The sequence below is a fragment of the Benincasa hispida genome, chromosome 11, assembly GCF_027475165.1.
Source record: "Benincasa hispida cultivar pf3 chromosome 11, pf3_genome.v1.1, whole genome shotgun sequence".
In the NCBI taxonomy this organism is placed as follows: domain Eukaryota; kingdom Viridiplantae; phylum Streptophyta; class Magnoliopsida; order Cucurbitales; family Cucurbitaceae; genus Benincasa; species Benincasa hispida.
This window is the reverse complement of record NC_143488.1, coordinates 63,602,206-63,746,384: the sequence shown is the minus strand read 5'-3', so window position 1 is coordinate 63,746,384 and position 144,179 is coordinate 63,602,206. Positions and strand designations below refer to the sequence as shown.

Genomic DNA, 144,179 nt, shown 5'->3' with positions numbered 1-144,179 from the left:
TTATATTATAATTGTTATAATATAAGGGTGAATGATAGTAAATTTGCTTAGTTATTACGCTTTATAAAAAGTTATATATAGTAATGACCGGACATTGCATGAAACATGACACATAGGTTTCTTTATAATTGTTATAAACACCTCGTTGTGCGTAATGTTTTTTAGTTGTTTCTTTTTAAAAGTTAAAGAGAAATTAGAACTAATAGAAATAAAAAAGACATACACGCTCACTTAGTTTAATTCTTTGTTTTAAAGTGTTTAAAACTTGGATCACATAGACCTAAGATCACAGTTCTAATATGATTAGCAACCCTAAGGCTTTAATCTTTTAATCAGTTTAAAAGGATTAAATTGACTAATAAAAGGAAAAGTTAAAGTATAGCAAATCTATCTATAAGAGACCTTTTGTCTAAGGTGGGTTGTGGCTAAACGGGGGTATTTAAGTTGATAGAAACGTAACACCCCTACCTGGGAACTTACCTAGAAAGGTGAATTAGATAGATTTGATGCATGCATGCATGCAAGTTAAGGACAGTCCATTAAAGTGTTTAAACGTGACTACTTGAACTTGTTCATTAATCATAGGCAAACATTGTTTATGAGCAGAGTTTAAAAAGTCGACTTAGACTAAAATCAATGCCCGGATTGTCTAGGTTAATGAACCCTAGGTAGAGCATTCAAGGGAGGTACTTGGGGCATAAGATGTTTCACTTAAACCATTCACGTTTCTCCTAAATAGTCCACACAGTGAGATCTACCATCGGCCTCACAATACCTTTAGCGTGTCCCCCTAATGGATGGTGTCTGGGTAGGTCAAAATCAAGGTGGATGGAGAGAGTGTTCATAGTAAGTGGGAGTGGGAAGTGCGACAGCATATCCCTCGGTCTCTCTCGTTAGTTTGAATAAAGTTACTGCGCATTGTCTCGAGGCACCCTGGGAGTGTCCCCCTAAAGGATGGCAGTTTTGCGCGTTTCTTTATTTGATCTCCTGTAAGAGGATAAGGTAACTTAGTCTCTCATCCTAATCTGCTTCTTCCCTATGGTGGGCTCATTAGGGCGGGACTCTGGCATCGAAATCGAAGGGTCACACTTACACAGAATTGTTAAAGGTTAACAGTTCTGAACTGAAAAATGGTGATTGTTAGGTTCAGTTTCAAGAGTTGATTTTGCCTAATGGTTAAGAATGACTCATCGCAACGACGAGGCAATTGATCACCCCACCGGTGACGTTTGTCCTGCCTCACTGGGCATCATTGCAAAATAGAAGTATATAACTTAGGGTACTTGAGACTGTTTTGCAAAACTGATTGGTTTAAAAGTGGTTAGCAAAATCTAATAAAATTTTGCTTGTTTTTTTTTTCTTGCAACTTTTTCAAAATGGAAACAGCCACGTTGGAATTGTTAAGCGCCGAAAAACTTACTGGCGATAATTTCGCAACATGGAAACACATGATCATGACAATCCTGATCATCGAGGATCTCATGTTCGCTCTCACGGAGGCTTGTCCTCCTATTCGAGCTCCTAATGCCACTCGAAATGTTCATGAGGCATACGAGCGATGGACAAGGGCAAATGAGAAGCCCGAGCCTATATCTTGGCAAGTCTTTCTGAAGTCTTGGCCAAGAAACATGAGCCTATGGTCTCTGCACGTGAGATCATGGAGTCCCTGCGGAGGATGTTTGGACAACTGTCTGAATAGCTTATGCATGAGGCTTTTAAATATATATTCAACTCTAAAATGGAAGAATGCACCCCTATTCGTGAACATGTGCTTAACATGATGGTCCACTTTAATGTGGCGGAGTTGAATGGGTCCACCATCGATGAGGGCAGCCAGGTTAGCATAATCCTGCATTCATTGTCGGAGAGCTTCCTGCACTTTGTTAGCTATGTGATCCTTAACAAAGTGAAATATAACCTTACAACTCTCCTCAACGAGTTGCAGACCTACCAATCTTTACTAAAAAGTAAGGAAAGGAAGAAGGGTGAGATAAATGTTGCTTCATCCTCCAAGATGTTTCATAGAGGTTCGACCTCCAGAACGAAGTCTGCACCTTCTACTTCTAACTTTGGAAAGGGGAAGAAGAAGAAGGGTGGTAAGGGAAAAGGGAAGGTGCCTGCTAACCCACCGCCCATTGCCCCAAGGAGGCATCCACCGGTTGAAAGGGAAAAGTGTTTCCACTACAACCAAGATGGACACTGGAAGAGGAACTGTCCTCGATATCTAAAAGAGAAGGAAGCAGCCAAGGCCGATAAAGGTAAATATGATTTACTAGTTCTTGAAACTGGTTTAGTGGAGAATGATGATTCATTCTGGATAATTGATTTTGGCACCACTAACCATGTTTGTTCTTCTTTTTAGGGGATTAGATCTTGGCAACAGCTGGAGGCTAGTGAGATGATGATGCAAGTAGGTACCGGACACGTCGTCTCATCTGTGGTAGTGGAAGGGCTCCAGTTATCTTTACATAATAGGTTTCTAGTTTTGAATGATGTATATATTGTTTCTGAACTAAAGAAGGACCTCATTTTTGTAAAGTGTTTATTGCAATGTAAATATATTGTCTCTATTAATGTGGATAAAGCGTTTATTCATAAAGATGGTGTTTTTATTTGCACAGTAAATCTAGAATCAAATTTATATGTGATAAGGCCGTTAGCCATTAATTCCCTCCATAATACTGAATTGTTTAGAACTATTGTAACTCAACCAAGCCATTAATTCCCTCCATAATACTGAATTATTTAGATCTGTCGTAACCCAATCAAAACGTCGACGAATTTCTCCAAAAAAAAATGCCCAACTTTGGCATCGTCGTTTAGGGCACATCAATCTCAATAGGATTGAGAGATTGGTGGAGAATGGACTTCTAAGTGAGTTAGAAGAAAATTATTTACCAGTGTGTGTGTCTTGCCTTAAGGGTAAGATGACTAAATGACCTTTTACTGGAAAAGGTTATAGAGCCAAAGAGCCTCTTGAGTTAGTACATTCTGACCTTTGTGGTCCTATGAATGTGCGAGCCCGACGTGGCTATGAGTATTTTATCAGTTTCACTGATGATTACTCTAGGTACAGGTATGTTTATCTTATGCAACGGAAGTCTGAATCCTTTGAAAAGTTCAAAGAATTCAAGGCTGAAGTTGAAAATGTATTGGATATACGAATTAAAACACTTCGATCGAATCGAGGTGGAGAGTTTTTGGACTCGACATTCTAGGACTATTTGATAGAACATGGGATTATTTCCCAACTCTCAGGGTCGAGTACACCTTAGCAGAATGGTGTAGCGGAGAGGAGAAATAGGACCTTTTTAGACATGGTCCACTTGATGATGAGTTACCTTCCTTACCGGACTCGTTTTGGGGTTTCGCAGTGGAGATACGGTATACATACTCAACTGTGTTCCATCCAAGAGTGTTGCAAGAACACCTCTAGGGTTGTGGAACGGGTGTAAAGCTAGTTTACGTCACTTCTGCATTTGAGGTTGCCCTACACATGTGCTTGAGGCTAATCCCAAGAAGTTGGAACCACGGCCGAGGTTATGCCTCTTTGTTGGCTACCCCAAAGGTACACGAGGGGGTTATTTTTATAATCCGACGAAAAATCGGGTGTTTGTTACAACAAATGCTACTTTCCTGGAGGAGGATAATATAAGGGAGCACAGTCCACAAAGCAAAGTCGTGTTACGTGAGCTTTCCAATGAAACTACTGAAACTTCAACAAGAGTTGTTGAAGAGCCTGCTACATTAGTAAGAGTTGTTGATGGGAGTTCATTTAGAAGGTCGGTTCCACATCAAGAGTTGAGGGAACCTCGACGTAGTGGGAGAGTTGCGAACCCGCCCGTTCACTATCTGGGTTTTGCGGAAATCCTTGCTATAGTAGCAGATGGCGACGTTGAGGATCCGTTGTCTTATAAGAAGGCAATGGAGGATGTTGACCAGGATGAATAGGTTAAGGCCATGGATCTCGAGATGGAGTCGATGTACTTCAACTCAGTATGGGATCTTGTAGATCAGCCTGATGGGGTAAGACCTATAGGTTATAAATGGATCTACAAGCACAAATGAGGTGTTAATGGGAAGGTACAGACCTTCAAGGCTCGACTTGGGACAAAGGGTTATACCCAGGTAGAGGGAGTCGACTATGAGGAGACCTCTTGCCTGTTGCCATGTTAAAGTCGATCCGCATCCTTCTGTCCATGGTAGCTTATTATAATTATGAGATTTGGCAAATGGATGTCAAGACAGCCTTTCTGAATGGCAATCTTGAGGAGACCATTTACATTGTGCAACCCAAGGGATTCATAGCCCAAGGTCAACAACAAAAGGTTTGCAAACTAAATCTGTCCATTTATAGACTAAAAAAGGCATCTCGATCTTGGAACATACGGTTTGATAATGTGATCAAGTCATATGACTTTGACCAAAACGTTGATGAACCTGGTGTTTACAAGATCATCAACGCTTCAATAGCCTTCTTAGTGTTGTACGTAGACAATATCCTCCTCATTGGGAATGATGTAGGTCTACTGACTGCAGTTAAGAACTGGCTAGTGACCCAATTTCAAATGAAAGATTTGAGAGAGCCTCAGTTTGTTCTAGGTATACAGATCCATCAGGAAGTAAGAACAAAATGCTAGCACTGTCTCATGCATCGTACATTGACAAGATGTTGCTCAAGTACTCGATGCAAGACTCCAAGAGGGGCCTACTGCCGTTCAGGCATGGAGTCACTTTGTCTAAGGACATGTGTCCTAAGACGCCTCAAGAGGTTGAGGAGATGAGATGGGTTCCATATGCGTCTGCCGTTGGCAGTTTGATGTACGCAATGCTCTTTACTCGTCCAGACATCTGCTATGCTGTGGGCATAGTTAGTAGGTATCAGTCTAACCCAGTCCATTTTAATGTTGCTGACCCATTTACGAAGGTTGTCACAGCTATAGTGTTTGAGGGTCACCTACGGAGCATGGGTCTATAGGATCGCCCGTGGCTGGACTAGGGCAAGTGGGAGATTTTCTTGTACTAGGCTTTTATGCCCTAGTTTATTGTTTTGTACTAGTTTATTGTACACCCCACTTCGCTTTAGGACAAGTGGGAGATTGTTGGGGTTGATGCTCTAAAGTCTCGTGTCCTATAGTTTGTGACCAATTTGTACGAACACTTGTGTTGTATGATATATGATATTTTACTTCACATCTTATATTTTGCTCAGTTGCATGTTCTATTTGCTTTACCACAAACCAATAAACTTAAAATCCTTGGTTATCTATATGTAACTCAAGCATGTATGTGGTGACATACAAGTGGATCATATCTTGAGTGATAACCAAAATGGTCTGTAGTATATGGATATAGGAAGGAAACCGTATCCTGGTAATGCTACGGATGCGGGCTGCTTTGTGGAATGGTCACAAGTATTGTGACTTGTCACAGATGGTCTGATCCTGATCATTCGTGTTAGGGACATGTGAGCGGAGGCGTCCTATACAAAGGGTTTTATAAGACCTAACTACGAAGTGTTAACGTCTCGTTATATAACACTGTTCATGACAGAGACTTCAATTCACTAGGATGACCATAGGTAACATGACCTCAATTCAGAATGAGTTGGGAACTCCTGCCATTGAGGGTGATCCTTTAATTTGTATGGGTGCGAGTGGCCAGGTTGTCAATTCAAATCTACCATTTTGGGGTTTCGTCTGATTTGGGAGCTAAGAACTCAGCTACACAAGATGGATTTCGCTCCTTCCCCGAGGCAGAGGTAAGTAGATAGATAGTTCCCTTAAGGCTGATTTCGGGGCTTGAACGATGTGGCGCCATACACCTCTTGACCCGAGAGGTGTTCACATATAGTTGGACTATGTTGTATTGTTCATTAGAGGAATCAGTAGTACTTAAGGAGTAAGATGTAACTATAGAGGCAAAACGGTAATTTGGCCCAATTGTACTTACGAGCATCTGTGCAGGGTCATCGTACTCATGATTGGTTATATTCACTGGACACAAAAATATATCTGTGGGAAGAAGAGTTCAGCTATTCGTCTTTACTGGAATCACTGACAGCTGTTCATATTCTCTCCCACTTGCTTATCGTCTACAAGATCAGTTCTTCCTCCTACTTCTACCAAATTCACCAAAGACCACGCTTTGGGTTCTCACTCCGAGAATACCTGGGGCTCTTTTCTGGTGGTGTCATCCCCACTTCATTCGTGTGTTTATGATTGTTCATGCTGGTGTAGTCGACGCATCCTAGTTGATAGGGTAGAGGTCTTCTGCTGCGTTGAGTTCCATAGTTTAAAGAGCGTCTTCAATTGGTATGAGAACTCTTTCCCTTGTTATTTTTTTTCAAAGCATGCCGTTAATTACTGTTTGTTTACATAACTATGTGTTTGAATGTATATGGTGTATTTATGTCATTTTGAAATCGAGCGATCCGAACGCGCTCATGGAACTCTTCGTTAAAAAATCCTTCACCAACAACATTATATCGAAAGATAATCACTCGACTAGACCAAGGTGGGTTTGTCATTATTGGGGGAAAGTGAGGCACAAACGCCCTCTTTGCTATAATTACTGAAGATTCTCTATACACCCATCTATTCCAGAAGTCCCCACTTCTCACAGAATCATTATATAAAAAAAGAGTCAAACAGGTGTGAAGAGAAAAAATGTTTAAAAAAAATGTAATGTGGCTCTAACTTCGCTCAAATCCTCTACTAAAGGTGATTGATATTTTGATAGTGGAAGTTCTAGGCTCATGACTGGTGAAAAGAGCTATTTGTCCAATCTTAAATCTGTCAATTCTAAAAAGGTCACTTTTGGTGATGGTGCTTGTGGAAAAATCATGGGAAGGGAAAACTGGGTTATCCGGGTCTTCCTCCACAAAAGATTTAAGGTTGGTTGAAGGTTTTAATACCAATCTTATTTGCATTAGTCAGTTGTGCGACAAAGGACTGAATATGAGCTTTACCAAAGACGAATGTGTTGTCACAGACGATGCCAAAGCTCTCATTCTGGCAGCTTTGCATTCGCCTGATAATTGTTATTTGTGGAGTTCTGATCATTCTTTGTAGGTTTGTCATCTTTCTAAATAAGATGAAGTGAGCCTATGACATAAATGTCTTGGGCATGTAAATATGAAGACTACTAATAAGGCTCTTGCAACTAATGCTATAACTGGTTTCCCCTTTTTATTAGTCTCTCCTGGAATTATTTGTGGAGATTGTCTATCTGGTAAACAAACTCATGCTTCTCACAAGTAATCAGGCCACTCAAGCTCTTCCCGTGTTCTAGAACTTCTTCATATGGATTGGTGGGACCCATGCAATCTATGAGTCTGAGAGGTAAACGATATGTTCTAGTTGTTGTTGATGACTTCTCTAGATACAGCCGGGTGCGTTTTCTTCGTGAAAAAGAAGACACCTTTTATTTTTTCATGCTCTCTATCTTCAACTACAACGTGAGAAGGTTTGAATGTGATATGAATTCAAAGTGATCATGGTAGAGAGTTTGAAAATTCGCAATTCACTATGTTCTGTCAGTCTGCTGGGATTCACCATGAACTTTGATCTCATATCACACCACAACAGAATGGAATTGTGGAAAGGAAAAACAGAAATCTTCAAAAGATGGCTTGTGCAATGATACACACAAAGCATCTGCCATTTCACTTATGGGCAGAAGCACTAAACATGGCTTGTCATATTCATAACAGAGTGGTCTTATGACCAAGAACTTCAAACACTATTTATGAAATATGGAGAGGTAAAAAATCTAATGTAAAATATTTCATACTTTGGAAGTGTCTGTTACATTTTTATTGATAGAGAGACTAGAAGAAAATAGGATTCAAAGTCTAATGAAGGGATATTTCTTGGATATTCCACAAATTGTCAAGCTTACCATGTCTACAACAAATGAACTTATACTGTAATGTACTCTATTAACATTATAATGGGTGATGATATTGCATCCCCTGGTTCTCCTCCTAGTGAAGAAGAATATCACAATATCACTCTAGTTGTTAATGAAGGATCTCATACCGAGAGTTCCATGAGCGTGTTCAAATCGCTTCGATCTCACCGTGACTGAAATACAAATGATATACATTCAACACATACAGTTATGCACATAAATCTAATTATAGGCATGCTCAGAACAAAATAAATAACAGGGAAAGGATTCCATACCAGTTGAAGACTGCCTTCGAACTTTAGAACCCCCACGCAGCGGATCCCTCCAATAGATCCACCAACACCCAACGGGAACGATGACTGCAACAACACGATCAACGCAAACATGAACGTCGCAGCGGGGACGAAACCACCACTAATGAACCCCGGGTATTCTCGAAGTGAAAACCCAAAAGGTGGGCTTTGGTGAATTTGGTAGACGACGAAGGACAACGAGTCGTGTAGACGATAAGCAAAGGGGAGATAAAACAGTGCTATCGTATAGCAGAAGTGCTTATCGCATAGAGGAGCTACACGATCGTGTATGAAAAGCTGAACGATCGTTTAGGAAAAACGTATACAATTGTTTAGATAAATCGTGAGGTAGACGATCGTTTAGACAGAGAAGCAACTATTGTACAGGCTCTCAGGCGATCGTTTCACGAATTCTTTTTGGGCGGTCGAAGAAATATTGAATGCACTGTCCAAAATGAAAAACTCTTTTCAATTTTAACACGTCGATTACCATAACCAATGCTACTCACTACCCAAGTCCAAACATGGAAAAATGGATTAATTATCATATAATTAATCAATTAATTAATTAAAATGATTATATTATATTTATATCCTATAATTTGATATCACATATCTACTATAGTATTTTCTCCTCTACTTGATATAAATCATATTTATATCTGATTTCCTCCAAAATAATGTATCTCATACATTTAGCCAATTATATCATATATAATTAACCAGTCTAATTATATCATATATAATTGCACTTCTTCTTGTCAACTTAACCATTTCAAATTAATCCAAACACTGCTTCTCGACTTTATCCAAGCTACCCAGGGGACCTAATGAACCTATGGCTAGAAGCTCCAACGGTATGTGAATAGCTAACTAAACTCTTTACCCACACGATCCACCATCCATTAAATGTCAGTGATTCCGGATTCCACTAAATACGAACAACTGAACTCTTCTTACCACAGATATATTTTTGTGTCCATTGGATATAACCAATCATGACTATGATGACCCTTCACAGATGGTCGTAAGTAGAGCTGGGCCAGTGTACCGTTTTGTCCCTGTAGTTACATTTCACTCCTTAAGTACCATTGATTCCTCTAATGAACAATACAACATGGTTCAACTATGTGTGAACACCTCTCGAGCCAAGAGAAAGTGTGTGACGCCACATCATTCAATCCCCAGAATCAACCCTTAAGGGAGCCATCTATCTACTTACCCCTACCTCGGGGAAGGAGTGAATTCAATCTTGTGTAGCTGTGTTCCCAGCTCCCAAATCAGACGAATCCCCAAAATGGTAGGTTTGAATCGATGACCTGGCCACTCGCACCCATACAAATCAAAGGACCGCCCTCAATGGCAGAAGTTCCCAACTCACTCAGGATTGAGGTCATGTTATCTATAGTCATCCTAGTGAAGTGAAGTCTCTGTGATGAACGGTGTTATATAACGAGACGTTAACATACTATGGTCAGGTCTTATACAAACTTGCTTTGTATAGGATGTCCCCTCTCGTATGTATCCCCAACATTTAGCCAATTATATCATATATAATTAACCAGTCTAATTATATCATATATAATTGCACTTCTTCTTGTCAACTTAACCATTTCAAATTAATCCAAACACTGCTTCTCGACTTTATCCAAGCTACCCAGGGGACCTAATGAACCTATGGCTAGAAGCTCCAACGGTATGTGAATAGCTAACTAAACTCTTTACCCACACGATCCACCATCCATTAAATGTCAGTGATTCCGGATTCCACTAAATACGAACAACTGAACTCTTCTTACCACAGATATATTTTTGTGTCCATTGGATATAACCAATCATGACTATGATGACCCTTCACAGATGGTCGTAAGTAGAGCTGGGCCAGTGTACCGTTTTGTCCCTGTAGTTACATTTCACTCCTTAAGTACCATTGATTCCTCTAATGAACAATACAACATGGTTCAACTATGTGTGAACACCTCTCGAGCCAAGAGAAAGTGTGTGACGCCACATCATTCAATCCCCAGAATCAACCCTTAAGGGAGCCATCTATCTACTTACCCCTGCCTCGGGGAAGGAGTGAATTCAATCTTGTGTAGCTGTGTTCTCAGCTCCCAAATCAGACGAATCCCCAAAATGGTAGGTTTGAATCGATGACCTGGCCACTCGCACCCATACAAATCAAAGGACCGCCCTCAATGGCAGAAGTTCCCAACTCACTCAGGATTGAGGTCATGTTATCTATAGTCATCCTAGTGAAGTGAAGTCTCTGTGATGAACGGTGTTATATAACGAGACGTTAACATTTCATGGTCAGGTCTTATACAAACGCTTTGTATAGGATGTCCCCGCTCGTATGTCCCCAACACGAATGATCAAAATCAGACCATCTGTGACAAGTCACAACACTTATGACCATTCCACAAAGCGGGCTGCGTCCGTAGCGTTACCAGGATAAGGTTTCCCTCCTTTATCCATTTACTACAGACCATTTTGGTTATCACTCAATACATGATCCAATTGTATGTCACCACATACATGCTTGAGTCACATACAGATAACCAGGGATTTTACGTTTATTGGTTTGTGGTAAAGCAAATAAAACAATTAACCGAGCAAAATACCAGATGTGAAGTAAATATCATATATTAACAACACAAGTGTTCGTACATACTGTTTACAAACTATAGGACAAGAGACTTTAGGGCATCAACCCCAAAAATCTCCTACTTGTTCTAAAGCGAAGTGGGGTGTACAAAAAACTTAGTACAAAACAATAAACTAGGGCATAAAAGCCCAGTACAATAAAATCTCCCACTTGCCCTAGTCCAGCCGCGAACGATCCTGTAGACCCATGCTCCATAGGTGACCCTCAAACACTGTTGCTGTAAGAGCCTTCGTAAATGGGTCAGCAACATTGTGCTCCGAAGTGATCTACGTGACGATCACGTCCCCTCGATGCACTATCTTTCGGATCAGATGATACTTCCGCACTATGTGTTTGCCGCGCCGGTGACTCTTTGGCTCCTTGGAGGGCGCCACTGTCCCATTATTATCACAATAGAAGGTAATGGGCCTAAACATATCTGGAACAACTTCCAGGTCTGTCAAGAACTTCCAAAGTCAGACGACCTTCTTATCAGCTTCGCAAGCCGTTACGTACTCCGCCTTCATAGTGGAGTCAGTGATGCACCTCTGCTTAGTACTTCACCACACTATAGCTCCTCTGATAAGAGTAAAAACTGGCTCTGATATGGACTTGTGAAAGTCCTTATCAGTCTGAAACTCAGAATCCGTATATCCCGTAAGGATCAAATCCCTCGAACCATACACGAGCATGTAGTCTCTCGTTCTTCAAAGATACTTGAGGATGTTCTTCACTGTGGTTCAGTGACCCTAACCTAGGTTAGATTGATGTCGACTGACTATGTCTACAGCGTAGTAGATGTCTGGACGAGTACAGAGCATCCCGTACATTAAACTACCAACGACGTATGCATATGGGACCCGTCTCATCTCCTCAACCTTTTGAGGCATCTTAGGACATATTTATTTAGACAAAGTGACTCCATGCCGGAACGGCAGTAGGCCCTTCTTGGAGTCCTGCATCAAGTACTTGAGTAACATCTTGTCAATATACGATGCTTGAGACAGTGCTAACACTTTGTTCTTACGATCCCAAAAGATCTATATACCTAGAACAAACTGAGCCTCTCCCAAATCTTTCATTTGGAATTGGGTCGCTAGCCAGTTCTTAACTGTAGTCAGTAGACCTACATCTTTCCCAATGAGTAGGATATCGTCTACATACAACACCAAGAAGACTACTGAAGCGTTGATGATCTTCTTGTAGACACACGGTTCATCAACGTTTTGGTCAAAGTCATACGACTTGATCGCAGTATCAAACCGTATATTCCAAGATCGATTGGCCTGTTTCAGCCCATAAATGAACCTATTCAATTTGCAAACCTTTTGCTCTTAACCTTGGGCTATGAATCCCTCGGGCTGCACCATATAAATGGTCTCCTCAAGATTGCCTTCAGAAAGGCCGTCTTAACGTCCATTTGCCAGATCTCATAATTATAATAAGCTGCAATGGACAAGAGGATGCGGATCGACTTTAACATGGAAACAAGCGAGAAAGTCATACCTGGGGAATAACCTTTTTCCTCAAGTCGAGCCTTAAAGGTCTGCACCTTCCCATCAACACCCCATTTGTGCTTGTAGATCCATTTACAACCTATAGGGTGAACCCATCAGGCTGATCTACAAGATCCCATACTGAGTTGAAGTACATCGACTTCAATAGGAAATTAGCGTTTGTTGAAACAAACACCCTATTTTCAATCGGATCTTAAAAATAACCCCCTCGTGTACCTTTGTGGTAGCCTACAAAGAGGAATAACCTCGACCGTGGTTCCAACTTCTTGCGATTAGCCTCAAGCACATATGCAGAACAACCCCAAATGCAAAAGTGATGTAAACTAGCTTTACGCACGTTCCACAACTTCAGAGGTGTTCTTGCAACACTTTTGGAAGGAATACTGTTGAGTATGTACACCGCAGTCTCCACTGCAAAACCCCAAAACGAGTCCGGTAAGGAAGCGTAACTCATCATCTTGCAAACCATGTCTAACAAGGTCCTATTTCTTCTCTCCACTACACCATTCTGCTGAGGTGTACCCGGCAATGAGAGTTGGGAAACGATTCCATGTCCTATCAAATAGTCCTGGAATGCGGAGTCCAAAAACTCTCCACCCCGATCTAATCGAAGTGTTTTAATCTGTCTATCCAATGCATTTTCAACTTCAGCCTTGAACTCTTTGAACTTTTCAAAGGATTTAGACTTCTGTTGCATAAGATAAACATACCCGTACCTGGAGTAATCATCAGTAAAACTGATAAAATGCTCATAGCCACCTCAGGCTTGCACATTCATAGGACCACAAAGGTTGGAATGTACTAACTCAAGAGACTCTTTGGCTCTAGATTCTTTTCCAGTAAAAGGTCGTTTAGTCATCTTACCCTCAAGGAAAGATTCACACACTGGCAAAGAATTTTCTTTTAACTCACTTATAAGTCCATTCTTCACCAATCTCTCAATCCTATTGAGATTGATGTGCCTAAACGTAGATGACAAAGTTATGATTCCAGATTATGAAGGGAATTAATGGCTAACAACCTTAGCACATATAAATTTGATTCCATATTTACTGTGCAAATAAAAACACCATATTTATTAATAAATTCTTTATTCAAATCAAAAGACATAGTATATTTACATTGCAATAAAATCTTTACAGAAATAAGGTTCCTTTTTAGTTTAGGAAAAATATATACATCTTTTAAAATAAAACCTATTGTGTAAAGCTAACTAGAGTCCTCCCACTGCCACAGCTGAGACGACGTGCCCAGTGCCTATTTGCATCGTCATCTCACCAGCCTCTAGCTGTCGCCAAGATCTAATCCCCTGAAAAGAAGAACAAATTCTATTAGTGGCGCTTGAATCAATTATCCAGGCAGAATCATCATTCTCCACTAAAAAAGTTTCAACCTACCCAAACACCATCCGTTAGGGGGATACGCCAAAGGTGCTGCGAGGCCGAGGATAGATCTCACGGTGTGGACTATTTAGGAGAAAAGTGAAAGGTTTAAGTGAAACATCTTATACCCCAAGTACCTCTCACTGAATGTTCTACCTAGGATTCATTAACCTACACAATCCGACTATTGATTTTAGTCTAAGTCGTCTTTTTAAACTCTGCTCATAAACAACGGTTGTTTATGAAATATAAACAAGTTCCAGTAGTCACATTTAAACAGAACTTTAACGGACTGTCCCCTTTAACTTGTATGCATGTATCAAATCTATCTAATTCACCTTTCTAGGTAAGTTCCTAGGTACGGGTGCTTACGTTTTCGTCAACTTAAATACCCTAGCCTAGACAGAACCCGCCTTAGACAAAAGTTCCCTTATAGATAGATTTGCTACACTTTAAACTTTAATTAGCCAATTTAATCCTATTAAATTGATTAAAAGATTAAAGCCTTAGGGTTGCTAATCATATTAGAACCGTGATCTTAGGTCTATGTCATCCAAGTTTTAAACACTTTAAAACCATGAATTAAACCTAAGTGAGCATGCATGTCTTTCTTATTTCTTTTAGTTCTAATTTCTCTTTAACTTTTATAAAGAAACAACTAAAACCATTGTGAACAACGAGCGTTTATAACATTTATAAATTAACCTATGTGTCATGCTTTATGCAATATCCGGTCATTACTATATATAACTTTTATATAACGCATAACAACCAAGCAAACATGCTATCATTCACCCTTATACTATAACAATTATAATATAAAAATGATGTATGTCAATGCTTTTTATGCATGCATAAATATAACTCTTATATTATATGATGCACGAGCATGCTCTTAAATAATTAAAATCATGCTTCTCTAAATTATAACAATTACAATAAAGAGATGATGCATGACCATTGCATAACCTAAGGTGGGATTTACTATATGTGCATACCATATGACATTTAAACATACATCACATGTAATAAACAAAAGGATTAATGGACCGAGATGAGCCTTTACACAAAAGCTGGAATGAAAAACCCTATCTATTACATTTTTCATCGAGCAAACCGGGTCTTGAACCGATAGGACGTCTTCATCGTGTAGCAAATTCCAGCAGGTAGACGATCATTCAGCGTGCACTAGATGATAGAAGCATAAGAAAACGATCGCGTAGACGAAGACGAGGTTGCGATGCCCAACCGTCCATGCGATCATGTAGCGCGACGACAGATAAACAATTTACCTTGAGTTACTAGGCGATCGTTTAGTCAGTTACTAAGCGATGAAGCTTGTTGACCTAAACCATCGTCTAGCGCGTGCTTTAAACGATACGCGAGCTTCTCATTGTCTAGCCGATGCATGCAACATGGTAAACGATTTACCTTGTGATGTTAAGCGATCATTTAGTCAGTTACTAAGCGATGAAGCTTGCTGACTTAAACGATCGTCTAGCGCGCGCACATTAAACGATACTTGACGATTGCGTACCCAATCGTCAACCCGATGTGACCAACTCTTGATCGCATTCCCCATCGTTTAACTGATGCATTCAACTGCGATTGCATACTCCTTCATCTTTATGATGCAATGAAGAGCGATCATGTAGAACTTCTACTGCACGATGCGATTAACCCTAAATCACCTCATTCCTCGAAGAGCCGCAACGCTTGCCCAGAACTTCGACAAACGACTCAAAACTTCAGAAAAAATTTGAATACAGACTCGATAACGATTATTAATGCCTAAAACCGCATGTCTTTTACAAATAACTGTAAAAGGAAAAGTATCTTAAAATAATCAAGGCTAATCATCTCGAAAACATCCATTAATCCGACACATCCACAGTAGATTTAACAATTAAAACAACGTAGAAATGCACCCACCATGAATGCATATGTCATTTCATTGAAACATATGAAATTGGAGTATTAGAACCCAAGTCGGATACCAATTGAAGGATCTCATACAGAGAGTTCCATGAGCGTGTTCAGATCACTCTGATCTCACCGTGACTGAAATATAAATGATATAAATTCAACACATACAGTTATGCACATAAATCTAATTATAGGCATGCTCAAAACAAAATAAATAACAGGGAAAGGATTCCATACCAGTTGAAGACTATCTTTGAACTTTAGAACCTTAATGCAGCGGATCCCTCCAATAGATCTACCAACACCCGCCGGGAACGTCGACTGCAATAACACAATCAACGCGAACATGAACGCTGCAGCGGGGATGACACTACCACTAATGAACCCCGGCTATTCTCGGAGTGAAAACCCAAAGGGTGGGCTATGGCTAATTTGGTAGAGGACAGAGGGCAATGAGTCGTATAGACGATAAGCAAGTGGGATATAAAACAGTGCTATCGTATAGCAGAAGTGCTTATCGCATAGAGGAGCTACATGATCGTGGATGAAAAGCTAAACGATCGTTTAGGAAAAACGTATAAGATCGTTTAGATAAATCGTGAGGTAAACGATTATTTAGACGGAGAAGCAACTATCGTATAGGCTCTCGAGCGATCGTTTCAAGAATTCTTTTTAGGCGGTCGAAGAAATATTGAATGCACTGTCCAATATGAAAAACTCTTTTCATTTTTAACCCATCGGTTACTATAACAAACGCTGCCCACTACCCACGTCTGAATGTGAAAAAATGGATTAATTAATCAATTAATTAATTAACAAATATAATCATATTATATTTATATCCTATAGTTTGATATCACATATCTACTATAGTATTTTCTCCTTTACTTGATATAAATTATATTTATATCTGATTTCCTCCAAAATAATGTATCTCATACATTTAGCCAATTATATCATATATAATTAACCAATCCAATTATATCATATATAAAGGAATTACTGAGTTTCTGGTAAGCCCAGGGTCGAACTCAGGGACTAAGAAGAACAATATGCAGCAATAATTTTTACATTACTTTATGGTAACCAATAAATCAGAGAGTTGTTAGGTTGTTGTATACAATATAAATGTATATGACGGAGTTAAGAAAAGAGTTAATAATATGGAAGATGCGATGAATATGTGGGGAACGGGTTGAGAAAGGGTTCAGCTAATACTTCCTAGGATTGCATTCATGTTATGCGATCATGCTACACACATACAATAGCAAATCATCTCTCAACGCAAATGCTACGGCTTCTAGTTTTAAAACGCAAGCGATATATGCAATGATGTCTATAGGACCTACACATAAGCTCTATTCTTGTCTATGCGATGACAATTGACACTCACACATACAAGGCGACCACATAATATCATAACCTATCTCTAGGGTGCATGCGGTGCATGTTGATAAACAGAGCTTATCTCTTAGTCTCTATCTCTTTCTTATGCAAATCTAATCTTGCTCTCTTGAGTCTAGATTCTAACCTAGCTCTCTCAAGTCTAGATTCTAACCTAACTCTCTCAAGTGTTAGGTTCTTTCTTTAGACTCTCTCTTGAGTAGCTCTAAAGGGGTGATGGGCAGAACATAAGACAAGATGATCGCATGCAATGAAAATCCTAGGTCATATTACCTAAGTTCTTCTCAACCCATTCGATAGAATTAGCTACTCATGCGTGCTTTTTAAGAGAGTGAACATATGTAGATAAGAAATTCCATTTTATAGATATATAATTGAAATACAGAAAAACAATGCGGAATAAGAATAAAGAGCCTGGTAGCAATCTCTTGCTTCCCAAGGCTTTTACACTGTTCTTCTCTATTCTGCTCAAAAGATAATCTTGCTCTCGCAAAATTTAGCCCTCTCTCTATTTTTCCACGCCTCCTAGGTTCTCTCTCGAGCTGACCAGAGCAATCTTCCGGCATTTCTTCCCTTCTCTCGCTCCGCCTTCTAAATATATGAAAACTATGAACAAGGCTACTTCTATCTATGGAGAAAATTATCTAACTGAACGAACTCCTTCACTGAAGGTGGCCTCTGGTATTTATAGAGCTTCGGGGTGAAAGGCTTTTTCTCTCTTATGATTGCACTGATGGGATGGCATTAATTCTCTGTCTGATGCGACGAATATTTGTCACTGAAAAGTTGAGTGTACTTGCTATAGTAGGTCGTTAACAGCTTGTCAACTTAATTCAGAATCGACTGTCATCAGCTTTATGTCCCATCTTGATTTATTACGCTTTTCACCTAGATGCGCTCACCAAGATGCTTTGGCTCTATGCGGCAACCGTCTTGAGTAGATATTCGTGAGCGCAAATGATCGCAAGGCCTTGCGTTAACGCAATCTCTTAATGCGCTCGGTCGTTGATTTCTTTGGATTGTATTTTCCGCCTTGTGTCAGCGCATATTCTGCACAAAATTACATAAGTTAACTATTTTAATACGATGGACGCATGCGATTGTAATATTGTGTACTTAATGCTTTTGGACGCAATATTGTATATTCTCTTTCCTAGATTTCTCAAGGATGCCTTATCCAAATCCTAACACCAAAATTTCCTTAATTCTTCTCCAGGTCTCTTTTTAAAATATTTCTAAAATTTAGGGACCGCAATTTAACCTAAAAAAGACTTTACTAGATTCCAGGACATCGCATGATTTATTTCAAAAAAAACTTCCATTAGGGCGTTAAATGATTTTTTTTTATCCTTGCATATTTTAGACATTATTTTTTTTTTCTCTGACCTTGCGCTGATCCAAGTGCCTCACCTTCATTTTGGCTTGCACCTACGTGAGTCATGCGAACATCAAACTACGAGCAAGGCGCTCTTTCTCAAACTAACCTCATGCCAATTTAGCAGCGGAGTTGCGATCATTTATTTATGCGTTGATCACGATTTCTACCTTCGTTTTGGCTTGCTTTCACGTGTGTCATGCGAACATCCAACTACGAGTAGGATCCAATCGCAATGTTATGAAATATTTTTTTTAAGCAAGGCTAAAAATAGCAAGGTCGAAAAATGAATACCGCACCACCAAATTTAAAATGCGGTAATGTCCTCATTGCTAAAAGATTGAAAGAAGTCATGTGATGTTCTTAGGAAGTTTCGTCAAGGGTCAGTTTGAAAGAAAGTTAGTAGACCAATAACTTCTAGAAATATTTCATGAGGTCACTGTCCTAAAATTAAGTTGACTCTAGTGTGTACGAAAAGATAGAAGCATGTGTTTCATCATTGAAATCATAATTGGCAAGGAGAAATCATGCGATGACTTACTAAATTGATCAATGTTAAATGATTGCGGCAACCAAAGAAGATGTGGTGATAAAACTTTCAAAATTAAAATGCGATGCGATTGTGAAAAATTTGAAATAAAGTCAAGGAAACATACAACCCCCAAATTTGCGTTGTCGCCCGCATTAGATGTTGACGCATCCTGCTTTGCGGCAATTCGTTTTCTTTTGATTGCGGTGATGAAATAAAATAGTTGCGCCTTCGTGTAGCGCCTCCACAATCGTTCACCTCGATCGCTGCAAGAAAAACATTGAGAGGGTCAAATAATAATAAAACAAAGTTAACAAAACTGCTATTTTTTTTTAATAAAGATAAATGAAAAAATGAAATAACATAAAGGTAGTGAAAGTTCATGAATCATTAATAAGAAAAGGATATCCCAAAAGACTTGCGCCCCATATGATTTTTTTCACATGCCATTGTAGGGGCTACTCGATTTTTTTATTCATTTCGGATTTCTCAAGTCTATGGAGGCGACCTTGCGATGCCAGTCTTCTCCACGATATACTTTCACTCGTTGCCCATTAACTTTGAATATGTCGGTCCCGTCATCATTGGATAACTCTACCGCACCATGCGAGAATACCTCTCTGACTATGAAGGGTCCAGACTAACGTGACTTTAATTTTCCAGGGAAGAGTCGTAGCCGTGAATTAAATAGTAAGACCTTTTGCCCGACTTGTAGGTTCTTTCCGCATAATTGTTTTTCATGCCAACGCTTTGCGTGCTCTTTGTAGATCTTTGCGTTCTCATATATGTTAATTTTCCATTCCTCCAGCTCGACCAATTGGAGTTTTCTTGCTTCCTTTGCTGCTTTTAAGTCAAAGTTAAAAATTTTCACCGCCCACAACGCTTTATGCTCCAACTCAAGTGGAAAATGACATGCTTTACCAAACACCAACACATACGAAGACATGCCTATAAGTGTCTTATAGGCAGTTGATAACAGGCAGAAATGCACGTTCTTACAAGGCTAAGTTATAAAACAATGCAGGTTTGCGTTGATAAAAATATACTAGATTGCGTCCAAAGCATTAAGTTCACAATATTGCGTCGCATGCGTCCATCACATTAAAATAGTTAACTTATGTATTTTTGTGCAGAATATGCGTTGACGCAAGGCGAAAAATGCGATCCAAAGAAATCAACGGCCGAGGGCAGCAAAAGATTGTGTTACCGCAAGGCTATGCGGTGATTTACGCTCGAAAATATCTGCTCAAGAAGGTTGTTGCATAGAGTCGGTACAACTTGGTGGGTGCATCCGGGTGAAAAGCGTAATAAATCACGATAGGACAGAAAGCTGATGACGGTCGATTCAGAATTAAGTTGACAAGTCGTTAACGAACTACTATAGCATGTACACTCAACTTTTCGGTGACAAATATTCAGCGCATCAGACAGAGAATTAATGTCATCCCATCAGTGCAATCATAAGAGAGAAGAAGCCTTTCACCTCGTAGTTCAATAAATACCAAAGGACACCTTCAGGGCAGGAGTTCGATAGTTAGAGAATTTTCCCCTTAGTTAGAATTAGCCTTGTTCTTAGTTTTTCTTTTATTTAGAAGGCGGAAGCGAGGGAAGTGAGATTTTACCTAGAGATCGTTCCAGTGAACTTGGAAGAGTGTTGGAAGCATCGAAATCAGAGAGAGGGCAAACCCCTGCGGAAGCAGGAATATCTTGAACAGAATAGAGTTAACAGTGTAAAAGCCTCGGGAAGCAAGGAATTGTTACCAGACTCTCTATCCTTATCTTCCATTGTCATTTTGTACTCTAAACTTATCTATAGAAATGGAATTTAGTTCTTTATAAATGTTCACTCTATTTTTATTACACATGAGTAGCTAAATCTGTCGAATGGGTTGAGAAGCACTTAGCTAGCATAACTGGGGATCTTCATTCTATGTGATTATCTTGTATTATGTATGCATCATTCGTCCATTAGGGATACTCGGGAGGGTAGTCTAAGGATAGAATCTAGGCTTGGAAAAGTCAAGTTAGAATCTAGGCTCGGAATAGTCATATTAGAAACGCATAATCAAGAGATAGGAGCTTAGGAATAAGCACTGTTTGCTATTAACGCATCGCATGTATCCTAGAGATAGGTTATGATTGTATGCGGTCACCTTGTCTTTATGTGCATCTTGCATCCTCGCATAGGCAAGCAGTAGAGACTTAGGAATAAGCTCTATGGACATTATCGCATTCATCGCATGCATCCTAAAATTAGGGGTTACCGCATTTGCATTGGAAAATGTTTTGCTGTCGCATGAGTGTAGCATGATCACATAGTTTAAACGCATTCTCGGGAAACACTAGCTAAAGACCTTCTCAACCAATTCCTCTGCATACTCAGTGTATCTGCTGCATAATCAATCTTTTATAAAATCCACTGCATACTTTTTTTAACCACAAACAACAACCCAACAACTCTTTGATTTATTGGTTACCGCAAAGTCATCTTAAAAATTATTACGGCATATAGTTTTCCTTAGTCCCTGAGTTCGATCCTAGACTTACTAGGAAACTCAGCAAAATTTATACTTGGGTTCTGCTGAGAAAACTTGTTACACAATGCATTTCCCATCACCGCAATTTCCTTTCATATATCACCACATAAAATAACGCATCAGCGGTCCTGTATGCTCACAGCACATCATCCAACTTTGTTGTCCAATCCTTTCGAAAAGGCCTTACCACCTTCTCCAGTATCAGCTTGATCTCCCGATTGGACACTTCAGCCTGACCATTCGTCTGTGGATGGTAAGCAGTAGCCACTTTATGGAGGATATTATATTTGCACAGCAATTCTTTGAGAGTGTGATTGACAAAGTGGGAGCCTTCGTCACTTATTATGGCATGTGGAGTGCCAAAACGAGTGAAAATATTTTTCTTTAGGAATTTGGAGACTACCATTATATCGCTTGCAGTGCATGCCACTGCTTTTACCCACTTGGACATGTAATCGAATGCTAACAAAATATATTTGTGACCATTCGATGGTGGAAATGGTCCCATGAAATCAATACCTCGGACGTCGAATAACTCCAGTTTTAAAATGGTGTTCATGGGCATTGCATGTTTCCATAAAATATTACCCGTGCGTTGGCACCAGTCACACTTCATCGTGTAGTCTCTTGCGTCCTGGAATAGTGTTGGCCAATAATACCCACTTTGTAATACTTTGGGTGCTGTGCGCTGGTCTCCAAAGTGTCCGCCATATGGTGAGTCATGACATTGCGATAATATGCTTTGATGAGCAACATCCGGTACACACAAGCACAGAATCTGGTCTGACCCCCTTTTATAAAGAATTTGCTCATCCCAATAATATGATCTGCATTCATGCCTAAGCCACCTGTTTTGGTGGTCGGTATAATCTTTGGAAAATTGCTCGCAAACCAGATAATTTACCACGTCTGCGTACCATGAACATTCTTCATTCTGAAATAACTGCTCGTCTGGGAACATTGTGCTCACCTCTGACTGATTGCAGTCAACTTCTGGATTCTCTAATTTGGATAAATGATCCGCAACTTGATTCTCCGTTCCCTTGCGATCAATTATTTCCATATCGAATTCTGGAGGAGGAGAACCCATCTAATCAACATCGGCTTCACATCCTTCTTTGTCATCAAATATTTTATCGCCGAGTGGTCAGTGTGGATGAGTACTTTTGTTCCCAGCAAATATGCCCTGAATTTCTCCAACGCAAATATTACCACAAGCAATTCTTTTTCTGTGGTGGTGTAGTTAGTTTGAGTAGGATTCAAAGTCTTACTCCCATCGCATACCCGCTCAGTCGCACATTAATTCAAAGGGAAGTGTCCAATCTGGTGCGGTCAACACGGGTGTAGTCGTTAATGCGTTCTTCAAAATCATGAATGCGTTGAGGCAATTATCATCAAAGTCAAATTTTCTATCGGCCTCCATTAATGCACTCAGCGGTCGTGCAATCTTTGAGAAGTCTTTGACAAAACGTCTATAAAATCCAGCGTGACCAAAGAAGCTCCTAACAACCTTTACACTCGTTGAAGGTGGGAGTTTTTAAATCGCTTCAAATTTTGCCTTGTCCACCTCCAACCTATCCCTAGAGACCTTGTGCCCAAGCACAATGCCCTCCTTCACCATGAAATGGCATTTCTCCCAATTAAACACGAGGTTCATCTCCTAACATCTTTTCAATATCTTCTCCTAGTTGTTAAGACAGACTTCTTACGTTTGCCCATATATAGAGAAGTCCTCCATGAATATTTCTACAGAGTCTTCGAGATATTCCGAAAAGATGGCCATCATACACCTTTGGAAAGTGCTCGGCGCATTGCAGAGGCCGAACGGCATGCAGCGAAAAGAAAAAGTTCCATACGGGCAGGTAAATGTGGTTTTTTCTTGATCTTCAGGAGTGAACATGATCTAGTTATACCCGACATACACATCTAAGAAGCAATAGAAGTCATTTTCAGCTAGACGATCCAGCATTTAGTCAATAAAAGGTAAAGGGAAATTATCTTTCTTCGTTGCTGCATTCAGTTTGCAGTAGTCCATGAATATCCACCAACCAATAATAGTTCTTTGCAGTATCAGCTCGTTATTTGCATTAGAGACTACAGTCATCCCTCCTTTCTTTGGCACACAGTGCAGGGGCTGACCCACGTGTTGTCTGCTATTGGATAGATGATGCCCGTGTCTAACCACTTAATTAACTTCTTATTTACGACCTCCTTCATCGCAGGGTTGTCTGCGCTGATGTTCGATCAATCCTTTGTGATTCTCTTTGAGACGAATTCTATGCATACAGTATGCGGGGCTAATTCCTCGAATGTCTGCGAGCGTCTAGCCAATTGATTTTACATAATTTCTCAGAATGCTAAGCAGCGCATTTTCTTGGTTTTCATTAAGTGGAGAGGAAATGATTATCGGTAGCTTTTCATTTTGCCCAGAAACGCATACTTCAAGTGGTTTGGAAGGGTCTTCAGCTCTATTGTTGGTGGTTGGTCTAAGGACGATTTTGTTGTTTTTCTTTCTTCATTCACTGTCAAATTAACTTCTTGGAATGCGATCACCTCATCTTCCTTGTTTGTTTTTTCTGTGATAGCATTGCATGCTACAATGGATGCAATCGCATCCTCATCTTCGTTTTCATCTTCAGGCTTCTCTTCTTCATTCAAACTCTGTTCATCGTCGGATTCATTAAGGTCTTCTTCATCAGGATATTTCATAGCACAGATAATGTCAAACCTAAGCTTCTGTCCATTCACACTCAAGGTGACCTCTTCTTTGTGCACATCAATCTGGGTACGACCGGTTGATAAAAATGGTCGCCCTAGGATGATGGACACATCTTTGTCTGCTTCGTAGTCCAAGATGATGAAGTCTGCTGGCAATATAAATTTGTCGATTGTAGTCAGCACGTCCTTCACCTTCCCCTCTGGATGCACTAGAGATCTATCCGCTAATTGGAGAGTCACTGTCGTGGGCGCAAGTTGTCCACATTCAGCTGCTTAAAAATTGACAGAGGCATCAGGTTAATTCTGGCTCCAAGATCGCATAACGCTTGCCCGATGTACAATCCTCCAATGGAGCAAGATATAATGAAACTCCCACGGTCATGCATTTTCGGTGGGATTATGATTTTGAGCTCTTCATCAAAGCCACTGTGGTGAACTTACCAGTGCCTCTCTTCTTTGTCACCATATCCTTTAGAAACTTCGCATATGCGGGCATCTCCTCAATTGCTTCAGTGAACAGAATATTCATGAAGCGTTGGTACTGTACCTTATAATTTTTTTTCTTTCTGAGTCTCTTTGGGAAAGGAGGCAGTTGTATTCTTATGGTTCCCTGTTCTTTTGGCTCTAAGGTGGATGCAATCTCAGGTTCCATCGCTTCTTTTTTTTCTGTTTCTTCTTGAGTCATTGCAATCTCTGGTTCCAATGCAATTGGAACAGTCCGGCTAGGCTTCTTCTTCTCCCCCGCCAGAGTCTTTCCATTACGCAATGTCACAACTTGACATTGCTCTTTACCTGTACCCCCTGGGTTGCGTGAGAGTTTCATTGAACTCGGCAGGGCCCCTTGCGGTCTATTCTTGAGGTCGCCCGTAATCTAGCCTATCTGAATTTCTTGGTCGCGGATAGACGTCGCTCGATTTTGAAGCACAATTTCATTCTTTTCAATATATTGGTTCAACAAACTTTCCAATGAGGAAGATTGTGGCGCCTGCGAACTGCTGGCTTGATTACTAGTCTAGTTGTTGGTTTGCAGGAAAAATCTGGGTGGCCTTTCTTTTTGCGCCACTGATTGAAAATTTTGCTGCTGACTTTTCCACGCAAAGTTGGGGAGGTTTCTCCACCAAGGGTTGTACGTGTTAGCAAACGGGTTATTCTTCACAAAATAAATTGACTGTGGGTTTTGCAAGCATTCCTCCATTACGTGTCCTTCACTGTAAGTAGCACACCTTGCGATCGTCTGGTTGATATCGCTCACTTGCTCACTATGCGTTGTTGGGCTGTTGATTGCGAATCCCTATATCAAGTTCATCATCGCAGTTATTTGACTCTAAAGGGCTACGATAGCACCATTGTTCGCGTCACTGTCCTTTATTCTCAATCTTTGATCGTTTTCTCTCCAGTCTTCATGGTTTTTAGAAATGCGATCAAGGATGTTCTTGGCCTCATCATAAGTTTTATCTAGCAGACCTCCAGCGGCTGCCGCATTGGCAGTGGTCTGCGAAGCAGGGTTTAATCAGTAATAAAAAATTTCCATCTGTAAGCAGTCTGGTAATCCGTTGTGCGGGCAATCTCTTACCAGCATCTTAAACCTCGCCCAAGCATCATTGAGCGATTCGTCAATATCCTGTTCGAAGTTGGTGATCAACTTTCTTCTTCTAGCATTCTCCATTGGTAGGAAATATTTCTTCATAAACTTCTCTACTACTTGCTCCCACGAGATAATCTCCCTCGGTTCGAGAGAGTACGCCAATTTTCATGCTTGGTCACACAACGAAAATGGAAACAAAGTAGTCGTACTTCCTTGGTGGAGATATACGGAAACACAAAAGTATTGCAGATTTCTATGAAGCTCTTGAGGTGTGCGTGCGGGTCCTCGCCACGCCTCCCACCAAACTGTCCAGCAGTCTGGATCATCTGCAGCATCACCGGTTTCATTTCAAATCTCGATCTTCTAGCGTCTCTTCCCTTCTCTCGCTCCGCCTTCTAAATATATGAAAACTATGAACAAGACTACTTCTATCTATGGAGAAAATTATCTAACTGAACGAACTCCTTCACTGAAGGTGGCCTCTAGTATTTATAAAGCTTCAGGGTGAAAGGATTCTTCTCTCCTATGATTGCACTGATGGGATGACATTAATTCTCCGTCTGATGCACCGAATATTTGTCATCGAAAAGTTGAGTATACTTGCTACAGTAGGTCGTTAACGGCTTGCCAACTTAATTCGAAATCGACCATCATTAGCTTTCTGTCCCATCGTGATTTATTACGCTTTTCACCCAGATGCGCCCACCAAGATGGGCCGACTCTATGTGCCAACCTTCTTGAGCAAATATTTACGAGCACAAATGATCGAATAGCCTTGCGTTAATGCAATCTCTTAATGCGTTTGGCCGTTGATTTCTTTGGATCGCATTTTCCGCCTTGCGTCCACGCATATTCTGCATAAAATTACATAACTTAACTGTTTTAATGCGATGGACGCATGTGATCATAAAATTGTGAACTTAATGCTTTTGGACACAATATTGTATATTTTTTCAACGCAATCCTGCATTGTTTTACAGCTTTTCGCTGTAATAACGTGCATTTCTGCCTGTTATCAGAGATCTATCCTCGGCCTCGAGGCACTGGGACTGTCCCCCTAAGATGGTGTTTTGATAGGTCAATACCAAGATGGATGGAGAAAATGTTCATAGTAAGAAGGAGCGGGACGTGTGAAAACATATCCCACGGTCTCACTCATTAGGTTGGATAACGTTTTCGTGCATTGCCTCGAGGTACCCTAGGAGTGTCCCCTTAAAAGATGGCAGTTTTGCACAACTTTATCTGATCTCCTGAAAAGGATAAGATTGTTTTATTTTCTTGTCCTAATCTGCTTTTTCCCTATAGTGGGCGCATTAGGGCGGGACTCTAGAGCCTAAAATAAGGGGTTACACTTACGTGGAATTGTTAAGGTTGTTAACAAATTCTGGACCGAATAATGGTGACTGTTAGAGTCAATTACAAGAGTTGTTTCTGTCTAATGGTTAGGAATGTCTCATCTCAGTGAATGGGCACTTGATCACCTCAAGGGTGACTTTTGTTCTACCTCGCTGGGGCATCATTGCAAAATAGATGTCTTTTCACTTAGGGTACATTAGAGCTTTTTTGCTAAAACCTAAAATTGGTGTCAAAAGTGGTAATGCAAATAGACTTATTAAGCTTGTTCTTGTTTTCAACAACTTTTAAATGGCAACCGCCACTTTAGCTCTATTATCTGCCAACAAATTGATTGGCGAAAATTACGTTAGTTGGAAAAACACAATTAACACCATACTAATCATCGATGACCTTAGGTTCGTCCTTACGAAGGAGTGTCCTCTTGTTCCAACTCAAACCATCGCTCAAAATGTTCGAGGGGCATATGAGAAATGGACACGAGCAAACGAGAAGGCCCGAGCTTACATCTTGGCCAACCTGAATGATGTCTTGGCTAAGAAGCATGATGTCACACCCCGTTCCAGATTTCTCTTCTAACCTAGAACGAAGCATGAAGACGTTAAACATCAATTCTCTCTATGGCATCTAACGTTCCAACTCTTAACATATCCTGTCCTAAAGATCAAAACCAGACATCCAAACCCATTTCCAAAAGTAATCTATGTTCATTGACAGAGTTGAGGAATTTGATTCAGTTTAAATCACAATACTGTTTAAAGAGATTTACAGACCAACGGTAAGGATTATTTTAAACAAAACCTCCCATGACATGTAACTCACAAGTTTTAGCTGTTCTGGAATACTTTTAAATACATGCACAAACAATACAACAAATGTTTAATAACACTAATAGCGTTTGACGGCTTAGCAGGCACCAGGAACTTGTCGCTACCTGGGGTGGGGAAAAACATAAAACATGGAAATAATGAGCTAAAGCCCAGTGAGTGGTAATTTAGTATAAACATAAATTTTCTCTTTCCAAACATCAACGAATTATAAAAAAAACATTCTATAAATTGTTGGAAATGTATATAAGATTCATTAATAGCTCAAATTCGTATTACTCAGACAATGGCATGATCATATTTCATATAAATCACATTATAAAACATTCAGGCGTCATCAGAAAACCACACCAACTTCATACTCAAATACTCGTTTACAACGGCGGGTTACTGTGGACAAAGAATGCCCCCCGCGGTGTAAACCAAACCACAAGGTCATACATGCAAGCAGAGCTGCCTCAAGGCTAGGCATAGATACACACCACAGGCCCAGGTTATTCTAGACCCCCCGGTATACTCTGGCAACATCTGACCCTGGTGGTAGCCCCCTGAAAGCCTGGGTTGCGCTACGACACAGATTCCCCTGGACTTCCCAGTATACTCTGGCCACATCTGACCCTGGTAGCTCCCTGATCAACTGAGCAATGCTACTGAAACACATTCAAGTAGCACGGGAAAATAACCATCTCTCGGGTACAAGAATCAGTAGTTTGAAACCATTTAACAACCTTGATTCCACCATCAAGTGGTTTTTCATAAAAACCATACAAATCACAAGTATGTAAACTTTGATTTCAAACTACATTTTGATAAATCAAGATCGTACAAAACCATTGAGAGTTTAGAAATCATGATTTAAACATTTTTGAAATATCAGATAAGTAAAACAGATCAAGGCATCACATTTCATAAATCATAGCATACTAACATATATAATTACTTTTTATATCAAAACATTCAAAAATAAACCACTCACTATTAATCAGCTCTTCCTCATAATTTCGGTTTCTTCATCTCCCCTTTATCCTAAAATTATATTGATAATCCTTTAGTTATCCTTCACATGACCATAATCCAATTATTTGAAAATTAATCTTCAAGTATAACCAATTTCACTTAAATTTTTGCCAAATCCCTAATTTGATCCAAGGTAGAGTTTGATCTGTAATTTGTTCATTCAATTGCTCTATTTGATCTGTAATTTGTTCATTCAACTGCTCTAAAATTAACTCAAGATCTTAAAATAATCTTCAATAAAAACTAAATCTATTCGAATTTTCCATAATTTTTCACATTAACCCTAATTAGGGTTTACTTTAAATTAACCCCTTAATCAACTTCAAAGTTGACTTAGGATCTAATTTCTTCCAATTTCAGGTTTAAGGTATCATAACAATACCAATTGGATCCCTAATTATGCTAGAGAACACCTCGATTAACCTAAAATAGATTTTCCATCTTTTAATGACGGACAATAGATGACAGACAGGAGTAAAAGTCAACTCCTTCTTCAACCTCCAGCCCAAAAATTTCCAGATTTGGCCTCTATCTTTTCGGTGAGCGTTTTAGACTTAAATTCATCAATTTTCAGCCATTTAAAGTTTAATTAGCCTATAAAAACCTTTTAACCATCCTCTTAATTAACTTACTTCAAAGTTTGGACGTCCGAATTTCTCTAGAACTCCCAGAATCGGTCAATCTCTCCATGGCACCCCTGTTTTTCCCATGAGAAAAACCAGAATTTTCAGAACTTAAAATCAGAAATTTCAGCCAATAACAATCAAATTAAAGACCATACAACTCTAGAAGAACCTTATATGTAACTTACCTTTAAATTTAGAGCTTCGAATTAGCCTTTAACTTCACAAATTTGCTAAAAACCCGAGCATCCTCTGTTTTCGCAATAACACTAGCGCCACTGTCTTCGTTTTCCTTACTTCTTCAGCCAAATTTCTTCAAATAAAGCCTCCTATGAGCTTCTTCTTTACTTACTCTTTAATTTTCTTTCATTTTTCTCAATTTTCCTTCACAAGAATAGCCGTAATTCGAAAACAACTTTTTCCTCTTCTTCGGTCGGCCAAACTCAGAAAATTCGTAATTTCCTTTCTCCGTTCATTTTCCAGCTTCAATTTCCAGTTTAACACGTGCCCAAATGATTAATCCTTAACCTTAAAATATTTTTATTTTTTAATTATAAATCTTAACAAGAGATCCACATCAAACTTTATCACAAGTCCCCGAGTTGAATCTCAACTATGTGCTTCCTAATATTCCAAGAAATAGTAGAAGAAGAGAGGGCTTACACATGAGCCCATGGTCTCTGCTCGTGAGATCATGGAGTCCCTGAGGGGAATGTTCAGACAACCGTCTAGGTAGCTCAAGCATGAAGCTCTTAAGTCCATCTTCAACTCCAAAATGAAGGAGGGTACATATGTTTGAGAACATGTTCTGAACATGATGGTCCACTTTAATGTGGCGGAGATGAACGGGGATCGCATCGATGAGGGTAGCCAGGTTAGCTTTATTCTGAACACGTTGCCAGAAAGCTTCGTACACTTTTTAAACAATGTTGTTCTAAACAAGGTTGATTACACCTTTATAACTCTCCTCAATGAGTTGCAGACATTCCAATCCTTGTCGAAAAACAAAAAGAAAAAGGTTGGTGAGGCAAATGTTGCTTCATCATCTAAGAAGTTCCATCAAGGTTCGACCTCAAGAACTAAGTCTACACCTTCTACTTCCAACACTAATAAGTGGAAGAAGAAGAAGAGTAGTAAAGGGAAGGGGATGGCACCAACTAACCCACAACTTGCCGCTTAGTAGGGTAGGCGACCAGCACCGGTTGAAAAAGGAAAATATTTCTACTACAACCAGGATAGGCACGAGAAGCGGAACTGCCCACGCTGGTTAAAGGAGAAGAAGAAGGCTAAGGCCAAGGCCAAACAAGGTAAATGTGATTTACTGGTTTTGAAAACTTGTTTAGTGGAGAATGATGATTCTTCCTGTTGGATTTTATGTCCTAAAACTCGTAGTTTGTAAATTAATAAATATATTCTGTTTTGTTTTTCGATAAATTTGTTATTGAAATTGTAATCTTGAATCCAATAAACTAAGGTCCTGAGGCTATTTAATGTAGTTTGAACTTTATGTAGTGACATAAAGGTGGATCAGTTCAAATATATAGCCAAAATGGTCTATAATATATGAATAAGGTTGGGCGCCTTATTCTGGGGACACTATGGATACGGCCCACTTTGGAGTTAGTACAAACGATGTGATCCTGAATCGTTCATATAGAGATATGTGAGTGGGGGCATCCTATGTAAAGAGTTTACATAAGACTGAATCATGAAATAATCACTTTTTACGTTCTAAATACCGTTTTATGTATAAAACTGACTATTTTGTTAATTGATGACCTAGGTAACTTAATTGTAATCCTGAGCTAACTATGAACTCCTGTTCACTCAGAATTATCCTTAGATCTGTATAGGTGAGGGCAGCTCAATATCACTGGCCCAATAAGCCTCCCATTTCAGCGGTAAGATCAGGTGGATAGCTGGGAACATAGGGTGCAAGACGGAATTCACTCCTACCCATTATAGGGACAGTAGATAGGTTGTTCCCTTTAGTACTGAATCCAAGTCTTGAACAAGGGCCCCACCCTTTCCTTGGCCCGAGAGGGATTCGGTTTATAGGTTGGACTTTAAACCAACTGTTCATTAAAGGATCAGTGAAACATAAGGAACAAGATGTAGTCTTAGGGGTAAAACGGGTTTTATGATATAGCCGAGATTACGAACAACCTGTGAAGGATTAACTTACTAATCATGGTTATATGATAATGGACACAAATATATCTATAGTGAGGGGAGTGAAACTACGGGACTTTAGTGGAATGACCCGTTAGTTAACGAATGTTGATTAGCTCCATCTAAAGAGTTTAGCTAACTAATCTCGGATCATTGGAGCCCACGATCTATAGGTCCATTAGGTTCCTCTACTAGCTCATATGGAATAAACTTAGAACAGTATGATAGAATAATTCGAATTGTTCGAATTAGGTAGAGAGAGAGAAACCGACAAGTATATGTGATATAGTGGTCGGGTTTTTCAGCTTAGAAATACAGCTGTAATATTTAAATGTGATTTAAATATCAAGAATATGAATATGTTCATATTCGGAAGCTCGGAAATAATGGAAATGGTCAAAGTTGTAAAAAGTCAAATAGTTGTTTTTTGACTTTGAAAAGTCACACTTTGACCAACCTTATATTCAAATATGATTTTAATTTCGAAAAAATGAATGCGGATTCATGCTCGGGAGGTCAAAATTAGTCAACACAGATAAAATCATAAAAAGTCAAAATGTTGACTTTTTGGTCAAACTTTGACTTTGACCAAATGACTATTTTGCCCTTTGACTATAGTTATTGGGAAAATCCAAACTTTTGTTGGATAATTCCACTAACAAAATAGTGGGCTAAGTGTTGGCTTATAGTGGAGACATTAAGCCCACTAAGTGAGTGGATTCTAGGTGTTGGGTTTTTGTGAAGTTTTTTCATGCAATTGTTGCATGCCTTTTTTCTTTAATTCCACTAGACTTTTGCCATTTTGAAAATTAGTTTTTTGACAGTTGGGCTGGAAAATTACAACTTTGTGAAAAACAAAGGAAACACCTAAACCTACTCAAAATTTCATTCCTTATTTTCATCTCTTTTCTCTCTCTTGGTTCTCTTCATCCACCGGGTCCCACAACTCGGTTCTGAGTCCAAAGGATAGTAGGTCAACTCTAGTGGTAGTCCAAAAGAGTTTGGGTCGAGATTCAACGAGGAGAAGCGGCTTTCGGGAGCTTCAAAGGTAGCATCTCTATACATTTAATTCATTGTTTTTCCTTCAATTGCATGCTATTTTCCTTAATTTAGAAGCAATTAGAGTGTAATTAGGTCTTAATTCCGCTGCGTATGTCTCGTATTCCATCACTTTCTGGATTATAGACTCTAGGGCCACTAACCATGTTTGTTCTTCTTTTTAGGAGATTAGATCCAAGAGGCAGCTTTAGGCTGGAGAGATGACGATGCAAGTAGGCATCGGGTACGTCGACTCAGCTGTGACAGTGGGAGGCCTCCAGTTGACTTTACAGAATAGATTTATCATTTTGAATGATGTGTATGTTATTTCCGAGTTACAGAGGAACATAATTTTCTTAAAGTGCTTGCTTGAATGTAAATATACTCTCAAATTTTTGTGAATAAAGTGTTTATTCTGAAAGAATGTGTTGAGATATGTTCAGCAAAACTAGAAAACAATTTGTATGTGCTAAGGCCGTTAGCAACAAATTCCCTTCATAACTTAGAGATGTTTAAAACTGTCGTAACTCACAATAAATTACTTAAAGTTTCTCCTAAAGAAAATGCCTAACTTCGGCATCCTCGATTAGGGAATATCAATCTCAATAGGATTGAGAGGTTGGTGAAGAATGGAATTCTAAACAAGTTAGAGGAAAATTCTTTACCTATGTGTGAGTCATGCCTTGAAGGTAAGATAACTAAAAGACCTTTTACTGGAAAAGGTTATCGAGCCAAAGAGCCTCAATAGTTAGTGTATTCAGACCTTTGTGGTCCGATAAATGTGCGAACCAGGTGAGGCTATGAGTATTTCATCACTTTTACTGATGATTATTCGAGATATGGGTATGTTTATTTAATGCAATATAAGTCAGAATCCTTTGAAAAGTTCAAAAAGTTCAAGGTTAACGTTGAAAACGCATTAGATAAACGGATTAAAACACGTCGATCTGATCGGGGTGGAGAGTTTTTTGGATTCTGAGTTCCAGAACTAATTGATAGAACATGGAATCGTTTCTCAACTCTTAGCACTTAGTATACCTTAGCATAATGGTGTATCGAAGAGGAGAAATAGAACTCTGTTGGACATGGTTCGGTCGATGATGAGTTACGCTTCCTTACCGAACTCGTTTGGGGTTTTGCAGTAGAGACTGCAGCTTACATCCTCAACTATGTTCCCTTCAAGAGTGTTGCCAGAACACTTTTGGAGTTGTGGAACGGGCGTAAAGCTATTTTGCGTCATTTCTGCATCTAGGATTACCCAACACATGTGCTTGAGGCTAATCCTAAGAAACTAGAACTATGTTCAAGGTTGTACCTATTCGTAGGCTACCCCAAAGGGACACGAGGAGGTTACTTTTATGATCCTAAGGAAAACAAAGTGTTTGTGTCAACAAACGCTACCTTCCTTGAGGAGGATCATATAAGGAAACACGATCCAAGAAGTAAAATACTATAAAGGAGAAAAGAACTATGGTTTAAATATTACATATGATGTGATATTAAAATTGGTTATAAATATAATATACTAAATTAGTTATTATATTTATTTATAATAAAACAATTATGTGATAATTGTTGGTGGTTAATTTCTCCTTTAATCGTTTGAGTGGGAAGTTACTATTAGTTTTAATAACAAAAGAATAATAATGAAAATTGCTCAAACCCTCTCTTCAAAGCCAAGCTTCCTTTTTATCTAGCAGCTGCATGGTCACCCTTCAATGTTAAGCTGCCACCTCATCCTTAAAGAGATAACAACAAACCTAAGCATGACAACTGGCTTAGTTGATCCATCACTAAGTTGATCCTTTTTCTTGGTCAGCAACACAAGAGTCAGCTCTCAAGCCAACGCTTGCAACCACATGACTGCATGCCTCCATACAATGCATCGCCCAACCTTGGCCAACGCATAGCTCACCTTGAGGCTATTGCGTCCCTTCTTTGGTCGCATACTCCTAAGCCAACGCATAGCTTAATCTCAGCATATCATCAAACAAGCGTTAAGCCTTCCACATCGCTCAACCACCAAGCATCGCATGCCTCATATACCTTGCGTTAAGACTGCCAATGCTTCCCAACCAATCCTACAACCTTCTAGCGCAATCGCATATGTCATCGTATACTTACTCACTCCATTGCAAAGCTTTAGCGTGCATTGAGTATCCAGCGCCTTGAGCTCATTGCCACACATTGGTCAGCGCACACGCCCAACCTCAATGCTTAGCGCCTTGCGCTCATCGTCTAGCCCTGCATATATCGCATACCCCATCGTCTAGCGTCAACGCCTATCGTTTAGCGCCTATCATGAAGTCCCGCATGCCCTATGCGATCACCCTCGCGCAACGCCTCAACACCCAGGACCTTGCTTGCATGCAACCGAGTGCTACCTCGCTCGCGCCTAGCCCATACTTGTTGCGCGATGGCTTTTCCTCGCTGCACGATCACGCAAACCTCAGTGCATCCCTTGCACAAGTGCGCTAGGCTTAGTGTATTGCCTTACACCAACGCCCAACATGCCTTGCCCGCATGCTCACTAACCTCGCAAGCTCCTTGTTGTCGTATGCCTTGTCAACACATCATGAAAAATCCATCAACTCATGCGTTCATCCTTAGCTCCAAAGCATAGTTTGTCCTTGGCTTCAACACTTAGATTACTCACAACCTTTACAAGCCTTGGTATGCATCAATGCTTCCCATGACTAATGCATGCCTAATCTTGGCTTCTATACTTAGCTAATTTTCCACTTGTCAAACTTTCTAAAACTCATCCGAGACTAGGTTTTTCCAATACTTAGAATTTTCTTCCTCCATTTTCCTACTTTCTTTACTTCCTTTCTCAACTTTACTTTAACATATGCTTAGTCTTTGCTCAGCATGCCCATTACTCACTTATGTAGGAATAATGGAGTACATGGTTTACAGGATATACATCTTATGGATGTAGTCACAACATATTTATATGGATCTCTTGATAATGATATTTATATGAGAATCGCATAAGGATTTAAGGTACCTGAAACATATACATCAAATTCCCAGAATGGTATTCAATAAAGTTACAAAGATCACTATATAGATTAAAACAATCAGAACGGATGTGGTACAATCGCCTAAGTAGATATTTATTGAAAGAAAGATCTAATATGTCCATATGTTTTTATAAAGAAATCACATTCAGGATTTACTATTATAATTGTATATGTTGAAGACTTGAATATAATTAGAACTCCTAAAGAGCTTTCAAAGGCAATAGAATACCTTAAGAAAGAATTTGAGATAAAATATCTCGAAAAAAAATTTGCCCAGGTTTGCAAATTGAGCATCTAGCAGATGGAATATTTATTCATCAGTCAACTTATACAAGAAATTTTTTTAAAAGATTTTATATAGACAGAGAACAAGCATTAAATATTCCAATGGAGTCCATTCATTGGATATAAAGAAAGATATATTTTGACCTCAAGAAGATAATGAAGAACTTCTTGGTCCTGAAGTACCATATCTTAGTGCAATTAGTGCACTTATGTATCTTGCTAATAATAAAATACCAGATATTTCATTTTCAGTAAAATTATTAACTAGATATAGTTCTTCTCCTACAAAAAGACATTGGAACGGAATTAAGCATATACTCTGTTATCTCCGAGGAACAATCGATATGAAATAAATAAAATTTTGATCTAGTTGGTTATGCAGATTCTGGATATTTATCTGATCCACACAAAGCTAGATCTCAAACAGGTTATTTGTTCACATGTGGAGGAACTGTTATATCATGACAATCGGTGAAACAAACTATAACGACCACTTCCTCAAATCATGTTCATATTCTTGCAATTCACAAGGCTAGTTGAGAATGTGTATGGCTAAGGTCAATGACTCAGCACATTTGTGAAACGTGTGACTTGTCTTCTAATAAAAAACTTCCAACAATATTATACGAAGACAACACAGCTTACATAGCCTAAATCAAATGAGGATATATTAAAGGAGATAGAACAAAACATATTTCACCAAAAAAATTTTACACTCATGATCTTGAAGAAATGGCGACATCACTGTACAACAAATTTGTTTGAAGAATAACCTAGCAGATTTATTTACAAAGGCATTACCAACCGCAACTTTTAAAAAATTGGTGCACAACATCGGAATGCGACGACTCAGAAATCTTAAGTGATGTTTTCATGAAGATGAGTAAATATATCCTATTCTTTTAGGAGTATGTATTATATGAAATATGTATTCTTTTTCCTTCACTAGGGTTTTTTTTCATTGGGTTTTTCCTGGTAAAGTTTTAACGAGGCATATTTCATATGTGTGTGTGTATATATATATATATATGGGCATCTAAAGGGATTTATTATGAATATTATAATAATAAATAAATGTTCATTGCTTAGTGTCCTAAAAGTCATGTGTCATCCTTCATGTTGTCCATGTGTCTTGTAATTATTCATGCTTGATGTTCATGTAAGTTCATATCCTACTTTCCACTTTGCCTATAAATAGTGACATTTGGTGAATCTTATAAATACACATATATTGGTGAGAATTCCACTTCAAATTCCACTAAAATTTTCATTATCCAATTTTATGTTTTTAGTTATTTTAGTATTTTAGTTTTTAAATTTTAAATTATATTTTATTATTTTTATATTATATTTTTTCCATATTCATGCTCCCATTGTGCTCCTCAATTTCACAATATATTATACATTTTATCTATTTTTTCTTTTTATAAATGTCAATATCACTTTAAATTATTCCGAACTTTTTAAAACTGTTAATCAAAAACTATACTTTATTAAAAGGATGCCAAATATATATCCATTACGTTATTTCTCCAAGTTAAAAGGTTTAATAATTAATTTTATGAATTAAAACAAGAGAAAAAAAATCCAAAATCAAATTTAAAATACAATATATTTAGGCCATATTTACCATAAAGAAACATAATAAATCAATAGTAATAAGAAAAGTGAGTCTCATTCTGTTTACGTGGAGCTCACTTTCAAATTTGTATTTAAAAAACGCAATCTGATTGAGGAACATATTATGAGAATTAGGAATATGTCACATTTTTTGTGACCATTACTATTAGAGCGAATGATAACGATAACGGTAAATATGACAAATTCATAATTCTAAATAAACATAATTAAAAGTAATCTAATTACGATTGTATTTGTGGACTGTTACAATTTATCTATCAATAAAATTTAATTAGAATTATACCAATTTTAATTATAAGTTAAGAAAAGTGTCCTTAATTTGTTTTTTCAGTTAATTGATCAACTTGACTAATCGTTTCACTTGTTTAATGTTGAATTTTGAGAAATGTTGAGAAGTGGACAATTGACATAAAATATGTATTAGGTTAAAATGATCCAGGCGACATTATTCAAATATATTTTTTAAATAATAATAATAATAATAATAAAAGAAAAGAAAATCTTTTGAAGTACCAATGAACCGTCTTTCATGCTCGAATTTGTCACGTGCTCAAATAGAAGAAGCCAAAGTATAAGAGAATAAAATTTCACTAACGACAAAAAATAACCCATATTAAATATTAAACAAATTAATATATAATATAATAAAAATAATAAATTATTTTCATTGTTTTTTTTTTGCTATTTTCGTCGAAGGTTGATATATTAAAAACAATATCCTTTTTCAACACGTGGGACACTGTTCAACTAGAAAATTTTTAATACAACCTACTGCCTAGACCCTTCATTTTATAAATAATCGTGGGACATGGAGGTGGTCATTTTTAAATGATGCTGACGTTGACTCTATAATAAATTGAAGTATCAATTATACCACCATGCAGAATGATTTGCACTATCGTAATATACGAAATTTTCTTGAGTCAGCTGAATTTCTTCTTCTTACCAATAGAAACGTGGAATCCACCATAAAAGGTTGAAGTGAGGCCAGGAGAGAATCGTGGTGCCACACATGGTGTCATGGGTTGGATTTGAAAACGACGAATAAGGGAAAGTATTACAATTTTCAACTCAATAAGAGCCATTTCTTTGCCTAAACAAAACCGAAAACCACCTTGAAAAATTGGGTACTTGAATGGGTTTTTAGGATAAAATATATCATCTTTCAGCCACCGTTCTGGATTGAACTCAAGGCAGTTCGAACCCCAAATTTGCTCGATTCGACCCATAGCATAGGGATGGTAAGTAACCCGAGTACCATGCCGGACGAAAGTCCCATCAGGTAAAATATCGTCATTTTGGCAAAACTTAGAGTCAAACGGAATGGGAGGATAGAGCCTCATCGACTCGAAGATAGCAGCTTGTAAGTAATGGAGGTTTTGTATTTGGTCGAAGGATTTAGGGTCCAAGTTGGGGCCGATGATTCTGTCAGCCTCAAGTTGGATAGCAGACTCTACGATAGGATGCGTGGAAAGAACCCAAAAGAAGCTAGTAAGTGCAGAGGCAATAGTATCACGACCAGCTAAAAGAAAACTGACAACAATGTCTCGTAAGAAAGTTTCGTCAGATACAGTTCGCATGAATTGAGAGAGGAGGTCCCTATGAGTCGAGAATCCCAATTTTCTTTTTTGTCGAATTACTTCACGAGCCAACATATTTATCAACTTTATTGCTTTCTTCAATTCCCTCTCACTCCCTGCAAGAAAAAAAAGTAGGTTCACTTTTTTCAACCATGAATATGTATGAAAAAAACAAACAATAAAAACATATCATTACCTATGAACTCCAATTTTAAAATCCCAGGGTTGTTTGATATAAAATATATAATGTAATTTCCTCATTTACCTAATATTGATATCCATTGAGTAACGTGTTGATTTCCAATATTTTTAAATAAAAGGAGATTACTAAAATATGAATACTAGGGCAATAGGGTGCATGTTCTAGGTTGAACAAAATTATAAAATTCGGGTTAATTAGTTCATATTAGAAAACCTATCAAACATACATTAACTAACTATTCAGGCAAGTGTAAGATTTGGGTATGATTCAGGTTATATCTACTTTCATGTATCTTCTCCAATCACAAAGAAAAAACTATAAAAATCATTTTTAAAATATAAAAGTTTTTTATATAGTAATTTGTGATTGAACATATGAATGAACCGTCCAATGATGAATACAACACATATTTTTCTTTAGATAATATATGCAAAACAACGTCATTTTATGGTGAGCAATACTTATGTGTATCCCAATATTTGCTTCTTTTTTTTGTGCATCACAGTCTACAAACCTAGCCTATATGATTTTTTTTTTTTAAGAATTCCTAACATTTGCATTTCTAACCATTTAATGTGAACTATTGCATCACCTTTATAAACTTCAAACATTTTGAAAAATTTGACCAATATGAGCATAGTTAAAGTGACATAAACAACCTCTACACATGCGTGTATATATATTTAAAAAATATATATTTTTGAGTTTTAATACGTTTTGCTTTTTTTCTTTTTTGTATGTACCTAAGTTGAGCATTCGCTTGATTTTCCAGATCAACGGCGGGACCGCCATGGCTCTTTCAGCAGAAAGCTTAGAAGCAAGATCGAAAGCGACGGCAAATTCCGACATCGGAAGAGACAGCTCCAAGCACGTTGGATCCAACCCAAACGAAAACTTACAAATACTATCAAAAGCAAATCTTCTAAACACATCCTGCAAATCCAAAACTCCGCCGCCGCCGCCGTCGGCAACCGACGAAAGAAGCGGCAGAAGCCGGGAATGAATCTCGTGAGAAACAATTTCAAAACAGTAGGATCTAATCGACTGTTGACCAAGCTCGAGAATCGCCATTTTCTTCTGAAAACGCCACAAATCCCCATCGACATTGAAAATCCCACGGCCCAAAAAATCGCCAAGAATCGAGGAGAAGATTTTCCCTTTTGGGTAATTTTCAAATTTTGTTTTGAGAATGTATTCCACGTTGTCGGGATTCGCCGTAATCGTGTTCCTTAAAACGTGGATGTGAATGGTCTTCGTCGGAGACTGCCGGAGAAGATGGGAATACCAATCACAGAGGTTACAGAAATCTTTGGACCAAGATGAGTCCAAATAAGCTTGGCAAATTTGACAACTGCAGAGAAATTTTGGCTTCAAGAGGAAGAGGATTATAGAGAGCAACAGAAGGAAAAAGAAAAGGAGAAAAATTGGGTGAAGAAGAAAGGAGATTTCCATGGGAGAAAACAGGGGGAAAACAGAGGATCAAGAAGAAGAAGAAGAAAGAGGGTTTTAATGGGGTTTTTTCCCTAATGCTTTTGGTAGCTAATTGGGAATGCAAGAGAGAAAAAAATGGAGGAACGTGAGAGAGATTTGAAGAAGATGAAGGGAAAAGAAACATGAAAAACTACTTGTTAAAAAGGGAATCATATTTGTCTTAGCTCAAGACTAGGAGCATCTTTCTTTTTCAAGATTAACAGCCATTTTGGTCGAAAATATATTTGCATGGTAGTTGAGCTATGTTAACAATATCTTTTAAACGGATATACACATTTATATTTTTTTCCTCTCATATGTTAATTAGTTTTGATGATGCTTATTATTGAAATTACTAACATTAATGACATTATTTTTTTTTTTTTTTGGAAGAATTGATTATGATTAGAAAAAAAGTCATTTTTGGTGAAAATGATATTTGGAAGTTTAAAATATATTGAATTAATTTTAATTATATTAAAATGAGTAGTCACCAATAAACATGTTTTTAAATTGAATGTTGAATTTAATCTTTTTCTTTTTGTTGTTTATTGGGATGGAAAGATGAGGAAAGGTTGTTGGATGGTGTGCATAGTAGTTTTGGTTAAGAGATCCTATTGGTCACTAGTTGGGCATGGAAGTGAGGGAGAAAAAAACACATGAGAAAGTTGTGGTTTTAAATAAAATAATGTGAAAGAAAAATATTTATATTTTTATATTTTTTAGTTTACAAAAACTTCAAACTAATAATGATAGGACCGTTATTCAAACAAAGAAAAATGTAAACTTATTTACAAGTATAGTAAAATTTCATTATATATCTGTAATAGATTGTACTAGACATTCAGTATTAGGGATAAATATTTATCGCAGTTTATCATTAATAAGTAGTGACATTTTGCTATATTTGAAACTATTTTAACATGAGAATTTGATATATAATTTTTTCTAAATAAGTCAAGAAGAATGGAGAAAGATGAAGGGATAACAATTCACTCAAATGAAAATTGTTGCTATCCATTCCGATATTTTCTCTTAATATTTTGTTACCATACATTAAAAAAGTCTTGTATGCATATGAAAACATGCATTACTCATATTAAGACGAAACCATAACGATAGATTTGTATTAATTCACATATGAAAATTTAGATTTTAATTGATACGATTATAGTTTTGGATTTTAAATAATGTAATCTCCAAAAAAATCCAAAACTTAGAGACTATACATTGATTTTATCTTAAAATGATATTGTCAATTAATTAAATCTATCATTAACAGGAGCAAAACTCAACCAATATAATATATAAACTATTGACCAAGAGGTCATAAATTCGAATCTCCCACACTCTATGTTATACAATAAATAAATAGTTAAAGATATTATGCATCAACCTAATCAACTATTTTCTCTCTTTATGTTACCCTCTCTCATATGTTAATTGAATGAGACTTATCTTGGTAGTATGTATTCAATTTATGAACTTTAAAGATTTTGCATCTTTATTGTTATAGTTAATTTGATGATGATGTGACCTTGTGTATTGGACAATTGTTAATTAATTTTGCATTCAATGTCAAATAAATAAATAGAAATTACGATTAGATAATCTACCAAATCAGAAATATTTTCGACCTTATAAAAAGTTTTAGAGCATGTTTGAGAGTGATCTTGGGACGATCAAATTTATTTTTGGTAGGCGTAAAATTATTTTTCTTCTAACAATCTTCTTCCCACGTCATTCTTTAAAAAAACGAAAGAGATTTTTTTTTTCCACATCTAACCTTGTTTTAAATGAGATTCCCAACTTTTTAAGATGAGGAATTTTTTTTTTTTTTTTTTTTTGTCATCTTTATGTGAAAAAATATAATGATTATTGGAAATTATAACTTCTTACTTTAGAATTATATATTTCTCGCTTAAAAAAAACATCGGATTAAAACTCTAATTAATTTAAAATAATATATTATAGAATGGTCGATCAAAAAGAAAAGCAGAAATTAATTGAAAAATTGGTTCGTTATATTAACATTTTTCTTATTTTATAGCATATTTTTACCAAACACTGAGATTTTTGCAAAATTTAGCTAGTATTTAAATTATAATTTTTCCGTTAGAATATATCTTAGTAGGTATGGCATTTATTACAATTTCTAAAGTTAATGGTTGGACCCGCATGCTATAATTTTTAATTTAAAATGTTTATTTAATTTTAATCTTTTGTCTAGAATTTTTTTTTTTTTTAAAAAAAAAGGTTCTTAAATTTTGTTTTAAAGAAGAAAAGTAGTAAAATGCTCAATTTAAAAATAGGAAACGAGGAATAACAATAAGCATATTTCCGTACGAAATATTTTAAAATACAAATATATAATATATATATCGAAAAGCATATTTCAAATTTCAATACAATTCCAATTCAAGTAGTGCAAAAAAATTACTTACACGTACGGAAAGGCTACGTCGTATGTGCTACTATAATTTCCTCAATATCTTTAAAATAATAGTTCTCAGAACTTTTAATATATATATATATAAGAGTCGTCGATAATAATATTTGTGGTAAGAGATTAGGTGTAGATTAAAATGAAAAAAATAATATAATTAGTCTTGAGATTTGAGGTTAGTGTTTATTTGATCCTTAAAATTTAGAAGTGATATTTTAGGATTTGAAGTTTGACAAATGCTTATATAGTTATCTGTTTTTCAAATTTTAGGAATTAAATTGTCAATTTTAAAATTTCAAGGACTAAATAGGTATTAATCTCAAATTTCATGGAGCAAAAGTATATTTTTGTCCTATATTAAACTACAAATTTTGATTAGAATTTTAAGATTCGAGTCCAATATAGGTAGATTTATCGAAATAGGTCATGATCAAAGGTCTAGAGAGATAGAAGTTTCAAAGACAAAAATAGATGTTCAAGATGGCAGACAAAGGCCAATAGGACCCATTCCGACCAATATCTATCCATGAAATTTGGGTATTTGGGTATGCCCTAATTTATTGTATTTATATAGTCTCACTAGTTTTAGGTTAAGTGAGAGATTGTTGGGTTTTATGCCCTTAAGCTCGTGGTTTTTAAATAAACTATTTATTGACATTTAATAAAATGATTTGTTATTTTATTTTATATTTAATTTTTCATAACTTAATCCAATAAAGCAAAATATAAGGTTATCATATGAAACCTTGAACAGTTTGTAGTTGACATACATGTGAATCACGTTCAAATAATAATCTAAATGGGCTATAGTATATGGATAAAGTTAGATGTCTTATCCTGATAACACTATGGATACAGTTCATTTTGTAATTGTTACAAATGATTTAATCTAAATCGTTCATGTGAATTATGTTCAAGTAATAATCTACACTATGGATACAGTCCACTTTGTAATTGTTACAAATGATTTGATCCAAATCGTTCATGTGGAGACATGTGAATGAGGGTATCTTATACAAAGAATTTGTATAAGACTAGACTACGAAATAATTAATCTATATTTATAAATTCATTTATTGAAGAGATTAATATTTCATAGGATGATCATATGTAACTCAATCTTAATCCTGAGTGAGTTATGAACTCCTACCTATGAGAGGGTGTCATTTGATTTGCATAAGTGAGAGTGGTCGAAGCCATCTACTCAATCAACCTATCATTTTGGGGATTTTACTAAATGGGGACGTAATTTCACAATATGGAATTCATTCCTTCCCATATAGGGTAAGTAGATAAGTAGTTCTCTTAAGTTTTTGACTCCGGAATTTGAACAATGGGCCCCACCTTCTTATTGACCGAGAGGGACTTGATTTATAGTTGAACCAACAAATTGTTCATTAGAGGATCAATGGTACTTAAGAACACTAAGGTAACTATAAGAGTAAAATAGACATTTGACTAAGCTGTAATTACAAACAACTCGTGAAGGATCGACTTACGTGTAGTAATTATTCAAAGAGTTTATTTAATTAATCTCGTATTGTTGAAACTTATATTTTGTAGGTTTATAAGGTCTCCTTATTAGCTCATAATAGATCAACAAGGACCAAAGTATTAAAAGAATAATTTGAAGTGTTCAAATTAATTTAAGAAAAAAATATTTACTATATTAGATACAATAATAGAAAATGTAATGTATGTAAATACATTACTATATAGTTAATTACAAATATGATTCAAATTTAAACTATATGGAAAAGTTAATGTATTTGAATATGATTCAAATAATAAATCAATATGAATCATATTCATATTAAAACTATAGGATAAGAGAGAAATTTATATTTGAATATGATTCAAATATTTAACTAAATATGATATATCCCATTAATGTTATCTTTTAATTAATTATTCAATTAATATTGTTTTAATTAATTTAATTAAACTCCCATTTTTCTCCAAAGGGGAGTGATGTAGTGGCAACTAAACACTTATAAACTAAAACAAAGAAATAGTTTCTCTCTGAGTCACTACAAGAAAAATAGCTTTAAGTGACGAATAAAACGCATTGCTAAAAAAACGCCGTTAAAAGTATTAGCAACGCGTATAGGCGCGTTATTGTGAATGTTGCAGTAGAAGCGTAGTCGAAAGTTTCAGTGACATACTCACTGCATGCCGCTAAAATGTGACTTTTACTAACGCTAATGCGTTATTAAAAGTATACTTTCAGCAACACATGTTCTGCCACTATTTGTGTTATACAGTGACGTTGAAAATTCGTGTCTGAAAGTTAAGTTTTAGTAATATATAAGATTATGTTGTTGGATATGGATCAATGGTCATAGCAAAATATCTTTTGCAACATATGTAAGTGTCGATAAAAGTATTTCATTAATTAAAAAAAATAATATTCAATTTAATATATAAACTTGTTATCACTAATACAAAACTAAACTATAATGTAGGCCAAAAACCAACATTATAGGGGTACTGACTGACATCGAAGAAGGTTGACTAACAAATATTTATAAAAATGTAATAAAAGTAATAAGATATTTGTATACACAACTTTCAACAAACATAACAATTAACTCTTTTACTTCAACAAAAGTAATATAACAAAGATCAACAAAATTGGTAACCATAATAGTACAAGGCTCTAAAACCTTAAAATTACTTGTTGACCCTAAATAATTGTCTTTTATAGCTTAAATACTTTAAGAAGTCTCATCATCAGTTTCACCATATCTAACTTTTTTCTAATGAAGTCGTCGGCATCACCACACTTAACTTGAACTCAAGCATCTTCCTACTTCCATCATAATTATTTTCAAATTAATTTAGCAAAATGCATAAACATAAAGATAAAGGCACACAAACTATTCAACATAAACTCAACAAGTTAATGGTTCTCCTAAACTTCATAGAAAACACAACTAGAATTTTGAAAAATATATAACATAAATCAAAAAACTTATAAACACATACAACAAATTCACTTGGAAAACATACCAAAAATGATTTGGGACCTGGCTGAAATTATCCTAATAATTCTTAAACGAATCCAAAGCTTCAAACAGAAGCTTCAAGTGTTAGTAACATCTATAAAGCAATTGAAATTAGTTACAACTCCAACACAAACCTCTCTTTCAATATAGTATAGAGAACTCAGTCCAATAAATTATAAACAAACTTATCAGCACAAGCATGTAAGCTTAACCAAACTAAGAGAAAATATTAATAGAACAGTTCAATGGATAATTACTTATAAATCCAAATAAGTAAGTCTATCAAACTAAAAGAAAAGACTAATAGTAACCATTTTCATAAAGTAAGTCTATCAAACTAAGAGAAAAGACTAATAGCAACCATTTTCATTTACAAAAATATATAGACATAAACTTATAAACTTATAAACACAAAAGAACTCAATGAAAACCATAAACAAACTTATCAACCAAAACAAGCTTATCAAAACTAAGAGAAAAGACTAATAGACAACTAAGCTTATCGAAAGAAGTAAATTCAACAAGGTAATGAAACTCATGAATCAAAGCCAACTCTAATAGAAATCATAACGGCTCAGTGGAAACCATAACATAAACAATAACTAAGTTATGACTACCATAACTGTAGGATAGTCAGAGCAGTCCAACACATATTCTAACCTAACATTTCAAAACAAACTAAAGTTTTAAGATGAATGCCTTGTAATATTACTTTTTAAAGAAAACACATCATGCTAGTTTTAACTCCACTTACTAATTATTATACTCTAAAAACAATTGCAAGATTTTCTAGATACATGAAAATAGTTTTTACCTTAACGAAAACCTTAAAAATTTGTTTGAATACTTTGAACTAGTCATGAACTACAAAAAGAGTTCCCAAGGAAAACTACTTTAAAACACATTAATTGAATTTTGAAAGATCTAAATATAGTGTTAACATCTAAAACTTACCGAAAAATGATGTGAGACCTAGCTGAAAGTATTCGAAGAAGTTCGAAACTAATCCAAAGCTTCGAACATTGGCTTAAGTGTTAGGAACAATTATAAAGCAATTAAAATTAGTCATATATTTTCATTTGGTAGAAACGATTAAAATTACACAAAACTATTTCAATAAATCCTCAATTCACACAAACATACATTCGAACTCTTATCGAATCATAATAGCCAAAATATATTTTGGAATAGATGTGAAAAATACTTACCTCAATAAATAATTCTACAATTCTCAATCCAAATTTCATTTCCTTGAACATATGTCAACTTCCTTAAAGTCTATACAATCAAAACAAAATTTAGATATTAGAACCCAATTTGAAAACCTTAATTAAAATTGAGAGAATGTTCAAGAGGGAGATTCTTACCTAAAATCACCATAAATCTTAATTGGTCAGTTCAAATAAGTTCAAAATTACAATCAACAAGCTTTTACAAGTTGATGACTAATCTAATATACTTCAATCGAGTCTGCAGCCATTCATAGCATGTTAAGACTTATAGAATATTAACTAAATATTTTGAAATTGCCCAAAAAAAAACATAACAAATGATGAATTCCAAGGACTTATAACTAATTTGAATACCTAAAACCAATTTGAAAATGCAAAAGGGCAACGATATTCACCAAACCTTACCAAAGAACAACTCTAAACTTTGTTGGCTAGTGTTTTAAAGCATCCAAACTCGCAAATCTAACCCTTAAGCGCTATGGGTAATCTGATTTGAGCTCAAATCGGAGTGTGGCAGCACTAAGAAGTCAAACCTAAGGTAAAAAAGTTTATAGAAGATGCTAGAGCTCGTCGCAAAGAAAGGACACACTTTTATGAACCTAAATGAAGTGGGCGCTCGCATGAAAAGTTAGATCTAGAGATTTCATTATTGTCATACTTGCTGAAAGTGAGGGAGAGTCATGGGTTCTTGAGTCACAACATCAACGCATAGAATAGGTCGCACAAAAATTGGTTGCCAGAGTTTGTAAGTTGTCACAGCTCATCGTAGGCTCACCGTTCTGTCGTCTGGGATTGCTAAAGAATAAGATGCTAAGCAAAGGAGGAAAAACATAAAAACTTGATTTTTTAATAGTGAATGATGGGGAGAGGGTTTGGATTTCTTCTCTTTTTCCCATTCTTTTAAATAGAGAGGAAGAGAAAGGAGAGAAGAAAAATAGATGAAGGGAGGGAAAGTGAAAATGAGAGGGGGAGGGAAAGGAAAAATTAATTTCGTAGAATATTATTTTAGTTTTGAAGCATTTCTTTCTCTTTTTTCTTTTTTCCTTTTAAAAAATATTTTAGTGGCGAATTAATATGTTGTTAAAGATTATTAAATTTTTGTGATGCACGATAGCATGTAGCAGAAACTTTTAGTAACATTGTTTTAGACTTTGTCACTAATAGTTATTTTTTGTGACATGTTTTCGGACGTGTTGCTATAGATTAGTATTCAGCTACAAGTTTTGGCTGCATTACTAAAAAATTGTCACTAAAAGTGAATTTTCTTATAGTGAGTAGAAGCTCTTTTTCATTCTCACTCTCTTGACACAAGGATTATAGAGAAAAGTTTTTTGCATTTTTTTGTTTCCTCTCCTATAAATTTTCCCTATGCCTCTCTTTCAAGAAGAACACCCACTAGTTGGTTCCTTGTTAAGATTCATAGTAGGGAAGGTCTCTTAGAGTAAATTTACATAGGATAAGAATTACCAGAGAAAAGGATACCTATAATTTGCGGGAAAGAGTTTTCAACAAAGGTATTGTTGTATTTTCCCTTTTCATGTTTAACCTTTATAATTACAACATGTTGTTGATCTGTAATTTTGATTTTATTTTTTTGAGTTTTTCCCATCTAAACAAAAAGCAAAGCAAAAGGCGATCACACGCTTCTGCTAGGGATTTAATCCCATCAGAAGGAGCTTAAAATACCTATGTGGAACCTCAATAGGATCCATGGGGGAGTTTAGAAGTAATTTAAATGAACCATGAGGGAGCTTAAAAGTAACTTAGATGAACCATGAGAAAGCTTAGGGATAGCGTAGAGGGCCTAGGAAAGAGTTAGAAATAACTCTGAGAAACCATGAGGAAGCTTAATGATAGATCAGATGACATATAAGAGACCTAATGGTACCACAGAAGTCCCTAGTAGAACCAAAGAGGACCTATGTAGTACTACCTAGTGGTACCATGGAGAATTCATGTAATAGTACCATGGAGATCCTATTATAGTACCATAGAAGACCCAGTGGTAGTACCATGAAAATCCTAACAGTACCTAACGATTCCATGAAAGTCTTAGTAGTATCATGGAGGATCCATGTGGTAGTAAGTGCATGGAGGTCCTGGTGGTACCATGAAGATTTTAGTATTACCTAGTAGTGCCATGAAAATCCTAGTAGTACCATGGAGGTCCCATGGAATTCATATGCAAAGGACCTAGGCAGTGCCAAAGAGGATATAGTAGTACCATGAAGGACTCATGGAAGACCTTTGCAAAATCCATGGAGAACCTAGTGGTACCAAGGATGTCTATTGAATCTTCGCACTTCGCCGAGTAGAAGTGGTCCAAGTTCATAATGGACAATTCATAAAGGAGTTACTAAAAAGTCAAGCGAGTGAAGTATTGGTTGCCGCTTTAAGAAATAGTATCTAAATTTAAATTTTATATCTAGTAGGACATGAAACTTTCAATTTTATATTTAATAATCCTATAAATTTTAAAAAATTCAAAAGATAAGAGACTCAATTTATAATTTTAAATAATTAAAACTTACTTAAAAAAACATTATTGAAAGTAGGAAATTGATAAGAAAACTTAAAGGCCACTTAAATTTATGCATTAAATTCCACATAGTCTAGACCTTTTCATTTTGTTTGGAATATGATGTCTATTCAGATGTTGAGTGGGTGATTGGGTCATATCAACTCCAAGTCACCCATAATCAATCGCATCCAATATATTTGTTATGAATACAATTTTGATTCATTTAAATGGTTGATAATATTTTAAAGATAATGTTGAATTTACCCCTTTTACTGCCAAACAAAATGATAACTTGGTCCATTATTACAAAACCTAATTATATTTTTTGTTTTGTTTTTAATTTTATTATTGGGTGTTTCTTCAAGGTTTGATTTAAAAATTCTTAATAATTGAAGGGAAAAATGGGTAATTTTGATTTTTGGTATGGAGCCATGATTAAACAAAAATAGAATGTTCAAGTTTTCATATGTTTTCTTTTATTCTTTTAATCATTTAACCTTTCTTTAGAGTCAAGTATATCACTTTTGAGTTGTAAATTCTATGAAAAAAACAGTAAACATAAAAACAAATATAAACAGTAAACATAATAACAAAAATTATCTTCCCAAAATTCAAATTAGATTTCCTAATATTAAAATACATACACACGCCTTTTCAAAATAAAATCCACCCTTTAAATTTATATATATATATATATATATATAACAGTTTCATGCTAACAATCATTTAGTTCTATTGACTTTTTAACAAAATCAAAAGTATTTCTTACTTCCACTCCAATTCTAATTGGAGAGCTAGTTTCATGGTATTTGAGAGGGCATCATTTAATGATATAAATTTCAGATAAAAATCTACAACACATCAGAAAAATCTTATTGATGATCTTTTATTCCAACAACATCTTAGATTTGAAGAACAACGAGATATCCCACCCTACGTAAATTCTTAACTCTTTCTCACTTACTAAAACTACGGAAGATGAAATCATGATTAAGACCAAGTAACTTTACACAAAGTGGAGTTTGGTAATTAAATGAATTCGTGTCGGATATTAAAAGTACATTTTTAAAATACATGTAACTTTGAAAATATTTTGTAAATAGATATAAGAGAAATTTTCATAGATAGAAAGAATGTCAATCTATTTAAAAAAAAAAAAAAAAAAATCAGTTTCTATAACTGATACACATGAATAGATTTATATCAATCTCTATAAAAAAAGATTAAAATTTTACTATTTTGTATAAGTAGTTTTTCTTATTTTTCAATTTTTGAAATTCTCCTAACTATAATGTAAATACAATCTTTTTTTTTCCTAACAATTATGAAGATGAAAAATAGAACCGTCTATTTTTAAGATTATATATGTGTTTATTCCCTTTAACTATGTTTGGATTAGGGAAAAAAAATCTTCTAATTTTGATATAAGATAAATATCATTTAATAACACATAATTACAAGATCACATGGATGTCCTTGTCATTGATGACTGATTAATAGATATTAATGGTAGTTAAAAATATATATACACACACATATATATATATATATTGTATTTTTTATAATTGTATAAACTGGAAAGTAAACTGGCTAAAAATGTTTCAATATGTTCTTAAAAAAGAACTAATTTGTAGATAAACTTGAATAAAATTCCATTGGTTTTATCTAATTAGAAAGATATTTTTAGTAATTAGAGTTAATTACAACCATAGGATCGATGCCATGTGGCAATCATAGTACAACTTGCAACTTTTTATTTTTTTTTCTTTCTTCTGTGGAACAACTTGTGAAATTTGAGTGGTGGTTGAGATAATTTTTTTCATTAATTAACTTTTACTCATTGAATCACAATTAATAACCATTTAATTTAAGTTTGACTAAGTAGTTTTAAGTATATTAATTATAAAATATTTGGATGTATCACGGTTGCATCCATCTTTGTACAAGTCCATCTAAATATTTAATTATAAATTATCACTTGACAAATTTTTATTATTTTTAAGAAATATATGTGATTGGAGGAGATGCATTGAGATATACGCAGTTGGGTTGTACCTAAGTATTACTCTTTTACAATTGAGATTTAATTCATATTATAAAAGAAAAAAAAATCAATCATAAAAGGCTTCATGCTCTAAGTTTTTGAGAAATACAAGTATTTAGTATGCAAACTTGAGGTGCAAATAAATTGCCAAAAGAGCATAATTTGATCGTGCAAATAAACCATTTCTATGTATTGTTCACTTTTCTACTGACGTCGTCAATACATTATTATTATTATTGATTGATTGATTGAATACTATAAATATGGAGTATAAGTATTTGAACATCTAACTTTAAATAAAACAATATATACCGTTGAGGTTTAATAATATTTGGGGTTCATTTGTTTCGCAGGCATCCTAAATTCATATGAAGTGGACATCTCAATTATCATATTTGTTTTGTGGTATGCTCTGGTATCTAGAGATTCCCAAACATCCTAAGATGCCTTTATGGAGGGATCTTAAGAATTTTGAATGCCCTCCTGAAACATAGATTTTTTAGATTTTTGAGTTGAAGGTATCTCAGTTTTACATTTTTATCTTTTTTTTTTAATTTCACATATATATTAATCTTCATACATTATATAATTAAAATAAATGTTATCAATTATATATATCATATTTTTTATTATATCGTAATTCTTATTATTTTTTAACAATATATCCAAATTTAAATTTAAATTGGTATTTGTTTTATAAAAATCTTAAATTATGATACATTATTTCGTTGAAAAAAATAACATATAAAAATAATATAAATTGTACTAATTTAAGAAGAAATTCAAATTAATAGAAACAAATATGTTATATAAGTTCAAATTAATTATAAATTAATAAATAGTCGTAAGGGTATTCTTAAAATATAAATCCAAGACATTCTCAAGAAGAAATCCTACTAAACAAATATAGTTATCAAAATATTTTCAAATATTTAAAAAAAATCCTACAAAATAAATATGGTAATTTAAAGATATCTAACATCTATATTTTGTATATCTATAACTTCGAGTTTATGATTATTTATCTAAAGAAACAAAAACGAACGGCCCTAAGTTACAAAATAAAAAAAATTACTGCTAAGTTACCTTTTTAAAAGTTGAAAAAAAAAAAATATATCCTTCGTAGAAAAAAAAAAAGAAAGGAAGAAAGAAAGGAAGAAAGAGGAACGAATAAATAAATAAAGTAATTATCATTTTCAGAAAACAAAATATCATTGGTAATTGAAAAACAATAGGAAATTCTTCTCTTTCTCATATATAGTTAAATTCATGATGACCCACTTCCTTTTTCAACAAATTAACCATTAAAGAGAAACAAGTTGTGAAATTAACACTCAATTAGTTGACCTTTCTTTTTAAAAATAAAATTTATGGCTAGTTATAAATATTATCATGGCTATATATATGTATATTGATATGTATTGTACCCGTTAACTTGAGGTGAAGCTATGAAAGGGGATGCAACAACGATGAAGATTTCATTCCATAACAATATGTAAGAATGGAGATTCGAAAACTTTTGAAAGTTTTCAAATGATAATGTCTTAACGATTTATATTCAAGTTGGCAATTCAGATTTAATATAAAAAAAAAAAATAATAATAAACATTGTAAAGCATTTCTAAACTTTAGTACTTAAAATATGAGATTTTTTTTAAATTGAACATGTAAAGATCGAGAATCAAATTGGATCAATGATATATGTATTAACTATTTGAACCATGCTAATATTGACATTAAAATGCAAGTTGGATTTGAAACTGAGAAAGTAGAGAAAACTATTTGTAAAATACTTAAAACCGGTTTGATAATCGTTTCGTTTTTTGTTTGTAGTTTTTGAAAATCAAGTTTATTTCCTCTCAATTTCTTATAATGTTATACATTCTTCTTAAGTATAAGAATTGAATTCTTAACCAAATTTTAGAAATAAAAGTTTTTTCTTTTTTTTTTCTTGACGATAGCAACTCAACAGACAAAATTCCAAACAAACTACATAATTACATCTCGAGACAAAAGCAGTGTATACTACTAAGGATATAAAGTGAATAATGGAAGACTCTCGATCCTCTAAAGCTTTGTGCACAACAAAGTGAACTAACCCTTTCTGATTACGATGAGAAATGAGATAAAGTAACAACACCTTGTTCACCTCCTCTTTCCTTTGTCTCAGCAATAAAGAAAGAGACATTAGTTAAATCAACAACCTTATCATTTAGCAAGTTGATGGCCTCCAAGCAAAGTATCAACTAAAATATTCATGATATTGTAGTTGTTTTTTAAAACTACTTTCAAAATTTAACTTTATTTTTGAAAACATTGGTAAAAAGTTGATAACAACAAGAAATTTAGAGGTGGAGAGAGTATCTATAAGCTTGATTTTCAAAAATTAAAAATTAAATAGTTACCGAACGGGACCTTAAGGACTAAAAATATAATTTTCTATGCAAATATCATTTCCAAGACATCTAGAGGAAGAGATAGAACTAATTTCAAATGAACACGTAATATCTTTCAAACAAAGTGGAACAGTTCCTTATATATAGCTAGTGGTTGAGCCAGAAATTCTGTATAGAGAGGGCACTATGTAATTAAAAAACTATAAAAAAGAAATGTTAAAAAAATATATTCATAGTTCGATAGATTAACTAATTTAGTACATATTACAACTGTCTTCTACGAGTTTTTATATTTTGTAATCGATCCAAATTTCTTGAATGCAAAAATATGATTCTGAAACTGACAAGGATCTTGATGTAAGTATGTTCTACAAACTTGATCTTAAATAATCATTATATTTAGAAATTTTAGTTTTTAGACCATGATCTGTAAGTAGTTTTCCTGATTTGATTTCTATATAAGATCTATCGAAATCAGAGGTATGTTTTGTTTTTGAAGATGATAAATCTATGATCTCTATTGTTATTTTTCATTTAAAATATCTCTCCATATTGATATAGAGTTAACTCTACAATAGTATTATCAATAAAATTATTATTAGATAGATTTAAAAGTATGAAAATTAAAAATATTGAGAAAAATTTGAAAAGTGAATAGTATGATACATATATCCTAACGATGAACGAGAAAATTATTCTGTAGCTTTAACTCTGAAATTAATTAAAATAAATATATATTAAATAATAAAAATATCAAAAATAAGTAGAAAAAAAAAAGTTAATAATACATTTTTCAATGTTGTTGAGACGAGTGTGAAAATTTAAGTTGAAAAACAATATCTAGAATCAAAAGAAATTATTTCTGACTTTTTTTTTTCTTTTAAATTTTTGCTGAGGTGCGGGAGCAAGGGTTTTTTTTAAAAAATAATAATAATAATAATAATAATAAATTCTTTTTTTTATTGTCAAATTTAAAGTTTTTAAACAGGCTTTGATTTTAAACAAATTAAATTTCAAATAGGCAGGCTACAACTATGAGGATTTGTTTTTTTTTTTCTTTTATCCCCAGACAGGTTGTTGGTTTTTCAATATATATATTGTTAAAAATTATTTAAATTTTATATTAAAAAATAAAATACAATAAGTTGAAGAGGCACGTGTCTCTCTTGGCCCTACGTGACTCCGTTGGTATATATAACAAAGCAAAAATCTATATAAAGAAAACTAATATGAGTTGCATGTGCTTCAACATTATATTTCTTAATTGTGAGAAAGAGATGACTTGCTACACAGGAGAAATTGCATGTTAATATAGTGGTTGCCACATAGACTCTGAAATTTAAACGAAATAAGAGTTTCAAAAGTGAAGAAAAACTTGTATAATCAAAATCAGATGTTGATGGATACCGTGGGTGAATTGACACCCACTATACCAAAATCAGGTCTACATTACTGTAGATGTGTCTCACTTCATAAGTTTTCATCAAGTCATTGAATAGACATCATTTCCGATATTGCATGGTGTAGATCATTTTTTTTCCCCTTAGATTTTTTTTAATTCAACAATATGCAAGGTGGAGGATTCAAATTTGGTTCTTTTAGTCGAACATTTAAATTTAATGTCAGTTGAATTATACTCATTTTGATTCTTCTTTAAGAATTAATACTCAATTAACAAAATAATAATGTGAAAATAATATATTTTAATGAACCGTTTTGAAAATTACAATATAAATAATAAAACTCCTACATATATAATATAATGATAAAATATTATTTTAGTTACTGTTCTTTATTATTCATTTCATTTTAATTCATGTTATTTCAAATGTTTAAATTTAGATTATATACTTTAAAAAAAATCATAAAACCTATCCATATGATAGCTTATGATTGATTTTTTTTTTTTTCTTTTTGTTCATCATTTTAAACTTTTCTTCTTTTTGAATGAAAATTGTTAAATTTATTTTATCAAATTCGATGAAAATTAACATCAATCTAACTTTGATGACTGATACAGTAAAATACATGAATCAAAAATGATATTTTAATCAAATAAGAACCATATTCCAACTTTGACTAAATAAGGAAATGGTATTCCAATTGTGGAATTGTGTACTTGAAGAGATGCAATTAATGTGTTTGAGGTAAGTGAACAAATTTGCATGTGGGGATGCCAACCACCAATGGAGACAACTTCTAGTTGTTTAAAATGTTTATTTTCTTCATTTGTGGTGTTGGCCCATTTGCTTTGATGTGATGTTGGTCACTTTGGGTGGTGGACTTGCCAAAGACCAAAGCTCCACAAAAATATTTTTTTAAAAAATAATAATAATAATAATAACTTGAATCAATAAATCGGGTCCTCGTTAAGAGTAGAGAACATCAAACTTACAAAATTAGAACTCTGACTTTCCTCATAAATTTTTAATTTAGAAATAGGCTACACAAAAATATCTGAACTATAATAGTGAAGGTTAAACTACTATTTTGATCGATAAACTTAAGTCTTATTCTATTTTAGTTAGAGAAGTTAATATTATTTAATTCTTATACTTTGAATGCATCTTAAAATTATTAATCTTATCATAGTTTGGAGTGTTAACTTTTATCCAACCTCGTGAAATAACAACGATAGTTATCATTAAGAAAAAGTTACAATGCATGTGAATATGCTTTTTTGAGATTTATGGAGTTGGAGGGGATTAATAAAGATGAGTTTTTTTTAATGAAAAAGTAAATAAAAATTCTTTATATGGATTAATTTTAAGATTTATTCAAAGTACGAGAACTAAATTGAATATATTGAAGTACAAAAATTAAAATTAAATTAAGTATTGAAATAGGAAACTCAAATGACATTTTAAATTATAATAAATAAACAACTAGCTAGCTCATGTTATTTTATTTAAGTGAAAATCTTATTTTGACCCAAGTTGGTAAGATGAATAGACCTCTTTTTTATTTTAAAAAAAAATGTTATAAATAAAAACGATTGTGTTGCATGATGTAAGATCTTGTTGGATTGACTATTTTGAGTGAATGTGATACATTATTGAACCAGAACTTGTTGAAACTTTCGTCATGAAGCAATGAAGGGTTTTTTTTTTCAAGTAAAAAAAATTTGTATTGATTTTGTCACATGGAAAATGGAGCCTAATCAAGAAATAAAAAAGGAGGAGGATGGACGACGGAAGTTAGTGGTTGTAACGTCAACATGAGCATAATTCAACTTGACACGAATTTGTAATATCAATCTCAAATCGATTTCTGCACTCCACATATCATAAAAAAGAAATAGAAAAAGAAGGAACAAAAGTTGGTAGTTGCAATGGTAACTTCATAGAAATATAATGTTACGCAATAATGCATTTTTGTCCTTCTTTAGACCACCTTTAATTATTGAATTGGAGATGTTTAAAGGGGTGTTTGGGGGCAATAGTGAAGCTGTGAAATCTCGAGAGATGTTTTGTCATGGAGCTCACATTGTGAGAGTTAATAAAGTATAAATTGATGTTTTTTATCTTTCAACTCACAGGCTCCTTGGTCCAAGTGAGTAGTTGAGTTCTCAACTCCGCTCCACTCTCCTCAACTCCAATTGCTTGGGTCAAACACCCCCTAATTATTTATCATCCATCTTTGCTTTCATATAAGCTTTAGATAGTTGTAACTTGGAAGGTAATAATTTACAAATAAGTAGAAAAATCCAATAAAATATGTATTCTTAAAGATAACGTGAGCATCTCTCAACAATTATTAGTAACGGTTGTTGGGTCAAAGTTATTATTTGTTTCTGTTGTAGTTTATCGATGATGACCTACCTACCACATTTATATTGACAATCTTGTGTGGGTAAGAAATCTAAAAAAAAAAAAAAAAAAAAGACTAAAGAGGACAATAAAATACACCAACAAGATGATTATTATTTCTCTTTACTATTATAGAGGGGAGGTAACGATTACTTTCGTTGTCTAGTCGTTAGAAAAAAGTATCCTAGGCACTTACGGACACGTCATTCCCCTTAAATATTAACCGGTGAGTGATCTCTAATAACTCACTAAATTCATACTCTAAAGAGAGTTTGTCATAATTTAATGAAAATGGAGTGCCTCACTTAAAGACTATGAGAGATATCTAAACTTCGATGGACTCATTTCTTTGATAGACATTTCATGTTCATGTGCTCTTCTTTTAAGAAGCACATTGCCTTTTTCCAGAGCACTATTCATATCAACATGAAATCATGTACTAAGTATAGTTTCTAGATTACTATCTACCATCAATTGATTAGTTTTTTATTATTAAAAAAATCATAATATTTTCAACTTGAGTTCTATTATTCATCACTTATTTTTTTGGAAATCAAGTTTTGATTTTTCATCACTTTGTTTATTGTTTCATGCCAATGTTTTATCAATGGAACTCAGACAACAATCAATGTCGTTACCTTTGTCTTGCCTGTTTTGAAAGGAGAAAGAAAAATGACACAAAATGAAACTTGTTTTTAGGTGGGTTGGCTCTAATTTACCCAAAAGAACCTGCTATACCTTGGATTTCTAATTTGTCAAGGTCATTGCATTCGATCAGTTTATGATCTTCGACATCAAACCCAAAAGAACAATCAAGAGATTGTAAAGGCTTGTTTGTAAGGGTTTATTAGGATTGACTTTCTAAATATTTAAAAACATCTTTTTAAACATTAAAAAAATCAATTCAAACATGTCCGAAGGGGCTACAAGAAACTATAAAAGATCTTGAGAAAACAAAAGTTAGCCATGAACTTGACCAATAAGAAAGAAAGCCAAATTAAGCTAACTCTATGGTAGTTGATATCGCCTTCCTCCCTAGAGGTTGAAGGTTCGATCCCCAATCCTCACAATTGTTGCACGAGAGAGAGACTTTCCTCCTTAGAAGTTAAAAGTTCGATCCCCATCCTCGTAGTTGTTGCAAGAGAGAGAGAGATTGGTATTAAACACACCAAATAGTCAGAGTTAGAGACTTCAATCTGAAACCACGAAAAGGCTTGAGAATACAAAAATTAGCTATGAACTTGACCCCAACAATTTGGGAAGTTTCATACACAAACAGAGAGAGAAGAAAGAAATATTAGCTCTGAACTTGAAGAAGAAGATGGAGACTTACACACACAGAGGAAAGAGAGAAATGAATACATACAAGAAAATCAGAGAGCACAGGCAAAGAGACTATGCCAAAATATTATTTGAAAATTACATGACAGATGATCATTGAATGAATGAAATGTCTTGTCAAATTGGGAGGTCACTTATCTGATCTCTAAGTAAATTCAAAGCTTAAAGCTGTTTTAGATTGGCTTGCAATGCAGAGTACACAGCAAACCACCCATACTGAGTAGGATGCACTTCATCCCAGAAGAATGCGGCTCCCGGATCTTCACATATCGTGTACTTCTTCTCCCCGTTCACACCCACACTCCCACATGCATACTCGTTGCTTATTCCCACACAACACGGCTTCATTGGGTTCTCAAACTTCACATTCCCTGCACAAATAGTTTCCAATTGCAGCATTACTTTCTGGGGTCGGTGTTTCTCGTCGAATAAGTATCAGATCATTTACTTCTAAGAGATTATGCGAAGTTCATCTATGTCAAATTCCTAGACCTAAAGTGAGTTTAAGCAGACTTCAAAACTTGCATAGTGTTAAGTAATATGATACAAAATGAATTACGAAATTTGTACGCACTTAAAAAGCACCTAAAATGTTTCTAAAGTTTGTTAGCAATATTTCAGAAATGTTTGACATAAAAACATTTGTCTTCAAAAATCATTTCAAACATTGCAGCCAATTCATAACGACTCTTTTTGGTTTGGGATTCGAATGTGTAAGAGGTAGCAGGATCAACAACATAAACAATCAAATCAAATGTACACTCAGCACTATGTCCACCTCGCCAAGGGAACAGGACTATGGTAACTACTACGCTAAACATCATTCTATTTCCTTGTCAACCGTCAGTATAAACTAAGACTGTTTAGTTGAGGAAGAACAGCCTGTTAGGATACCTCCAATCTTCCGATTCATCACATCCAACCTCTCCTCTAACAAGCTTTTCCAAGTGAAAGCTCTGATACCAATTGTTAGGATCAATTGGAACCCTCCCCACTTGAGTGTGCTAACAAAAGTTCAAGATCACTCAACAATTGTCTGTCTTCCCTCAATCCCTCTCCCGCTATTTATAACCAAATACACTTAATCTCTAACTAATTACCCTTATGCCCTTACTAATATCATTCCAATGTTCCTAAATCCTAACTAGGACCCTTACACGACCCTCGGTCCAAAATTTCATTAACCAATGGGACTAAAGAAAGTTTAATGAAGAAGATTGAAAGAGAGAGTCACCAAGATGGGCTCCTTCGTTGTTGAGAGCAGCCATGAAAGAGGAATAGAGATCAAGAAGGATGAAAGTAGATGCAGAGGGATCTTTGACTTCATTGTTGAGTTTAGCCACAGATTGTTGCAACAGCAGATTGTGGAAGTTGACAAGCTGATTCTGAGTTGCATTACACTGTTGAAAGGAGGATGCAACTGTGGTGCTGGGAAGGCAGCCCAGTGGCTCAAGAGCGGTCACCACTATCTTTGGAACCCCCAGCCCATGGATCCGCCTCAGGTTCACCTCTAGCTGGTTCACCACTTTCGCTATAAATGGCTGCCAACCCTGAAACCAACATGCCAAAGTTTTAATCAACTGGTTTATATTTGGGATTCGTCATGGAATTTGCAAATAACCATCCTCTTCTTTGAAATATTTTTCAATTTTCAATCATATCTTAAACGTTATATTTTATCATTTATTGTTAATTTTTATATGAATATACCTTACAAATATGGGGTAGAGACGTAGAGTTTCGAATTTGTGACTCTTCAAAAAAGTAGCTATGTTTAAGTTGAATAACTTTTTCATTATTTCTAATAGAATTTATACGAAGAGCATATTTTTTTAAGTTTAAATCTTCATAATTATTCTATTCTAGTTAATAAGTTGGTAGTCTAATAACCATTATTTTCTATTTTTATCTGCATCTAATCAACAAATCAACAAAAGATCATTAAAAAAATAAAAAATAAAAATATTGGGTTCAGTTCGTTATAGCTAAAGTCGGTGATAGTTATAATTATAACTTCAAACTTTTTATTATAAAAAGTGAGTCCTCAAACTTATATAATTGTATGCATTCTAAAAATATTATAAGTTTGTGGATTCTATTTTCATCATTTGAGAGTTCAATTTCTACTATTAGTACAAGTGATAGTCTATTTTAAACCATCGTACAAGTTTAGAGTTCAATTTTTATAATTGAAAAATTTTAAGGGTGTAATTGTAACAATTACCGAGCTTCAAAAATAGTTTTTACAATTCTTCCCTTTTGCTTTTGAAATTTGGAATTCAAACTCTTTTTCTTGAAAATGAACTTAATTTTTAGGGGAAAAAATAGAAATAGATTTATTGGATGCGAAATTAAAAGTTCAAAATAGGGTTTATAAATTAAGAAGATGAGTTTTGGGGAAAAGACCTGTGCAGAGCCATTGGTGGCTTGGTAGACGTTATAATCGTTGCCGGCGAGGGAGACGAGCGCAACAGAGGACTGCAAATCTCGGCTGGTGAACGTCGATTCGCCGATCAACTGGTGGAGGAAATCGATCTGAGTGCTCATGTTAGGGCTCATTACAAACGTATCGAACACGCCGGTGCCGCCGTACGCGAAGTTCATCCCGTATTTCAACTGTCCGAACCCTACTTTCCGCCATTTGTATGGTATCGGAGACTTCACCTTCAGATATTTGGCTGCATTTTTCACAGAGAAGATTCAATAACCCAATAGTGCTCCATAATCCAGCCGATTTAATAAATGATCTTTTTCCATCATCGGCTTCCAGAACAGAAATCAAGAATTTTTCGAGTATCGAATACCGACAAAACAAGGGAAAGAAATAGAACAGCTGAAAAGGTTTAGCAGGTTCGTTTCCGTAGATTATTTTTTCTATTATTATTTTCTTTTAAGACAAACGTTATTTTTAAATATAAGAAAATTAATCAACCATATTTAAAAATATAACAAAATATCACATTCTTTCACGTCAATAGAATTCATTTAGTAATATAAGTCTATCATAATCTATTATTTAAAAATATTTTCAAATTATTCCTATGTGATAACTTTGGAAAGTATTTTAAATTATTCATATTAAAAAATTTTAAACAATAATGACTTTTTAAATAAATATTTTTTCTCTGATTAATCTAAGTCAAAAGTTAGTAGACCAAACAAACAAATTGAAATTAGTATATCGCATATATATTATTATTAATGAAAAATGATTTAATTTAAAAAAATATATATTTATTGTTTTATAATATCATATATAGTATTATTTTAATTTAATAAAAATAGATTGAGTTTGTAGGTTGAAATATTATATTTATCAAATTTTTTATTTTTTTTTGTAATGTAAGTCGTATTTTAAAATTTCAATTGATACGTAAAACACATAACAATGTTATTTTAAGATTCTTTACTATTTAGATAACATAATTTAAAGACAAATTTAAGAAATACAATTCACGTTATTTACTAAATGCACATGGATGAGTTTAATGGATCTAAAAACATTAAAAGAAAAAAAAAACACTTAAATTGTCTATCCCAAATGGAAAAGTTTACATTTTGCTTCTTTTAGTCTTTTTTAAGAAATTATTTCCTTGTTATTTAAAAAAATACGAAATTTGTATTTAAATGATGAAAGTTAAAAATTAATTCCTATAATTTAAAAATAAACCGAATGGGATGAAATTCTAACTTTCAAAATTTGTCGTGACTAACTTTTAAATCTTTTAAATCATACAACGCTTTTTCTTATTGTACTAATACATCAAGTGAATTGGCGTAAATTAAATGGAAAAAATAGGCCATAAAAGAAAATAATTTCTAAGAAGTTGCATCGAACTTTGACTTTTCATTGTATGATTTAATTTTTCTTATAAATTTCGTCGAAAAGAAATAATTAAAAAGGCCCTTTTCAAATACAAGAAAATAAAGTTAATTTATTTACAAATTTAGCAAAATATCGATGTTTATCAAGAATAGATAATGATAGATATATATCGGTGTCTAGCACTAACATGGATAGAAATGTCTATTTATAAATATAGTAAAATATCTATTAATGACATTTTGGTGTATTTAAAAATATTTATAGCAGTTTTATCAATTAAAATAATTACCCTAATTAATGGTATTAAAATATCAACACTAAATTGAAAATTTTGAAAGGCTATAAACTAAAAGGAAAAATTAACAATATGCTTCACCCAAAAAAAAAATTAAGTGAAAGATCATTCCAAAAATCTTGATAGTTTAGAATCCATTTGTATTGACTTGAAAAGAAATATTTTCTTTAAAAAAATCATTTTTATTTAAACTCTTTTGATAAAAACGGTTTAAAATAAATTTTGAAAGCATTTCTAAAACTATTTTGAGTTGTTTTCAATTCTTTTCAAAATTAATTGCTTGAAAAGTTAAATTAAATAAATTCTCAATCAATTACGTAAAAATTAACTTTGAAAAATTAGATTTAAGATTTATTGAAAATATAATGACTAAAATGAAACAAAACTAAACTACATGGACTAAAATAGTCTTTTTTTTATATATATACTTTTTTTTAATGAAAAGTTTGTAGACAAAGTATATACATAGCAACTAGATTCATAGTTTCAACTATTTAAAAAAACACACACACAAACAAAAACAAAAAAACTCAGGGTTACAACATTGTTTTAGGATAATAAAATTACAATACTGTGCAAGTTAGAAATTCAACTTGACAATTAAAAATAGGTTATTAATATTAATGCCTTCAAAGATCATCATGAAACTCTAGAAATTAAAAGCATATTTTAAGTTATGAACTTAATTAGTAATTAGACCATTAAATTCTAACCATATTTCTTAATAATGTATTTGAATTAATTAGATAGAATGGTATTTAGTTCAACAATTGACAAGTAAATGGTTAAACACTAAATATTTGAGATCGTGATTGTTGCCTGTATATTTGAATTGATAAATGCTACCCAAAATTAATTTTAATAAAACTTAAACTAAGAAGATTCCAATATATTTAAATTCAAACTAATAAAATAAGTTTTAAATTGAATTAAATCCCAAAAGTTTGAATTTACACCAAAAAATAGAGACTTGAATATACTTTAATGGGTCAAAGTATAAATTAAAAAAATATATAATATATGAAAGAAAGAGAAAGAGAAAATAGAGGAATGATAAAAAGGGAGGAAAAGACAAAGGGAAGAAAATAATGATGATAAGTAAAGAAATGTAGTGAAAATGAAGTTATATCCAAATTCTTTAAATCAAGTGAGAAAGTAAGACTGTCTGTCAGGAAAAAAGAAAAGGGTAATGCTAAACTGACACGTTGAAAAGTCACAGCCATCCCTATACCAATTAAATTAAAGAAAAATATAAAAGAAAAAAAAAAAAAGCTGACTCAATAATGCATCCATTCTTGATTTTTACAACCAAAAAGTGTCACTCCCTGACTTGGCAATTATCCTTCCACAGATCATAATTTAAAAAATTAAAAACAAAAACTTAAAATCACCTTTTGCGCTCAAAATTTTTAAATTTATTTCCCAACTTTCAAAATATTTAGGGTGAATATCAATTTATATCGATAAACTTTAGAATTTGTATCGATAAACTTTTATAAGTATATCAGTTTAAACTCTAAATTTTCATAGATACATCAATTTAAACACTAAACTTTCATAAGTTTATATAAATAAAATACTTATTCCAATAAAATATAATTGAGGGTTTAAATTAATACATTTACGAAACTTCAAGATTTAAATTGATACATTAGTGAAAGTTTAGAGTTTACATTGATATACTTATAAAAGTCCAGGGTATATATTGATACACTTACGAAATTTCAAGATTTAAATTGATACACTAATGATAGTTTAGAGTTTACATTAATATATTTATAAAGTTCAAGGTTTAAATTGATACACTTATAAAAGTTCAGTGTTTAAATTGATGCATACCCCAAATTGATATTCACCCAAATATTTATTTGCATTCAAAGTTCATTTTAGTTTCTAATTGACTACTAAACTTCTTCCATCTTGGTTTAAAGTTTTTTAGAGTTCCTATTATCGCTATCATTAGTTTTTCAAAAATGATTTATTATGTACTCGAGTAATATTTAGCACATGTGGCACGACTATCAAGTTGTTTTTCTTTTAATTTACATGTATAACTATTTGGTTTGATTTTTAAATTTAGTTTATTTTCTCCTAACTTTTTAAAATAATATTCGTCATTATAAGAAAATAAAAATTGAATCCTTAATCAAATTTTTTAAAAATTGTTCTTGAAGTATACTATTTTGTTTTCAAAATTTAACTTGAGTTTTAAAAACATTTGTAAAAACATATATGTGTGTATGAATATACCATTTTTTAGTACAATAGGAATGAAATGATTCAAACTACAGACTTTTTAATCTCTAATATACACTGCTTAATTTTTTTTTTTTTTTTTTTGCGAGAATAGTGTTTATAAATTTAATCTTTTAATATAAAAAAATAGTTTATAAAAAATATTTACCGTTATAAAAAATTTGAAGTGTCTATAGACATTTAATAAAAATTGGAAAAATCAAAGTCAAATAAAGAATATTAGGGGGAAAAAAAGGCTTATCTAAAAGCAAGGAGGAACCCACCATCTTCATTGATCCTGTTTTTCTTTTTTTTTTCCTTTTTTTAAATTTATTACTTATTTCTTAAAGCAAATCTGAATCACTTTGTGTCCATAAAACTAAAGCTAAAGATATGTGGCCTTAAAAATAAAGCACATTTATCTTTATTTATTTTTCAAGCCTTTTGAATATTATATTTTGTTTTTAGACTTACCTTTAATCATACAATGCTTTCCTTTCATTATATTTTAATTCTTTTTGTTTTTAAATGTAAAAGATGTTTGTTCACTACCTTAGTCTGGTTTTTAGATCCATCTGATAATGATCTTTGCCTTCTATTTTTATAACCAATTTTTTTTCCTCCTCATTTATGGTATTTTCTTTAAAAAAATAAATAAAATAAATGTGTTTATTTAGCCCCTTCTTTATTTTGGTATTCTAGTGTGTGTGTAGGGTTTAGAGGCCACCTTTGAAAATTGAAAAATTATGTTATTGGTTTGTGAAGATTGCAGAGTTGTTGTCAAATATAGAAAAAAAATCAACTTATTTACAAATATAGTAAAATGTTATTATCTATCATATTAATAGACTATCGATTTCTATGATAGACAACGATATTTTGTTCTATTTGAAAATATTTCTAACGGTTTTGTTAATTGAAACAATTATCCTTAAAATAATAGACAGGTCACAAAACATTGACAAAAGATTTTTTTTAGTACAGTAGAAAGTGAAAATTTTATGCCTATTTTGTTTTTTAAATTAAGTTTATAAACATTAGTTCCCTCCAAATTTCTTCCTTAATTATTTACTTTTTACTAATAATTTAAAAAAACCAAGTTAAAATTTGAAAACTAAAAAAAAACAGGTTTTAAAAATTTGTTATTGGAATTTGACTGAGAGTTTAATCATAAACTTGATAGCAAATTATTATAAAAAATGAGAAGGAAATAGGCTTAGTTTTCATAAACAAAAAAAAAAAAAAAATTGTTACTATATGAAACGTTAAATAACAGACTTGTTTCTTTATCACTAATACAACATAAGCATCACTTGAGTTAAAGTTCACTCCGACAACAATAACAAAACTAATAGTTTTATTTGGTAGGCACACTCTTTAAAAAAAATCAAAATCAATTACTTTGATCGATACTTTAATTGATTTAAGCATACTTTACTAATTAGAGTTTAGAAGTTCAAATTCTCTTTAAACCTTAAAATCAATTACTTTGATTGATACTTTTGGTTGATTTACATACTTTACTAATTAGAGTTAAGAAGTACAAATTCTTTAAAACTCAATTGAATTTTTTTAGAAAAATGCAAACTGGCCCAACCTTTTAATTGTCTATGATTTAAAAGTTTAAATCAAAATTTTAAATATATATATATAATTTTTCAAAGCAAAATATTAGTTACGAATTTTTAAAAGTATACACATGCATATATCGTCAATAAACTTCCATTTGTTTGAGATTTATTTTTATAGAATAGTAAATCACAAACTTCAAGTTGAGATTTCAAGCTTACCACTCTTGAATTTATTTATAAAAAGCTTAATCAACCTATTTATATCGTGATATATTATAAAATTATCATAGCTAAATAAACAATGAAAAAAACAATAAATATCCATAAACAACTTAATTTATTCAAATTAAATGAAGCTTAAATTAAATAAAAAAAAATAGATAGCCAAAAAAATGAGTGGAACGATCGATAAAATACGATCATTAGAGAAAAATACGATGAGTTGACACGATAGATAAATCAGAGCTCTTAAAAAAAATAATAATAAAAATTAAAAAAAAAAATCAGATGGTAAATATTTGAGAGTTACCTAGGTAATCGGTTAAAACGCGGCCATCAGAGAACCGGCCGGTAGGTTTCCCGGGAAAAGTAATTCCATACGGATACTGCCAAGATTTGGCCGCCGGTTTCCGGTTGTTTCCGGTGTCCACGTAAGAATCCCCAAACACAAACATCTTTCTAGGATTGGAATCCGACAGCTCCCCTCCTCCAAGACTCTGACTCCTCCGCCGCTCGCGGTGGCGGTGATGGTGGCCGCCGCCGCCGCCAACCACCCCATATAATTCTGCACCCAAAATTTTTCAAAAATACCCAAAAAAAATAATTAGAGAGAGAAAGAAGGGGTTAGAGGGGGGTTTTAGAGAGAGAGTGGGGGAAGAAGGGAACCTGGGAGGAGAGAGAAACAGAGGAGAGAGAGACAGAGGAGCTTTTTGGAGTCCATTAAAGGAGCTTAGATTTGGAATTGGAATCTCTTTGAAGTTTGAAGTGTTTTTTTTTTTTTTTTGCTTTTTTTTTGGGGGCCAAATGTTTGACGGAGTTTTTGGAAATGGGGAGTGTTTGAGACTGTACTCTTATATAGGAGAGCAAAGAAAAGGCAATCCACCAATGATAAACTCACCTGCCCGTCACCTTTTCCTTACCTCAACCACTCTATATTTGTCAAATTTTTGCCCATACGCCATTGTTTCAACTTCAAAGTCGTGGCGTTTAAGGCTTTCTCTGGCTTGACATTGTTTTTAAAGGGACGATTCAATTTTTCTCCCCCCGAAAAATTTATTAATTTATACATAGATGGCATCAATTTAAATTTGAAAATATTATGTTTGAATTAGATTTATTGGCTTATGAAAATTGATATAGAAATCTTTTTCAAGAGTGAGCATTAAGAAAGATATGAATTTATTGGCTTATGAAAATTTAGAAGTTTAATCAATACAAATAATAAATTTCATATAATGTTTTTTTAACAAAATATGATATAGTTTGTAAATTGATATTCTTGTGAAAACTTAGGTTTTAATTTGATGCAATTATTAGTTTATAGTTTTAATAGATACAAATTTCTGAACTCTAGGAATATGAATTGATATTTTTTTTTTTGTTTAGATCGAAGAATATTGTTTTATAAAAATGTTTGGGTGCATTTTAGATTGTCTGTCCAATCAAAGTCTCCAACTGTGTGTGAAAATAATTATTTTTTTTTAAAAAAAAGAAAATTCTTATAATACACCCATATATTTTTCTTTATGGATATATATTCTACCATGTGTGAGCACACTCTGCTAACTTGAGCACAACTCAATAACATTTATTTCTTCTCCATTAAAGATGAAGTTTCATGTTTTCATATCCTTATATGTATTGTGCTAAACAAAAATATATATTAAGAAAATAATATTGTGAACCATTTTTTTAAAAGCAAACTTCATTAAAACGACTAAACATCAACGTATTCTTCATGGAGAGTATAGGGTAACCGATCATGAATACAGGACTCCCAACATCCCTCGTACACTTCTTGAATAGAAGAAGAAGGTATGACATCAAAAAAATACAAAAAACGGTGCAGCAAAAGTGAGTGATCCACAACATTATAAAAACAAGAACAATTAACATGAGAAACAAAACTTGCCCGCAAAACGATCTCAACCGTAGCTTCAACGACGCTTTTTTCTCCCACGAAATATCAGTTGATGGGTCATTGAGCACAGGGATAATCTCGATTGAATCAGATTCGACAATAAGGGGTTGCTTCAGGACAAAGCACAATAGTCCCGTTTTGATGATCTCACCTTCAAGTGATTTGATTGGCCCTCCATATTCAATGCGCTTAAACTCAACGTAGATAAGAGATCTACAAGAGCCACGAATCATCTACCCTAATCCGCCAAAATTCATTTTACTGCACCACGAGATATCAACATTAAGCTTCCAGTAACCTTCAGAAGGGGACCAATGATCCTAGCTCACGGGACTCTCAAATCTCACGGGCATGGAGAGTACATCCCCAACATCAGGCCACATAGGAGAGAATTATCAATCATGTTGAACATCGACGACTTTTTACAATGACAACCCGAGGAGAGTTTGAAGAATATAATTGCAAATTTGTAATGCATTGAGGAAAAAGTTTGATAATATTAAAAAGTTAATGACAAGATTGAGAGAATTATCGAAAGCAGTGGACCGTTTAGTATTTCTTGTCTATATTAAGATTCTTCTGAGAATAATATAATACGAATATTGGGAAAGAATCTAAATATATGATCTTTGAAAATAGACGACATCGATGTCTTAGTACTTAAGTTAGGGCCAAGTTGGGATAAATAGTAAAATAAGAATTAAAAACCATGAATGAATATATTTTTTTATATATACACTTTATTTTATAAACAATAAAGATTGCAGCAGTTTAATGTATATAGAACCATTGCGTCGAGCATCATAGTTTGGGGAAAAAAAAAAAAGAAAAGAAAAATATGACTATTTAAAGGAGCAAGAAACCTAAGTACTTTTTGTATGTAAGTGAGCTTAGCTTAGTGATATTGTCATGTACTTTAATCTAAGAAATCTGAGCTTCAATCCCTCTCTCAATTGTTATACTTAAAAAAAAATATATTATACAATAAAATTTTCAAGTAAGTATAATTGAATACATCTATGTTCAACATTTAAATTGATAGTGTCATAAATACTAAAGGTCCATTTGAATTAACTTTAAAAAAAATATTTTTTTATTCATCATAGTATAACATTAGTTTGTTTGGTGGGTTGTTTTTTTTTTTTTTTTTTTTTTTCCTAAAAATTTTATCTTACAATTTGAATTCTAGATTTTAAATGAAAACTTACATTAAATATTTTTTTTTATACTACAATTAAAGATATGAGAATCGAACCTCCAACCTTTAAAGAAATGAGATCATGTCAATTTTTGTTGAACTAAGCTCATTTTATTTTGATGCATTAAATAGTAAATGCATAAATTGATTATTTTATATAAAGGTTAATTTTTGGAATAAGCCAAAGTAAAATTATGAAACTATATAGTTGTCATTCTTTCACATTTATACCTTATAAATGAAATTAATTTTATAAAATAAAATCTGATGATACTATGAATAATATAATAATAAATAGATGTCCATTGTTTACTGTCCCAAAAGCCATTTGTCACCCTTCATGTTGTCTATGTGCCTTTAATAATTCATCATTGGTGTCCATGTAAGTCCACATCTTAATTGTCATTTTGCTTATAAATAGTGGCATTTGGTGGATCTAAAAATCACACATACATTTATGAGAATTCCACTTCAAAATTTCTCTAATTTTCATATTATCCAATTTTATAATTTTAGTTATTTTTGTTTTTAGTTATTTTATTTTATATGATATTTTATATATTTAATATTATTATATTATATTTTATCTATATGTGTGTTCCCATTGTGCTCCTCGAATTCACAACACGTTATTAACACGAGCTCCTGTCGATTTTTCTACTAAATGTAGGTCTTAAAGGTATATCGATTTTGCTCTCTTCATTGTAATTAATAAATTTAATGTTATTTTACATATTCAATATCTATTAAATTTCTAACATAAGTACAATATTTTATGATAGTGCTGCTATGACAAATTTCACAAAATTAGAATTGGTCTCCCTCGATATTGACGATAATAAATTGTCATGGTTACTTGATATCGAAATCCACCTAAATGCTATGAATCTTGGGGAGACTATTAAGGAAGGAAATACGACATCCAGTCAAGACAAAGCAAAAGTTATGATTTTCCTTCGTCATCATCTCCACGAGAGATTGAAAATGGAGTATCTTACAGTAAAAGATCCGTATATCTTATAGAAAAATTTAAAAGAGAGGTATGATTATCAAAAAACAGTTATTCTTCCTAAAACTCGTTATGAGTGGATGCACATGAGGCTATAAGATTTCAAATCAGTAAGTGATTACAACTCTGCACTATCTAACATCAATTCAAAATTGTTGTTATGGGAGAGAAAATTATTGATGCCGATATGTTAAAGAAGACATTTTCTACATTTCATATCTTGAATATGCTCCTACGGCAGCAATATCGAGAGAGAGGTTTTAAACAATATTCTGAATTAATTTCATGTCTTCTCATGGCCGAACAAAATAACGAGTTATTAATGAAAAATGATGAATCTCGACCAACCGAAACGACACCATTCCCTGAAGTGAATGCTATGAATTTTAATAATAATCATGATCGAGGTCGTGGTCATCGTCGAGGTCGTGACCGTGGTAGAGGAAGAAATACTTATTATTTTCGTGGTGGTCATTTTAATCATTCACTTTTCAAAAGAACCACATAAAGTGATGATCACAAAGGAAAAGCTCCAACAGATAAGAGTTCAAAAAGTGTTGAAAGTAAATGTTTCCGATGCGGAATGACTGAGCATTGGTCACGTACCTGTTGTACGTCAAAACACTTAGTTGACCTCTATCAAGCCTCCCAGAAGGAAAAAGAGAAAACCGTGGAAGAAAATTTTGCATACCAGGATAATGACATATTTGACCCCATCCCATATGACAAATTTGGATGTGACGAACTTCTTTGAATCTCCCGAAGAGAAGATTGGCGCAGTTGATGGAACATCAAGTGTTTCTTTTGATTTTGAGAATATCTAGACTTGATGTTATTGTTTTCTTTTATCTAACTTCATGTTTTTTTAGTAACTTTTGTATATTTTAAGTGTTGTTTTTCTTATTGTAATTATTTTCTTTTAATGAAGAAATATGGATCCTTTTCATATGTTGGGTATTTCAAAAATGAGCAAAGAAGATCTATGTTTAGCAGACAGTGCAATTACACACGTAATACTTACAAATAAAAAATACTTTTTTCAAATTGACAATGCTGAAAGCAAAAGTAGATACAATATCAGGTTCTGTAAACTTGATTGAAGGTTTTGGAAAAGAAAATATTATTTTGGCTAGAGGAACAAAATTTACAATTGACAATGATTGTTTATAGTCAATCAAAGAGAAGTCTTCTAAGTTTTAAAGATATACGTTGAAATGATTATCATATTGAGACTGATAGTAAGAATAATGTGGAATATCTATATATCATAACTACTGTCTCAAATGAAAAACGTATATTAGAAGAGTTGTCTGCTTTACCTTCTGGATTATATTATACTCATATACGAGTAATTGAAACATATGCAACAATGAACCTAAAGTTCATGAATCCAAACATATTTACTATTTGACATTACCATTGAATCATCCAGGATCTATAATGATGAGGAGAATTATTGAGAATTCAAATGGACATCCATTGAAGAACCAGAAGATTCTTCAATCTAATGAATTATCATGTGATGCTTGCTCTCAAGGAAAATTAATAATTAGACCATCACCAGCTAAAGTGGGGACTGAATTACCTGCATTTTTAGAACGAATTCATGGTGATATATGTGGAACCATTAACCCACCAAGTGGACCATTTAGAAAATTTATGATATTAATAGATGCATATGGCAGATGGTCACACGTGTGCTTATTATCAAGTCGAAGTCTTGCATTTGCAAGATTACTTGCTCAAATAATTAAGTTAAGAGTACAATTTTTTTATTATACAATTAAGACTACTCGTCTTGATAATGTTGGTAAATTTACATCCCAAGATTTTGATAATTATTGTATGTCAATTGGATAAGTTTTGAATATTCTATAGCTCATGTTCATACACAAAAGGATTTAGCAGAATTATTTATGAAACATTTGTAATTAATTGTAAGACCATTACTTATGAGAGCTAAGCTTCCCTCATCTGTATCTGGACATGCTATTTTGCATGCAACGTCACTTGTACGCATTAGACCAGTAGCTTATCATAAGTACTTGCCATTACAGTTAGCTTATGATCATGAGCCAAATATTTTTCATCTAAGAATTTTTTGATGTGCAGTATGTATATGTTCCAATTGCTCCACCACAACGCATAAGATGAGTCCTCAAAGGAGGTTAGGAATATATGTTGGATATGATTCTCTATCAATTATTAAATATCTTGATCCCTTGACGGGTAATGTATTTATTGCACAATTTGCTGATTGTCATTTTAATGAGACAAATTTTCCAACATTAGAGGAAGAAATTAAGAATTTAGAAAAAGAAATTATATGGAATGCATCGTTATTGTTGCATTTAGATCCCTGTACAGATCTATATGAACTTGAAGTTCAAAAAATAATTCATTTGCAAAATATAGCAAATAAATTACAAGATGCATTTATAGATGGAAAGAAAGTAACTAAGTCACATATACCAACTGCAAATGTTCCATAAAAATTTGATATCCCAACACAACAAGTTGTCACTAATGAGTACGGAACACGCTAAAAACGTGGTAGACCAATGGGTTAAATTCTAGAAAATGAAAAATAATTAATAGTGAAAAAGACTTGGTTGAGGATGTAAATACCCATAAAGAAATCCTCGACATGACTAATGAGGAAGGTGAAATACCTAAAGATAATAATGAGATTTCAATAAATTATGTCATGACAAGAAAAGATGGAATCGAATTAATGTAATTATTGTCAACGTTTTTGCGTATAATGTTGCTCTTGATATTATATCTGAAAATGAGGATCATGAACTTCAAAATCTATTGAAAAATGTCGACATAGAAAAAATTAGCTTCAGTAGAAAGGAGCAATCGAGGCAGAATTAAACTCATTTTCAAAACGTCGGGTATTTGGACCAGTAATCCGAACACCAAAAAGTGTTAAATCTGTGGGATACAAATGGGTATTTGTAAGGAAAAGAAATGAACACAAGATATAAAGCAAATCTATTTGCACAAGGTTTTTCACAAAGACCTGGTATTGATTTTGAGGAGACTCCGGTGGTAGATTCAATTACATTAAGATATTTAATTGGCTTGACTGTGTATAAAAGTCTAGATATGCATCTTACGGATGTAGTCACAACATATTTATATGGATCTCTTGATAATGATATTTATATGAGAATCCCAGAAAGATTTAAGGTACCTGAAACATATACATCAGGAATAGTATTAAATAAAGTTACAAAGATCACTTATATAGATTGAAACAATCAAGACGAATGTGGTACAAACGAATATTTATTGAAAGAAGGATATCAAAATAATCCAATATGTCTGTGTATTTTTATAAAGAAATCACAATCGGGATTTGCTATAATAACTATATATGATGACTTGAATATAATTGGAACTCCTGAAAAGCTTTCAAAGACAATAGAATATCTTAAGAAACTATTTGACATGAAAGATCTCGAAAAAATAAAATTTTGCCTTGGTTTGCAAATTGAGCATTTAGCAGATGGAATATTTATTCATCAATCAACTTATATAGGAAAAATTTTGAAAAGATTTTATATGGACAAAACACATCCATTAAATATTCCAATAGAAGTCTGTTCATTAGATATAAAGAAAGATATATTTCGACCTCGAGAAGATAATGAAGAACTTCTTGGTCCTAAAGTACCATATTTTAGTGCAATTGGTGCACTTATGTATCTTGCTAATAATACAAGACCAGATATTGCATTTTCAGTAAATTTATTAGCTAGATATAGTTCTTCTTCTACTAAAAGACATTGGAATGAAATTAAGCATATACTCCATTGTCTCCAATGAACAATCAATATAAATTTGTTTTATTCAAATAAATCAAATTTCGATCTAGTTGGTTGTGCAGATTCTAGATATTTATCTGATCTACACAAAGCTAGATCTCAAACAGGTTATCTATTCACATATGGAGGAACTACTATATCATGATGATTGGTAAAACAGACTATAATGTCCACTTCCTCAAATCATGCTGAAATTCTTGCAATTCACGAGGCTAGTCGAGAATGTGTATGGTCAAGGTCAATGACTCAACACATTCGTGAAACGTGTGACTTTTCTTCTAATAAAAATCTCCTAACAATATTATACGAAGACAACACAGCGTGCATAGCTCAAATCAAAGAAGGATATATTAAAGGAGATAAAACAAAGCGTATTTCACCGAACTTTTCTACACTTATGATCTTGAAGAAAATTACGATATCACTGTATAACAAATTTGTTTGAAGGATAATCTGACAACTTATTTACACAGGCATTACCAACCGAACTTTTGAAAAATTAGTGCACAACATTGGAATGCGGTGATTCAGAGATCTTAAGTGATGTTTTCATGAAAAGAAGTAAATATATTATATTCTTTTAGGAGTATGTATTACATGAAATATGTACTCCTTTTCTTTTACTAGGGTTTTTTTTTTCATTGGGTTTTTCCTAGTAAGGTTTTAACGAGACATATTTCACACACACATATATATAGGCATCTAAGAGGGAGTATTATGAATATTATAATAATAAATAGATGCTCATTGTTTAGTGTCCCAAAAGCCATGTGTCACCCTTCATGTTGTCCATATGCCTAGTAATTATTCATGTTTGGTGTCCATGTAAGTCCGTATCCATGTAAGTCCACATCCTACTTTGCCTAGTGGCATTTGGTGGATCTTAAGGCACATACATTGGAGAGAAATCTATTTCAAAATTCCATTAATTTTCATATCATCCAATTTTATAATTTTAGTTATTTTATGTTTTTAGTTATTATATTTTATATATTTAATATTATTATATAAATATATTATTATATTATATTTTCTCTATATCCGTGTTCCCGTTGTGCTCCTCAAATTCACAATAGATGAGTCTTTATATCTTGTATTTAATTCATATATATTACAAAATCATACCAAAATAAAATGCTCCACAAAGTTTTGAACCTTAAATTAAAAGGTTATGAGAGGAAAAAAAAATAGGGAAAAGGTATGTCGAGTTTTTGTGGGTGGTAACTTATGGATTCGATATTCTACTCATATATGTCACTATTTTAACATCAACTAGTGATTTCCTTAGACGCACTTCAATAGTTAAATTATTATCTCATTCACTAAAAATGACTGACAGTGAATGCATTTTAATACTTATTATCTAAGGACTACTTACTTCATCTATTCACACTATGAAATATTCTTTATAAATGAATGTTGCTATATTCTAAAATATTTTTAGATAATACTGTCACGACAACGAATAAATGAATGTGTTATTATTATTCATTAAGTCATAGTATAGAAAAACGTTTCTAAATAAACAGATAATTTTTTAAGTACTCGTGTTCAGTATTTTTAAGCGGTAACATGGTCGACAGTAAATGAAAGTGGTATCCCTACCATCGTATGTGTGAAAAATTCTCTTAAATAAACAAACCCTAACACGTGCCTTCGAGAGAGAACCTATTGTGGGTGTGAGAGATTCAACACAATCGTGGCCCATTTGCAAGAAAATAAGTGGGCCGGCTCAATACTCAACAATCCAGCCCATTGGGCGGCCTTATTCGTTTTCTTCTCTATTATTATTATTATATATTTTCCTTTACATAATGTTTCTGCAGGGTACATAGATATACATCTATTTGTTGGAAAGGTTCCATTTTTACTTTCAAGTCCGTGAATCAATTTTAATTTCTAGCTTTGCCAATTAATAAATTACGAGTTAAATAAGTATTGTAATTAATATTATTTCAAAGTAAATAAAATGCTTTTCCCAAAATAACTATTCAATTATAAATAAATAAAAATTTATTTTAAATGACAAAACTGTTGAAAATATTTATAAATAATAACAAAATATCACGGTCTATCCGCAATAGTAATCTATATCCATCATGATACAAATAGACACATACAGTAGTCTATCGCGATTTATCATATACAGAAAGGACAAATGTACTCTATTTTGTATTTTTTTTTTATTTTCTTATATTTGAGAATTGTCCATTATAAAATGTTTAACTAACAAAATACTACATATCAACTTACTAACGTGTTCAAACTCAATTATAGAAGTAGTTGAATCTAACAATAATATGAAGTAAATGAAAAGTACTAAAACTTAACAAATTATAAAAAATTAGAAAAGGAAATTTTAACTTAACGAATAGTTTTAATTGCATTAGATATTCAAGTTTTAAACTAAAATTGAATATTTAAAGTTAAAAGTAACGTGAAAGTTTAAACTTCAACTTTTTAGGAAGCGTTTGGGGTAAGGAGTTGGTTATATTTGAGTTATAATAGTTTGTGTTTGGAATGTAGATTATTTTAATTTGAGTTATAATAATATGGGTTTGAAATGAAAACTATTTTAGTTTTAGAAGAAAATAGTAAACACGCAACAAATAATAAAAAAAATGATAAATGTAAAATAGTAAACACTGTAGCAAACAACATAACAAATAAGGGTTTTGAAATAATGTTTATTACAGCTAATTGGAGTTTTGAAATAGTATTTACGGTAGGAAGAGATGGTTATTATAGTTTTAATATAATTTTTGCTCCAAATACTCCTAAAATTTTATGAAATAAATATAAATACAATAATATATATATGGTACAAAAGTCTCAATTAAGAAATAATTGAATAAATAATTTATGGATATTTTTCTTCTTTCTCGATAATATATACTTTATATTTTTTTTAATATTCATTGTCAATCGATCTATATTCTTTTTTATTTTTATTTTTGAGAATGATCTATGCTATTTTTTATTAGAAAAAGAAAAAAATTTGACTCACTATATTAAGCTGATAAGCTCCCTCCAAAGACTTTTAATTTCTTTTTATTATGTAATTTGTTGTACTAAAAAAATGACAAATATTAATTTATATCCTTAAAATTTAAGAATTGTATCAATTTATACCTTAAACTTCGTGATTTGTGTCAATTTAAACCCAAACTAATAATTATATCAATTTTAATTATGAACTTTCATAAATGTATCAATTTAACAATTTTCATAAATATATCAATTTAAACCTTGAACATTCATAAGTTTATCCAAATGAAATATAATGGAGGTTTAAGTTGATATAATCATAAAAGTTATTAAATTGATATATTTATAAAGGGAAGTTTAAGTTGATATAATTATAAAAGTTATTAAATTGATATACGTATAAAAATTCCGAATTTAAATTGACATAATTATTAATTTAAGATTTAAAATGATATAATCTCTAAAATTCAAAATTTAAATTGATACAATTGCTACTCAACTATTTAAATAAATACAACAAACAAAAATGGAAGAGTATAGATTGATGATATTCGCTTAAAAAAACAAATGTAATTGGTGTCCTATGCATCATGCCCTTTATCCAAAACGCGCCGCTTTGATCGGCGCCGTTCACCGGGAGTGGGGAGAAAGGGAATGGACGGCGGCGGAGACTGGTGCCGGAATCCGGAATCCCACTTCCGATATCAATGTCGTTTGGTTTCGTCTCCTACAGTCCGATGAACTGATGAAGGTTGAATTATAGGGCTTTCTCTGGATCAGCTCCGTCATTCTCTGTATCGCATTTACTTGGAAAAGAGCGACGAATATACCGTAAGTGATTTTCCATGTCTCCTTAAACTTCCTTTGTATTGATCGCAGTTGTGAACGGTTGGATTACTTATTGAATCTCATTTCATTAGTTTCTTCATGCGAATGAGATTCTCCAGGTTTGAGTTCAGGATTAATCAACTCTTGTAAAATGAATAGTAGAAAAATGCTGCCTCTTATAGCATCAAATAAATCTCCATGTTTCCTACCTGAGGTTGTTGATTGGGGACCTTCATGACTGGTTAAGAAATATTGTGCTCATATGTTATGGTTGAGAATTCTCTGGCCACAGGGATCCCTTTGGTTTATTGAGTGTCTAAATGCCAATATTTTGGACTCATTCTTGCATTTTTCCTTAGGTTTGTTTTCTATGGGCCCAATTTAGCTCAATGCATTTGATAATAGAGGAAGTCAAGTTTGTATTTGACTGGAAGATAGTAATTTTCAGAATGTTCTTCAATTGTTGTAGTGGTAACGTCTTGCTTTCATTGAGTAATATCAATTTTATCCGTGAGTGCTGAAGAATCAGGGAAGGAATCTTATACTCTCGTGTAATAAGACATTGGGAAAACTACTTGGATCAAATTGTACAAGGGTAAAACAATAGAGAAGCACTTGAAAAACAAACTTGTGAAATCTCATTGCCTGTTTCTCTTTGATAAAAGGAAGAAAAGGTTTGCTTTAATGCACCTAGGGCGTCTAAGTGCCCCTTTTTTAGGGGAGCCGGTCCCTGTGGTAGAGGGTGAACAAAGGATAGCGTGCTTGTGTTGGAAGCGTCTCAAATTTGGAATTAGATTTGGATGCAGGGACTCTGTTTTTCCCCCCTCTTTTTTATACTTCCTCTTGAAGATGCTGTACAACTGCAGGGTTGCATGCTTTAAAGAAAGATTTTGAACATTATCCTTTCTTTTCTTGCGCCTGTGTTAACTTATTTATTTATTACTTACTATTAACATGGTTCAAGATCCACAAATAGAAGTTATTAGGTCCTCTTGAGTCTTGTCCTAAACTGTATTTTTTTCTGATATTTGTGGGTGTCCGGACCAGCTTACACATATCTCGACTAATCTCATGGAATAACCTGTCCGACCCTACAACACTTGGGTGTCAAGGAAACTCGTAGGATATTAAATTCTAGGTAGGTGACCACCATGAATTGAACCCATGACCCCTTAGCCCTTTATCAAGGGGATATTCTCTTATTTATGACTTGGCCAATGTCCTAAACTGTATACAGCTTATAATAGATTGTGTGCATTTACTACACTGTTGAAACTTGGGTTTTAAATTTTCAAGAGTTGAATGTTTGCAGTCAATTCAGTTAATGCATCTTTAGTCTGTTAAGTTGGAGTTAAGTAGTCAATTTTATCCAATTTAATAGAACACTTAATTATTCTGGTATGTGATGATTTTTTCTGAATAGATTAAGGACCATGGGAGACTACTTACTGTATTCTTTTGCTCGAGTCTTGATTTTCAGTTTCTTGTTTAAGCCTTTAGAAATAGGAATGCCACTGTTTATCTTTCTTTCTTTCTTTATTATTACTTTTATTTTATGTTGTTTTTCCCATGGTTAGAACATCATGTTCATGACTTCATTTTTCAATCATAAACAATTTGACGCAGCAGCCATAATTCATATTCTATTCTATATTTTCTTCTGTTGTTGAAAAAGTGCTAGTAGCCAAAATATCAAAACTAGTCTTTTCGACTTGTATGGTATTGTATTTTGAGAACTTGAATAATTTTAGCTTTGGCATTATGCACCCCTTCAGCCCCCCCTCTTTTGTGTACATGTTCTTTGGTGGGTTCAATCTTCGCTTGTATTATAGGTACATTCAAATATGGGTTGCATATGGCTGCATAGGACAGTAGTGAATGATTATGGCTGTAAAAGAAGAATTCACAGTTGAAATTCCTGCATACGAAGTTGAGAAAGCTGTAATCACAGATCATCTCATCAACAACATTGCGGCCCCCATTCACAAGCCAAATGAGATTCCCATTGTTGCCAGGTGGAATCTTGTTAAGAAACACAATTATTTTCACTTTGCCTGTCAATATGCCATTGATCAGTAGCTTGCAATTATATTTCTATGGCCAATCATTGATATCCTCCTTGCCACTTTTTTATGCCTCCTAAAATATAAGCAATATCCTATTGGATTCATAAGGATGTTTCTTTGGTAAACTGATGTCATTTTCTTGTTTTTGAAACTGTGGCTCTGATGTTAACTACTCTCCTATTAAATTATTTGATTAATTGTGGCCACCTATTACATGAATGTGAACAAAGAATGGTGGCCCCTTATTTGTACTGGATAAAGAGATCCATTGGCCTTATTAGTCACTGGATAAAGTAAATGCCTTTTGCTTTTCCCTAATCATACATCTTTTGTAAAGCTTTAAACATTATAGTATGATCTTTTGAGGAGACTTTCCTTCCCCTTCAAGATTATGAGGTTAGGTAATCTGCTTATAGTGTTGATGCTGGCCAAAACTTTACTAGTTAGAAATGGGTGTAATAAATTATTAGATATTATAGTGTCATGGCCAGGGAGGGTAAGAGATGGAGAAGGTTGAGTTACTGAAGAATGCTATTTTGGTGCGCCAGATTATTTTGTGAGGTTGCCACAATGTGGTTGATAATTTTTCACTATTGGATGTATGACATAGAAGTCCCTCGAATTTATATCTAGAAGTTATTAGGGAGCATGCAAATTTTCATGTCCTCATCCAACAGTTATTAATTTATGAGGTAGTCGCTACGTAGGGACCTCATTGAATAAATTTGTCCTAGTAGACAGAAGTTATAGGATAATTTTTTAGGCTTTAGGAAATGGGGAGGATTCGTTTAGTTAAACAAGTAATTCTTGACTCGCATGCCCATCTTTGTTCTATGAAAAGAAAAATCTCCTCCTCACCATTAAGCGTGTGTGCACGTGCGCACACGCACACAAAAGACACGAGAATGTGAGAGAATGAAGCAGAAGTATCTTGTTTGCTGATTAGTTGGAATGTTTTGAGGAACTCTTTTTTGCTGATAGATTTTTTGGGTGAAAGAAGTTGGATTCCATTCTTTGGTGATCAGTATACATTTTCAACAGTGCTTGTCCAATATTTGCAAAATCTAGACAGGATTATTGAAATGCCAAAAAGGTGAAGCCATCAACGGATTTAACTATTGATAAAGAAAAGCTATAAAGCAAAAGGAAAAAGGGTTTGAATTTGACTTCCATCTCTTCATTATGCCCCACCTTGATCTCATCTAGACGGCACTTGGAAACTTCCTTGCCCTTGCAGCTATTAGAGATGAACTATAAAAGATGTTTTTTATATGATGCTTTAGGAAGCCTTAAGTTTGAGAAACTTGAACTTACAGTTTGAATTATTCATGGTAAGGAATAGTGTGAGGAATAGGTTATAGAAACTTGGAATTGTTAACCCTGAAATGTAGGTTAGGCTTTATATTTCATGGATTTATAAACACCCTGGTAAATGGGTTGAGGAAATTAGTTTAAACCATGGAGGTCACTTACTAAGAATTTAAAGTTCCGAGTTTATCTGACATGGTAGTTTCAAATGGTATTAATGTTAGATTTGACTTGTTAATTTTGGGTCAAGTTACAAATTTAGTCCACGGTTTAGAGAAAATTAGAGTTTAGATCCTATGATTTTATAAGTTAGAATTTAGTTACTTTGTATGAAGGTTTTTGCAAAACTATATTACTAAATTCTAACTTTTTCAAAATCAAATTTGACCATAATTTTGAGTGACACAAGTGGAATCTGAGAGGTAATTACTCTAAGAAGGTGAAGGTGGTGTTTGGCTGTCGTAAGATTTTTCTCTTTTTAGATTGATGATGGATCATAATAACAAATAAGATTTGGATGGAAATGGGAATGAGCTGCTTTGATTCTTTTAAAGAGCAGAATCTGATGACAAAACTAAATTTAGTGGATTGAACATCATAAAAGTTATCGAACCACCTAGAAAGGAATTTCCACTTAGTCTTGAGAGGACTTTAGATTCGTTTAGGATTGAGTTTAAATCATTTGCAAAATTGGTTTACTTTTTGCTTTTTCCCTATAATGGTTTAGTATGTTTTTTTTCCCTTCGCATTTTCCTTTTACATATACTAGTTAATTGCATTTCCAGGTTAAAATATATTCACCTCAATCACATAGACCGAGACATTTTTTAGTAGATGATTTGAATCTCTAACCTCTTAATTTGAAGTATATGTTTTAACTAGTTAAGCTATATTCAAATTAGTTTTAATTAGGTAGACACAAACACTCATCGAAAAGTTGATTGACGCTATCCATGGTTAATACTATCCTTTACTAGTAGATGACTCAGGTAGACATTGGTTCCTTTAATTATCAAAAAGAAAAGTTGCAACCCAGTTAGATTAGACTATGACATGATATGATGCATACACAAATCATACCTACACCCTTACAAATTCTTTTTAAACTTTCATAGTGTTAGGGGGGTGATTGGAGTGTTTAGTTGGTTATTATAATCCGTGGTTACAATAGCATATATGTTAATATAGTTTGTGTTTGGGGTACAAACTATTTTAATTTGGGTTATAGTAGTTTGTATCTAAGGTGCATAATATTTTTATTTGGGTAGGAAATAGTAAACAATATAAAAATGAGAAAAAGAGAGTATGAGTAAAAAATAGTAAACATGGTAATAAAAAGAAATTTGAAATAGTAATATTGTAGTTAATTGTAAATTATAATAATTGAATATACCAACTATTATAATTGGAGTCCCAAAATGGAGTGAGCTAACAACAAGTCCACCTAATTGAAGTTGGGGTAGAAATAATCCCTTACGTTTTTTTTTTTTGTTTGAGTACGATAGGGGCAATGAATTCAAATCATAAATCTCTTGATCGTTAGTTTATACTATATGTCAGATAAGTTATACTCGTTTTGAATAATACTCTTACAGGCAATATATTTGGTGGATTAAATCGCTACAAACCCAAGTTCAATGACTAAATTGTTATTTCTATAAAAATTCATAGACAAACTAATTTTTAATCTAAAATAAATTTATTTCTAAAAATTGTAGAAGTAGAAGTGTACATACTTTTGTTATCTTAATAAAAAAAAATAAAAAAAATTAGGCCCATTAATAATGCTATCATTTTTAATTTTATGTTTTTAAAATTTATGTTTGTTCAACTATTCCATTTTAATAGCTTTCATCCTCTTTTTAAGGGATATTTCTTTTACTTTTTATTCAATTCAAAAAAGAAATACAAGTTTTTAAAAGGTAAAGGTCATTTTTCTATTAATCATCTGATTTATTTTTTAAAATTAAACTTGTAAATATTATTACTATCATTTTTTCTTAGAAAAAGAGGTAGTATTTATAAACTTAAATTATAGACGACGGACAAATATAGATCCAATAAACCACACAGTTGGTTTTCTGTTCTATGAAATTAAAATTGCTTAGTTTGTTTCTTATTGGAGAGAGAGAAAAAGAAAAAGAAAAAGAGAGGAGACGAAAAGAAATGTGGTACGTGTGAAAGTAAAAAGGTGGTTTATAATAGAACTATTCACACGTGTGGTCCCCCATATAAATATAAATATATATTTACAATCCTGAAAAAAAAAAAAAAAAAAGAAAAAAAAAGGGTAGCTCACGTGTAGGGTTCAATGCACTTACTAAACTGTAATAATGTAAAAAATCATCATTAGCCATGCAGGGCTTTGTTATTATGTGAAATCATTATAAATGACCTCAGAAAAAGCTTTGTGGTTGTGGCCCCATTCTAAACAAACCCACCCTTCCCTCTCTTTTTTCCCATTCCCCTTTTTACCCTTCCCTTCCCCTTTTCATCCTTTTTCCTCTTCTCGCCCATTTCAGTCATTTCCTTCTCCTTTCATTTTTAACCCCTACTATAAATTATTTCTACCCTATTATACCTAAACCTATTTTGTTTATAACTATAATTACACTCTTTTTTGGATTTTGGTTCCTCTAAACAACAAGAGTTTTATTAAATAATTACCTCTTCTTTTGTTTTCTTTTTCTTTTTCAAATTTTATTCATTGATCGAGTTTAATTTAATCAGTTAAGGTTAACACTAAGTTAAAGTACTAGTCTAATCCCTAAATTTTTAACTTTGTATTTAAAAAATTTATGAACATTAAAAGGTTCTTAATATGTCATTGAAGTTTTGATTATGTGTTTAATAGGTTTTGGAAATGAACTTTAAAATCAATTCAACTATCAATCATAAAATTAAATTTTATATCTAATAATATTCTAATATTTCAATATTGTGTCAAATACGTTTATAAATTAAAACAATAACATTGTACTAGTCTAAAACATATTGAACACAAAATTAAAAATTAAAAATTTTATTTTGTTGTACTAAAAAATTGAAATTAAATTCAGGGGTTAAAGAGACACGGAGGTAACGCTTTTTTCAGTTTATAATTAACCTTTATATATATAAAAGTTGGTTGAGTTGCTATTTCTATATCTAATATAAAAACCTCTTGTTGTGGTTGTGTAGGATGTTTGTTCTTGCTTCATTTGGTTGGACAATTAAATGTGTTGTTTTTTTTCTTCTAGACTTTATAGAATGAGAGTTTAGCATAGGATAGGAATTATGGATGTGTTAAAAAGATGAGTATTTCTCTCATCAAAAGGAAAAAGAAAATAAAAATAATAGTAATAATAATAAAACTAAGGATTAAAAATTGAAATATTTCACATGTCTTTACATCAATGCTGTCCAATCGAAATCAATTGGTCAACTTCGTAACTCACTCTTCTCTCTTAGGTCACATAATCATTTCTCTCTATATGTTTTTGTTTGAAACTTTTGGATTGAATGAGAGAGATTGAGAAAAATAGAGGGCCAATTAGGATTGAAATTACTCAGTTGGGGGCTTGTGGTTACATAATTGTAATTATAGGGGCCAAAATGCAACAATTGCACATGATGATGATGGGTAGTGTAATTGTTCATCAATGCCCTTTTCTTTCCCCCTCATGCAAATCTCTTTCATTCCCATTTATGATCCGACTCCATTTTACATCATCATTTCTCTTTCTCGTAACTTAATCAATTGAGTTATATTCAAATGGGATATTGTGATGATATGATAAACATGACCTAGTAGACCAAATTTTGATCTTGGTTCGAGAGGATTGATAATTTTCACTATATTGAACTTGGGCAATGAGCATAAAGATTTTGTATTTTGTAACAATCGGAAGTCTAGCAAACTCAAATCGTTGCAGTGTCGTTACACTATTTCGTACGTATAATCTACGCGTGTCATGAACATTCTGTTGATTCAAGTATGGTAAGATTATATATATTGAGAATATTAAATTTAGGTTCAATTACAAGTTTAGTCATTGAACTTAAGTATGTGTTTAAAAAGTCTTTGAATTTTAAAAATTAATTTTTAGAACTTTTAATTTTGTGTCTAATAAATCTCTAATATTATTTGAAATTTTAAAAATCACTAATATATTAGATATGAAATTGAATCTTATGTCTAATAGGACTATAAACTTCTAATATCAAATATTTTTTTAAACTTCAAGATCAAATGACACGAACTTGAAAGTTCAATGATTTGATAGAGACTTGTTAAAGTTTATACATCAAATAGACACAAACCTAAAAGTTCAAGAACTCAACTTATAATTTGACCTCAAATTTATCTTATTTTTTCTTTAGCTTGAACATTTGGATTTAGAGCTAATGCAAGCATAACTCAATTAATTTAAAAATATACCTTAGATTAAGAGGTCCAATATTAAAATCTTCCACCTCACATCCAGATTTAGGATTAACATAATAACGTGAGCTCAACTCAACTGTTTAGAATAGATACTAAAAATTAAGAGGTCAAAAGTTCGAATATTCAACTTCACACATTTTCAGCATCGTTGGGTTTGAACATGAAAGATTAAAGAAGGGTTGGGTTTAAGAGAGAAGTTGAGCACAAATTGGCCAAGTTGGGGTGGGAAGTATTTAAGAGGGGGGATGGCTCAAAAGGAAGGGGAAGGGGAAGGATTACAAATTGGTGAAGGGGGAAGAGACCCTTTATTTTTAGGGCATGTCATGATTGGTTTGTAGCAGACCCAATTTATAACCCTTTAGATTCATTGAGGCTATTAGCCTCCAAATTTACTTCTTTTGCAGACCCCTCCCCTCTTCTTTGCAGCCCTATCATAGCTTTTTATGAATTGGATTTTGAAGAGATGGGTTTTTTAAAAACCACTCAATTTTTACCAATAAATGAAAAAAAAAAAAAAAAAAAAAAAACCAATTTCCAAGGGGAAAATTATTGCCTTACTTCCCCATCATGTCATATATCTATAAATGGAAGTCTTCACCATTGATATGAAAGGCTTAATTGATTTTCTTACAAAAATGTTGACCAAATATTAAAATAATCTCAACAAAATATCATTAATATAATATTGACATAAATATTAATAGTCAGTTTTATTTTCTTTTCTTATTAATGTTATAGAATTATATGAAATTGTTATTTGTTGATTCAAATGGTTTTTGTGAGTTTATTTGAACATTGGTATTTTGTTGTTAGTTTTATTGAGATTTTGACATTTTGGTTGACACCTTTAATATTTAATTTAAAGATTTTTATGTCCTTCCATTTTAAAATGGTTTGATCTTGAATTGATTTTCTTTCTTGTTATGTTATATTTAGTAGAGAATGGATCAATTCAGAGAGAGGGTTAATTTATAAAAAATCATTCTCATATTTAAATTGAAATTATTAAATAACGGCTCACATTATACAAACTTGGTTTTATTTCACAGGTTTATTTCAAAGCAAGCTCTCTTAAGTTGTTGTCCATAATGGTCAAAGACATTGAATTTCACATCTATAATCATAAATCAAAGAAGGATAAATCTTAGGCAAGAAAAGTTATTTATATAACGAACAGACAAACCTTAAAGGATATAACGAACAAGGACATTAAATAGTGCAAGATACATGGACTTAGATTTGAAAGAAAAAAAAATCAGAAATAAAACGTCTTTCAACATTGAAGATTTTTATCGAGTGCAAATTTTGATATAAGTTTTATTTCAAACTCCAAATTTTCTAAGGTTAAATTGAGAATTAATGGCAAGTTTTTCTAATTGATATCCAAATTATACGTGACATAGTTAATTTGCCATAATTATTTGTCTTCCTTGTAAAAGTGTGTGTTTAGTAAAACAATACTCTCAAGTTATAACTCTAAATGGTCCGACTAATAATTTAGGGGTCGTTTGTGGCACTAAGTAGAAGTTGGTGGGACGGGTTATTATAATCCACTCCATGTTTGGGACACCAAATATAATAGTAGTGTGTACAACTATTCACAAACTACAATTAAATATTGTAAATATTATTTCAAAACCCTCTTTGCTATATAATGTCTATTTTCTATCCACAATAAATAGTTTAACCCCAAAACACAAACTATTATAAATCAAACTAAAATAGTTTACACTCGAAACACTAACTATTATAGTTCACTGCCTAACCCACTGACTATAATAAACACAGACTATAATAAGCAACTCAACACCCCAAATGCCCCCTTACAAGTTGAATCATGAATTTCAACTTGGGAGTAGGGGCTAATGTTATAAGTGAATTTGGACCTGAAAAAATTATAGACCAATCATCAGAAAAGAAAGGAAAGTAAAATCAAGATAGAATGGACAGATCAAATAAGCCTAATGGCCAATTAATAATTGATCCAATCAGATCTAATCATAACTTATGTAAGATAGGAAAGATCGATCTGATCTTAATCTTGAACTTATATTAAACTTAAACTTATGATTTCTTCCCTAATTTATCGTTTTTCATATCTGATTTTGGTATCGAAGCTTTTTTTTTTCTTTATTTTATAAATCTCTCTTCTCTGAATTAAAAATTTGAAATTTACCGTTGCTATTAAAGTTATGGAAAATTGGGCGAAAAGAAGATAAAGCATGTGACTAACGTGTGTGTTTTAATTCCAAATAAAACCATCTATTTAATTAGTAATTTCATAAAGTATTGAATTAAATTTAAAAATTAAAACATTAGGGAAAGTGAAGTTACATTACAATTTACAAATATATTATATATAATTCTGATTATTAATAATAATATTTAATGCATGTGTGTGTCTCTCTCTCAACAGAAAATCCAATGATTGTAAAATATAAAAATAACTGACAAAATATAGGATTCTGATTTTCAAACTTGTCATCTTCTAAGTCAAGTCTCTAAATAAATGCAAAATTCTTTTTTAGTTTATTAAAATATATTTAAGCCACGTTTTCCCCACTAATTACTGATTTTGCCATTTTAGTGGGAAGAAAATCCTCTTTTAAAATTGGAGTTCTATATAATAAAGTTTCTTGATTATATTTCTATTTTTATTTCTACTTCATCTTTTTAATGATCAAGATGAAGTAACAGAAACGATATAATTTTTTCAACTAAGAATTAAGATTATATATATGGTTGGATAGCAATCGAGATAATTCACAGAATCCTTCGGATGTCACTAACAATGAATTTATACTTTAGAGATGAGGTCACATGCAAGACAATCAAAATAATATACTAGTGCCGTGCTTGCTATAAATACTCCAATGCTGAGTTAGTTTTCAATATTGAGATTTTGACAAGTTATTGGAACTGAAGAATCCCACATCGATTAAATTAAAGAATGATGATGGACTCAAAGTGGTTAATGTCCTTAATGTTTAGGCATCCCAGTTACAAACACTTTAAGCTTGTGTTAACTTTAATTAAATTCTTTTTTGTATTCTCTAGTTTGAGTGCGATAAACAAAAAGTGTGAGTAGTCAAAAACTTTGAGAGAGTGTTATTGTAATTAGGGTTGAGAGAAAATTATTTTTTATTGTAATATTTTTTTTTTCACATAATAAACTTGTTTTTGGTGAGCTGTCGTTTTTCTCAAAGTTAAGAGTTTTCTTCGTAAATTATTGTATTCTCAATTTTTATTGCTTTTATGCTTTTTTCTTGAGAAGTGGGAGGTAAGGAGCTTTTTCCTAATTTTCAAGACAATGTTAGAGCAAACTTTTAGAAAATAAGATGAACTTAGTCATAAAATATCATATGGAAATACCCTCATCATCATATTTAATTTCATTGTAATTAAATATTGATATTCAAAGAATTGAATCAACCACAGCAATTGTTTCGTATCTAAAAATCTTTTAAAATCACATATCTTTATCTACGAATCGAATCTCACCTCTTTTTTAAAATTTCATATTTTCGTCTTGTTTCGTTCTTTTTATTTTTTATTTTATCTTATTTCAAATTTAAAATCCCATATCTTCCATCTCTATCTCTAGCTCGACACCTTCCGGCAAGTGAGTTTCTTTTCCCTTCTTGTTTCTCTCTCATAACCATCACTTTCTCAAACTTTTATGGTGTTGCAACATTTTTCACCAACTTTTGTTGTGTTATAGAGTTCAACCACAGAAATGTAGTAGAGAAAAACACAAGATCCCTGAGGTTTAAACTGTAATTTTTTTCTACCGATCAATTTTAATTTACAATTGAGGGTTTTTAGTTATTCATTCTTTTATGATGCCACGTTAGATAATTTTTGTGTTATTAGGCCAGTCATTTGTTTTAAATATTTAGATCAAATTTTAGTTTTTTAGGAGGATGAATCATATCTTACTTTTTTAGAAGGTTGAATTAATTATTTTCTTTAAATAAAATAAATTTTAAATACCAATAAAATTAAAGTTGTCCTAGTATTTAAAAATATGTATTTTTGGAATAAATTAACTGTAGATACTATTTGAGTTATTTTCGTAATCTAATAATTATTAATTGATTAAATTTAAATTCATTTTGCTATTTTTCCTAACCTAAATACATTTTATTATTTTGGAAAATATTATTTCTCTTATTATCCCTTTTCATATTGATACCTCTCTTGTATTTGTTTCCTATTGATCTTTGATCTATTTTGAATGAGATAACTTTATTAATTTTATTCTCACATTCGACTTTCTCTTACGTCCAACCATAACATATATTTATTTTGAAACGATAAGATTATATAATTATGGACTATTTAGCATTCTTTTGGGTAATAAATGTGTTTGTTTAAAAGTTAAAAGCATGAATTTTCCTCTCCATATTTATTATCCATTTAATTTCGGAATTTTAAAAATAATTATTATAAAGATCTTCAATTTTTTTTTTCAAATTTTCTATGATACGACCGGCAGATTTTAATTTTAGCAATAAAATTGTTGGACAAATATTTTGACTAAAAAAGTGGAACTTTTGTATATATATATATATATATATATATATATATAAAATTGAATTTATTGACAAAAATCCATTTATAAAATTATCAAGTATCTCTTTTTGACTTATATTACCCACATCAATCATCACTAAGAAACTTTTTTATGTTAAAAAATCTTGTATGACCTTTTTTTTTTTTTTTTGTCGGATAAAATAGAACTTTCGAACAATAAATATCATGGATTACGTCGTCGTCTTTGCGACAGTAATAATCACCTATTTAAAATATTAAAATCTTACAAATTTCACGACAACCAAATGTTGTAAAGAGACTAATCCTTATGGATAATATAGATTGGTACATGTATGAATATACATTATTATAAAAATAAAAATAGAATTTTTTTATTCATCAATATCTATGTTGATATATCTTTAAAATTAAAATCTTGATATCGATATCAACATTGATATTTTAATCCTTAACGAAAATTCAAACTCATGAAATATATATCTCGCAATTTATCGACATTGAATAATATTTTCGAAAACTTTAGAAAAGAAGAATAAAAGGAAACCAAATTGATGCCACCCAACCATGCAAAACTATCCTTTAGTTGAATCAACAAATTTATCTTTTTGGTACTTTTCCACCCTACTACTCAATAATAACCATTCATCATTAAAATGAGTTAAAGGAAGAGCAAATTGAAGCCTTCAAAAGCCAAATAGGGTAAAATTTGGAAGAGGGAAGAGCTTTAAGGGGTAATAATGTAATTTCACTAACACTAACCCCATTGTTTTGAGCTCCATGATTGCCTTGATGCAAACACATAGAGAGATGAACGAGCTCCACGAGGGGTAGTAAATGACTAAAATGCCCTTGAAATCATATATATGGAGCCATTCCAAAAGAAGAACCCCCCATGATGTTTCACACTAAGCTACTCATAACCCATGAGAGGGCTTGAGGCTGGCTGGCCCCTACCCCTTTCCTTCTTCCAATTGTAAACCCTTAAAAATTATAATAAGTAAATTGCAAAACAACCCTTAAAGTACAATGATAGTTATAATTATACTCTTAAACTTTCAATTGTAAAAATTTAACCTTCAAACTTATACATGTGTTAAAATTAGACCCTCAAACTTATAATAGTTATAGAAATATATCGAACTCCCAAATGACCTAGCCTTATATAATTGTTACAATTTCTACCATTAATATAAGTTCGAGGGCCTAATTTTAATATTGTATAACTTTGAGGGCTCAACTTTTACAATTGAAAGTTTGGGTTATAATTGCAACTACCACCATACTTTATGGGTGATTTTTATGATTTGTCAAAAAAATCTTTCTATCTTTTTCTTTCTTTCTTCATTTTTTGTCTATTGCTTTCAAAATGCTTTCATTGATGATCCTTGCTTTCCTTGTAATAATGCTTTATAATAATGTAAAACAAAATACCATCATCAATTGGTTCAAATAATTCAAGGAGTTAAAAATGGTCCCAAGTATATATTATAAGGTTAGATAATAAGTTGTGTTGTGAGATTAGTTTAATTACGTAAACGAAAAGATATAGTTGTTTCAGGAAAATTAATTAGTCGATAGGTGGTGAGCTAGTTCGAACAATCATGCTTACAAGAGGAAAAAAAATAACATTTTTTTTTTCTTTCACTAGACAAATAAAAGGTCATGTGTTTAGCTAGTATATGCCAAAATGCCTAACTTTATAGATTTCAGTCTCTTTCAATTACACTACTAAAGTTATTAATATACTATTCTTGAAACCCCCATTAAATTTTATAAACACCCATCAAATAGAAAGGCAAAAAAAAACCATCTTTTTTTTTTTCCTTTTCATTTGAGATTGGGTAAAAAATGTTGCAATTGGGGTCTAAACCCTAAAATAATATAGAATTTTGGTGGGTGTGATTGAAAAAGAAAAATAAAATTAGAATAGGGGGTTTAGCTAAAAAGGGAGAGGGTAATATGAAAGGGAAAATACAACATTACAAGTAAGGTATAAAATCCCCAAAATAAACAAGTGGGTAAAGAAAAGTTGTACGTGCAAAAAGAAGTGCTAATAAAACCCACCCCAAAAAAAGGGGTAAAAAAGAGAGAAAATAATGATTATTACCAATAGTTACCAACACAAATGGATTAGAAATGTGAAAGGGAAATGAAAGGGTGGCTAGAAATAGAATTACATAATTTAGTAATATATAATTTAGAAAAAATTATCCTTTTAGTCTCCAAATTTTAAATAATATGTGTATTTGATCTTTAAATTTTAAATTTTATCTTTTCAGTCTTAAAATTTGTATACATAGATACATTTGATCCTTAAATTTTTTAAAATATAATTTTTTTTAAGTCATTGAATTTTAAAAAATAGATTCAAAAGGTCACCGTTCCTAATTTTTTAAAAAAATAATTATATGATAAGAGATAATTTTAAAAAATTATTCTTCTAATTTCAAAGGTTATATTAAGTATTTAACTAAAGATTATATAAGAGTATTTTTAAACCTATTTATCACATGTTAGTAATTCTCAATCGGTTGGAATCACTATTGTCCTTTCTAAAATTACTTTAAAAAAAATGGTTAAGATAATTTAAAATCAAATTTAATAATGTAAGACATACATTTAAAAGTTTAAAAATTAAACATTGATTTGATAATAGAGAAATTATTTCAAATGATAAAACTGCTGAAAATAGTTACAAATAATAGCAAAATATCACAGGCTATTTGCGATAGACTACTATCTCTATTTATCAAGACACAAATAATAATATATTGTGGGTAAACACTAATAGACAGTGAAATTTTGATATATTTATAAATATTTAAGTTCATTTTCTAATATTTGAAAACAATCTATGATTACGAGAAATTAAACAACCATTTGAAAAACATCCTCAACACAGATCCTTATAAAAATTTAAAAACTAAAAGTTACATTTTGAAAACTTAAGAAAACGAGACGTGCATACATTCTTAAAAACTCGAGAATTAAAAATATAATTTTAATATTAGAAAAGGGGGGTGAAAATAGAAATAGAAATAGAGGGAAAAGAAAAGAAGGAAGGGTTAATGGTGGGTGTATTGAGAAGGGTTGTGTTGTGATGATGGTTTAGAAGCCAATCCATTTCATGATTGCGAATCTTGGGACGGCCCTTAGCCCACCATCATTTTACAACTCCTACCCGTAACTCCCATAATTGCCCCCTTTTTTTTTATTACCAAATTACCCTTCTTCTTTTCCCCTTTTTACCCCTCCCCTACCCATTACGCCATTTCCCAATCATCTTCTTCATTTTCTTTTTCTTTCTAAATATCTATTTATTTATTTTTCATTTAAAAAAAAAAAAAAAAAAAAACCAAAAATCTTTTGAGCTTCTTCCTATAACCGGCCGCCTTCCATGCTTACACTTACATGATTGTTGTGTCAGAAAGAGGAGGGGCATGTCTCATGTCTAATGTCTCTATGTCTTGTTTTCTTTTTTCTTTTTTCTTTTTTCTTTTTTTTTTTTCTTTTATATATATATTTAAATTATAATTTTTGTTTAATGTTTGGGTTTCTCTCTCTTGACCTATGACTCTATAAATTAACAGCCACTTTGTTCCATTTGTCCCTCACTTGTTCCTTTTTTTTTGCTTTTCTTTTCTTTTCTTTCTTTCTTCTTCTTCTTCTTCTTCTTCTACTAGAAGTGCTTCTGTTACAAAATCCACATTGTCTTTGTTACTTCTCTCTCTGCCCAACAAACCCATCTTAAAAAGGTGATCTTTTTTGAAAACATAAAGAAATTTCAACACATACCCCTCTTTCTCTTTCCTCAATCTCTCTCTCTCTCTCTCTCTCTATATATATATATATATATTATATTTTGTTGTTATTTTTGGGCCTTTTGTTTTCTTCTTAAGGTTCTCTTCTTGCTTCCCTTTCACCAAGAAAGGTAGACATATCATTGTGCTGTGGGGTACTTTGTTTGTTTTGTTCTTCATTTTTTTTTTCTTTTTTTAGTGCAAGTTTTTGTTTTTGTTCTTCTAAAATCTATATCTCTTCTTCTTCTTCTTCTTCTCTTGCATTTTGAAAGGGAATAATGTATTGGATTCTTCAACTTATTTTTACCTTTTTTTCCTCCTTACAAACAATTTCCTCTGTTTTTGTGTTTTGCAGTTTAGAGGAAACTTTTTTAAAAAAAAAAAAAAAAAAAAATCTTAAGCTTCATTTGGTTTTAAATAAGTGGTTGAATCTAACTTTAATTATCCTTTTCTTTCATATTTGGGCAACCGAAAGAACAATCCATTTCTCTCTCCTTTTTTTTTTCTTACAATGAGTGTAGATTTTGTCATTCATTTATCCTTATTCTCTTCCATTTTTATCTTTATTCATTCAAAATCTTTTGTGTTTTTTAAAAAAAAATCCCCTGTTTCAAAGCTGTTTTTGCCTCCCCTTTTTTCCCATTTGTTTCTGTCTCTTTCTCTTCTAACTCTCATTATTACATATGGCTAAGACCAAAGCTTCTTCTCCATTACTGTTGGATTTATCAGTCTCTATAAATCAAACTCACCCTTTTTTTTAATCACCCATCTCAACATTTTCCATCTTGTTTGCTTCTAATTCCCTTCTTCTCTGTTTTTTTTAAACTTTTTTTAAAAAAAAAAAAAAATTCTAATTCAATTCTTGTTTTTTTCCAGGGAGAAGAAGAAGAAGAAGAAGGGTTTTTTTGGGGATTTTGAAAGAAGAATTTGGTTGATAAATTGTTATTATTATACATTTATCAATCAAATTAGCAGAGGAAATGGAGAGGCTAAACTCAGAGCTGTACTTGCAAAACTGTTACATAATGAAGGAAAATGAAAGATTGAGGAAGAAAGCTCAGCTTTTGAACCAAGAAAATCAAGCACTTCTTTCAGAACTGAAGCAGAAATTATCAAAAGGAAATTCAAAAGCCAATGCTTCAAAATCAATCCCTGATCTTAATCTCTCCTCTGCAAATCCATCTAATTCTTCCAATTGAATCATATAATATCTATGGAAGAAGAAGAAGAAGAAGGAGGAGATGATATTATCATGACCCCACTTAAAGTTTAATCCTTTTTTTTTTTTTTTATTTTTAATTTTATGTTTTCATTTTTTGTGAATTACCATAGCCAACAGTAGCAAGTAGTTTGGGTTTTCAGTTATATAGGACAGCATGTAGCTTTAGCATCTTTTTTTTTTTTTTTTTTCAAAAAAAAAATTTCTTATATCTTTTTTTTTTTTTTTTGGGGGGGGGGGGGGGGGGGGGTGGTTAGGATGTGGATTTTCTGTACTTCAAAATGATGTATCAGGCTATCTAATGGAAACCAATTTCAGATATAATCATAATCTTTATCTCTGTTTCTTTCTCATATCATATTGTGGTTGTATTTAAAAAATCTAAAATGGGTTTGCTCGAAAATTAAATTTTATTCCTACCCATTTAATTTATACTTGACGATTATTAAAAAACAAATCTTTGCAACAAAGATAATCAATAAGGCAGCCAATTTTGAGTGGCGTCGTGATCATTTTTGCTTGTAAATTTTGTTAAGTTTTTAAAGTCAAGATATCCAAAAGATGAACAGAGCATTTATTTCTCTCTTAATATTATTACTTTTTATTTGTTTAATTGTGCAATAAAATAAGAGGCTATGAGATATCATGTAAAAGGTTTGAAAGAATAATGAATTTTTGTCTACTGAAGACAAAACCATGTGGGAATGTTTTTTTAAAAAACTTCATCACACATGCATGTTCATATCTTCCTAAGTTTTGATTTCACGTAGCATTTTCATGTGTGTTTTTTCTTTTTCTTGTATATAATTTAATTGTTTGTGACATGTGGCTTTCTTGCATGGAAAGAAATGTTTAAAAAAATCAGTTCAAATTATAATAATGGAAAAAGGGTTTGAGCTATTGTAAAGATAAAATTTGTTTGAAATTAAGATATATACTTTTTTTAAAAGAAAGTTTGGGGTTGAAAAAATAATGAAGAGAAAAGGGCTTTGAATATTTTACCCAACTCTAAATTGAGATAATATCACTTTATTGATAAATCTCAACAAATGACCTTTTATTGAATTTTTTCATATTGAGAAAAGTTCCATCCATGCTTCTGAAACTTTTTTTTTTTTTTTTTTTTTTTTTAAAAAAAAAACACTTTTATATGAGAAACACTTTCAATAAGTTCCTATTATATGACACTTGAGAAAGCTTGCATTTCATTGTTATTGATATTGTCAAGTAATTCTATAGAGATAAATATTTCAGTTGAAGTAAATATTATGATTTCTTAATAAGTACTTGTAATAAGTGTAAAGCTTGGTTCAAGTACCATGAGAATTTATATAGCTCGTGAAATTAGCACATTTGTAATTTTCGATCAACTTAAAATTGTGTGAACTTAATTTGAAATTACACAAGCTTCACCCTTACATATCCAAAACCAAATATCCTTCTCTCAAAGTATAAATAATAAATTTAGGGGAAAAAAACTCAAGGTAAGATTTTGAAAAAATGTCAAGAACTAAAAATATATATATATTTTTTCATGTCTCAATTTTTTAACATTAGAAAAATCCAAAGTAATAAGATTGAAAATTAGTCTATAATTTAATGGATTTTTTTAAAAAATAAAAATAAAAGAAGCAAAATAAATGAAAGAAAAGAAAGGAAGCTTTTCATTCGGATTCCATCTGAGGAAGAAAGTGATGGGAGGATCTAATCAGTAGGTAAACGTCATCACACTAAAAAAAATAAAAGAGTAAAAAATAAAAATCTTAAAAAGTCAATGAAAGAGTTCATTAAATTTTGGAAAAAAAATCTAAAAAAAGGCAATAAAATATGAAACCCATGAACATGACGTAGCCCTGTGTTGCCAGGTTGACCATTAATTTAAAAAATAATAAGAAGAAGGGAAAAAAAAAGAGAAATATATTCTAATAACAATAATAATAGAAAAAGAAAGATATGATAAAGAAGAATGTCCAATCCAAAACTTCATTGAACTACAGGCCTAGTTTGAGGGTGTTTGTTCTAGGCTCTGCCTCTGAGCCTTTCAATAAACTAATTGAGATCAAAATAGAGAAGAAAGGCAAGGAAATGATGACCCATTTGAATTTTCTCTTCCTTCTTCATGGAAAACAAGCAAATTGGTCCATTTAAACCATCATACTTACTCATTATTTTCCTCACATTTTCCTTCTTCTCTTTGCCTTGCCTTGTTTCTTTGATTTTCTGACCATCCCTCAACATTTCTTCTACCTTAACCAACTTTATTTCAACAACTTCAATATTCAAATGTCTATAACGTGAATATGCGGTAGAAATCTAGTCATGTCTAACTTGAATTTCGTTCGTAAAGACCTGTACATAAAACCAAACTCATACAACCACTAATTATAATCCCATGATATGAACATGTTCTCATTAAGATCATGATATGAGAACAAAATAAGATGATTAATCTCATTTTTTTAAGCTATGATGTATATATGGTTTCTACTTCACCATATCAAGATCTAGGGCATAGGTTAGCTAGGGTTGCTGTCTGAAATGGTGATTTCATGAACTCTTTTGTTGGAAATCTCTCTTCTTCGTTTGAAGAGGGCGTGGTGGGACTCCTTGAGCCCAAATGTTGTCTCTCACTTGCTAGAGCTTTTTTATGGATTGAATGAATCTATAGTTTCAATATATATGGGCAATTATTAGGCTGCACCTAATCAAATGGAGCCCATTTCAATACATTGTAAAAAAATAAAATAATTATTTTATAAAAAATCCGTCACATAATATGTGCCATCTGAGTTGTACGAAGATGGATGCAACCAAGTATATATATTAATTTATATATATATGTGGGGTTTCTACTCTGAAAATTGTTGCTACTTTGAAGGGAGGAGGCTAAACTTAAACAAGATGTAGATAAGTTAATGAGGGGTAGATCCACAATTTGCAGGGTACCCTACGGATTTGGGGCCATCATTACAATATCTACAAGAGTGGAAGGGTTTCAGAAGATGAATGGAAACTGGTTCAGTACGCAAACCTTTTTTCTTGCTTTGGTCCAAAACAACATCCTTCGCTGCCCTAACACCTTCATTCAATTCAAACAACAATCAATAATGTCTTTTTAATCATTGAATTCTTTGTATTTTCTAATTCTTTGTTACATTACATCTCACAGCAAGAGAAACATATATTCATAGGTTTTTCATACCCAATAATAAACAGCCTTGGCACATTGCTCAATACAGTAACATATCTTCTTATCTTTCTCTCTCTCTCTCTCTCTCTCTCTCTCTCTCTCTCTCTAAGCTACAGTAAGATTATTTTCTTTGAAGATTTTTTAAGAGTCTAGTTCCAAGAACAATATCCTTGCCAACATCTGCAGTTATTTGTTCTCTCATTAAACAAATGTGGACTTGTCATGGGAAAAAGAAGCCATAGGAACCCCACCATTCCAACTAGAAATGCCAAGCTCACCATCCCTGGGATGTTTAGATAAAGTTATCTTCAACTCGGAGACAAATTCATAAACAAAAACAAACACAGAAAAGAAAAAAAATACACTAGGCACAAAGGGTTAAATTCAGCTTCTTAGATTTCACAAGATGCATTGCAGCATGTGGAATTTGACATGGAGAACAATCTAAGAATTGTTATCAATGAACCTATTTCCTCTATAGACTCAAATCTAATCCTAAATGGGACTGATCAATGTAGACAGAGTGATCTATCCTTTTTAACTTTAAACATTCTTTTTGGCGGTCATTAATCACCATATCAACCATTTATTAGCCATTTAGACAGTGAACGTGTAGATAACCTTATTATAAAAAGCAAGGTCGTAAACAGAATAGTGGAACTATATGCAATTGTATTAAGGATGAGAAATTTGGAACATATATGTCCTTTAGAAGGAAACGAAGGGGGATAGGTTTGATTCTTTTATTATCATGGGTTATTAATGAAATCAGATCACAAAAACATAAAACATACCTCTCCTTCGAGAAAAAAGTGCAGGTAACCCCATAAAGTTGCAAAAAACATGAGCAACTAACGGAGCAAGAAGATGACCTGCAAAAGATATCCCGGCATTAGTGCGATTTCTTTATAAGAAACTTTAGTGTTTTCGGAATATCTTTTGAAATACAATCATTTTTAACATAAACAACTTGGAAAAACGAATAATTTAAGATGTGTTTAGTATAGCTTCTTCATGATTGACAGTTTTTTTTTTTTTTTTTTTTTTTTTTTTTTTTTTTTTCCTTCAAATCTTAATAAATAAAAAGCTCCTTAAAAATTTGGATCAATTTAACCAAAAATGATTTAAAAATGATCAGCCAAAAATCCACAGAATATGTAGTATGAAAACAAAACATACTAGTAATTAATATACTACCTTTTAAGCAGTTTTAGAAAATGTAAGATATAATCACATTTTATAGAAAATATATTTTTAAAAAATGGTTAAACTAGAAGGCATTCCAAACACTTCCAACAAATCCACCCTCAGCTCTTAGTTAAAAACGCAAAAACATTAGTGGCTAGGTAAGTGAACCAAGTCCAATAAAACTATCTTAGATGTCATCTTTCTACTTTCCATGAAAGGGAATATATATACATTTCACTGAAGGTTATGAACAAACCTTTCCAATTGGAAGTGATCAAGGAAGGATATTCGTTCATAACAAAATTCTTGGCATAAGAGTTCTAAAGGAAAGCACCAAAAGATATTGTCCCATAGTCCCTGTACTCTTAATATTAATAAGAATAATCACTAATATTAGATGTTAAATTAAACATCACCCTTCCAATTAGCATCTTTAAATCAGTTTGGTGAGAAAATCAACTATCATCAATTTGCTTATCAAGAAAGGCATTAATGCCAGTACACATACTTCTCATGAAACAAAAGTCGATACTGCCCTAGACTAAAACTACATAGAAGATTATTGGAAAAGATATAAATACAACTTCATATGTGAAATTTGATGAGCTTCTAGTAGCACATTTAGAGCTCGACACTAATTCTACTCCAATTCCAGCTTGAAGCTGGTGCAAATTCATCAGTTAAAATCAATCTCTTTCTACCTGATAATTGATTGCAAAAGAACAGGTGTATGAAGCTCAGGAATAAAAAACAATGACCTATCAGAATACATAGCAATAAAAGTAATGTTCTCTCTTAAATACCAGTTCGCACAAAGAGAAAACTTGCGTATGATCCAAATACCACAGTATACCCAAGCTGGAGACCTGGAAAAAGAAAAGAAAAGGTTAAAAAACAGAACTCCTACACATCCTTCATAAACATTTAAGAAATGAAGAAGAAGAAGAAGAAGAAGAAGAAGAAGAAGAAGAAGAAGAAGAGAAGGGAAGAGTAACAAATGGAATGAAATTTTTCAGGGAATAGAACTTGTGTACCTACAACCATAACCGCTTTGGTTAAGTTGTTGTTCTGCTTGCTATAGTACTCCATAAAGTGGTTTAAATGCGCTGCCACGTGATGATGAAGCAGAACATAACTAATTTTTAACCAGTTTGAGTAAATTTACAGAAGTACCACAGGAAAATTGGTCATCCATGAAATGTTCAAAGTCTGATGATCCCATCCTAATTTGAATTAATAAACTAAAACCAAATGTAAGTATTGAAGAGTCGTCTCTTCATACATACATGCTCTTCATATACACATATAATATATATAAAAGGCTAGTGATCATTTAACGTGGTACAAGAAGAAGAAATCTCAAGCTCAAACACTTGCAATGTTTCCCCCCTGCTTCTATGAATTATGGGGGAACATAACCAATTTCAGAAAAATACTTAATAGTATAGGGATCACGTAAGGTCATGCCCCGTAATGAATAAATGAGGTTACATGCACAAACTCTTACGTATGGTAGTTTCATCTGCCAAAACATGAAGCGTTAAACTTACCCAGACTGAAAAGAATGGCGCAGAGAAATATCACAGTGGTCGGCTTAAATCCCCCAGATAGAAGAACTGGTATCATGCATGCTCTAAACACCAACTCCTCAGTTAGTGGAGCCTGTCCAAGGATGTGTGATGCAAATGTCAACAAAGAAATACAAGAAAAAAAGGTTCGTTTGCCACGGCTTAAAGAATTATTTATTTTCGTCTAACGACCAATACTACTTAGTGTCAAGGAAAACAAGACATCTATTTGAATTTTATAGATAAGTCGACTCACAAACTCAAAATAACAGCATCTTTTACTCCCAAGTTGAATCCAGAATATTGGACGTTAGTCAAAGCCTTCCCAACCAAATTGAATACAATGATCAATCAAGGTGACCACATCAATCAAGTTACTATTTGTTCTTCAGTGATTGAATACAATGATCCAGGTGACCACATCAATCAAGTTACTATTGTTACTTATCTAGTTTGAATATAATAAGCATGCGAGGAAGATTTAGGGCAAAACCAAGCCACAAATTTTTGTTTCCACCGAACTCATGGAGCTTACTCACAAAGAATTGTCAAATAAGTAATGCCGACAGGACAAAAACCCAATGGTTCAAGATGAAGGGTTGCCCAGGAATTGAAAGGAAAGCAGCTGCAAAAATATTTCAAGAATATATACTAGCATGCAGTTAGTCATCAGAAGGAGCAACGGTAAAGCCAAGTATAAGTGATTTCTTTGCTCTTAAGAGACAGGAAACATGGAACCAAAAAAGGAGTGGAAAAGGTTTAGGGTACTCACTACAACATAATTTCTCCAAGCTAAAACATTTGAGACAGTCAATAGCCCCCAATCAAGAACTCTTGTCCAAAAAAGTCTGGCACAGTTCAAAAGGGAGCCTTCTCCATGATTCATATGTTCTCTCCATGAATCCACCAATAACAAATACTTTAAGACCATTGATCCAGCGTACAATAAAGAAGTCAATGAGAGAGGAAAGATCACAGCTTGCCACTGTTTCATAGATAAAATTGCAATTCAGGATGCAAGTTTAGGATTCATTTCACCTTTCCAATCTGCAGACTACAAGATTATAAAATTGAATAAAATGTTAAAGAAAACCTTAGCTAATACCATGGTGTGTTATTTAATGGAGGAGAAAATATTGATTCTTACAATATGATCTGCTCGGATACCATAAGCTGCCAATAACAGTGAAAACTCCATTTTCCTTATCTAGCATGAAACAAAATAAGATGGGGAAAGTCAGCATCATGATGGAAAGCTAGCACAAACAAATATATAAATTGCAGACTACGAACTTATAAATTTATAATCAGACTAATAATGCTCCGTTGAATTACAAATTCCTGGGATCTGTTGAGACCCAGAGGACTAAGAACAAGAAGTCATGTCATGTCCACATAATATCTTTCTTTGCATGGTAACTAAAAAGTAATAATTTCAAATCTCTAATTTACCAATTAGATTAATTGATTAATCTTATGTTCTACCGTAATTTGTTCACTTGAATAATGAGAAAGGTAACTATGTTTATATATATATATATATATATGAAGTTCTTGGTCCCAGGTCTATTAGATACAATGGATCCAACAGATTCGTTATCTAAACCAGAATTTACTTCGTTTTTTGATAAAACCATACATTATACCGTTGACAAATTCCGATTAGTTAACTTGAAGTTCGCATGATAAACTAATTCTTACTAGAACGGTGTATGGAGGATATTGATTAAGCATTCTATCTTAAGTGAACCATAGCAGAACATTTCCTAACAACGGAACAACCTGTTATTCTTTATTCTCTCTTAAGATTATTCCGGACAGAAATAAACGAATACTAAACAGTTCGACTCGAAGAAGTAGAGGTGATTCCATGTTGAGACGATCTCTGAGCAGACTCATTGCAAATACAAACAATAGAGTCATCCTTACAGAAATTAATGGTTAGAAAAAAGTCAATTGAAGCTTACAGGAAGGATTAGAGCGCAGACGACGACTGAGACGGCGGTGGAAATGAAGGCGCACAGGAACCGTCGAATCATGTAAACTTGAAGAGAAGGAGGAGGTGGTAGACGAAGAATCAAAGCAGGAGCATAGAGAACGGCGACATAAAACAGAGCCATGGCCGTGCAGGCCGTCGCTGCTACTGCTTTGGAAATCAAACAACCTTCCTCCTCCATAGTTCGATTTCTCAAGCAAACCTCGAATAAAATGAAAATGGTCTTCGCAGTTGGATCTGAAGACGAATTTCACTCGCTTTCCGTTGAGTTCACGGTTCGAATTTACATTGATTCCGACAACTCGCCACCTCGTGCACGCCGAGTTGAATCGGAATTGCTTCCGAGTCTACGAGTTCCCTTCCCGTTGTTTTTCGATTTCTTCAATTAACCCCAAGACGAGTTGAGAATATCATCATTCATCACTCAAAACATCTTTTTTTTTTCTTTTTTTCTTTTTCTTTTTGGGAATTGTTGTTATTGGAAAGATTAATTTTATCATTAAACTGGTATAATTTTCTCTTAATATTAGAATAATTTTCATCTAATTGGGTCAAAACTTATTAAGTAAACTTAGTTTATCGTAATTGACATCATCTATTTTATAGAAATCGAAAGTTGGTTGTTGTATTAAAAAAATATTTAATTGAGATTACAATTTCTACAAATTTATTTCTAGATTTTAACAAAAAATAATGATTTTTTTAATGAACATGACATGATGATTTTTACTTTCCCTAATCACACATTGTCAAAAAATATATATAGCACTTAAATGTTAAGAAAGGTCTAATATGCAATGAAATTTCGATTTTAGAACAACTGTATAGATATTAAAGAAAAGAAAAATTGAAATGAGATGTGCCTCGTGACCTACTTTCTAAAACTAATGTTATATAACATTTTTTGTGAGAGTAAAATTACGATATTGTCCTTCATTAAAAATACAAGATTTTCATCCTCTCTTCGTTAGCATCTTCAACTTTCGTGACCATCAATTGTTTAAGTTATTGGGTTTTGAAATCATTGTTGTCCTTTCATCTCGTAACATATCGAGTCTATCATCGATATTTTACTTTTCATTTTTATATTTTTTTTTTTGAAAAAATCTTTTGGTTGAATTGTATCAATTTATAACTTAGTTTGGACCGGATGTAACAAGAAAGCAATTGAAAATAATAGAAGAAATGATAGCTAAAACTAAGAGTGAGAAGTGACAACAGATGAAAAAGAAACTAGAAAAAGGAAGAGTAAGTGAGAGTAAGGAAGAAAGGAACGTGAGAAAAGAAATAGAATGAACATGAGTGATGAGCGAGAATGAGAATAAAAATTAGGAGCAAGAAGTGAGAATAAGGGTCAAGTGGGTTGTCCCATCATATTAGTTGAGATGCGTGTAAGCTGTTGTACACTATGTGATAGAAAAAGAAAAAGAAAAAAAAAAAAAGAAAACAGATAGAAAAATCCCACTAGCAAGTCGATATAATAACTAAACATCGTTAAAATGTTACTTCACGTCAATTCTCAAAGGTGAGTAAAATCTCATTTGGAACCCTTTTTGTTAAGCCATCCATACTTTTTTTCCCCTCAATTTTGTATCTAATGGGCAATTTAACTCAAAATCTCATAGTTTTAATTTTGTAGTTAATAGATATTTTGTATGTTCAATTTGTTTTTTTTTTTTGGAAAAAAAAATGATATAGTGGATATAGTGTAGAATTAGGTCTCTAATAAGACCATTCATATTTAAATATATGTCTAGTTAGTCAATGAATTTTGAAAAATATCAGATAAATCCATGACATATTAAACACAAAATTTAAAATTTAAAAAATTATTAAATAATCTTTAAAATTAAAAAATTTACTTGACACAAAATTAAAAAGTTCACAAATCTATTAAATGTGTTTTAAAATCAAATAGAAGTAAAAATAAAGTTTAATTGTAAAAAGTTATAAGTTAAACTTGTTCTATTAAATACTTGTGTTAAACTTATATTTTTCCATATGGTGGTGCTTTGTTTGGTAAATAATACCTATATATTAAAAAAAAAAGATATTTTACTATATTCTAACAAACCTTTAAAAGAGAAATGACCATATAAATTTAACATTATATCAATGTAGTTATTTCTACAAAGAGAACAAATTATATTGATGTAGTATTTATGTCGTGTGGTCAAAGTCAACATGAATATACTTGATATAAAATTTGTATTATTGATTTCGAGGTCAGAACTTTGATTCTTCCACCTTATATATTGTTTGAAAAAAGGAAAGATGTAAACAAATGTAAGTTTTCAATTAATGAAATGTCTAAGATTTAGATTGATACTTTTGGAAAATATTTAATAAAAAATATAAAATTATATTTTATATTAATAAATAACTACAAACTCTTTTAAATATTTATTAAAAAACTACATTTGAAAAAAATTAATTTAAATTTCTTATTTATGGTTATTAAGTTCATGTTATGCTATTTTACTGTATATAATGTTGATTTTTCTATGATATAACGAAAACGTCAAATTTTCCCTCATGTTGTATAAATGTAAATTTGAATTTCATATTTAATGAAATTATAAAATTTACCAAAAAAGTAATAGTTTATTAGACAAAAATTTGAAAATTCATGAATCCACTACACACAAAAATTGATAAGTTTGAGATCTGGGATCATTTAGACAATTTAAAAATTGTGAAACCTATCATATACAAAAATAAAAAACGAGTACACCTTTAAAAGTTCAAGACAAAATAGATATAAAGGTCAAAATTTAGCTCATAAAATAATATGATAGCCAAGGTTCGAAATATCGATGTGTGACAAAAATATTGATAAAATGTCGATGCCGATAGAAAATTTTGGGAAAAACTTATAAAACAATAATAGAACAAAAAAAAATATAAATTACTAAATAAACATTTTACAAGTTAACCTGTTATATTGTAAATTAGGGACATTTTAGTGTTTTTTTTTGGATTTTTTTTTACCACATAATGAAAATGTAGATCTACCCTTATGTCAATATCAAATTCATGAAAATATTAATGCGATGACCAAAATTTGATACCATGTTTATATGTTAACCAATAAAATTTGGAAAATTGTAATAAGTAGTAATTTAAGGATAGGATATGGCATATATGTCGTACATTTTTCCATTTTGAAGATATGATACTTTTTTAAAACATTTTTCCAATTATCACGCGTATCTTTTCCATATTCAAATTTTGTGATTTCTTTTTTTTTTTTTTTTTTTTCAAATGCTTTTTTTTCATGTTTCTTCCTTACTTTGCTGCCATGGACACAACCATCAATGAATTTTTCGTTTAGATCTATGTTTTATTTTGTCGACCAGTCTCTATCTCTAAACTATACGAGGACCCGTCAATCTATCTCCAAATCTCTAAACTCTCCATCGATCAGTCACTTTGCTTCTCTGCCTTTGTACATCGCTCATCCTTCGATCTCAGCGAGTTTCTCGTTGTCTCTCTGTCCCCCTCTCTCTTTAGACTCTCCTTTCAGTTTTTGGTTTCAATTTCAGCCATCGTCACTATCATTTGTCCACCTTCAATCATGTTCTACCACCACTTTTTGTCGGAGTAGCTAAATTTTGCTTGCTGAAATATAGAGAGAGCAAAATAAATGGAGAGCGTATTTGTGAGTACCAAGTGGATCAAGTGTATATCGATAGTGTATCAAGGGTATCAAGTGTAAAGAGTGTATATCAGTAGTATATCAAGTGCATAAAATGTCCATCAATAGTGTACAAAACTTTATATTAGTAGTACATCAAGTGTCTATCAATAGCGTATCAACTGTGTATCAGTAGTGCATCAAGTGTATCAAGTATATACTAATAACGTATCAAGTGTATCACATGGATTGAACTTATATTTTTGTCATTTTTGTAAAAGTAATAAGTCTGAATTATGAGTCTAATCTTTTAAACTTATTTCGTCAAATTTGCAAGAATCCATAAATTTTTATAATCATTTAGGAATAAAACAATAAATTTTTATAATTATGAATAAAACAATTTTAACGACTTCATCAAATTTTCAATCCGGTGTAATTTCCATACTATAATTACAATACGAACTTAACAAAACCTACCGAGCAAGAAATACCAAATTGTATTTTCCTAAAAAGAATGGGGTGAAAATGTAATTTCATATGCCACATCAAGTCACTTAGAAAATTCTCGCCATTGTACTCTTCCCCACTTTCACGTCAACTAGTAGAAACGGAACACGAAAAGTCAGATATACCCTTAAAAGCTCTGTACTATATAAACTCCATATTTTTCCCCCTTTAGTCTTAGTGCATCGAATCTTCGCTAATCTTTCCCCATTTCTTTTACTCTGTAGAGCATTCGATCTCGAGTTCAATCCCTAAATCTCGAAATCGTTCTTCGATTTAAAGCCGTTTTTGCAATTTAATCGATTTCAGATTTCAGAGTTTTGTTCTTCAATCCATGGGTACGGTGAAGAAGGAGTTCGCTGTACCGCCGGTGGTTTTCCCCTCTGGCGGTAACCCCAATCTTCAACAACGGCGGGGTGTGGCGACAGCGCCGTTTCAGCCTCCTCGGCCGACTGGCTCCAGCATTCCGTTTATGTCCTTCGACATCGGATCCGCCGCTGCTGCTTCCACATCCTCCGGCAGCATCTATGGTGGTCCTATCGGTGGGGGGTCCGTCCCTGGTGGTGCTAATTTCGAAGACGAAGAACCCCTCCTCGATGAACTTGGGATCCACCCGGATCAAATCTGGAAGAAAACCAAGTCGATCTTGAATCCGTTCCGGATCAAACCCGATGTGCACAAGGACTCGGACTTGTCTGGACCGATTCTCCTATATATGTTCTTCGGCCTTTTCCAGTTGCTCGCCGGCAAGATCCAATTCGGGGTGATACTGGGATGGATTGTGGTTTCTTCCATCTTCCTGTATGTCGTGTTCAATATGTTGGCCGGACGGAATGGTAATTTAAACCTTCACACATGTACTAGCGTGGTTGGGTACTGTATGTTGCCTGTCGTGCTTTTGTCGGCTGTGTCTTTGTTCCTACCGCAAGCCGGTCTGGTGAGATTCGCAGTCGCCGGAGTTTTTGTGTTATGGGCGACGAGGATCTGTACGAGTCTTATGGTTTCTCTTGCTGATGGTGGGGATGAGCACCGTGGGTTGATAGCGTATGCTTGTTTTTTGATTTTCACTCTGTTTTCACTGTTAGTTATATTTTAGTTCTAATAATGCAACTTCAGCTTTGTGATTAGCATTGACATTCTTTGTTTCTTACGAAAAGGGGGAAAAAGAAGAAAAAAGAAACATTCAGTGCTGAAATTTTTGTTACCATATTGAATTACTAGGTAAAGTTTGATTCATGTTGGGAAGGGGAACTTGATGTAGTTAATGGGAAATCCTTTTTCTTTTAATTTTTTTATTTGTGCTATGTTCGTCATTTCTCCTATTAGTCTTGTTAGAGATAAGCCAGTGTACTTGTAGTGTTTACTAGTAGGTGTTGAATGGCTGGTTAGCTATTTTATTTTAAGCAGCCTATTGTTTTGATTCTACATTTTAAGTGTAAAGTGTGTGTATGATGTGCTTGGTTAATGATCCCCTCAAGCTGAATATTCAATCATTACCAATGTCCCTGTGAGCAATTGTCTTGGATATAAAGCATTTTTAGCTGCATATGCCTTCCATCCCGATGTTTGTGTTTCTAATGCCTTCTTTAGTCCCCTTTCTTTTATTTCTATTCGGTAGTTGTTCGCGTCTTCTCTTGTCTTGGTAAGACAACATCCTCATGCATCGTTATTTATTTTAAAAGATTTAAAGTTGATCTCTGGGCGTTTTTTCTGTGAAGAATTGAGTTTCAAGGCATAAACCTCATAAGCCTATTTGCTAGTGTACAACCAATATATCTAGCTTTTGAGATTTGTATCTTTAAGCACGATCATGTTCAATGTTCTAGTAAATAGTAATGGCAATGTGGCTAAGTTGCACACATTGCCTTGGCCCTTTTGTTTTATCTACTGAACGAGGCCTGGGCTAGGGCTTCTCTAAATTTATTTTCTTTAGGGTTGTGTCTAAAATGTTCTTGTATAACATCTCCGACAATAACTTTTCCACTCTCATTTCCAATTGAAAAGGTCTTTTGTAATCTCTCTATTGAGGCTTTCACTTCCTCTGTAATTCCATACCATCCATGAAATTGTTCCTTCACCCCTCCCCCCCCATGAACTAGATCAGAAAAAAAAAAAAAGACCTTTTATAACTGTATTATGGTACCTCCTATGTGTAAGTTAATATGCCCTTGCTGATAACTAGCAGAAGACTGAAGGACATAATAGGCTCTATTTATTGACTTGATTTGATGTTTCTGGTTGTCTTGTGTATCCATATTGAAGAAATAAATTAGGTACCCAAGTTGCTTATGTGTAGGATGAGATTTATTTCTTGATCTGAGTTCATAAAGAAATCATTTAGATTGTTTCTCACTGTGCCCAGGAACTATAGATGTTCTTTTTATAAGAACTAAGGTTACATTGACATGCCTTTGTTTCCGGGAAAGGTCATGTTTTTTTTTAGCTATTGGGTGTACTCGTTGATGTGGGGTTCAGTTGGTTGGAAAGATATAAAAAGTTAACTATGGGATAGAAGATAGTGGGATGATATGTGGTGATTGGTTTACTCATTATAATGCTTCCTTGTGGCTCATAATTCAAAATTGTTTCATAGCTTTTATTTGTTTCTTTTTTTCAAACAAAAGTTGGGCCTCTCTCTTTGGGCTGTATTCCCCACTTCTATTTATTCAACTTTAGCCTTATTGTATTCCCACATGGACTTGGGTTCCACATTTCAGCTTTTAGTGACACACCTCAACTTATTATCTATCTCAATTTGTTACCAGAAACTTATGTTCTTCAGGCTGTTTGTAGCTGTGTTTCTGCAACACAAACTTTTGCTAACTTATGTCTAGTTTTTTTCCTTCCCGGTTTGCTTTTGATAGGTGTCCAGTCCCACCTGATGTAATCTTAGATCATCCCCTTTTTTTTATCTCCCTGTTTTTTGGACTTCAACAATATAGGGAACGAGAGATTTGTACTTCAAACCTCTCGGTCAAGGTCTACTTTATGCCTGTTGCCTTGTCATCCAGTTGTACGTGTTTCTTAATCTAAAAAATGCAGATTGTTGAGGTAAATATTCTACTTGTAATATGCATATACTCGAGTTTTTCTTGCATTATCCACTTTAATGCATTTCTATGGTATCCTTTGATGAGAGATGGAAACTAATTATTACTTATTTTTTGTTTACAAGGAGAAAGACATTTTATCTCGAACTTTCTTAGGCTTAGTCGATGGAAATAAAAAACAAGAAATCGTCTTAGAATGCATTATTACTTCTGTTTTTTTTTTTTTTTTTTTCCATCTCCCTGTTTTTTCTTATATTTACAGCTGTTTGGAGGGTGTTTACTGTGATTGATGGTACTTTTAACTTCTAAGTTTTAAGAATAGAATGTTTTTGGATGGTGTATTCTTTTAGCAAATTCTTTATGGTAGCCAATGAGTTCAGAAACTTCTTAAAAGAATACTTTGTTCTAGAGATTTGTGACGTACAGAATTGTCTGTGAAGATTGGTCTTTTGTTTATAGTTCTACATGTTGGATATGGATTTAAATCTCTATGTTTTTTTTTGACATGAAATCTCTATGTTTTATGTATCCGCGTTACTGTCATGTGTATATTTTGGTTATCATTTGTAAGTTTAGTAGTCCTTGAACTTTAGTCTTTAGTGAGTTTTAAGTGTCTAGTTTGTTCTTTCGAGCAGATTTATTTTCAATTGTGACATGTTGGGTATCGATATATTCAATAACTTCTAAAATTCTTGGATATACTTGATGCAAAATTGAAATTTTAGGGTTTCAACCTTGGAGTTTTATCAATTTAAATCTTAAATTAATAATTGTATCAATTTAAACTTTGAACTATGTAAGGGTATATATATGTATATATATATTTTGGTAAAATTAGGCAGGTTTGATTTTAGAATTTCCAAATTTGCTCCAAGAACTTAAAAAAGTGTCTAAGAAATCTTTGGACCTCTAATTTTGTGTCAGCCATTGAACTTTACAATGGTCTAATAAATTAATTCTTTAGTAAGTTTCGTTTTGATAACTATTTTGTTTTTGAAAATTATTTTATAGACACTACTTATACCTCTAAATTTCTTTCTTTTTTATCTACATTTCACTCGTGGTTTAAGAAACCAAACCAAAATTTGAGAACTAACAAAAGTAGCTTTCAAATAGTTGTTTTTATTTTTGGAATTTGGCCAAAGAATTCAACCATTGTATTAAAAAAATATGCAAATGATTGTAAGAAATGTAGATGAAATAGACTTAATTTTCAAAAACAAAAACAAAAACAACCAAATGGTGACCAAACAAGTTCTTAGTTTTTGATTTTTTGTTTTTGAAGATTAAACCTATAGACACTACTTTCACCTCTAAATTTCTTCATTTTTTATCTATATTTTATCAATGTTTTAAAAAATAATCCAAATTTTAAAAATTAAAAAAAAATAACTTTTAAAAACTTATTTTTGTTTTTGAAATTTGGCTAAGAATTCAACCAAAAAACTCAAGAAATATGTAAATCATTGTAAAAAGTTGTGAGGAAATAGATCTAGTTTTCAAAAACCAAAAAAAAAAAAAAAAAAAATAATTATCAAACATGACCTAAACTTTTAATTTCATGTCCAATAAGTTATGAATTTTCAATTTTATGTTTAATAGATTTTATATATCTTAGAATTCACATGCCTACTAGATACAAAGTTTAAATTATAGGTCCTATTAACATAAAATAAACTTTATACCATATCAATAGATAAATTAATTTTTAAATTTTTAATATGTTAAAAGATTTACTAGATACAAATTTGATTTATAGATACAAAATTGAAAGTTGAAGAGTATTATTAAACAAATTTTAAAGTCACAAAACTGTCTTAAATACAAACGTGAAAGCTTAAGAACGTGTAACTAAACCTATATTAATTTAAAGTTTACAATTAAAACTTAATTTAATTGCATAAAATATAAAGAAAAAAACAAAGATTAAATGTGAGATTGGGATTAGGGGAACAACTTCGTACCTGATTTTGGTCGCTGTGGATTTGTTGAGGACCGTTATACTTAATTTCTCCATAGTCCTTCCATTTTTCGCTATATAATAAACTTTAAGCTCCGCCGTATTACCACCGACCAGCCATGGCCTCCGCCGGAGTTCCAGTTGAAATCGAAGAAGATGACGAACTCTTCGAGATCGATCTCGATACCGTTAACAACATTATTTCACCATCGCATTCCTCCGACGATACTTACGGTTTCTTCAGGGCTGCCGGTGGCACCACGCTTCTTGCGAATTGCCTATTGCCGATCACCGACGTGTCCAATGCCATTCCGATGGGTGATTCCAACAAATGCAGCGAGATGTCTCTGTTTGCAATGCCGCCAAAGCCGACACATCTGGAGACGGTTCTTCAACTGCTGTTGGGTTTTGGCCTTCGTCGAGCTTTGATTGATTGTTTGGAGATGAAGATAACTGGTGAATAACTGAATTTTTCTGTAAAATCGAATATATATGTCTTAACTAATTAAACTATCTTTTTTTTTTCTTTAAATTTTTATTAAATAACTTTTTAATTTTATCGAGAATTTGACGAATTACATGCAATAGAGGGTGGGAGATTCGAAATGATATATTTCTTATCAATTAAACTATTTTTATAATTTATATAGAAGTTCTTTCGTGATATATGCTCCTACCATGATCTTGTTTTCATGCAGTTTTTTTCCCCTTTTTCTTTCAATTCTTTAGGGCTATTATTATTGTTATTTCTTTTGTTTATGTACTTAATTTGTTAATGTTATAACCAACTTGAATATTGTTTGCATTAGTGGTGTTAAAATAATAAATTTTAGTAGGATGACAAATTATGTTCTCATATAATTAATAATAAAAAAGTATATTAATAAATCCGAGATCAATTACAAATTTATACACTTAAAATTGAAATAAAAAAAATTAAAATTGGACAATTTAAATAATGTTGTTTGTTTATTATCAATACATCAAACGATGTAAGCAAGTTTAATCAAATTATTCCATGGACCTCTTACACTAACAAAATATGTCCAATCGCCATTCCTTTTAGACGTTCTTCAAAATTTATAAGAGTAGAAAAACTAGAGAATACAAAAAATTCTAAACACTCGATATTCAAATTTTAGAAGACTTCAAAAGATTAATCGGCTCTTCGCAAGTTATAAGTTGAAAATTTAATCTCTCTTGATATAAGAACAAACTTAAAAGATTATACATTAGAGATAGTACACTTATACAAATATCAATAAAATAAAATTTATTTCCATAAACTTAAATTTCTCTAAAAATCTTTTATGAACAATGGTGTATTTCTATATATTACATATTTCAATTATCTTGAAATATTTGGGCATTATTTTGGATATTGAGGTATTTCTGTATATTGCAAATTTCTCCAAAATTAAAATTAACTTCTTCCCTTTAGTTAATTCTACCTTTAAATAATACATTCAATAGAAGCAATCATTCAACACAATCATAATACAATTTACATATACTTCTCTCTCTTTGGAATCATAAAAAAGAACAATAAACATATAGTGCTCCTCCTAAAACTATGACATATACAATGTAATACCCCGAATTTTCATGTAATTTTCTTTAAATTATCTTGAAATATTTGGACATTATTTTGGATATTGGGGCAAGAAAAGATTTAATTTGGAAGGCAAGATAATTAATTTAAAAGATATTTTTCAAGAATTGAAATTTTAATTCAATTTAAGGAAAAATTGGATTAATTTACTTGGAGGAAGTGTGATTTTTAAATTGATTAAATATTTGGAAGGATGTAATTTATCTCAATTATTGGATGATATATTCCCTCTAATTTTGGTTTGGACCCAAAATTAAGTTAATTGGAGAAGTTAATTGGTTTGAGAATAATTTGATAAGAGATTTGGAACTTTTGGATTGGATAAAGATTTGAAAATAAAGAAAAGGAAAATAATTGCTATTTTGGAAATTAAAAGAAATTTAAAATTTAACCAGGGAAAATTGGTTTTAAATTTTATCCTCTTTAATTTTGGAGTTTGGATCCAAATTAAATAAGATAATTAATTTAAATTGAGTTGACAGGAGAAATTTGGATTTAAGTTAAATTAATTAAATTATAGAATTTCTAATTTAGTTAGATGGTGAAATTTCTAATTCAATTAGAATATGGATTCCCAATTTAATTAGATCATGGATTCTCTAATTAATTAAAATATGAATCTCCTAATTAGAGAAAATGTCGTATTAAAAAAGAAATCTAATCTATCTACTACTTCAAGTTATCGAATCCTAAATGGTTTAGGATTTTGAGTATTTTTCCTCTATAAATACAACCATCAACTTCATTCAAAACCATGCATTTCATTCTAAAGAGAGGTCAATTAGAGAGAAAAATCCCTCTTACTTTCATATTTTTTTAGTTGTGCGCCGTTGTGTGTTTGTCAGTCACTACCACTTGCTGGATTTTTTATTTGGTGAGTTGTTGATGGTTTTTTTTTTTTTTTTTTTTTTTTTAGATTTCTTGACTGGTTCTATAGTACACATTGGATTTTAGGCCATACTTGATTTATCTATAAGATTTGGAGCATCGATTCAAGTTTTTGAAAGTCGTTAGTGTACTACTCAATAAGTTATGGAGCTTTGGAACACATAATTGGTGAGTATTAAGACTATGGAACTTTTTGGATTAAATATTAGCTTAACTCTCAATTTTGAAGGTCCAAAGCCATTGTCCATTGGAATTAAAACTCGATTTTAGGGGATATTTTGGAGTTGAAATCTTGAAAGTGATTTGTTGATCAAGCTTCATTGTTCGGTAAGTTAAATAGGGGGCATTTGGACCAATTTTTGTTAATTGGATTTAGGCCCCGAAGGATTAATTTAAATTTTGGACTCGTTATTTTAGACATTGGTTGCTAAATTGAATTTGGTAATTTATGTTTTAGGGCCGATTCAAATTTACTCAAAATCTTTAAGGAGATTATTTACGTGGACCATTTTTTGTAACCAAGTTGAGGTAAGTGGTACTATTACCGGTGCCTTCGTACCAAGCGGCCTAGGTTAGATTTATAAAGTTAATTAATGGACTCTAGAAACATGATTTTGTCGTTGTGATATACTTGTTGCATGACAGTTATGAGTATTATGAGCATGTTCGAATTTCTAATCAGTACTGAATTATGTATGTGATGCATGATTAGACCAATAGGGCAGTTTACTGTCTCGCCTTGATGCATATTTTATTTTAGAGGACCGACAGGTCTAGTTTCATGTTTGACGATGTGCCTACGGGCTGCTAGACATGCGTGAATCGATAGGTTCACGTTCGTGTTATTTTTTCATCTTTGACGGTGTGCCTATGGGCTGCTAGACATGCATGAATCGACAGGTTCACGTTCATGTTATTTTTCCATGTTTGACGGTGTGCCATCAGGCCACTAGACATGCGAGTCAAGGCAAGATATTACGTCTTTTGGTTTCTTTTCATAATCTAAGACAGATGTAGTTGTTTGAGGCACGGGCCCATCATTCTCAGCTCGTAGATGTATAGTCTAATCTCGATAATGGGATCGCTTACTGAGTATTTTTATACTCAACCTTTATTAATTTATGTTTTTCAAGTAAGGATAGGAACGGACCGCGGGTGACGAGAGGAACCTGTGATTGTGCCATATGAGACAGAGAAATCGCTTCCGCTCAGTTTACGTTTTCAAGCTATTTAAAAGTTTTGATTTGAAACTCGATGTTGGTCCAAATTTTATCTGTTTAAGTTATTTTTTTTCATTATTTTAGGAGTTCTGAACAAATGTTTTACTTATTTGTTATTTATTTTGGAAAACTATCTTTATTATTTTAATGAAATTTATTTTCCTCAATGGTCAAAATGTTTTGAATGTAAATGTGTAATTATGAGTAACGACCCTTATCTGAGTACTCAAAAGGTCGGGTCGTTACAATTCTCCCCCTATCAATATGCATTAATAATAGTATCAAGTAAGGTAGGAAATCAAGATGCATCACAACGAATAATACCAAGCTCAAGCCTATTTTTGCAAAAACTTTCTTCATTCAAAGACTTGTAAAAATATCTGCTAATTGATTATTAGAGCTTACAAATTCAAGAGTAATATTACCATTTTGCACATGCTCTTTAATAAAATGATGTCTAAGATCAACGTGCTTAGTCCTAGAATGATGGATAGGATTCTTAGTCAAATTAATAGCACTAGTATTATCATAAAATATGGGCACACTATCAAACTTTAATCCAAAATCACAAAGAGTTTGTTTCATCCAAAGAACTTGTACACAACAACTAGCAACCGCAATATATTCTGCTTCGGTAGTGGATAAAGAAATCAAATTTTGCTTTTTACTATACCAAGATACTAAGAAACTACCAAGAAATTGGCAAGTCCCACTAGTACTCTTACGGTCAAGTAAACTACTGGAAAAATCCGCATGAATATCCAAGCGAATTAAATTCAACATTTCTAGGATACCACAAGCCTATATCAATAGTTTCAAGAAAATATTTAAATATTCTTTTAACGGCATGTAAATGTGATTCCTTAGGATAAGATTGAAATCTGGCACATAGACATACACTAAACATGATATCGGGTCTACCAGCAGTCAAATAAAGTAAAGATTCGATCATACCTCGATAAGTCTTTATGTCCATGCATTTACCTTTTTCATCTTTTTCAAGCTTAGTGGTAGTGCTCATAAGAGTTTTTGCCATTTTACTTTCATCGAATTTAAACCTGTTGGGTGAAAATTTAATTTTGTTTTTTTTTTTTCCAAAAAGGAAAAACTAAAGGGAACCAACCTTTGGTTGAGAATCCCACATTGACAAATTTTGAAAAGGGGGTCTCCTTTTTGTACTCCAACATTGGGCTATGGGTTTGGGCCCATGTTTTGGAGGGAGTGAAACCGCCGGTCGAACGTGGTGAGGCGTGTGTGTGATTATTTTTCAATAAAAACATTTTTTCTCCCATTATTTTTTATGTTTATTATTTATTTATTAAAAAGGATTTTTTTTGTTAGCCGTTGGCCTTCTTGGTCTTCCGCCTGCATCTTCTACCTGTGTCTTCCACCCACGACTTTCACGTGCACGTTTGGAGGCTGAATGCATTTCCCTCTCATGGCAGTTCAGCTCTGAAGGCCTATAAAAGGCCCGTCTCTCAGCAGTTCTCAATACAGAACATTCATTTCATTCTCCATCGCTCTCCTCTATTTTCTTTTCCCATTTTCGTTTTTCGAGCATTCAGTAAGAAAGGTGTGTGTTTTGGTCGTTAACGGTGCATTTTTTATCGAGTTTTTTGGGACTATTTTATCTTGGGGATGACATGGCAGTATTCCCGATCTGCTTGCACACTTGGGCAGAGCTGTGAAACGTCTTAAAGAGAGCGAGGTTTGCAACTCAGCCTATAATGAGCTTTTGTTTTGTAGGTTCCCTTCTAGACCATTTGCTGCTGTACTGTTCGTCGTCTGAGGGTGTTGCCGTTTCCAACGAACCTCTTGAGCAAATCCTTTGTGTATTTTTATTGACTTATGAAGATACCATCATTGAGTTGTTTGATTTGGAGTCCAAGGAAGAAACTAAGTTCTCCTATCATACTCATCTCAAACTCACTATGTGTATACTTAGAAAATTCTTCATACAAAGATAGATTAGTTGAACCAAATATAACATCATCAACTATAAGCATATCATTATCCTAACCTTAATAAAGAGAGTAGTATCAATTTTTCCCATTTTAAAGCCATTCTCAAGTAAAAAGTTGCTAAACCTATCATACCAAGCTCTCGGGGCTTGTTTTAAGCCATAAAGAATCCTTTCAACTTATAAACATGATTAGGCAAACCAAAACTTTAGAAACTTGGAGGTTGTTCTACAACTTCCTCCATAATATAACCATTTAAAAAGGCACTATTCACATCCATGTGATACAAAATGAAATTCTTATAAGAGGCAAAAGCAAGCAACATTCATAGCTTCTAATCTAGCAACCGGTACAAAAGTTTCTTCATAATCTATACCTTATTTTTGACAATAATCTTGAGCTACAAGACTAGCTTTATTTTTAATGATATTTCCATTTTCTTCCATTTTATTTCTAAATATCTATTTAATTCCAACTATAGATGCATTAGAAGTATCACATCCCCTCCCAGATTTCGATTTTCATCTAAGAGGAGGCGTGATGACAACAGATGTCACTCTTCCATGACAACCAATGACCACTCTCTACTAGTTTCCTTTTAAAATATTTAATATTGCTGCGAAAAACTTAATGGAATAAATGAAGTCACATACTTTGTTTAGGAAACTAGTTTACAAATTTCTAAATTATATTTACAAACGTAGCCCCATCCCGACTACAACACTTTTTTAGTACTACTTCTAACTTGTGGCAGACCTTGACTAGTCCTTGCAACCTGGACTCTTCTGCTACCTGCGAGAAAAACATGAAAAATAAAACATGAGCCTTTGAAGCCCAGTGAGTGGAATCATAAGTATAAGTCTCTTTCAACTTATAAACTTTATATCATGAGGTTACTATGCAAACCTCAATCTTTGAATGAAGCTTTTTACAATCCTATCTAAATATATGGTAGATAGTTAACATTCCACATTCATAAACATTCATTAACCTATGTGCACATAGTTCCCCCTTTCGTGGGCTCAGAAGTTAGGCCCGTTGGCCCTCTGACCACCACACTCAAGGTTTCCCCTCCCACAGGCTTAGGAACTAGACTTCTCGGTCCCCTGACCATACTGTGAGATTTCATCTTGGACTCAGGTGCTAGGTTCATAGATCCCCTGACTATCCTAATCTCATGCTCATTTTATAGTATAAGCATTCATTCATAAACTATAGCATATTAATTCAGAATATGCTTAAAAGACTAGAAGAATAAACCACTCACAGTGATCCATTGGGATTTTTTTTCTTTTCCAGTTCACCCGGTTTTCCTTAATCTCCTGTTGGACCCTATTTCAGATTCAATTTCAAGCTCAAATTACTCACTCTTCCGGACCTTATCTCAAGACATTTCCTTTTACAAAAATGTGTGAAAATGTCTTAACTAGTTTATCTTAGAGTTTCGCTTTGAGATTCCCTTTCGAAAGTTCGAGTCTCAAGTTCACTCTACCTGGCTTGACTGTCTCCCCACTGGTGAACACCTCTTGGATTTCCTTGGATTTGACAACCTTAAAGTTAGAGTTTCTTCATAGCAGCCCTCATACCAAAACTACATTTATTTTAAAAGCTTTTGGTCTAAAAATCACCTAATTTACACGAGTAGTTTGAAATAACTCTTCGTTTGAACTTAGCCCAGGCGTTTGTCCGTACACTCTACTCCTTTCAACGTCACTGTTTTGACCTTCGTCCGATTAATGCTACTTCTCCCCCGTTTAACGCACGGATCTCTCTCACTTACTCCTTTTCTAAGTGATCTATACAAATTGAAATGTTTTTTTTTGAGTTAAAGTGAAGCATTCTGCCTTATTTATAGACGTCTCACTCTTTATCTCAACTCGACACGTCCTCCTTTGTGCATTTCCAGGAATTCTTCTCCCAATCTACCAACGCCCGACCTCGCCACTTCCTGTTTGAAGTGTCTTACTCATATTTTTCCAGCTTAACTCGGCCGACTTGTATATTTTGTTTTCTCATTTTCCCAGCTCAATCTGCATGGTCGTTAGGCATTTCCTTCGAACGCCATATGTCTGGTTAACTTTTCCCAATCCACAGCTCTTAGATCCTTATTGTGTAGTACATCGTTTCATGCCCGACCATCGTGTAGTTTTACGCCCCATCGTGTAGCTCAATCGTTTAGTAACTCACTCTCAATGATCTCGTGCATAGCCTATCGCCTAACTGGCGTGCCCATCGTTTTGCTCCATCATATAGCGTTAATGCCTTATTGTCTAACGCGTCTACTTATCGTGCGATGTCATCGCCCAGCGTCTGCATCTATCGCGCATGGCCATCGTTTAGTTCTTGGCCTATCGTGTAGCGCTCACGCTTATTGTGTAGTGCCATCTTGTTATCTATCGCTTAGTGCCCGCGCATCGTCTAGCGTCTAAGCTTATTGTTTAGCGCCTGCCCAACGCTTAACACTATCGTGTAATGCTATCGCATAGTGTTATCGTTTAGCTTTTATGCCTATCGTCTAACGCCCACATTGATCGTGTAGTGCTTAACGCCTATCGTATAGCCCGATCGTGTAGTGCATCTCTTCACATCGCTTAATGCCGTGCGTAGTTACACAATCGCCTAGTGCATCCCTCAGTGCCGCCCTAATGCTATATGGATCGTCTTTCTAGCATGCTGTAATTTTGTTGTATGCATGACCAGTATATTTTCGTTTCTTGATTGTAATTGTTAATGTTCATATACAAATAAAATTCAGAATGATCATTCCGCTGCTCATGGAAATCCTCATGTCCGATTTCCTTCGATTGGTATTAGAGCCAGGTTGTTCTGATATTCCAAATTTAACTTTTGTTTTGAACTTCTTTTATAGTCGTGGTGAGTTTTCTGCATTGCATTTAATTGTTAAATGTGTACGTGGATGGATTTGATGATGTTTACGAGTTTAATTGCCTTTGTTTAAAGCTTTCTTTCAATTATAAAGTGTTAATTTGTAAGGGCCCATGTGTTTTTGAGCATAATTAACATGCTATCAAGTCTGTAATTCAAAGTATTTGAGTTTGTCGAGTCGTTCGTGATGAAGTTTTGAAGCATGGAGATGCGATTCTCTGCGAAGAAGAAGATCAAGAGTTGGTTATGTCGTGTAGCCTCAGGTAAACGATCATTGGGATTTAACTAAACAATCGTGTAGATTTTTCTATGCGACCGTGTAGTATTTACTAAACGAGGGTAAATCGCTTACTCTGTAGCGTTAGTTCATTGATCTCGTAGATGCTGGAGGTAAACGATCGAGTGGGAGCATATGATGCTTATCGTTTAGCTAAAGGTGCGCACTAAACGATCGTGTAGTTAGCATGCTTATCGCATAGTCACTAACTACACGATCACACAGTATACTATATGACGGCGTTCTCTCAGTGATCATTTAGACGATTGTACTTCATCGCATCGTAGTTGTTTAGACGATCGTATAAGGCTTGCGTTGCGGAGTGCGCTGCACGATCGCGTACCTCATACTTCATCGCATAGTAAAAGGTACATGATAGTTTAGCTTTGGAAGTGTAGGTAAACGATTGAGTAAAGTGTTTATTCTTTCATGTAGACGATCGCAGAGAAGTTTAGTACACGATCAATGGAGACGCGTTGCTTCGCTGGGTTATTCCACAAAACTACTCCAAAAACTTGGAGATTCAAACTCAAAATCAATTTAATTAATTAAATAATAATTTAATATCAAATATTAAATTAATCACACACCTCATTTTAAACATAAATCCTATTCATGTTATTAATATTTAAATCGATATTTAAATATTATAATTTCTCCAATTTTGTTTAATTTCAATAAATTAAACGTTAATTATATCGAATATAATTATACAAACCCTAATTTGAAATTGAACAATTCAAAAGTGCAATGAAAGTGTCAATCAGCATGTTAGTTAATGACTTGCATGTATGAGATACATAAAAACTCACTCAAAATTTGTTTTTAGTGAATGAAAAGGCTGGAAAACTAAGTTTTTGCTGTAGAAAAGAGTTTATGCTGAAACCCTCTCCTTCTCCATACACAATTCACTTCAATCTTGAGTCACCACTCAAATTCAAGGCTGAGAATAGTAGAGAAGATCTCTTGGTGGTTTGCTGTAGATTTGGAGCTGAAGTTTCATGAAGAGCAGTTTGGATTGGAGGAAATCTTCAAAGGTATGTTTGTTCTTGAAACCCTCTTCTGAAAAATTATGTTTTGCATGCTATTAGAACTAAAATTAAATGTAATTAGAGTGCTTATTGATTCTAATTTCTTCTGTTGCATGATTATACATTCCATAAAAAATCCGTGCGCTGACGGTTTTAGGAAAGGAGCTCATTTGGTGCCCCAAACAGCTCTTGGGCATCGTGGGCTGCCCTAGGACCCAATTTTTGTGTACGAACTTTTCGACGGGTGAAACGCCCAAAATGGACCCAGGGTTCAGAATGATGAAAAAGGCCATGCACTAGACGATTTTAGGAACGGAGCTCATTTGGTGCCCCAAATGGCTTCTAGGGCCCAATTTTTGTGCGCGAACTTTTCGCCAACCAAAATGCCCACAACGGACCCAGGGGTTTAGAACATTCAAAAAAAGCTGTGCGCCAGACGATTTTGGGAATGAAGCTCATTTGATGCCCCAAAATGGCTTCTGTGCCCAGCGAGGCTGCCTCGAGGCCCAATTTTTGTGCGCGAACTTTCTGCAAGGCGAAACGGTCAAAATGGACCCAGGGGTTCAGAACGATGAAGAAAAGTCGTGCGCCAGATGGTTTTGGGAATGAAGCTCATTGTTGGATTATATGTCCTAAAACTCGTGGTTTGTAAACAATAAACTCATTATGTAATTCAATAAAGTTGTATTGAATATATGAATTGCTTATTTTGTTTTAGAAATAAATCCAATAAACTAAAAGATCCATGACTATTACATGAGTACTTGAACTTGTGGAGACATAAGAACGGATCAGGTTCGAGTAAATAGTCTAAATGATCTATAGTATATGAACAAGGTTGGGTGCCTTATTCTGGTAACACTATCGAATGCGACCCACTTTGTATTTATTACAAGAAGTTATAAAGTGCTACAGATGAAGTGATCCTGATTCGTACGTTTAGTGACATGAGGAGTGAGGGCGTCCTGTGCAATGAGTTTGCACAAGATCGGACCAAGAAATAAGTCACTCTTACTTTATAACTCTGTTTACTATTTAAAACTCTATGAACTCTTATTTATTCAGAATTATCCTTAGATTTGCATAGGTGAGGGTTGGCTCAACAGCGCTGGCTTAATAAGCCTCCCATTTCAAGGGTAAGACCAGGAAGATAGCTGAGGACATAGGGTGCAAGATGAAATTCACTCCTACCCACTTTCAGAGATAGTAGAGAGGTTGTTCCCTTAAGTGCTGACTCCAGGTCTTGAATAAGGGACCCCACCCTCTCATTGGCTCGAGAGGGACTTGATTTATTGATCGGATTATAAACCAATTGTTCATTAGAGGATCAGTAGGACTTAAAGAACAAGAGGTAATCTCGGGGGTAAAACAGACATTTGACCCAGCCGTTATAATGAATAATCTGTGAAGGGTTAACTTACTAATCATGGTTATGTCGAGTGCACACAATATATCTAAGTGAGGGGAGTGAAACTACGGGCCTTAGTGGAGTGACCCAGTAGTTAACGAATGACGGTTAATTTGGTGTAAAGAGTTTAGCCGATTAATCTCGGATCATTGGAGCCCATGATCTGTAGGTCCACTAGGTCCCCTTACTAGCTCACAAACGTATTAGCTTAGAGTAGCATGATAAGTTGATTTGAAACGTTCAAATTAGAACTAAGGGAATTAGTACTGTAATGCGATATAATTACACGTTTAATTTTGAAATTAAACGAAATTAGAAAGTTGATTAATATTTAAATATGATTTAAATATTAAATTCATGAATAGGGATTCATGGTAATGGAATTGGTGACAAATTAATTTAATATTTGACATTAAATTAATAAAATTAATTAAAAATTTTAATTAATTTATTAATTTTATTAGGAAATTAATTATTGAATTAATTTTGTAAAATTAATAAAATTTCAATTCTAAATTAAGGAATTAAAAATTGAAATAAATTTTAGATTTTGGAAATCAAAATTTAAATTAAAAGAAAAAGAAGAGAAAGTGGAAAATCCCAAATTTTGGGATTTTCCCAATTTCTTTGAAGTAGCTTACTCATCAAAGCACTTCAATTTCCAGCTCAAATTCAATGCAGCTGTTATGGTTCATGCAAGGCTGTTAGTTGCATGAAAGTCATGTAATATAAGACTGGAATTTTGAGTGGAATGAACATGTATTTGTTGCTGAATTCTAAGAAATTAAAGGATGAAGAAAACTGTTCTTCATATTAAAACCAGAAAACATTTCTCCTCTATTTTCCCTAATTCAAGCTTGTTTTGAGTCCCACAACTCAATCTAAGGTGCCAAGAGAATAGTAGGGAAGACCTTATGGTGGTTTACATCCAAAGGAAGAAAGGATTGTAGCTGAAATTCATGATTCAAAGGTACTTCAAAGGTTAGTGTTGAAACTCTATTTTTAGTTTATGAGCATGCTGAGTTTGAAGCCAATATTAATGAATTAGAATGCTTAATGATCCTGTTTTACTTCTGCTGCTTGCTTCCTAAATCCAACACTTATTTGGTACCGTAAACGGTTATCGAGCCTGGTGGGGCTGCCTGGGGCCCAATTTTTGTGCGCATACTTTTCGTCGGGAGAAACGGCCAAAACGGACCCTGTTGGGTTGTATATTCTAAAACCCGCAGTTTGTAAAGTTAAACATATTCTATTATCAATAAAGATTTTATTCGACATTACTTCAATAAAGTTGTCATTGAATCTATAAATTGCACTTATAAAGTCTAAATCCAATAAATTAAGATCCATGGCTATTATATGAATACTTGAACTTTATGTGGAGACATAAAAGTAGATCAGGTCCAAGTAAATAGTGAAAATAATCTATAGTATACGAATAAGATTGGGTACCTTATTTTGGTAATACTATTGGATGAGACCCACTCTGTAGTTGTTGTAAAGATGCTACAAACAAAGTGATCCTGATTCATTCATGTATTGACATGAGGAGTGGAGACGTCCTATGCAATGAGTTTGCATAAGATCGGACCAAGAAATAAGTCACTCTTACTTTATAACGTTGTTTATTATTTAAGTCTGATTATTTTGCTTAGATGACCTAGGTAACTCGATCTTAATCTTGAGCTAACTATGAACTCCAATTTATTCAGGATTATCCTTAGATTTTCATAGGTGAAGGTTGGCTCAACAACACCGACTCAACAAGCCTCCCATTTCAGGGGCAAGATCGAATAGATAGCTTGGGACATAGGATGCAATAAGGAATTCACACCTACCCAAGTTAAGGGATAGAAAAAAGGTTGTTCTCTTAAGTAATATTGATTTCTAGTTGTGGACTTATATAAATTTTTAATTAAGCTCACAAGTGAAGTGAAACGTTGTAGCTGTTGAGGATCTCACATTGAAAAAAATGAAGAAACCTTATACTTTTAATAAGATGCATGAATTACTTCCCTCCATGCTAATTGGATTTTGAGATGGAACCTCCATTACAACAATTTTGGGCTTCAATGTCGGTTGAAAATAGTATTCTCGGATGTATAATGTCGGTTAAAAAACGAATCTTTAATATCGATTTTAAACTGACATTGAAGATGGTCTACAATGTCGGTTTAAAACCGACATTAAAGGCCTCCAATTATTATTTTTTATTTTATCAAAATTTCATTTCCCTCGCTCGTGATAAATCTTCTCTTAGCTCTCACACTACTCTCACTTTACCAAAATTGAAACCCTCGGTGGGCCTCATCTTACCCAAACAAACTCTCTCCTCTCTCACTAGCTGGTCGACCGTTACCTTCAGGTGGGGTTGTCGTCACCATTCCCTTCAGGTGTTTGACAGTTAACGGTGAGCTTGGTTGTCCGATTTCAGGTGGGGTTGCGTTGGTTGTCTGAGTGGTCGCGTGAGTTGGGTGTTCTTCGGCTGGTCACGTGGGTTTGCACTCTGGCGGGTTTCTTTCGGTGAGTGTCTCCGGTGGGTTGGGTTTCTTTTGGTGTGTTGGGTTTCTTTCGGTGGATTGTTCGGTGGGTTTCTTTCGATGGTTCTGGTCGTAGAGGTGGGTCATCGACGTCGTGGTCAGCTTGCCGTTTGTCAGATCTGCCGCCTCAACTCTATTCGCAAAGGTCCGGTGCTCGCCGGCGTTCCAATCTTCGAGTTCCAGTTTGGATCTCTTCAATTTTGTAGGTTATTTATGTTGTTTTGCTTGGAAAGGTATAATTTTATTTTCATATGAATTTTCAATTTAGTAATTTAATGTCATTTAATGTCATTTTATTTTTATTTTAATGATTAAGCTTATTGAAATTTAGAAATGTTGGAATTAAATTAGTTGAAGAATATATACTTGGTTGGTAGTCTTGAAATTTATTGGTTATTGATTGGTGTGGTTCAAGTGTTACTGAGGAGTTATTTGAAATGCTTTTGGTTATGTTTGAGAGAAAAGATGGTGAAGAAAACCGAATACAATAGTGTTGTGTAGTGGAGAGCTTGTTAATGATATTTGGAGAATAAGGATATATAAGGTACATGAATAAATATAAGATAAAAACAAAAATGGCAATACTTAATGGGTTAAATTAATTTTATGTTTTGTTCCAATGATTAAGCTTCTTTAAATTGGTTGATGTTGCATATTTTACAATCATAATTTTGTGCTTTTAAATTTTCCCTTGTTATTGTTTTTCTTTTTTGTAGATTAAGTTGCATATTTTACAATCATGGATAAGTCATGGATGAAAATGAATAGAATGTCAGCTGAATATGGTTTAGAGGTCGAGATGTTTATTAAAAATAGTCTACAACATTTAAATATACCGAATGTCATGAGTTGTCCATGTTTGAAGTGTGTGAATGCAAAGACTCTAAATGTGAACAAAATAAGAGATCATTTATTTTTTAATGGTATAGATCAAAGAAAATTAGACATGGATTTTTCATGGTGAATTATTACCGATTAAGAGAAACAATGAAAATGTGTCTACTAGTGAAAGAGACGAAGTTGATGAGGATGATGTTGATGTTGACGACACAATTGGAATGTTTGAGGCTGCATACAATAACTATTTTAATGAAAAATTCGATAATTTTGAAGAATTATTAGATGATGCGAAGAAACCATTGTACCCAAATTGTAAAACCTTTTCCAAAATATCTACATTGGTAAAGTTATATAATTTGAAAACTAAATTTGGATAGAGTGATAAGAGTTTCACTGAGTTGTTGGAATTAATTCATGACATATTATCTAGTCCTAATGAAATTTCAACTTCTACTTATGAAGCAAAAAAGATGTTGTATACTCTTGGAATGAAGTACGAGAAGATTCATGCATGTAGAAATGATTGTTGCTTGTTTAGAAAAGAACTCTCTAATACAAATGTATGCCCATTTGTGGTATGCCAAGATGAAAGTTTAAAAAAAAATTAAAGGAAAGGGCTAAGAATATCCCAGTAAAAGTCATGTGGTATTTCCCCCAAATTCGAAGATTTGAAAGAATGTTTCGAAGTAAAGAAACAACAAGTTTACTGACATAGCATGCTAAAAAAAAGAAACAGATGGTTTATTAAAACATCTTAAAGATGCCCTATCGTGGAAAAAAATAGACAATTTGTGGCCAGAGTTTGGGTCAAAACCTAGAAATTTTCGTCTTGCTCTTTTGACAGATGGGGTAAATCCACATGGAGATTTTAGTAGTAGATATAGTTTTTGGCCAGTGATGTTAGTGACGTACAATCTACCTCCATGGTTGTGCATGAAGCGAAAATTTTTGATGTTGATTGTAGTAATATATGGTCCTAAACAACTGGGAAATGACATAGATGTTTATTTAGCTCCGTTAATAGATGACTTGAAAAAACTTTGGAAAGATGGGGTAGAATGTTATGATGCGTATGAAGAACAACATTTCATGCTTAAAGCTATTTTATTATGGATCATTAATGATTTTCTTGTGTAATGGTAACTTGTGTGATGTACATTGAAAAGAATGTATGTGCAAATCTTATTGGCAAATTACTTGATATTCTTGGTAAAACGAAGGATGGAATAAAAACTTGATTAGATTTGGTGAAACTGAACATTAGATCAGAGTTAGCCCCTCAAGTAGGAGAGAAAAAGTTCTTTTTACCTCCCGCATGTTATACATTAACACGAGCTGAGAAATTGAGCTTTTGTAAGGTACTATCAGAAATTAAAGTACCTAAAGGCTATTCATCGAACATTCAAAGTTTAGTGTCGCTCACAGATTTGAAACTTTACGGACTTTAGTCGCATGACCATCACGTTCTTATGCAACAATTATTACCAGTAGCCATTCGTGATATTTTACCCAAACATGTAAGACTTGCAATTACTCACCTATGCTTTTTCTTTAATGTTATATGTTGCAAGGAGATCGATTCATCTCAGTTAAAGGGTATGTAAGAGGATATCGTTGTCACTTTATGCCTCTTAGAGAAGTATTTTTCACAATCATTCTTCACAATAATGGTACACCTTGTAGTGCATCTCATAAGAGAAGTTGAGTTTTGTGGACCTGTTTATTTGAGGTGGATGTATCCTTTTGAACGATACATGAAAGTGTTGAAAACTTATGTACGAAATAGAAATTGACCAAAAAGATGTGTTGGAGAAAATTATATTGTCGAAGTGACTATAAAGTTTTTTTCTGAATTCGTATCTGGTGTTAATTCTATTGGACTAAACTTATCAACAAAGAAAGCAAACTCAAACATTGATAGAGCATTGTCAGCTGCTTCTTTTATCAGACCGAGTAAGGATGAGTTGGATCAAGCTCATCTTTATGTCATTCAAAATGTAAATGATGTGCTTCCTTATGTCGAGTATGTAGATCTCCATCTTATTCTCGTTTTAGGTTACTTGATTATTCAATAATCTACTAACTTTGTCAGTTATAATAGGGAACATATAGATATTTTGTCTAAGCTCAATTCTGGTAAAAATAAAAGTGGAAAGTGGCTTCAAGAAGAGCATAATCATATATTCAGTCGGTGGTTGTCAACACGGGTAATCTCTAGAGACCTACTATTTGATGTATAATTAAATATTAACTACTAAAATATTATCACTAGAAGATATTCGGGCTTTAATGTCGGTTTTAAAGGGCTTTAATGTCGTTGGCAACCGACATTAAAGATAGTGTTATTAAAGTCCTTTAATGTCGGTTGCCTTTAATGTCGGTTGCAACCGACATTAAAGGTCTTTAGTGATTAAATCTTGTCGGTTGCAACCGACATTAAAGCCTATTTTTTTTTGGATTCTTAACTGACATTGAAGCCCGAATCTATCTGTTTTATCAATTATCGTCCATTTTTTAAAGTTCCCTTGCCAAATCCATTTTTTCGGTAAAAAAGTATAACATGACACATCATCATCTAATACTATGGCTATGACATTATTCATGTATGAATTGTAAATCTATTACATTTAATCCACAAATTCTGCTATAGAATTAATTTAAAAAGCGTACAATAATTCAAGCCTTGAAAACACAAATTACAAGTAATACAAAGATTATGATTTTACAAGAGCAACAGAATCTTCCGTGTAAGGGCAACACAATTTTATTTGTCTACAAATTTGGGAGGGTTTGAGAGATTAAGAGATGTAATATACGTTGTTGAGATGGACTTCATTATCAGGATTCTTCTTCTTTAGCTCATCCAGCAACTACAGAAGAATTGGAAAGATTTAGAATTTAACTTCAACTTAACAAGTAATGTGCTTGAGATTAAGAATTTAACCTCAGGCAGACTCTGATCCAAGGAGAAAAATTAATATTATAACCATAACCACATTTATATAATCATATGAAAGGCCAAATGTTAATGAAACTTCAATCTGTCACGCACATTGAAACGTGCTATAATGTGACCAGAATACAGAAAACAGAAGTGCCAACTCATATGTAACAGTAACACAATCAAGATAACCAGCTTCTGTCAGATTGTAAAAGTAATCTCCATTCAACAGAATGAATGCATAATCTGATTATATGAAACATGTTTAGCTAAGTAAATATACCTTATCCGGTGTCATGCCAAACTCTCTCTTGAACACTTCACACACTTGATTGTACGGTGATACTAGGCATAAAACTAACCTACAAGAACAAACTAGTTTTCAGTATGAAATCCAAAGCAACAGAAGTTTCTGGATCAATATTAAACTGCATACCTTGAAATAGGAGGACAATAATGGTGTCGAAGACCATCAATTTCCCAAAGTGAACTTCCTGTACCAATAATTCTTGTTAACAAGAATCAATCACCAAATATTAAACCACCACACAATAAACATAAATCGGCCACTATTAGGATTAACTCAAAAAGGCATGATTCAAATTGAGCACACATGGACTATTGTTGAAAAAACAACCACGACACGTAGCTAACTGTATTTTCAGCCATGAAATTTGACAAGACTTATGAATTAAAACATCTTGTGTAAACCATTGGAAAGTAAGTCAAGAAAGCAATTTTAACAAGTGATAGTGATATGAAAAGTTCACCACAGGAATACTAATTAATCCACATGTCCTTGTCCCCTTCCCTCCAACAGACAGAAAATCCAATTGGAAGGCACGAAATAAATTATCAAACGTATGATGATAAGAATATAATCCAAGAAATTAAAGGGAAAAAAACCACCAATTTAAAAAGTCAAAAGGAAAAAAGAAAAAAAAGAAAAAGACAACACTTACTCAAGGCGCTATATTTAATAGGATCGGTTTCCTATAGGGCCAACGGGGCCGGGGCTAGGCGAGCGAGAGGGGACTTTATGTGCGAGAGCGAGAGAGATAGTGGAGGTATGAGCGAGAGCGAGAGTAGCGAGAGTGGAGGGGACGAGCGAGAGCGAGAGGGCTGCGCTGTAGAGACTATTAGCGAGCGGATGAACTTTATGAGTGAGAGCTAGGGATTTGGGTGAGAGTCGAGAGGGGAGGAATTTGGCCTTTATGAGCGAGAGCGAGAGGGATTTAGGCGAGAGGGGAGGGATTTGGGCAGAGATATATATCTAAATATATAAATAATATTTATGAAAACAAGAGAAGTTGATGCACAGGTTATAGAATCTATCTATAACAATTAGATTAAAAACAGTGCTACATTCAATCATAACTAATATATTATGATTTCTTTCTTCCGAGGGAGCATTAGCTCGACATCAGATTTCATTCTCCGAAGTAGAAATGGTCTCAGTATTCCATGCAGTTTTGCTACCATCTGCAGGATTAGAATATCTAAATATGGCACACTTATGTAACAAATGGTGCTGGAAAAAAATGTCAAAAGAATTACCAACCTGGGCCTTTCTGTTCTCTTGTGTTTCTTCTTTTTCTTCAGCTTGACACTTTCCAAAGAGACATGAACTAACAACGAATCAAACATCAATAAAGTCTTTCTCCAAATCTCTAATGCTTTAGTATTCCTCTCTCCCCTAAGAAGTATAGATGAATGACGAAACAAAAAATGTATCGCATTACCAAAACTCTTAGAACTTTGTGGTTTTTTTAGCTGGTTTATATTCAGAAACACTAAAATGTAGCCAAATAGCATTACCTCAGAAACAGATTCAAATCCTTCATTACGGCTGGTGACAATCTGCAAGGAAAAAGCTCAAACCTAGATTAAAATTGATGCGAAAAAGATCTAAAAAAGGGGGAATGAAATTGTAGATTGAATTACCTCAGAACCAGATTCAAATCCTTCATATCTCTACCGATCTCTCTGTTCTTTCTTCAATTTATTTTTTCAATCATCGTTGGAATCTTCTCAAAGCATCGACTATGACTCTCGCTGCTTGTTTATCAATGGCATCAGGAGTACGAAAAGATGCAAAATCGATTTCAAATAAGTACTACATGGACCGACATTGCCGACCTATCTATGGGTTCTGCCATTTCTCGTTGGTTCTACATATCTCTTACTTCTCTACCTCATAAATAGATTCATCGAGTAGGTGTTTGAGGGAGTGATGATCCAAGAGATTGGTTTTTTTGGCATTTTTGGTTGCCATTTTTGATAGCTTTCGATTTCAGTTCTCTTTGCCGTCTACGAAGGTTTGTCTGAAATCTGAGAGAGAAAGGAGAGAAATAAAATGTAACCTAATATCATTTTCATAAGAAACAAAAGGGGGGGGGGGGGGACTGGGAGGAGGTGGCTAATGGGGAAAATAGGGTTTAGAAAAGGGATAGATAGGGATAGAAGCGGGAAATAAAAAAAATGGGGGGGGGGGGGGGAATGGGTTTTTTTTTTTTTTTTTTTTTTTTTTTAAGGAAAAAAAAAAGAAAATCGGATATTTAAAGTCGTAATGTCGGTTTAAAACCGACATTAGAGATCCGCTTTTTTTAAAAAACAAAACCGACATTATACATCCGGTTTTACTTTTTTCAACCGACATTAAAGCTCAAAATTCTTGTAGTGTATGAAATATATCGTAGGTTGCACTAGCTCTCGAAGTTCCCAAAAATTCCATATCGCCTTCTTTGAGATGGATAGCTAATGAACCTTGTCCAACTATGGCAAAATATTCTGGATACGTGGTCAATGGTTATTACTATCACACAAAGAATCATGATGATGTTAGGAGGGTTCAAAATAGTGGAGTTAGTATAACGGCTACCACAATGCAATTCTCTAGTGCCAAGGACAAAAGGCCCGTCATGTCAGATATGCCCTTTTATAGTGTAATACAAGAAATATGGGAGCTTGACCATCATGGATTATCATTTATTTTATTCAAATGTAATTGAGTTGAGAATAGAACTGAAGTCAAAACAGACGAGTTTGGGTTTACTATTGTGGACCTCAATCGTATTGGACATAAATCAGACCCATTTATTTTAACCTCCCAAGAAAAACAAGTGTTCTATGTAAAAGACCTCGCAAATTTGGGTTGGTCAATTGTTTTAACATCTCCACGACGAACAATTGAGGATGATTTTTAAGAAGATGAAATAGAAGATATGCTACAAGAGTGTGGTTATGGAGGTATGCAAAGAATGTCCAATGTTGATACATGAAGTAAAATAAGCTCAAACATTCAACCATATATTCAACAACCGTTCACATTTCTTTTTCTTTACAGTTTGTTATTGTAACTACTTGTATCAGTCAAATGTATAAATAATCATCATTTACAATTTGTAGAAACAACATACAAAGCTTACAAGAAAGCTAGAAATCTATAAAAGAAAAAGGTGTGACTTAGCTCTTGAATAAAACTCTTCTCCTTCCCGTGGATGTAGGCATCGTTTGCCGAACCACACATATCATCGTGTAGATCTCGTCCTTATCTTTTCTTTTACAAGATTGCATGTTCTTCATCGTCTTCATTCACATAGCAATCGCTCGAAATAATCAGAAAGAAAGAAAAGGGTTAGCAAAGTTTCTGCAAAACGATAGAGAGAATGAGAGAGAGAAAGAAATTAATTGTTCTGAAAATACCATAAAAAACAAGAATAGTCATTCACTTTCATCAGGCAAAAGATAGTGGGATATTCCACGTGGTGCACATCGGTTGGAAGATCGTGGACAAAGGAGGACCAAGTTTTCTATAAACTAATTTAATTTGGGGCAAAATAACTTGGTGTTCACGATTTGGATCAGCAAACATGGCCTACAATTCATCATTTGGGCTTTCACAGTTCATAATCTCAAGTGTGCAGGCCCAACAATACATCTATTAAGATTGATGATACAACATCCACATACATTAGAAATGAATGTGAGGGTAGATGGGTTGATAAATAATGTATTAAACATGATATGTCATTTACTATGGTTATATGTATTTAAATATTAAGATTATATGTCATTTACTGTGAGTTTTTTTTTTTCCAGATTGACATGGAAAATTCAACAAGTAGTAGCAAGGATGATAGAAATATGATCCCACAAAACATAACATAATAAGTATTCCACGTGGCCCAATTACAATGTCTGAGTTGGCACAAATAAGAACGTCTGGACAACGATTGATCATTGTTATAATGAACATGGACAACCGATTGGATTTGGAGCAAAGAAGATGCAAAGTTATATAGGAGTTTGTGTTCGACAAAAAATACCTATAACGTATAATTCTTTTTAAAAAGTTCCAAACCATTTAAAAGACAAACTTTTTGATTGTGTAGCGGTATGTTTTCTAAAATTTTAATTCATGTGCATAGTAGTTTATTAGTTTATTAGCTACTTTTTTCATTGTGCAGATGTCGTTCGATGTGGACTCTAAGTCCAAACATTGTATACTCATGTCTGCATCTAGGAAGTTTTAGACTTTCAAGACAACATTGACTTAAAAGTTCATACTTCCATTTAAGGATGAACACCTGGTCTTGCAATTTCCTCCCCAACAATATTCTCATATAGAGCAAGATCAGTGGACATCGTTCGTCAATGAGCGATTGAGTGAAGAATGGGATGTATGTCATTCACAATAAATTAAATGTCAACATTATCATTGTTTTGATAGGTAACTTCAACTACATTTGTTGTATAGGAAATCAGTCGTCTTGAAAAAGACAGACATGCGAAATGTGTATATAATCATCACATTTCTTGGAAGGGTTATGCGAATCTTGGCCAAGAATTAGTAAGTTTTTTGACTTAAATTAAATATTTTATTCTAATATGTTTATGCTGATTAAATATATATGTTCATGTAGAACCTATCGAATGATCCTTCTTATCGGGCGACTTTATGAAAAGAAGCAAGAAAAGGAAAAAATAATGAATACTTTGATGAAGCAACTCGAGAATGTACCAATCAGATTGTAAGTTTATATTGTGCAAAGTTTAAGATGGCATATATATAATATTTGGAACTTGTGATGATATAGATATTGTGTGAAAATTGTAATATGTTTTACAAGATAAATTGGTTGAAGTCTATGAAGGTGAAAATGTTCTAACCAAAGCATTGGGTACAGAGGAACATTGGGGACGTGTTAGAGGAATGAATGATTTTGTTTCCCATTCCCAATATTTTCAAATTAGTAAAACCAAAGTCCTCAATGAGCCAAAAAATTGAAGGAAGCTCTAGTGAAAAAAATGTTCGACATGGTAAAATGTCAAGAGAAAGAACTCACAGCAGACAATCTCATCAGTCCAAATCATCTGTTGGAAGTGTTGCACTAAGTGCATCTGAAGAAGAAGATACTGAGAAGATTCCTAAAGAAGATTTGAAGGTAATTTATTTGTTGTAACTTTTAAATTTTAATCATATTGTATGTGCTTAACCATGCATGACATAAGTTCTTTTAAATTTGTTAAGGGGACACCATGCCACTTGGCTATAGGAAATATAGATAATATTGTTGCAGTAACCACAATATTTGATGATGATGTGTCATGGTTAACTGTTAAAGTTTTGATTGACATTGTCATTGGAGAATATTTGCCTATACCAATTCTTGTGAAGGGTAAAATAGAGTCCTTAAATCAAGCAATGGGCAACTTCGTAAAATGGCCTCGTGAACTTGTAGTTATGGTTGACGAGAAAAAAGTATGTCTCTTTTTCAATATATGAGTTTGGTTATTTATTATTTTTCCTACTTTGAATTTTTGTAACTTTGGTTATGGTAGGACCATTCAACAATTAAGAGCTTCAACCAATCCTCCAAATATACTGACGCCAATGGTACCATCAAACTATTGAACGGACATGTCATGCATAAAATGAATGATGTAGACATGATCCGTATCACTTTGGACGAGCATATATTTGGAAGAGACAAATTTATTTATTTTGGCTACGATGATCTAATCTAATATTGCAATATGGTTGAAATAGGCTACATGTATATTTTGACATACATTGCGTAAGTATTACTCATCTAGATTCACTCATATATACTTTGTTTCATGTTTAAATAATAACTTTTACTTTGTTTAGGTATCTTTGGGATGAATGTGGTCGTGATATTATGAAGATGTTTTTTTTATAATTGATCAAGCAAGATTATCGCCACATGTGAAGTTTCAAGATATTCGATCCAGAAATTTAGCCAATCAACTAGAATTGGCTAATTTAGACCAATTAGTCCTTATTCTATATAACACAGGGTAAGTAAATATAAGTTCTTAAGTTATTTTTAATTTGCATTATATACGTACTAATATTTCAAAATTTTTGCTTATTATAGTTATCATTGGATATTGATTGTAATCAATCTACAAGAAAATTGTGTTTATGTTTTGGACTCTCTTCGAAGTAAGGTTCAAAAGAATTTCCATGGAGTTATAAATATATAAGTGTAATTGAACTTTCTTAACTCTTAATTGAAGTATTTATGTTTAACTAATATTTTCAAACTATTTAATGGATTGAAAACATGGCAAGCCAAGCACGATCTCCAACACCATCGGTCTTCTCCAAAATGGAAACCTGTAAAGGTAAATTTGCATTCATTTTTTTAACAATTTATGTTCATTCGAACATAAGAATAATTGTCTTCAACTTCTTTATATGTAGTGCCCTCGTCAATTAGATTCTGTAGGATGCGGGAACTATGTGCAAAAGTATATACACGAAATAGTGTATAATTCTACTACTCCCATTACTAGCCTCGTACGTAAATTATTTATTTTTTTTATATAGTACTAGCTTTAATTTAATAAATGGACGTAAACTTATGTTAGATTTATTTATTTTTTCCTCTTTGTAGTTCAATACAAAAAATGCATATACCCAAGGAGAGATTGACGTAATTCGAACCCAATGAGCAAGTTTTGTTGGCCGATTTGTGTAAGGATGTAATTCTTGTTTTTTGCCTCAATAGAATATAAATGCTAGCTTAGAATGAATGCAAATTTATCTAACCATGATCTGTTTATTATTGGAAGATTTATGTATAATATTTTTTGTGTTCATGGGGTATTTGGTGTTAAGTATTCATGGAATTAGTACTAATTGATATTTGTGAATGAGAGAAATGATGGCTTGGTGTAAGTATTCTATGAAAGTCTGGTATTGTTATGCAAATGTTGGTGATTAGTATGTTTATTTCATATTTTGATGAGTATATATAATGGATTGAAAATATTTATTTATGGGTAAATTCATAGGTGGAAGACAAATATTGATGGCTTGCCATGCAAATTTTTTTTATACTTTTTAATATAAAACAATGACGGACATTTCCTGACCCAATACGAGACATATAATGTCATTTTTAACTTCTTGACCAAAAAAATAGATTTGGCAATGGAATTTAAAAAAAAGGGACAGATTTTGGGCTTCAATGTCGGTTAAGAGGGTATCATTTGAAAAAAGTCTTCGGTTGCAACTAACATTAAAGGGCTTTAATGTTGGTTGAAAATTTCATTGAAGACCTTTAATGTCGTTTGCAACCGACATTGAAGACCGTGTTATTAGAGCCCTTTAATGTCGGTTTAAAACCGATATTAAAGGCAACCGGCACTAAAGGGCTTTAATAACACTATCTTTAATGTCGGTCGTCAACCGACATTAAAGCCTGAAATTCTTCTAGTGCTCGTGTTTATCAAGTATAATATAAAGAGCCCATGAAGCCCAAATCGATATTCAATAAATAAAAAAAAAAAGAAAAAAGAGGGAAAAAAAGGATTTCGATCCAAGAATGGTGAACTCAAAGAGGCACCATTTTGAGAGGCAAGTTAAGGACCCCATATTGGAAAGATGGGGTGGTCTCACTATTTTTAAAAGATACATGGTATATCTCTCATTGTCAATTAGTTTTGAGAAGTGCGATTTATGTATGATATCAACCAAAAGAATGCTGTTGTTGATGGAAATGTGATTGGGATGTAAACTTTGAACATTAGAAAAAATTGTTTTGTTTTTATTTTTGAAATTTGGCTATGAATAAAAATGTTTTCTTGGTGAAGATGAAAACTATGGTAAAGAAATTGTGAAAAAACAAGCAAACTTTTAGAAAACCAAAAAACTAAGAACCAAATGGACCAATGGTTATCAAGTGATGTTTAAGTGGTCAAGTACTTTTTAGTTTTTCTTTTCTTTTCTTTTTCTTGTGAAAATTGCTTATTTCAGAAGTTATCCCAAATACACCTTGACCATGACTATTTATTGAGGAAGTTACTATACAACTTTGAAGATAAGGCCTCTATAAACCTTAAGTTGATAAGTTATGGTATATTTAATTCACAAAACTTCCTTTCTATGCATTTCGATCGTTTTTTCTCTAGTTGTAAAGATTTAAACATTCAAACTGACTGTGTAGAGCTTTCTCAGGAACTCATTGAAGGCTTGGGAATCTACATTCTGTCTTTTGATAGACCTGGTCATGGAGAGAGTGATCCTGACGTGAAGAGGACGGTGAAGAACGTGGCTATAGACATAGAAGAGCTTGCAGATCAATTGGCATTGGGATCCAAATTCTATGTTATTGGAGGTTCCATCGGCGGAATAATAGTTTGGAGTTGTCTGAAGTACATTCCAAACAGGTAAAATATATGGCATATGCATTTATCTTTGCTAACTCTATTCAAGGCCAAAGATGAGAATATGATATATGAATTCAGTACTCTCATTTGTGTAAACTTACAAGATTGGTTGATTATACTACTTTCTTTCTGTTAAATTGCCCCTCAACTCAAAAGTTTCAGATGATGAGTTCAGTATATTTTCTTATATCAATATATTAGCACTCCCTCTCATTTGTAGGCTTGAAAATTTATTGAAAGTCCAATAGTGTAAATCAATATCGATTGGTGAAGAAATGACATTACTGCCTGCTCGGATAGCTTGAACATAGGATTTCCTACTCGGATACCATATTAAATTGCTAATCAACCCAAAAGCTCATACATATAGGTTACAGTTAGTTTAATTAAATCGATACTTAAGCACTTTCAACTGTTTCTTTTCGTGTAAGGTGACATAGCGATTGGGAAAGAATTTGATGTCTCATGAATCCTAATAGGCTGGCAGGGACAATATTAGTAGCTCCAGTTATCAACTATTGGTGGTCAGGTCTTCCTGCAAATGTATCTAATGAAGCTTTCAAATGGAAAACATTGCAAGACCATTGGGCTCCAAATGTTGCTCACTATACTCCTTGGCTCATATACTGGTGGAACACACAGAAACAATTTCCTGCTTCAAGTATTATCGCTCACAATCCCGACATTCTTTCTCCCAACGACAAAAATCTCTTCCTAAGCTCTCATTTCGACATGAGTATATGGTAAGTATTTTTTTTCTCGTTTGATAATTGCATTTTGTTTCTACAAACAAGCAGAACTTTCTTTATCATGTGGAGAAACAGAGAGAAAGTTGAATAGAAATCAAACCTGAAGTTTGTTCTTTAAACAACTTATAGTATATTGATCACTCACTCAGAGTATATTCATCCCAGACCTTCAAGCTGATTTTCTCTTTTTGTTGCATTCTCTATCGATTGAGAAGTGAGCTTTCTAACCATCAACATTTAGGTGTGGGGGTTCTCTTGACCTTAACTCTGGTATGGAAGATGATCTCGTTTGTTTTATAATCTAAAACTAGCTTGTCCCCTTTTTCTACTTTAGATTATGCTGGAAATGCGATCAAAGTTTTATATTGACTAGGTAAATGGAAGATCATTGTTATATAAGTGAGTTTAATTATCTCTGTTGGTACAAGCCCTTTCGTGTGAATCAAAACATAAAGATATGAGGTCTTATGTCCAAAGTAGACAATGTTGTACCATTGTGAAGATCTGGGGATGAGTTTGTTATCCCTAATAGATTACACTAACAATTTTTTTTTTACAAAGCCTTCCTCATTAAAAAGGCTACATATTCAATTAGCTATTGGAGCATTAGGTTACATACCTCACTATGAGCCTCAAGACTTTTTTGTAACTATCGACTAGGTCTTATCCTTCTAGTTCTTCATACCTATTCTTTTTTTCGGTTTCTTCTAAAAAAAAGCACAATTTGATCAGCTATCCTTCTTTTTGTTGCATCATTACGTATCATGATAAACAATCTACAATCTCTTTGAAAATGTTTGAGTAACTACTGTATGCGGTCTCCCAGGTTCAGATTAGACAACAAGGTGAATATGAATCACTCCATCAGAACTTAAATGTTGGATTTAGCAGCTGGGAGTTCAGTCCTCTGGTCCTAAAAAATTCATTTCCTTACAATGACTGATCAATCCACATATGGCAGGGAGATGACGATAGGGTCGTGTCACCTAAACTGCAACGCTACATTGCTGAAAAGCTTCCATGGATTCGCTAGCACGAGGTACCGGGTGCTGGACACTTGTTCTCTTATGCTGATAATGTTTATGATTCTGTCATCACTGCTCCTTTGTTTGAAGAGAAATGAGCATATTTGAGCATGTTTTCTGGTCTTGGTGGGATTTCCTTAGAATTCAAGGACACTGTTGTACGACCAATAGAACATATCTCGTTTATTTATTTATTATTATTTTTTTGGGTATAATGCTTTGAGTTTGAGAATGCCATTTTCGCTTTGTATCTTTCCTTCACTCAAAGTGTCAACTTGGACTTAATGGTTCACCTAAGAAACACAGACACAGACCCGGATATAGGATATGGGTATAATACGATACTACAATACACCAATATCTAAAAATTAAGATATAGATACGTTAAAAATATATAAGATAATACCCAATTAATAATTGTTATAATACTTATTTCATGCATGTTAGATTAAAGTAGATTCAAGAAGAGAGTGAATATTTGAAAAAAATCTAGCAATGTCGAGTGGTGGTTGAGCGACTAGAGAGACGGAATGAAAGATGCGGAAGATGAAGATTGAAAAATGAAGTTGAGGATGGAGGGGTATGAATCATGATTTAGATAGTGAGAGAGAAGAGAAGAATGAAAATTTAATTATGTTCAAGTTTTTTCTTTTAAATTTTAATGTTTTTATTCTTTATTGTTTTTATCATTTTTAATATATTTTGTTTTGAATTGCTAGATTTGAATGGACTTCTAAATAAAATGGGTTGTGGGTAGGCTTTTTTAAATGGTTGGACTTAAATTTGGAAAAAAGGGTTCGCTTTTTAAATGATGGTTAGACTTAAATTTGAAAAAAAGGGTCTTTGGACAAATGACCAAAACCTAATGGAGTTTTTTAAAAATGGTCACCAGTCTTTTTCTTTGAATAAATGGCCAAATGATTGGTTTAAAATTTTAATAGGATTTATCAAATATAAAAAATACCCCTTAACAAAATATCTAAATACCCCTTAACAAAATATCTAACTAATACTAACAAATTTAAAATTCAAATAAAAACTAATCCCTGAAATCAAGTGTTGCCAATTTATTTTAGTGAACAACCTTTGGAAAAAAAAAAAAATCCTAAAAATGATTTCTCAAATTAAGAAAAAAATGGTTAGTAATAATATATTAAAAAAAGTATTACCTAACATAAATTCGGAGATAAAAGTTATAAAAATTATGAGAAGTATATATATCTAATTTTGGAATAATGCCGCAAAAATACTATGTATATAGAGAATAATGCCTAATTTGGGATCTTTTACTTCATATCTATAGTATCCTTAAAAAAGCTAGAATTCCGCTACACAAGTACCTTGTACTTATACATTATGTTTGTTCTTGAATCAAATAGGAGACAACAAACTTCACTAGGGAGTTAGATAAATTGGAGCGAGATCAAGAAGAAAAATGAAAAAGAAAAAGAAATCGACGAGGGAGATGCAAATGAAAAACAATTATAGTTGGAAAGATGAACAAACGAACTACAATTACAATCATGTTGAGATGAACGAGCGAATAAAATAGGAACTATTCAAAGTACCTACTGACAAAAGGGAAGATTCTACTACTGTATACCTTCGTTTTGTTGTATTGCTGATCCATCGTTCATGTCTATGTTGCTGCGTATATACCATGGAATAAAAGAATAATCTTGTTTTAAAAAAAAAACAAAATACTGAATATTTAATATACATCTAAATCATAACTAATCCTTTTCAATTAAATCCCCCAAAATCTCTATACAACTTAAATCGCACCGTTATCTTCCTAAAAACGGAGGCATGAGGGGGGAGAAAGGATATGAAATGTTGGAT

General features: G+C 33.0%; 7 protein-coding genes and 2 long non-coding RNA genes across 13 annotated transcripts; 5 read left to right on the top strand and 4 right to left on the bottom strand.

The window, feature by feature from the left end:
* Window positions 1-38,422: 38,422 nt before the first annotated feature.
* Window positions 38,423-41,338, bottom strand: LOC120090281 (cytochrome P450 94C1-like). The gene is made up of 2 exons (XM_039047850.2): window positions 40,335-41,338; window positions 38,423-39,505 (listed from the first exon to the last, which is right to left on the bottom strand). The coding sequence occupies exons 1-2, from the start codon at window positions 41,041-41,043 to the stop codon at window positions 38,733-38,735; spliced, it is 1,482 nt and encodes a 493-aa protein (XP_038903778.1). The 5' UTR covers window positions 41,044-41,338; the 3' UTR covers window positions 38,423-38,732.
* A 6,337-nt stretch (window positions 41,339-47,675) lies between these two features.
* Window positions 47,676-48,563, bottom strand: LOC120090195 (uncharacterized). The gene is made up of 2 exons (XR_016524263.1): window positions 48,406-48,563; window positions 47,676-47,793 (listed from the first exon to the last, which is right to left on the bottom strand). It is a non-coding gene; the product is annotated as an uncharacterized LOC120090195 (long non-coding RNA).
* An 11,151-nt stretch (window positions 48,564-59,714) lies between these two features.
* On the bottom strand, window positions 59,715-69,035 carry LOC120091250 (GDSL-like Lipase/Acylhydrolase superfamily protein). The gene is made up of 5 exons (XM_039049197.2): window positions 68,671-69,035; window positions 68,315-68,569; window positions 62,265-62,536; window positions 61,093-61,408; window positions 59,715-60,229 (listed from the first exon to the last, which is right to left on the bottom strand). The coding sequence occupies exons 1-5, from the start codon at window positions 68,723-68,725 to the stop codon at window positions 60,021-60,023; spliced, it is 1,107 nt and encodes a 368-aa protein (XP_038905125.1). The 5' UTR covers window positions 68,726-69,035; the 3' UTR covers window positions 59,715-60,020.
* A 10,452-nt stretch (window positions 69,036-79,487) lies between these two features.
* On the top strand, window positions 79,488-82,168 carry LOC120091402 (uncharacterized). Its single transcript, XR_005485710.2, has 2 exons — window positions 79,488-79,787; window positions 81,617-82,168. It is a non-coding gene; the product is annotated as an uncharacterized LOC120091402 (long non-coding RNA).
* A 13,567-nt stretch (window positions 82,169-95,735) lies between these two features.
* Window positions 95,736-97,346, top strand: LOC120091339 (protein LITTLE ZIPPER 3). 3 transcript variants are annotated; one of them, XM_039049333.2, is made up of 2 exons: window positions 95,736-95,896; window positions 96,818-97,346. In XM_039049333.2, the coding sequence occupies exon 2, from the start codon at window positions 96,922-96,924 to the stop codon at window positions 97,138-97,140; it is 219 nt and encodes a 72-aa protein (XP_038905261.1). In that variant the 5' UTR covers window positions 95,736-95,896; window positions 96,818-96,921; the 3' UTR covers window positions 97,141-97,346. The 3 variants fall into 3 exon arrangements, with proteins under 3 accessions (XP_038905261.1, XP_038905263.1, XP_038905262.1); XM_039049335.2 differs by lacking the exon at window positions 95,736-95,896 and adding an exon at window positions 95,939-96,072; XM_039049334.2 differs by lacking the exon at window positions 95,736-95,896 and adding an exon at window positions 96,342-96,728.
* Window positions 97,347-99,893: 2,547 nt separating this feature from the next.
* FACE2 (farnesylated protein-converting enzyme 2) lies at window positions 99,894-105,599 on the bottom strand. Of its 3 annotated transcripts, none has more exons than XM_039049725.2 (8): window positions 105,074-105,566; window positions 104,254-104,313; window positions 103,879-104,091; window positions 103,089-103,200; window positions 102,573-102,644; window positions 102,342-102,404; window positions 101,145-101,222; window positions 99,894-100,239 (listed from the first exon to the last, which is right to left on the bottom strand). In XM_039049725.2, exons 1-8 carry the CDS (start codon window positions 105,281-105,283, stop codon window positions 100,073-100,075), a joined length of 975 nt encoding a protein of 324 aa, XP_038905653.1. In that variant the 5' UTR covers window positions 105,284-105,566; the 3' UTR covers window positions 99,894-100,072. The 3 variants fall into 3 exon arrangements, with proteins under 3 accessions (XP_038905653.1, XP_038905654.1, XP_090163347.1); XM_039049726.2 differs by lacking the exon at window positions 99,894-100,239 and adding an exon at window positions 100,250-100,633 and having other exon boundaries at window positions 105,074-105,599; XM_090307221.1 differs by lacking the exons at window positions 99,894-100,239; window positions 101,145-101,222 and adding an exon at window positions 101,981-102,239 and having other exon boundaries at window positions 105,074-105,578.
* A 3,818-nt stretch (window positions 105,600-109,417) lies between these two features.
* Window positions 109,418-110,533, top strand: LOC120089771 (Integral membrane Yip1 family protein). The gene has a single exon (XM_039047162.2). The coding sequence runs from the start codon at window positions 109,581-109,583 to the stop codon at window positions 110,340-110,342; it is 762 nt and encodes a 253-aa protein (XP_038903090.1). The 5' UTR covers window positions 109,418-109,580; the 3' UTR covers window positions 110,343-110,533.
* A 3,521-nt stretch (window positions 110,534-114,054) lies between these two features.
* Window positions 114,055-114,788, top strand: LOC120092165 (uncharacterized). Its single transcript, XM_039050394.2, has one exon. The coding sequence runs from the start codon at window positions 114,376-114,378 to the stop codon at window positions 114,718-114,720; it is 345 nt and encodes a 114-aa protein (XP_038906322.1). The 5' UTR covers window positions 114,055-114,375; the 3' UTR covers window positions 114,721-114,788.
* A 22,345-nt stretch (window positions 114,789-137,133) lies between these two features.
* On the top strand, window positions 137,134-142,435 carry LOC120090766 (uncharacterized). Its single transcript, XM_090307027.1, is given in 7 exon segments — window positions 137,134-137,307; window positions 137,394-137,624; window positions 137,705-137,759; window positions 140,341-140,563; window positions 141,043-141,272; window positions 141,275-141,306; window positions 142,139-142,435. Coding segments are annotated over 7 exon segments (1,242 nt in total).
* The last annotated feature ends 1,744 nt before the right edge of the window (window positions 142,436-144,179 follow it).

Coding starts and splice junctions, on each gene's coding strand:
- LOC120089771 (XM_039047162.2), top strand. CDS start 109,581: ATGGGTACGGTGAAGAAGGAGTTCGCTGTACCGCCGGTGGTTTTCCCC.
- LOC120092165 (XM_039050394.2), top strand. CDS start 114,376: ATGGCCTCCGCCGGAGTTCCAGTTGAAATCGAAGAAGATGACGAACTC.
- LOC120091339 (XM_039049333.2), top strand. CDS start 96,922: ATGGAGAGGCTAAACTCAGAGCTGTACTTGCAAAACTGTTACATAATG.
- LOC120091250 (XM_039049197.2), bottom strand. CDS start 68,725: ATGGACTCCAAAAAGCTCCTCTGTCTCTCTCTCCTCTGTTTCTCTCTC. Junction 62,537..68,314: donor CGTTTTAACCGATTACCTAG/GTAACTCTCAAA, acceptor TGAAAAATGCAG/CCAAATATCTGAAGGTGAAG. Junction 60,230..61,092: donor CAACGAAGGAGCCCATCTTG/GTGACTCTCTCT, acceptor CTATTTGTGCAG/GGAATGTGAAGTTTGAGAAC.
- FACE2 (XM_039049725.2), bottom strand. CDS start 105,283: ATGGAGGAGGAAGGTTGTTTGATTTCCAAAGCAGTAGCAGCGACGGCC. Junction 101,223..102,341: donor TTTTCTCTTTGTGCGAACTG/GTATTTAAGAGA, acceptor TATCTTTTGCAG/GTCATCTTCTTGCTCCGTTA. Junction 100,240..101,144: donor ACTTTTTTCTCGAAGGAGAG/GTATGTTTTATG, acceptor AATTGAATGAAG/GTGTTAGGGCAGCGAAGGAT.
- LOC120090281 (XM_039047850.2), bottom strand. CDS start 41,043: ATGGAAATCTCCTTTCTTCTTCACCCAATTTTTCTCCTTTTCTTTTTC. Junction 39,506..40,334: donor CAAGCGAATGCTCAACTTAG/GTACATACAAAA, acceptor TTTTTCTTGCAG/GGAGTGAGAGGGAATTGAAG.